Below are 144,179 nucleotides of genomic sequence, written 5' to 3'. Positions count from 1 at the left end.
GCTTCCCTTTCCAGGCTGCGGAGTCTCCGCCCAAACCTCCTCGCAGGTGATCATGTGATTGACAGCCGACAGATTGGCAACATGATTAAATCCTGGTGTGTGTGTGTGTTAGACTGAGCTTTAGTGGGATCTTCAAATCAACCTCTAGGGAATCGAACCAGCAAATGTCGTCGTCCCCCATCAGCATGAAACTCTTCTCACGCAGCAAGAGGAGCAAGGCGAGAGGTGTGCTGCTGCTGATGGTTAATTGACCACTCCTAATCACACTTTTATTTTGAAAATCTCCCTCCGCTTCTTCCACTCACCACCAACCAGCCTACACCATGTCATCCCCACCTGCCCCTTCCCAATCTCCCCCTGCCTTCCAACTGGAGAATTACCTGACGGAGCCGAGGCGTCCGGAGACCAGGAGGCTGCGTTCCTTCTCCTCACCCCCCGACACTGGGCAACACTTCTCTTGCCGGCTGCCACCGCCTTTTACGGTTTCACCAGCACCGCAGGTGTGAACGCCTACTGAAATAAAATGTTCTTATTTAAACAGGGATAGCAGGTCCATTCTATGTGTCATACTTGATAATTGTTGTGATATTGCCATATTTTTGCTGAAAGGATTTAGTAGAGAACATCCCTGATAAAGTTCGCAACTTTCGGTGTTAAGAGAAAAGCCCTGCCTCTACCGGAAGTCGCAGACGATGACGTCACACGTGTGGGGGCTCCTCACATATTCACATTGTTTTTAATGGGAGCCTCCAACAAAAAGTGCTATTCGGACCGAGAAAACGACAATTCCCCCATTAATTTGAGCGAGGATGAAAGATTTGTGTTTGAGGATATTGATAGCGATGGACTAGAAAAAAAACTAACAAAAAAAAAGTTTAAAAAAAACAAAACACGATTGCATTGGGACGGATTCCGATGTTTTTAGACACATTTACTACGATAATTCTGGGAAATCCTTTATCTTTCTATTGTGTTGCTAGTGTTTTAGTGAGTTAAATAGTACCTGATAGTCGGAAGGGTGTCTCCACGGGTGTCTTGAAGTGCAGTGTCTCAGGGAAGTCAACGGCAGCTATGGACGGCACAAGCTCAGCTTTTCTCCGGTAAGAACTGACTTTTAAACCACAAACTTCTCACCGAAACCTGCTGGTTGACATTTGGTAGGGTTCTATGTTGGCTTGACCGCACTCTGATCCATAGGAAAGTTTCACTTACAGGAATTTTAAACAAGGAATCACCGTGTGTTTGTGTGGCCAAAGGCTAAAGCTTCCCAACTCCATCTTTCTACTGTGACTTCTCCAATATTAATTGAACAAATTGCAAAAGATTCAGCAACACAGATGTCCAAAATACTGTGTAATTATGCCGTTAAAGCAGACGACTTTTAGCTGTGTGTGTGCGCAGCGCTCATACTTCCTAAAAACCCGTGACGTCTTGCGTACACGTCATCATTACACAACGTTTCGAAGACGATGGAAATTTAAAATTGTAATTTAGTAAACTAAAAAGGCCGTATTGGCATGTGTTGCAATGTTAATATTTCATCATTAGATATATAAACTATCAGACTGCGTGGTGGGTAGTAGTGGGTTTCAGTAGGCCTTTAAAGTAACGTTAGTACATGCTCTTATTGCGGCAAAACACCGGATGTAGTGCGTGTTAACTGCGTTAACTTGACGCCACTTTACACGGAGAGGCAATCTCTAGCGACAAGTGACGAGACGTTTCGCGGCAAATCAGCTCAGGGCTGAAGATGGAACCGTGAGCTTTAACCTGCATCACATAGTTAAAAGCTAACGGAAAAAACAGAAAATGAACGACGACGTTCAGGTCGGTGCTAGCTTCTTTATCCGTGATGACTTGCATGCTAAATAGGAGCCATTCCTCTTATGTAACGCTATTAATTATATTCTCCACAGTATGGAAATGTTGCCAATATGGCGTCGTAGTGCAGATGTATTCCTATATGCTCACTTTTTGAAAAAGACAACTGCTGACATCCCCGCATCACCAGAAGATCATAGCACTTCCTAAACATCTGACCAGTGGGTTCATGTGTATAACTAACAATGTTGTCTATGCAGGTGGAGGCTGGGGGTGAGGCTGAGCGGCGCTCCCTGGGCGATGGCGGTAAGACGGGGCTCACAATATGTGCAAAATTGAAACAACATGTCGATTGAAGTGTGTGTGTGTGTGTGTTGTCAGTGTGTGCCGACTCCGAGAGAGACATCTACATGCGCTTCATGAAGTGTCACAAGTGTTACGACATCATCCCCACCAGCTCCAAACTGGTGGTCTTTGACACCACGCTACAGGTGACACCTGCCACTTGCACTGACACATGACTGACGTGTGACTGATGCAGTAACACACGGATGGCCCACATGACTTACATACAGGTGTCAATCACGGATCACTCAAGGATGATTGACATGTGAGTAATGCATGAGTGCCACGACTGACAGGTTGACATGTCACTGATGGATCACTGATACCTGAGTCATTAAAACATGACTAACACGTGAGTGACACGTGACTAATTGAGTGACAGGTCAGTGATAGATGACACTTAAATGATGTGGTTAACACATACTTTCTGCCCTGTCAAGTCACAACATCTGACTTGACAGGGCAGTATGATTGACACATATGACGTGATTGACACTGAACTAAGACATGAATGACACACCACTGAAGTGACACATATCTGACACATCACAAAACTGACACATGACAGACATGCCACTGCACTGACACACAACAGACGTGTCGCTGAATTGACACATGACTGTCACTAAACTGATACATGACTGAAAGGTCACTAAACTGACACACAACAGACGTGTCACTGAATTGACACATGACTGTCACTAAACTGACACATGACTGAAAGGTCACTAAACTGACAAATGACTCATACGTTACTAAACTGACACACAACAGACATGTCACTGAACTGACACATGACTAATACGTCACTAAACTGACACACAACAGACTTGCCACTGAACCGACACGTGACTAACAATACTAAACTGACACATGACAGACATGTTACTGAAATGACACATGACTGTCACTAAACTGACACACAACAGACTTGCCACTAAACCGACAAATGACTGACGTTACTAAACTGACACATGACAGACATGTTACTGAACTGACACATGACTGTCACTAAACTGACACATGACTGATACGTCATTAAACTGACACATGACTGATTCGTCACTAAACTGACACATGACTGTCACTAAACTAACACATGACTGACACACAACAGACTTGCCACTGAACCGACACATGACTAACAATACTAAACTGACACATGACAGACATGTTACTGAATTGACACACAATAGACTAAACTGACACATGACTGTCACTATACTGACACATGACTGATACATCACTAAAATGAAACGACAGACATGCCACTAAACTGACACATGACTGACACATCACAAAACTGACACATGACAGACATGCCACTGCACTGACACACAACAGACGTGTCACTGAATTGACACATGACTGTCACTAAACTGATACATGACTGAAAGGTCACTAAACTGACACACAACAGACGTGTCACTGAATTAACACATGACTGTCACTAAACTGACACATGACTGAAAGGTCACTAAACTGACACACAACAGACATGTCACTGAACTGACACATGACTAATACGTCACTAAACTGACACACAACGGACTTGCCACTGAATTGACACATGACTAACAATACTAAACTGACACATGACAGACATGTTACTGAACTGACACATGACTGTCACTAAACTGACACACAACAGACTTGCCACTAAACCGACACATGACTGACGTTACTAAACTGACACATGACAGACATGTTACTGAACTGACACATGACTGTCACTAAACTGACACATGACTGATACGTCACTAAACTGACACATGACTGATTCGTCACTAAACTGACACATGACTGTCACTAAACTGACACACAACAGACTTCCCACTGAACCGACACATGACTAACAATACTAAGAGAATGTTACTGAACTGACACACAATAGACATGTCACTAAACTGACACATGACTGTCACTATACTGACACATGACTGATACATCACTAAAATGAAACGACAGACATGCCACTAAACTGACACATGACTGACACATTACGAAACTGACACATAACAGACATGCCACTGCACTGACACACAACAGACGTGTCACTGAATTGACACAGGACTGTCACTAAACTGATACATGACTGAAAGGTCACTAAACTGACACACAACAGACGTGTCACTGAATTGACACATGACTGTCACTAAACTGACACATGACTGAAAGGTCACTAAACTGACAAATGACTCATACATTACTAAACTGACACACAACAGACATGTCACTGAACTAACACATGACTGATACGTTACTAAACTGACACACAACAGACATGTCACTGAACTGACAGATGACTGATTCGTCACTAAACCGACACATGACTGTCACTAAACTGACACACGACTGACACACAACAGACTTGCCACTGAACCGACACATGACTAACAATACTAAACTGACACATGACAGACATGTTACTGAACTGACACACAATAGACATGTCACTAAACTGACACATGACTGTCACTATACTGACACATGACTGATACATCACTAAAATGAAACGACAGACATGCCACTAAACTGACACATGACTGACACATCAATAAACTGACACATGACGGACACGTCACTAAACTGACACATGACAGACATGTCACTAAACTGACACACGAGACATGTCACTAAACTGACACATGATTTTCACTATACTGACACATGACTGACGCATCACTAAAACGGAACAACACACATGCCACTAAACTGACACATGACTCACTAAACTGACACATGACTGATACGTCACTAAACTGACACATGACTGATACGTCACTAAACTGACACATGACTGATACATCACTAAACTGACACACAACAGACACTGAACCGACTCATGACTGACGTAACTAAACTGACACACGACAGACATGTCACTAAACTGACACGACTGTCACTAAATTGACACATGACTGATATGTCACTAAACTGACACATGATTTTCACTATACTGACACATGACTGATGCATCACTAAAATGAAACAACAGACATGCCACTAAACTGACACATGACTCTCACTAAACTGACACATGACTGATACATCACTAAATTGACACATGACTGATTTGTCACTAAACTGACACGTGACTGATATGTTACTAAGTTGACACATGACTGATATGTCACTAAACTCACCTATGACTAATATGTCACTAAGTTGAGACATGACTGATATGTCACTAAACTGACACATGACAGATATGTTACTAAACTGAAACATGACTGACACATTACGAAACTGACACATAACAGACATGCCACGGCACTGACACACAACAGACGTGTCACTGAATTGACACAGGACTGTCACTAAACTGATACATGACTGAAAGGTCACTAAACTGACACACAACAGACGTGTCACTGAATTGACACATGACTGTCACTAAACTGACACATGACTGAAAGGTCACTAAACTGACAAATGACTCATACATTACTAAACTGACACACAACAGACATGTCACTGAACTAACACATGACTGATACGTTACTAAACTGACACACAACAGACATGTCACTGAACTGACAGATGACTGATTCGTCACTAAACCGACACATGACTGTCACTAAACTGACACACGACTGACACACAACAGACTTGCCACTGAACCGACACATGACTAACAATACTAAACTGACACATGACAGACATGTTACTGAACTGACACACAATAGACATGTCACTAAACTGACACATGACTGTCACTATACTGACACATGACTGATACATCACTAAAATGAAACGACAGACATGCCACTAAACTGACACATGACTGACACATCACTAAACTGACACATGACGGACACGTCACTAAACTGACACATGACAGACATGTCACTAAACTGACACACAAGAGACATGTCACTAAACTGACACATGATTTTCACTATACTGACACATGACTGACGCATCACTAAAATGGAACAACACACATGCCACTAAACTGACACATGACTGATACGTCACTAAACTGACACATGACTGATACGTCACTAAACTGACACATGACTGATACATCACTAAACTGACACACAACAGACACTGAACCGACTCATGACTGACGTAACTAAACTGACACACGACAGACATGTCACTAAACTGACACGACTGTCACTAAATTGACACATGACTGATATGTCACTAAACTGACACATGATTTTCACTATACTGACACATGACTGATGCATCACTAAAATGAAACAACAGACATGCCACTAAACTGACACATGACTCTCACTAAACTGACACATGACTGATACATCACTAAATTGACACATGACTGATTTGTCACTAAACTGACACGTGACTGATATGTTACTAAGTTGACACATGACTGATATGTCACTAAACTCACCTATGACTAATATGTCACTAAGTTGAGACATGACTGATATGTCACTAAACTGACACATGACAGATATGTTACTAAACTGAAACATGACCGATACGTCACGAAACTGACACATGACTGATATGTCACTAAACTGACACATGACCGATACGTCACGAAACTGACACATGACTGATACCTTACCTAACTGACACACAACAGACAAATCACTGAACTGGCACATGACTGTCACTGAACTGACACATGACTGATACGTCACTAAACTGACACATAATACACTTGCCGCTGAACCGCCGCATGACTGAGATAACTAAACTGACACACGACAGACATGTCACTGAACCGACAACTGACACTGAACTGCGACATGACAGACACATCACTAAACTGACACATGACTGACATGTCACTAAACTGACAAATGACTGACATGTCACTAAACTGACACATGACTGTTACTAAACTGACACATGACTGATACATCACTAAAATGACATGACAGACATTCCACTGAACTGACACAGGACTGGCACGTCACTAAACTGACACATGACTGGCGTGACTAAACTGACAAATGACTGACGTGACTAAACTGACACATGACTGTTACTAAACTGACACATGACTGATACATCACTAAAATGACATGACAGACATTCCACTGAACTGACACAGGACTGGCACGTCACTAAACTGACACATGACTTGCGTGACTAAACTGACAAATGACTGACGTGACTAAACTGACACACAACAGACATGTCACTAAACTGACACATGACTGATACATCACTAAAATGACACAACAGACATGTCACTGACTGTCACCCGGGTGACACGTTAACTAATTCCTGACTGACACTAGAGTGACCCATGACTGGTGGATGACTGATAGGTGACCAACTTCCAGTCAGTGATGGATGACTGACACATGCCTGACATGTGACTGGTGGATAAGTGACACTTTACTAACATCTGTAGCCACATTTGTGTTGCAGGTGAAGAAAGCGTTCTTTGCTCTAGTCGCTAATGGCGTGCGTGCTGCTCCTTTGTGGGAAACTAAGAAGCAAAGTTTTGTTGGTGGGTACACACACACACACACACACACACACACGCGAGCACACACACACACTTAGTGGGTGACAGTTTTTTTTGTCCCTTTCAGGAATGTTGACTATCACAGACTTCATCAACATCTTGACCAGATACTACAAGTCACCCATGGTAAAACAAACAAACACACACACACACACTTTCTCTCACACACACACACACACACACACACACACACACACTCGCACACACACTATCGCAAGTGTGTCTAGTGTATGTGTGTCAACAGATGAGTGTTTTATCTTTCAGGTTCAGATTTACGAGCTAGAAGAACACAAGATCGAGACCTGGAGAGGTTTGCTCTGACAATATTATTTTCTATTCTATTCTATTCTAGTTCTATATGTGAAATGCTGACATTTGTCCATGTTGACAGAACTTTACCTGCAGGAGACCTTCAAGCCTCTGGTCCACATCTCACCTGATGCCAGGTAAATCTGTGTGCGTGTGCGTGTGTGTGAGTGTGCGTGCGTGTGTGTGTGTGTGCGTGGGTGCGTTCTTGTATTTCTTTGAGACATCAACAAGGAAAAGCACCTTCCATTTGAGGACTGGTGAACAAGTTAGGACCAAAATCATGGTCCCAATAAGGAAAACCATTGCAATCAATAGAGAATGTCTCATTTGCACTCCTGGTGGTGAACTCTGTCAAAATTAGGGTGGACCAAAAAAGGAGGTATCTTTCAAATTGACTGTGTCGCATTTAAAAGTGCTCCCCCCCTCTAGTCAACATATGAAATAACAAGTGTGTGTAAACATTTGAAGTGCTCCCCCTCTGGCCAACATATGCGATAACAAGTGTGTGTAAGAAATTGAAATGCGCCCCCTATGGCCAAAATTAATTTAAAAAATAAATAAATATGTATTTAAAGACATACTGTAATAACTTCAAGTAATGAATATTAAAAAACAATTACAAACAAAACATAAAAAAGTTACCAAAAAGTAATCTTGACATCTTTCTTATAAAATTGGGAACAATTTCTCATATTCTTTCTGTTTGTAATTTTGCAATATTTCTTCAAAATTAGTACTTTTTTTACGTAAAAGTATTACTTTTTGATGGAAAATGGCGACATTTGTCATATAAAATTTTGACTTGTCACAATATTACCAATTTGTTCTTGTAAAATAGTGAAATGTTTTGAGTAAAATTATTATATTGCCAAAATGTTTAAGTTTTCTTATAAAAATTGTGACTTTTGTCAAGTAAAATTGCGACTCTTTTCATAAAATTCCCCCCAAAATTTAAGCTTTTCTTGTAAAATTGCGACTGTTGTTGAGTAAAATTCCAACTTTTATCATAACATCGCACAAATGTTCCGTTTTCCTTGTAAAATTTTGACTTGCGTTGAGTAAAATGACGACTTTTATTATAAAACTGCCAAAATTAAAGGTTTTTCTAGTGAAATTGTGAACTTTTTCTTGTGAAATTCCAATTCATTTTTCACAAGATTTTTTATATTTGCGTTGTCTGTATATATTAATAAGTTGAAAATACAAATCTTTATATATCTAGAAAGGCTGGTTCTAAAGAGGGAGGCATTTTTCTCTGGTCTCAAGAAGGTAACAAATACAAGGGTGCGCGCGCGCGCGTGTGTGTGTGTGTGCGCGTGAGGAAACAGGAAGTTACAAAAAGTGTTGTTTTTCAGTATTTTCGAGGCGGTGTCATCGTTGATTCGCAACAAGATCCATCGTCTTCCCGTCATTGACCCTCTGAGTGGAAACGCACTCTACATCCTGACCCACAAGAGGATCCTCAAGTTCCTGCAGCTCTTTGTGAGTGTTGTGCCCTCCCCGCCAGCAGGGGGCGACATCATATTGGCATGATGTTGTCTTTTACAAACAAGTGCCCCCTGCTGGTCAGGTGTGTGAGATGCCCATGCCCGGCTTCATGAAGAAGACGCTGGAGGAACTTCATGTGGGAACGTACGACAACATTGCTTTCATCCACCCGGACACGCCCATCATCACCGCCCTCTCCGTTTTCACGCACCGCGGCGTCTCCGCCTTACCCGTAGTCAATCACCATGGTAACCACTAAATTGATGTCTCACGTGTCATCTCCATATTAACGTCATACATGTGCGCAGGACAAGTGGTGGACATCTACTCCAAGTTTGACGTGATTGTGAGTACAGCCGACTTTCGCGCTGTCCGCTAACCCGGGACTAACCTTTTGTCCCTCAGAACCTGGCGGCGGAGAAGACATACAACGACCTGGATGTGACCGTCACGCAGGCTTTGCGGCACAGGTCGCAGTACTTTGAAGGTGTCATGAAGTGCAACAAAGTGGAGACCCTGGAGACCATAGTGGACCGCATTGTGAAAGCTGAGGTGACACCGCCATATTTGTCTTTGGAAAACAGGAAGCGGATGTATGCTGAATGTCCGCTTGCGTTCGCAGGTTCACAGGCTGGTCGTCGTAGATGAAGAGTCCCGGATCGTCGGCATCGTCTCGTTATCAGACATCCTTCAGGCGCTCATCCTCTCGCCTACTGGTAAACATGTCGTCCTAATGCAGGTGTGTCCAAACTAGGGCCCACGGGCCAAGTGTGGCCCGCGACCGTCATGAGTTTAACAAGGAACCTGACCTGCGGGGTTGCTAAATTATTCTTAATTATCTGACAATCTGATTGCTGCAAATTTGCCACCCTCCTGTGGTCAACGTGAAGAAATTAGGTCAAGGTCCATAAATTGTGATTTGAAGTGAAATCAGCACAGCATTCATCAACCTTCCCGAGTCGTGGCGCAAAAGGACTGCAACCAACACAAAAAGCTGCCATGTGTCATATGTGACACATGGTCTCTTATGACACAACCTGCCCACTGACCTTTGTGGATATTATAATGTCCGAGCACCACACATACATCAAAAACACAGCCATTTAAATCCATTGCAATGCATTATGGGAAAACTGCAGCACACTCTCTCCTCACTTATCCATGTTAGGCACATTTTAGCTGCTTGATATTTATATATATGTATATATATATATATATATATATATTATATATATACATATATATATATATATAGAAAGGTCATCACAGAAGTAAAAAAGGTAGGAGTCGAAATTTCACATATGTATATGCATATATTAGGGGTGTGGGAAAAAATCGATTGGAATACGAATCGCGATTCTCACGTTGTGCGATTCAGAATCGATTCTCTTTTTTTTTTTTAAATCGATTTTTTTTTTTTTATCAATCCAACAAAACAATACACAGCAATACCATAACAATGAAATCCAATTCCAAAACCAAACCTGACCCAGCAACACTCAGAACTGCAATAAACAGAGCAATTGAGAGGAGACACAAACACGACACAGAACAAACCAAAAGTAATGAAACAAAAATGAATATTATCAACAACAGTATCAATATTAGTTATAATTTCAGCATAGCAGTGATTAAAAATCCTTCATTGACCTTCTCTTTAGACATTTATAAAAAATTTTAAAAAAAGAATAGTGTCACAGTGGCTTACACTTGCATGACATCTCATAAGCTTGACAACACACTGTGTCCAATGTTTTCACAAAGATAAAATAAGATATATTTTTTGTTCGTTTAATAGTTAAAACAAATTTACATTTTTGCAATCAGTCTATAAAACATTGTCCTTTACAATTATATAAGTTAAGAAAAAAAATATACTACTCTGCTAGCATGTCAGCAGACTGGGGTAGATCCTGCTGAAATCCTATGTATTGAATGAATACAGAATCGTTTTGAATCGGAAAAAATATTGTTTTTGAATCGAGAATCGCGTTGAATCAAAAAAATGATATATAATCGAATCGCGACCCCAAGAATCGATATTGAATCGAATCGTGGAACACCCAAAGATTCGCAGCCCTAATATATATATATTTATATCCATCCATCCATTTTCTTCCGCTTGTCCTTTCCGGGGCGCTGGAGCCTATCTCAGCAGCATTCGGGCGGAAGGCGGCGTACACCCTGGACAAGTCCCCACCTCATCACAGGACCAACACAGATGGACAGACAACATTCACACTCTAGGGTCAATTTAGTGTTGCCAATCAATTTATATATGTATGTACTTTACATGCAATCGGCTTTCGGCCCCCGACCAAAATATTTTTAACCCAATGCCTCAAGTCAACAAGTTTGGACACTCCTGTCCTAATGAGTCTGTTTAAAGAGTGTTGGTTGTGATGACAATGATGTGCTCAGGTGTGCTCAGGAACGAAGACACGTTTCCTTCTCACTCTGCTTTGGACTACGCATGTGACAAGCGACAGGACCAGGATCAAGATAATCGTGCTGACTGCCAGCAGGGGGAGACAGAGCGGGAGACGGAGATGATTGAAGGAGAAGGATTCCAGGAAAAGAGGGAGGAGGTGATACAAGAGGGAGGCGGCAAAGGGAACCAGGAGGAGGAGGAGATAGAAGTTAGGGAGGAGGTGGAGGAGAAAGAAGATGTTGTGGAGGAGGAGACAGAAGATGTTAGGAAAGAGGGGGTGACAGAAGAAGTTGAGGACGAGGAGACAGGAAATGTTAGGAAAGAGGGCGTGACAGAAGAAGTTGAGGACGAGGAGATAGGAGATGTTAGGAAAGGTGGGGGGACAGAAGAAGTTGAGGAGGAAGAGACAGGAGATGTTAGGAAAGGGGGGGTGACAGAAAAAGTTGAGGAGGAGGAGACAGGAGGAGGAAGTGAGGAGGTAACAGAAGAAGGGGAAGGTAAAAGTGAGGTGACTGAGGCAGGAGATGCATGGAGCGGGGAGAAGGTGGCAGAGGGAGAAGAGGAAGTGATGGAAGAGCAGAAAGGGGAAAGAGTAGCGGAAGATTTGACAGAGGAGGTGACACAACAAGGAGAAGAAGGAAGGGAGGAGGAGACTGAAGATGGAGGGATGAGTGAGGAGATGAACAAGAGACAAGGTGAAGAGAGGGAGGAGGAAATGGAGGAGAGAGAAGAAAGGGAGGAATTGACAGAAGAAGGCGACAAGCAGGAGGAAGTGAAGGACGCAGGAGAAGAAGGAGAGGAGGAGCAGGTCGTTCCAGAAGGAGGAAAAGGTAAAGGGGAGGAGGAGACAGGGCAAGAGGAGGAGTTGTGACATCATCAGTTGTGGTGAGCTGTGAGTGACAGGTCGGCCCGCCCTCTAGCAATGTTGTCAGTATGGCAGCTGGTTGAAAACAACACAGCATAGCAGCTAATTTGTCCCATACATGTATATTTCTATATATTTTGATATATAAATGATGTGGCACTATCAGGATGTTAGCAGCTAAAAGTCAGTGATGATCATGTAATGTTTTATTTATATTCATCTTGTAATAGTAATATTTTCATCGCTGTTCAACATCAAAAGTTGTATTGTAAGCACATCGACACATTCACCTTCCCTAAAGCCGCTGGCGGTCTTTTTTTTTTTATAGCCACAATGCAACTCCAACACAAGCATTAGATAATCGCAACCATTTATTATTCACATACAAAAAGTTCAATCATTGTGTTCCCTTATGTAATGTGTGTGAGAGATGGTTAAAACTACATGTTGGGACTGAGTTGATGAAGAGAAGAAGAAGTCATCTGACAGCACACACACATTCACGCTTAATAGTATTTTTTTTTCCTCTAAAAAGTACCATTTGAAAATATGAAATGACCTCTACTTTCCACATGGATCATCAACAGTCCATCAGTTCACAAACTTTACATCAGGACGTACGCATTGTTGAACTTTGAACTTTCCAATTGGACCAGTAAAATATTTAGTTTTGGAGTCGTGCTTTCTCAGCGCCAAGATGGCGGTGCAGGAGGCCCCTGTGATGCGCCAATATTAGATTTACAGTTTGCCGTACCTGCCTAATGCTAACAATGCTACATGCTACAGGTACATGACAGTGGGGGGAACATTTAATCAAACCTGGGAAATCAGAATCAGCTTTGTTGGCCTTGTATGTTTTAACCTGCGTATGTGTCATTTTACTATGAACATTTTTGAAATTATTGCAGATTTTGTGATGTTTTGAACAGGATGATGCACAAGGGAGGAGGAGAGAAGACCGGGGTTATAACTTTTTACAATGTGGATAACTTTTCAATTAAAACAAAAATAAATAACACATACAAAATTCATCTGAGGTATTTTTGCTGTACTGAGGTTCACATTGTTGTGGTTTCTTTAAGCACCTGACTTAAAAATGCACATTAAAAGGAATTGTCCAATGTTTATGTTGGAATCTTTAAAGTGGGGATTGACCCTTTAAGTGTTAAACATGACAAAAAAGAGGTAGACATAAAGTGGTCAGGTGACTGATGACCTTTAACCTTTCACCCTGATGAGTTGTCAAAAGAAAACAACACAAATGGCAGTGTGTGCACAGCATGTGTTGAGTGTCCAGAAAGAAACTGCCAATAGGCTTTAAGCACCGTCACATAAGTCCCTCCTACCTATTTCACAATCCGGTAACCCCGCCTCCACATAACGAATTTTACCTGAGAAGTTTGGTCGCTGTCAGCCAATCAAACGCCTGAATGTAGCATGACCCCGCCCACTTCAGGCTTGAACAACCAGTCAACATCGACCTTTCGCGAAGCCAAACATCCCCAACCAATCACAGAGCAGTCCCTTCTAACAGCGCTCGGTTCAATTCAGTGGAGCTCCTTACGATATTATTCTAAGTTACTAGTCAAGTTTTGCTATTTAAAACTTAGTAGTCGGCGGAAACCCCCAGGCTTAACACCAGCTTCAAGGTAAGAAATTCGCTTATTATTCGTAATGTATATTTTTGTGGAAAGTAGCGCTAACCGGAGTAAACTAGCATATAGGCTATGGGTTAGCTCCTTCGCTAACGCTAGATTTCTTACTACTAAATGTAATTATGTGTACATATGTGTGTAAATGTAAAACCCGGCCGAGTCATACCAAACACTACCCAAATGGAACCCATTACCTCCCTGCTTGGGACTCCGCATCAAGGGTTGGAATATTTTTGGTTAAATCACCAAAAATGATTCCGGGTGTCAAGCCAAATCTGTGCCCAGCCGAAATAAGTGCTCCGGAGGGGCTGTGCGCATGCGCGACCTGCGCAGTCCAGTGCGCCGGGCAGTTTTTTTGGCATTAAAACTACTGATCTTATTTGTTTCATCCTGCCGTTTCTCCATATTTAATAGCCTAAGACAATATATATCACAGTAACTTTGGTATGATACGGTTTTTCTTTTAGCTAACATTATCAGCAAATCCAAGTTTAACTAATGAGTATACCCAAGGGCGCCGCTGGGGGTTTTGGGCTCCATGAAAATAATCTTTACAGGGCCCCCAACACAAAATTTCATCATCATTAGGGGCCTCTCTGGGCCCCCCTCCATCATGGGCCCCTAGAATCCGTCTCCTTTACCCCCCCTTTTCGGCGCCCCTGAGTATACCTCGTATGCACTCTCACTGAGACCACAGGGGCAATTATTTGGCAAGTCATCCCATACACACTGTATACAATAGGGTGGGCATATATTTCGCATTTAAGGCGCTAAATATATGCCCTGACACGCTTTGGTACTTATTTGCAGAGAGCACTTTTTTCGCTTGACACGCGGCACCGCTGTTGCCCACTGGTCCCCTCGCCTCCCTGGGCGTGATCAAGGGGATGGGTAAGGACAAATTTCACCACACCTACCGTGTGTGACAATCACTGGTACTTTAACTTTTTAACTTAACTTGTGCATTAATTTGTGATTTTAGCTGACAAGCCTGGCAACAGTCACTTGCGGGGGCGGGGCTTAGCGAAAGGTCAACGCAGCATCACTCTGACATCACTTCCTGTTTAAGAGTGAGACGTGTCACTTTGAGGTGTAGCTGGTGCTGGTTGCTACGCAATGAGGCTGCAGGTAGACACCCACTTCAGAGACAGAAAAAAATGCTGAGGTACCTGGAGATCATTCACTGAGTCGGACCTGAACTTATGTCTGTGTGTGCGTGCCAAAAGTTTTACTCGTCACATGGTGGACTCTTTGGCCGGGAGGTCCACGTTGGTTACCATGACAACTGGGGGGACAGAAGAGGAGGAGGTGGGCGGGGCTATGGAGCTTGTGAGGCGACGCACTTGGCCCATGCGCTCTTGCACGCAGCCGGCCGACAGTCGGGCCTCGGCGTCGTGGTCCCAGCATTCCGACACCGTTTCGCACACATGGCCCAGACCCTGAAAAGGGAGGAGCTTATTGGATCATTGTGTGGATAGTGCGAGTACCATGGAAATGTATCCATGAAATATGCGTACGCTTTTAATTCTCCAAAGTGTGGTGGGCCAATTAAAAATAATTCTGAGGGTGTATTTTATGTTAGACATTTCTTAATGACTACTCACGTTATGTTTGAACCAAACGTCTTTGAAGGCCGGCCTCAACTTCTTGTGGACAACAACTTCCTGAAGGTCCTCCAGTGACGGATGCTGACCTACTTCCTCCTCGAATGGCAGCATGTACTCGCCTACTGGACCTGACGCACACACGCTTTGATTAGACCTGCAGACCAAACAGTGCATTATGTGAGCGTAGCTTACCATCAGCGGCTTTGCAGCGTGTCAGCAGCTCCCACAGGACCAGGCCCAAAGCGTACATGTCGATTCTGAGGAAGGCGTCCCGCTGGAAGTTGATAGCGCCTTCTAGAACCTCAGGAGCCATGTAGCGCCACGTCCCTACCTGTGCACGCGCGCACGTTTTAGTAATGAGCTCCTCTTCGTTGCAGAGGACGAGCGTCTCACCTGTCCGTGAGTTTCTCCGGGCGGCGTTCCTGACTCAAAGGGCACAGCCAGGCCGAAATCTCCGATGACGGCAGTCAGGTCTGAACGCATCATGATGTTCTTGCTCTTGAAGTCCCTGATACACACGCAGAAAAGTCAAAGGTCATGCCCTGACGCACCACAGATGATGTGACATACCTGTGAGCGATTGCGGGTTTAGCTCCCTCGCCTTTGTTCCGGGGTACATCTTCATGCAGGTACGCCAGACCGCACGCCATAGACCCCCCGATGTGACACAACTCTAACCAACTGATGACGTTCGCCTTCAGGAAGTCGCAGAGCGAACCCTGCGGAACATTCCACAACACCTGCGTCAACACCTGCCCTACAACTACATGTTGGTTCCTAAGCCCCGCCCACCCTCACCTGCTCATGGTACTCTGTGATGAGCCACAGTTCGGCCTCCAGGTGGCGCCCTCGCTGCTCGGCGCCGACGTACTTCAGTATGTTTTCGTGCTTCATTCCCGGCATGGTGAACACCTCCCGCTCGTTCTGCCACGACATCTTGTACTGCAAGACGACACCCATGCATCAACACGCCTGTGACAAACCTGAACATGTGGCGACGTGCACTCACCTGGACAGGGAACACCTTGACGGCCACAAACTCGTTCAGAATTTGGCCCTTCCAGACGCAACCGAAGCGCCCTCTGGCTTTCACTTCCAGCAACTGCAGGGGCTTTAACCCCAAGAGGGGGGAATCGGGCGTAGGAACTGGGTCCTGAAAAAAAATCATGCTTCTTTTACTTAATCGCGGTACCATTAAATAACCATATTATAACTTATTTTTAAATGTGTGTGTGTGTACCTCAGTGACGTCCACATGTCCGTACGGAGGTTTGCGATGGCGGTACATCCATACGGTGGCAAGCAGAATGGTTGACAGCACTGTGACTGGCAGCAGGCAATAAAAGATGACGTGTATCACGCTGATTCTGGGGGTCGGAGCTCGAATGACTGAGGCATACACACATAAAGGTAAAACAACGACACGCACGTGTAAGTGTGTAAAGGTGACACACACTCACGTGAACCGGCAGCGTCCGGCAAGTGCGTGAACTTGTTGTTGCACATGTTTCCTTCACAGCAGCAGAAGAAGACCTGAGGACTCTCTTCAGTGGACACACACTCCTCACTGGATGATTTACATGATAGGCAAAATTAAGACACGCCTCCACATCACTTAGCCTTCCAACAACATGACCAAGTATTTGTCAGAGTTCAGGTACGCAGAGTGACGCTCTGTGCGTGCATTTTACCGGTCGTAGCAGTTGAAGTCGTCAAGCCAGCATCCTTTCTTCACCAGCTCAATGGCGCCCGACTCATTGGTCCACGAGGCGTAACAGTGTGAGCGCTTGTCGGCGTCGCCCTCGCAGCGCTCCACGCCACTCTTGTTTGTTAGCTCCATTTCGTAGTTGACGTTGTAGTACAAGCATTCCCTGTTGGGGGCGTGGCCAGCCGTCAGCCCTGTGAGTGTTGATGACAAGCCATGGTAATTCAGAGAGTGGAGTCAATTATAAGTAATCGCTAAGGAGCGGTGTGGCACGCTTGGTAGAGCGGCCGTGCCAGCAACTAGGGGGTTCCAGGTTTATTCCTGGTTCCGCCGTCCTAGTCACTGCTGTTGTGTCCTTGAGAAAAACACTTTACCCACGTGCTCGTAGTGCCAGCCATACTGGTTTAAAAGTAGCTTGTAGATAATAAGTTTCACTATGGAAAGCGCTTTGATTCTCGAGGGAAAAAGGGCTACAAACACTTGTCAACAATAGGTCAATAACAAATCAACAATAAGTCAATAATAAGTGAAGTGAAGTGAATTATATTTATATAGCGCTTTTCTCTGGTGACTCAAAGCGCTTTACATAGTTAAACCCAATATCTAAGTTACATTTAAACCAGTGTGGGTGGCACTGGGAGCAGGTGGGTAAAGTGTCTTGCCCAAGGACACAACAGCAGTGACTAGGATGGCGGAAGCGGGAATCAAACCTGCAACCCTCAAGTTGCTGACACGGCCACTCTACCAACCGAGCTATACCGCCCCTTATAAGTCAATTAAAAGTCAACAATAAGTCAATAACAAATCAATAAGTCAATGAAAAGTCAACAATAAGTTGTCAAAGAAAAGTTAATAATAAGTTAACAATAAGTCAATGAAAAGTCAACAACAAGTCATCAATAAACCAATGACAAGTCAACAATAATAGGTCAACAATATGTCAACAGTAAGTCGATAAGAAGTCATCAATAAGTCAATGACAAGTCAACACGGAGTCAAAAACAACACAGCATCAATAAATCCATGACAAGTCAATGTAAGTCAACAATATGTCAATAAAAAGTGAACAGTAAGTCAATGACAAGTCAAAAATAAGTCAACAACAATAAGTCAATGAGAAGTCAATGACTAGTCAACAATAAAAGTCATCAGTTGACTTGTTGATGAACAAGTCATCACTAAGACATTAACAAATCACCAATAAGTCAATGAAAAGTCAACAGTAGGTCAACAATAACAGGTCAAAGAAAAATCAACATAAATAAATAAATGACAAGTCAACAGTAATATGTCAATAAAAAGTCAACAATAAGTCAATGACAAGACAAAAATAACAAACAATAAATCAATGAAAAGTTAATAGGTCAAAGAAAATTCAACAAGTCATTAATAAGTCAATGACAAGTCAACAATGATAGGTAGACAATACATCAACAATAAGTCAATGAGAAGTCAATAAGTGAGAGAAAAGTCAACAACACCAAGTCATCAATAAGTCAATGACAAGTCAATAATAACAAATCAACAGTAAATCAACAACAACAAATCAAAAATCAATGACAAGTCATCATTAAGTAACTGATAAGTCATCATTAAGTAATTGACAAACAGGTAATCAATAAGTCAATGACACGTCAACAAGTCATCAATAAGTCAATGAGAAGTCAGCAATAATAAGTCAACAATACGTCAATGAAAAGTCAGCAACAACATGTCATCAGTAAGTCAATGACAAGTCAACAATGATAGGTAGACAATACATCAATAACAATAAGTCAATGAAAAGTCAACACCAAGTCATCAATAAGTCAATAACAAGTCAATAATAACAAATCAAGTCAACTATAATTTAAAAAAAAAAAGCCATCAATAAGACAATGACAAGTAAACAGAGAGTCAGTCAACAAGTCATCAATAAGTCGATGACAAGTAAACAGAGAGTCAGTCAACAAGTCATCAATAAGTCAATGACCAGTCAAAAAATAGTAAGTCAATGAAAAGTCAACAATTCAATCAATCAATCAAAGTTTATTTACGTAGCCCTAAATCACGAGTGTCTCAAAGGGCCACAACGACATACTCGGCTCAGATCCCACATCCGGGCAAGGAAAAACTCAACCCAATGGGATGACAATGAGAGACCTTGGAGGGGACCGCAGATGTGGGGAGACCCCCCTGGGCGACAGGTGCAATAGACATCGAGTGAATCAAGCATAATATTGTGAGAGTCCAGTCCATAATCCAGTCCATTAAAGGGGAACATTATCACAATTTCAGAAGGGTTAAAACCAATAAAAATTAGTTCCCAGTGGCTTATTTTATTTTTCAAAGTTTTTTTCAAAATTTTACCCATCATGGAATATCCCGAAAAAAGGCTTTAAAGTGCCTGATTTTCGCTATCTTTAAATCCATCGTCCGTTTTCCTGTGACGTCATTTAGTGATGCCAACATGGCGGATAGCACAGCAAGATATAGCGACATTAGCTCGGGTTCAGACTCGGATTTCAGCGGCTTAAGCGATTCAACAGATTACGCATGTATTGAAACGGATGGTTGGAGTATGGAGGCAGATAGCGAAAACGAAATTGAAGAAGAAACTGAAGCTATTGAGCGAATAGCTATTGAAGCTATTCGGCGATCGCCTTCTAACCAACGATTGAGTGTCGCAGGGTATCCATACATCTCTGTGCCATGTCTGTCGTAGCATCGCCGGTAAAATGTGCAGGTGCAACTTAAATCAGTCGATTGGTAAGTGTTGGTTTGGCATTAAATGTGGGTGGAGTGAAAGGCTGGATGCAAATATAGCTACAAATGTACATACAGCTAGCCTAAATAGCATGTTAGCATCGATTAGCTGGCAGTCATGCCGCGACCAAATATGTCTGATTAGCACATAAGTCAATAACATCAACAAAACTCACCTTTGTGATTTCGTTGACTTTATCATTGGAAATGCATCTGCTTTGAGTGTTGCAGGGTATCCATACATCTCTGTGCCATGTCTGTCGTAGCATCGCCGGTAAAATGTGCAGACGAGGGACTTTCTGATCTTTTGACACTGGTGCAGCTCGAATCCGTCGATTGGTAAGTGTTTGTTTGGCATTAAATGTTGGTGGAGGGAAAGGCTGGATGCAAATTAGGCTACAAATGAGGCATAATGATGCAATATGTATATACACCTAGCCTAAATAGCATGTTGGCATCGACTAGCATGCCGTGCTAATCGATGCAAACTCCACGTAAGTCAACTTGAATCCGTCCCTGATCGTGTTGTTACACCCTCCGACAACACACCGACGAGGCATGATGTCTCCAAGGTACGGAAAACAGTCGAAAAAACGGAAAATAACAGCTGATTGGTTTCGATGTTCGTAATGTGATTGAGAAAATGGCGGATTGACTACCTAGGTGACGTCATGTTTTGACGTCATCGCCCCGAAAGCGAATAATAGAAAGGCGTTTAATTCGCCAAAATTCACCCATTTAGAGTTCGGAAATCGGTTAAAAAAACGTATGGTCCTTTTTCTGCAACATCAAGGTATATATTGACGCTTACATAGGTCTGGTGATAATGTTCCCCTTTAAGTCAATAACAAATCAACAATAAGTCAATGAAAAACCAACAATAAGTCAATGAAAAGTCAACAATAAGTAATGTAAAGTCGACAATAATAAGTCAATGAAAAGTCAAAATACGAGGTCAACAATAAGTCAATAAAAGTCAAGGAGAAGTCAACAATAAGTCAATAAAAGTCGACAATAAATCAATGATAAGTCAACAATAAGTCAATAAGTCAACAATAAATCAATGAAAAGTCTATAATAAGTCAATGACAAGTCAATGATAGGTCGACAATAAATCATCAATAAGTCAATAATAATAAGTCAACAAGTCATCAATAAGTCAATGATAGGTCGACAATAAATCATCAAGAAGTCAATAATAATAAGTCATCAAGAAGTCAATGACAAGTCAATGATAGGTCAACAATAAATCATGAATAAGTCAATGACAAGTCAACAAAAATATGTCGACAGAAAATCATCAATTAGTCAATGACAAGTCAATGAAATGTCAACATAACATATAAAAAGTCAATAACAAGTCAACAATAAGTAAATGACGAGTCAACAACAGTTCAAGAACAAGTCATCAATATGTCAAAGACAAGTCAACAATAATGAGTCCACAATACAGGGTTCGTTCACATTTCCATGACCAAATTCAAGCACTTTTTAAGGAATTTCAAGATCAATTTTTGCAGTACCCTTCGAAAGGCGAAAACCAGTGTGAATCAATCCATAGCCTTGTTGTTTGAGGTCACCAAATGGTGTCCGTAGGAAAAATACAGAAAATCTGCTAAAGTCTAAGCCTAACATTGAACCAGCAGTTATCATTAACTTAATGGGGCATATAAAATTAAGTAGTGTTTCTGTAAAATATTCATTGTCATTGGTGATTGCAAACGAGTCTCCATTTGTGTTGTTTTTCAAATTTCTTGTTCTTTTTCTTACAGCATTCAATGACATCGAACAATACGGATTGATTTAAATTGTATTTGTGCTTGTAAACTGCATAATGTGATATGAATACACACACCCTCAAAATGTCAATTTCACTCATTTATTAACAAAAGTGTTCCACATAAATATAAGGATAATAAATTAAAGGAAAATATCGTGTTTGTTTCACAACACCTCAGTCACCTTTCATTAAGCATATATAGCCTTTTAACTGTGGCTATGATAACAACAGAACAAAAAGACAAAAGTTAACTTGTTTTGCTTTCACTGAGGTAGCTAGACAAGTTAAGTAGACAACAAATATAATAGGGCAAGAAATGCATAAAACCATGCTGTGTAAAAACTGCAAAACCATTCATATAAACTCAGCTCTAAGTTGTGAAAAAGTTTACAAATGATATATTACATGACCTTTACAGTACAAACAAGTCTAATAATGTAACCATTTTAATGCAATGAACCAAAATGACAAAATGTAACTTGTTTGCTTTAACTGAGGTAGTGAGACAAGTTAAGTAGACAGCCAAAATAATGGAGCAAAAAATACATCGAACCATGTTGGATTTCCTTTTTGCATACTTTGCAGCAGGCAACACATGGATTTGGTACAACAATAAGTCAATAACAAATCAATGAAAAGTCAACAATAATTCAATGAAAAGTCAACAAAAAGTCAATGAAAAGTCGACAATAAGTCAAGGAAAAGTTAACAATAAGTCGATAAAAAGTTAATAAGTCAATAACAAATCAACAATAAGTCAATGGAAAGTCGACAATAATAAGTAAATAACAAGTCAACAATAAGTCAATGAGAAGTCAACAATAAATCAATGAAAAGTTAAGTCAATAACAAGTCTACAATAAGTCAATGATGGGTTGATAATAAATCATCAAGTCAATGAAAAGTCAACAGCAACAAATCAAAAGTCAATAACAAGTCAACAATAGTTAAAAAACAACAAGTCATCAATAAGTCAAGGACGTCTATGACAAGTCAACAATAGTTAAGTCAACAATAGGTAATTGAAATTCAACAATAAGTCAATCGAAAGTCAACAACAAGAAGTCATTTATAAATCAATGACAAGTCAACAATAGTAAGTCAACAATATGTCATGGAAAAGTCAAAAGTAAGTCAACAAGAAGTCATCAATAAGTCAATGACAGGTCAACACTGAGTCAACAACAACAATAAGTCAAAGACAAGTCAACAAGTTAGGTCAACAATATGTCAATGAAAAGTTAACAGTAAGTCAATAACAAGTCAACACGGAGTCAACGACAAGTCAACAGCAAATCATCAATAAGTCAATGACTAGTCAACAATAAGTCAATGAAACAATAACAAGACATCATTTGACATGTCATTGACTTGTTGATGAACAAGTCATCAATACGTCAATAAAAAAATCAACAATAAGTCATTGAAAAGTCAACATAAATTTGTCAATGACAAGTCAACAATAATACGTCAATGACAAGTCAACAGTAATAAGTCAATGAAAAGTATATAACATGAAGTCATCAATAAGTCAATAACAAATCAACAGTAAGTCAACAACAACAAATCAAAAGACAGTGACAAGTCATCAATAAGTCATTGACAAGTTAACTATAATTCAAAAACAAGTCATCAGTAAGTCAATGACAGGTCAACAATATTAAGTCAACAATAAGTCAATGAAAAGTCATCAATACATCAATGACAATTCAACAATAATAGGTCAACAATAACTCAATAATAAGTCATCATTAAGTCATTGACAAGTCACCAATAAGTCAATGACAAATCAACAGTAAGTCAACAAGCCATCAACAAGTCATCAATAAGTCAATGACAAGTCAACAATAATAAGTCATTGAAAAGTCAACAAGTCAACAATAGGTTAATTAAAAATCAACAAGTCATTAATAAATCAATGACAAGTCAACAATAAGTCAATGAAAAGTCAACAATAAGTCAATAACAAATCAACAATAAGTCAATGAAAAGCCGACAATAAGTCAACAGTAAGTCAATGAAAAGTCATCAATAAGTCAATGACAAGTCAACAATGATAGGTATACAATAAATCATAAATAAGTCAATGACAAGTCAACAATAAGTCAATGACAAGTCAAAAAATTTAAATTGATGAAAAGTCAATAACACAAAGTCATCAATAAGTCCATAACAAATCAACAGTAAGTCAACAACAACAAATCAAAGATCGATGAAAAGTCATCAATAAGTCATTGACAAGTTAACTGTAATTACAAAACAAGTCATCATTAAGTCAATGACAAGTCAACAAGTCAATGACAAGTCAACAAGTCAACAAGTCATCAATAAGTCAATGACAAGTCAAGAATAATAAGTCGACAGTAAGTAATTGAAAAGTCAGCAATAACTCAATAACAAGTCAATGAAAAGTCAACAAGTCATCAATACATCAATGACAATTCAACAATAATAGGTCAACAATAAGTCAGTGAAAAGTCAAAAATAAGTAAATAAGAACAAGTCATCAAAAAGTCAATGAAAACTCAACTGTAAGTCAACAACAAGCCACCAATAAGTCAATAGTGACCCCGAGAGGGACAAGAGGTAGAAAATGGATGGATGAATGGAAGTCAACAACATGTCAATGACAAGTCATTAATAAGTCAATGAAATGTCAACAACAAATTATCAATAAGTCAATGACCAGTCAATAACAACAAGTCATCAAAAGTCGATGACAAGTCAACGATAAGTTAACAATAAGTTAACAACAATAAGTCAATGACAAGTCAACAACAAGTCATCTACCAATGGGGATGTATTTTTAATGGTTTTAATGTTGGAATTAAAGCCAGCTCGTTAGAATGAATGCTAGCTATTTGGAATGAACACCAGCTAACAACTTTGAATGTTGGCATTAACGCTAGCTAATTAAAAATAATGATAGCTAACAACTATTATTGTTTGAATTAATGATAGCTAACAACATTTAACATTGGACTTAACGCTAACTAGCTGTAAAAAATGCTCTCTAATAACTTTTAATGTTGGAATCTCACGCGAGTCAACAACTTTCAACATTGGAAATAATAATGAATAATTAGTATGAACGCTAACTAGTTGAAATGAATGCTAGCTAATAAGTTTTAATGTTAAAATTTCACGCCCGTTATCATCTTTTATCGGTAATTGAAATTAACACTAGCAAACTACTTTTGATGTTGGAATTTCATGCTAGCTAAGAACTTTTAATGTTGAAACTTCAACATTGGAATTAACGCTAGCTAGTAATATGAGGGCAACACAGTGGCACAAGGGTTAGTGCATTTGCCTCACAATACAAAGGTCCTGAGTAGTCCTGAGTTCAATCCCGGGCTCTGGATCTTTCTGTGTGGAGATTGCATATCCTCCCTGTGACTGCGTGGGTTCCCTCCGGGTACTCCGGCTTCCTCCCACCTCCAAAGACATGCACCTGGGGATAGGTTGATTGGCAACACTAAATTGGCCCTAGTGTGTGAATGTTGTCTGTCTATCGGTGTTGGCCCTGCCATGAGGTGGCGACTTGTCCAGAGTGTACGCCGCCTTCCGCCCGAATGCAGCTGAGATAGTCTCCAGCACCCCCCGCGACCATACTTGCCAGCCCTCCTGATTTTCCCGGCAGACTTCCGAATTTCAGTGCCCCTCATGAAAATCTTCCGGGGCAACCATTCTCTCGAATTTCTCCAGATTTGCACCCAGACAACAATATTGGGGCGTGCCTTTAGGCACTGCCTTTAGTGTCCTCTACAACATGCCGTCACGTCCGCTTAACCCCATACAAATATCGTGTCGACAAAGTCACATAATATATACAGCTTTTGCACACACACTAGTGAATGCAATGCATAATTTGTCAACAGCCATACAGGTCACACTGAGGGTGGCCGTATAAACAACTTTAACATTGTTACAAAAAATGAGCCACACTGTGAACCCACACCAAACAAGAATGACAAACACATTTCGGAAGAATATCAGCACTGTAACACAACATAACAAATACCCAGAAACTCTTGCAGCACTAACCAGAACGCTACATTATACACCCCTGCTACCACTAAACCTACCCACTTCAAACAACATTCAACAACATTATAATTAATGCTGGCTCATGAACATGAACGCAGGCTATTTGGAATGAATACTTGCTACTAAGTTTTAATGTTAAAATGAACGCTCGCTAGATGAAATGAAAACTAGATCATAATGAGCGGCAAGTATAAGTACAAGTTAGTAATATATCAGTATATATAATAGGGCTGTGAATCTTTGGGTGTCCCACGATTCGATTCAATATCGATTCTTGGGGTCGCGATTCGATAATACATAACATTTTTTCGATTCAACGCGATTCTCGATTCAAAAACGATATTTTTCCGATTTAAAACGATTCTGTATTCATTCAATACATAGGATTTCAGCAGGATCTACCCCAGTCTGCTGACATGTAAGCAGAGTAGTAGATTTAAAAAAAAAAAAGCTTTTATAATTATAAAGGGCAATGTTTTGGGACGGCGTGGCGCAGTGGAAGAGTGGCCGTGCGCAACCCGAGGGTCCCTGGTTCAAATCCCACCTAGTACCAACCTCGTCACGTCCGTTGTGTCCTGAGCAAGACACTTCACCCTTGCTCAATCAATCAATCCTGATGGGTGCTGGTTGGCGCCTTGCATGGCAGCTCCCTCCATCAGTGTGTGAATGTGTGTGTGAATGGGTAAATGTGGAAGTAATGTCAAAGCGCTTTGAGTACCTTGAAGGTAGAAAAGCGCTATACAAGTACAACCCATTTATTTATTTATAATGTTTTATCAACTGATTGCAATAATGTAAATTTGTTTTAACTATTAAACGAACCAAAAATATGACTTATTTTATCTTTGTGAAAACATTGGACACAGTGTGTTGTCAAGCTTATGAGATGTGATGCAAGTGTAAGCCACTGTGACACTATTGTTCTTTTTTTTTAATTTTTTATGAATGTCTAATGATAATGTAAATGAGGGATTTTTAATCACTGCTATACTGTAATCATAACTAATATTGATACTGTTTATAATATTCATTTTTGTTTCACTACTTTTGGTTTGTTCTGTCGTGTTTGTGTCTCTCAATTGCTCTGTTTATTGCAGTTCTGAGTGTTGCTGGGTCAGGTTTGGTTTTGGAATTGGATTGCATTGTTATGGTATTGCTGTGTAGTGGTTTGTTGGATTGATAAAAAAAATTTTAAAATGTTTTTTTTTTAAAATAAAAAAATGTTTTTTTTTTAAATGAGAATCGATTCTGAATCGCACAACGTATTCGATTCAATTCGTATTCGAATCATTTTTTTCCCAGACCCCTAACAGACATAATATACTGTATGTCTAGGTTGATTGGCAACACTAAATTGGCAACACTAAATTGGCCCTAGTGTGTGACTGTAAGTGTGAATATTGTCTGTCTATCTGTGTTGGCCCTGTGATTAGGTGGAGACTTATCCAGGGTGTATACCGCCTTCCGCCCGAATGCAGCTGAGATAGGCTCTAGCACCCCCCGCCACCCCGAACGAACAAGCGGTAGAAAATGGATGGATATAGTATGTAAATATTAGGTATATATGTTATATTTTATATCGCTATATTTAGTCTATTTATACCTGCATTGTCCTTTCCATCCTTACACTTTCCATCATTGTGTGGAACAAGTTCCCTTGTGGATAGGCCTACTGAAACCCACGACTACCAACCACACAGTCTGATAGTTTATATATCAATGATGAAATCTTAACATTGCAACACATGCCAATACGGCCAGTTTAGTTTACTAGATTGCAATTTAAAATTTTCCGCGGAGTTTCTTGTTGAAGACGTCGCAGAATGACAATGTGTATGATGACGTGTGTTTGTGACGTTATTGGTTGGAGGAGGACATATTAGCTCAGCACAACTTACGGCTAAAAGTTGTCTCTTTTCATCTCATAATTACACAGTAATTTGGAAATCTATGTTGCTGAATCTTTTGCAATTTGTTCAATTAATAATGGAGACTATAAAGAAGAATGCTGTTGGTGGAAAGCGGTGTCTTGCAGCTGTCTTTTGCACCGAAACACAGCCGGTGTTCTTTGTTTGTGGAGAAGCTTTAACACAGAGCGGTCAAGCGAACATCTTTCTCTACGTCAACCAGCATGTTTTTGGATGGTAAAATTGCGATATTAAGTCGGCTCTTACCGGAGACATCAGTGGATTTTGCGTCCTCCCGGAGTAGCTGTCAAAAAAGGCAGCTGTGAGCTTGGCTCCTCGGCTTCTCTCTGAGACGCTGGCGTGTTCACCGCAGCCATCCGACTTTGAGGTATGTCTTTACAATCTCATTAAAACACTATTAAAACAATAAGGAGATAAGGGATCTTCCAGAATTATCCTAGTAAATGTGTCTAATTACATCTGAAACGCTCACACTGCCGCAGATTTTTATTTATTTATTTATTTTTATTTTTTTTTCTAGTCCTTCACCATCAATATCCTCATCCACAAATCTTTCATCCTCGCTCAAATTAATAGGGAAAGTGTTGTTTTCTCGGTCCGAATTGCTCTTACTGCTGGTGGCTTCCATTATAAACAATGTGAGGATGTGAGGAGGCCTCACACCGGTGACGTCACGCGCACATACTTCCGGAAAAAGCCAAGGCTTCTTCATTAGCGACCAAAAGTTGCGAACTTTATCGTCGATGTTCTCTACTAAATCCTTTCAGCAAAAATATGGCAATATTGCGAAATGATCAACTATGACACATAGAATGGACCTGCTATCCCTGTTTAAATAAGAATATCTAATTTCAGTAGACCTTTAAGTAAGTAATATATCAGTATATATAATATACTGTACGGATAGGTTGATTGGCAACACTAAATTGGCCCTAGTGTGTGAATGTGAGTGTGAATGTTGTCTGTTTATCTCTGTTGGCCCTGTGATGAGGTGGAGACTTGTCCAGGGTGTACCCCGCCTTCCGCCCGAATGCAGCTGAGATAGGCTCCAGCAACACCCGCCACCCCTAACGGGACAAGCGGTAGGAAATGGATGGATATATTATGTAAATATTAAGTACATATGTTATATTTTATATCGCTATATTTAGTCTATTTATACCTGCATTGTCCTTTCCATCCTTACACTTTCCATCATTGTGTGGAACAATTTCCCTTGTAGATCAATAAAGTTTGTCTAAGTCAGTGGTTCTTAACCTTGTTGGAGGTACCGAACCCCACCAGTTTCATATGCGCATTCACCGAATCCTTCTTTAGTAAAAAATAAAAAAAAAAATGTAAAATTCAAAGTCAATATAATATGTTTTTTTACTGTTGCAAAAAATGAACCGTGCATGAACATCACCTTGTTCAAAGAACAAAACCAACACAGTGCATGAACTCACAACAAATCAGATGGAACATTAGAGGGAACATTGTTTTGGGGGTATTTATAATACGCCGATAGGGAGAAGTTTTTATTTACACGATGAGTCGGGTGTGTCTTGGCCTCCGTGGCGGAGGCTCCGCCGAACCCCTGAGGCTGACTCTCCGAACCCATAGGGTTCGATGGAACCCAGGTTAAGAACCACTGGTCTAAGTCTAAGTAACGTTTACTTTTGGAATGAATGCCAGCTAACAACGTTTCATGCCGGACTGAGCGCCAGCCAACTTTCCCATGACCTTTGACCCCCTCATTGACGACACAGCTGAGCGGAAGGGGGTTTGCCACAGCGGCAGCTGTCACCTCGCCACACAATGACATCACACGTCTGCGCCGTGTGAACGTGAATGCAAATGTCCCGCTTTCTCATGCAAAAACAGCTTCACACCGCGAGGTCATAGGTCACAGACAGGCAAGACTCGGGTTTGAGTGCAGTCTGAGGGAGGTCAAAGGTCAACGTGGAATGCAAAGACATGTGATGACTTGAAGGAACACCCCCACCCCACACACACACACACACTCCTCCTTTCCCCACACTCCACATTGTGCGCCAACCCCATCTGTCACATTCACACGAACTTGTTGTTTTAGCACATAACTAAAGCTAGCGATACCGATCACATCCACTCCTGATCACTTCCGGTGCACGTGTGCCTCTTTGCATGTATAGATTATCGGTGCTCGTGCGTGCATGTGCAGACAATGGCTGGAGAGGATTGGTTCCGATGCCTTGCAATGAGGTGGCGACTTGTCTAGGGTGTACACTGCCTTCCGCCCGATTGTAGCAGAGTTAGGCGCCAGCGACCCCAAAAAGGGAATAAGCGGTAGAAAATGGATGGATTGGTTCCGATGGAGGTCCAAATACGACACGCGCACACATCAAAAGATCCCCTCCACCTTTGTTCAACATTCCTATCCACGAACACACGCGGACCTACGAGGAGAATAAACAGAAGCCGTGTGAGACCAACCTGCGTTTAAAGTTCCGATCATCAGCATCATCAAAGCTCGGTTGTGCCGCCTCATCTTCCTCGCCAACATTGAAGCACACTTCTTGCAGACACGCGCGGTGGTGTGTGTGTGTGTTTGTGTGCGCGCGCACCTCTCGTCTGCTCCTTATTGCAGACCCTTAGCGCGCTACGGCAGGCAAGTTCTTGCCCTTTTGGGCTCCATCCGGTTCCTTCGGTTCTGGTCCTGATCGAACTGCAGGTTTGGACTGCACCCCTCACGGCCCGCCCGCCCGCGCGCTCCCTCGTAGAGTGTTACGCGTTCAACGGCCAGGGCTGCTGGGGACAAGTGGACCGGAAGTTGGTCAAGCTGATTTTCTGTACCTACGCGTACTTCCGCTTTCAAAATAAAGAACCACTAAATAACGTTTAAAACAGTGGTTCTTAACCTTGTTGGAGGTACCGAACCCCACCAATTTCATATGCGCATTCACCGAACCCTTCTTTTCAAATTCAAGACAAAGAAATACATTTTTGGTAACACTTTAGTATGGGGAACATATTCTAACTAACGAAGACTTAATTTAGAGTTATTTGGACACTAGGGGAACATATTCTAAGTAATAAATACTTAACTTAGAGTTGTTTGGTTAGGGCAGTGGTTCTTAACCTTGTTGGAGGTACCGAACCCCACCAGTTTCATATGCGCATTCCCCAAACCCTTTTTTAGTGAAAAATCAAATGTTTATTTTTTTCAAATTCAAGAAAAATTCATATGTTTTTTTTTATTGGTGCACAAAATGAACAATGCATTAACATCACCTTGTTCAAAGAACAAAACCAACACAATGCATGAATTCGCAACAAATTACACACCTTACACACATTACCATGAATTGATTTACGTGGACCCCGACTTGAACAAGTTGAAAAACTTATTGGGGTGTTACCATTTAGTGGTCAATTGTACGGAATATGTAGTGTACTGTGTAAACTGTACTGTTTCATATAATGTATTTTTTCCTTTGCAATCTGCTAGTAAAAGTTTCGATTGATCAATCAAACAACCTGCCAATCAGATGGAAAATTAGAGGCAACATTGTTTGGGGGTATCCATAATACGCCGATAGGGAAAGGTTTTTATTTACACGATAAGTCGGAAGTGTCCTTACCTCTGTGGCGGAGGCTTCGCCGAACCCCTGAGGCTGACTCACCGAACCCCTAGGGTTCGGTTCGGTCGAACCCAGGTTAAGAACCACTGGGTTAGGCTTAGGAGGAGGGTTAGAGTTATGATAAGGCCATGCCGAATAAGGCATCAATAAGTACTTAATAATGGCTACTTAAGAGCCAATATGTTACTAATTGGCATGTTAATAAGCAACTAATTAATGGTGAATATGTTCCCCATACTAAAGTGTTACCATGTTTTTTTTTACTGGTGCACAAAACGAACCGTGCATGAACATCACCTTGTTCAAACAACAAAACCAACACAGTGCATAAACTCACAACAAATTACACACCTGCAGATCAGTCAGCTGTTGCCGTATCCGTAATATGCCGATAGGGAGAAGTTTGTATTTACACGATGAGTCGGGTGTGTTTTGACCTCCGCCAAACCCCGGAGGCCGACTCACCGAACCCCTACGGTTAAATCGAACCCAGGTTAAGAACCACTGGTTTAAAGGCCTACTGAAACCCACTACTACCGACCACGCAGTCTGATAGTTTATATATCATTGGTGAAATATTAACATTGCAACACATGCCAATACGGCCTTTTTAGTTTACTAAATTGCAATTTTAAATTTCCCGTAAAGTGTCGTGTTGAAAACGTCGCGGTATGATGGCGCGTATGATGACGCGTGCGTTTGACGTCACCGGTTGTAGCGGACATTATTTTCCAGCCCGATCCAAACTATAAGTAGTCTGCTTTAATAGCATAATTACACAGTATTCTGGACATCTGTGTTACTGAATCTTTTGCAATTTGTTCAATTAATAATGGAGAAGTCAAAGTAGAAAGATGGAGGTGGGAAGCTTTTAGCCTTTAGCCACACAAACACAGCCGGTGTTGTTTAAAATTCCCGAAGATTAAGCTTTACTATGGATGAGAGCGGTCAAGCGAACATGGATCCCGACTACATGTCAACCGGCAGTTTTCGGCGAGAAAATTGTGGTAATAAGTCGCCTCTTACCGGAGACATCAGCGAAACTTCCGTCCCGCTGCAGCTGCCGTGACTTCCGTCCAAGACTCTGGCGTCAACACACCCGAGGCCACACCCCTCCGACTTTCAGGTACTATTTAATCTCACTAAAACACTAGCAACACAATAGGCAGATAAGGGATTTTCCAGAATTATCCCCGTAAATGTGTCGAATAACATCTGAATCGCTCCCATTGCAATTGCCTTTTTTTTTAAACTTTTTTTTCTTTCTAGTCCTTCACTCTAAATTCCTCATCCACGAATCTTTCATCCTCGCTCAAATTAATGGGGAAATTGTCGCTTTCTCGGTCCGAACAGCTCTAGCTGCTGCTGGCTATGATTATAAACAATGTGAGGATGTGAGGACCCCTACAACCCGTGACGTCACGCGCACATCGTCTGCTACTTCCGGTAAAGGCAAGGCTTTTATATTAGCGACCAAAAGTAGAGAACTTTATCGTCGATGTTCTCTACTAAATTATTTCAGCAAAAATATGGCAGTATCGCGAAATGATCAAGTATGACACATGGAATGGACCTGCTATCCCCGTTTGAATAAGAAAATCTTATTTCAGTAGGCCTTTAAGTTTGAGTCTGAGTTTGAGTTTATTTCGAACATGCATTAGTATTGATGGCTGTAAAGTTTACAAAAATATTTCAAATTTTTATTAGATTGTTAAAGGGTTCTTTTCAGAACCACAGCAACCGGCGTGAAGCAAATACAAATAAAAGTGCACTGGTAGGAATCCATCCATCCATCCATTTTCTACCGCTTGTTCCTTTTGGGGTTGTGGGGGGTCGCTGGAGCCTATCTCAGCTGCATTCGGCACGGTGCAGGAGGGGTTAGGGCGTCTGCCTCACTAATATGAAAGTCCTGAGTAGTCCTGGGTTCAATCCCGGGCTCAGGATCTTTGTGTGGAGTTTGGATGTTCTCTCCGGGACTGCATGGGTTCCCTCCGGGTACCGCGGCTTCCTCCCACTTCCAAAGACTGGTAGGAATATCCATCCATCCATCCATTTTCTACCGCTTATTCCCTTTCGGGGTCGCGGGGGGCGCTGGCGCCTATCTCAGCTACAATCGGGCGGAAGGCGGCGTACACCCTGGACAAGTCGCCACCTCATCGCAGGGCCAACACAGATAGACAGACAACATTCACACTCACATTCACACACTAGGGCCAATTTAGTGTTGCCAATCAACCTATCCCCAGGTGCATGTCTTGGTAGGAATAATGAAAGGATAATCAATCCATCCATTTTCTACCGCTTGTCCCATTTTGGGGTCGCGGGGGGTGCTGGAGCCTATCTCAGCTGCATTCGGGCGGAAGGCGGGGTACACCCTGGACAAGTCGCCACCTCATCGCAGGGCCAACACAGATAGACAGAAAACATTCACACTCACATTCACACACTAGGACTAATTTAGTGTTTCCAATCAACCTATCCCCAGGTGCATGTCTTTGGAGGTGGGAGGAAGCCGGAGTACCCGGAGGGAACCCACGCAGTCACGGGGAGAACATGCAAACTCCACACAGAAAGATCCCGAGCCCAGGATTGAACACAGGACTATTCAGGACCTTCGTATTGTGAGGCACATGCACTAACCCTTGTGCCACTGTGATGCCCTAAAAAGATAATCAACAAAAACAAATATTGCAAAGTAATTACTTACTATTACTGCTAGGCAACACTTAAAATATTAGGGAATTTAACATAAACAAAGAAAATCTTGACATTTGTATTGTGTTTGATATTTTAGCTGTCATTCACATATAAAAAATTTTAGTCACGAAAATTGTTGACTTAATTCTTTATCAGTGCATTTGGAATATGTGTATAAGTGGTCGCTGGGAAGAAGTAGTAACACTTTTAAACGATGATCACATTTTCAACATCTGTGGACAGTGTGGCTAATGCGGAATGTTTATTGGCAGGTGACGATACATGTTTAATAAGATGTGAACATGCTACTAAACATTTAGCATATCTGCCTCAGGTGTGAGCGTGCTTACAACATAATAATGTTTTATTTTTAAGATAAGGACAGTGCATATCAATGAAAATCGATGTTTACATAGCTCTGTAAACATGCCGTATCAAAGCAAAGCTGCTAATTTGCATGTGTAGTGTCTAATAAATACAAAAATATAAATAATGCTAAGTGACATCAAATAAATAGATAAAATACAAATAGAACAGTCAAGGAAGCACAATACATTACATTACTGGTGTCAAACTCAGGGCTTGGGGGCCAGGTCTGGCTCGCCACATTATTTATCATGGCCCACAAAAGCCTGGGAATAATACTGTCAATACAGTACTTTCTTTTCTTACTCAACGTAAATGGTAAATAAATGGGTCATACTTGTATAGCGTTTTTCTACCTTCAAAGTACTCGAAGCCGTTGTGATCCGGTTCCCAGATCACATCTTTAGTCTATGTTTTGAGTCCCTTTTTGTGTAGCGATTATTATTTTTGGACTCTTCACGTTCCGAGTTTTGCACTTCCTGTTTTATCTCGTTTCCATGGTTTCTCATTTGTTCCACCTGCTATGCTTTTTGACGCACAACTGTTGGCAATTGTTTACTTTAGTATTTAAGCCTGCATTCTTCCTCAGTTCGTTCTTGGCTCAAGGTTTGCGGTAAGCAACAGTCACGTTTATTATTCAGCTTTGTATTAACCTTGCTAAGTCACGTCTTAGCTTCTGTGCGCTCGACACGCGCTTCTGTGGACACTTTGGACTCGACGCTTGCTAACTAGTAGCATTAGCTTTCCGTGCATAGGCACGCCGTTTCATTTCTGCTTTGTACAAGTTTTCGTCAGGAGCAAGGGTGAAGTGTCTTGCTCAAGGACACAAGGGACGTGACTAGGTTGGTAGAAGGTGAGGATTGAACCAGGAACCCTCAGGTTGCTGGCATGGCCACTCTCCCACGCCGTAGCAGTTCTTTCTATTTTGACAGGAAAAAAATGAAAGCTGAAAAAAAAAACAAATTAACTCATGCGAATAATGCATCAATGATGAATATACGCAGATTTATCACCCAGTAATTGCATTTGGGTCAAAATATTTGGGTCTTTTCTTAAGTCGATTTCAATTATGCAAACGAGAAATAACCTCTGATTAATCATGATTAATCTGAATGAAAAATTTAATGATTTGATGGCACAATAATTACATGTACTGCATGTAATTGCATTTATTTCAAACTTTAACATTATGTAATAATGCAACAAATATTATATTATCATATATTACAAAAAATGTTGACAAATATTTAAATATCTGCTTGACTTGTGATTCATGACTCATGGAGTATTCCATCAAATTGTATACTGTAAAAATGTTAATAGATTTTACGGTAAAAAACAACAACAAAAAACATAGCTCATTCGCAAGAACTTTTGTGTTAAAAAAAACTAACTTTGGTAACGTTTTTCCATTTACTGTCATATGCAGTTAAACATTGTACACTTTACAGTAAAATTTAGGCAAATGCGCTGCCAGTTTTTTTAATTATAAAATCTACAGATTTCTTTATGTGCATGAAAAAAGATTTAAAATGTATTGGCAATTATGTAATAATCTCATAAGGGGAATCCTGATGCATTTATATTCATGTACAGTCACTGTTACAAAGGGCCTTTTGAGGGCAGCCATAATTGCAATGTGGCCTTCAAAGAAATCAAGTTTGACACCATTGCATTACATTCAGTAGACCCAGACAAGATATAACAATGAATTAAAAAAGTAATGTTCAATTAGTTCAAGTCCAGTCAGGGGTCGCACTTCTGATTTGATTTGAGCCATTCTTTTAGTTGTCCTTAAAGAAGAGTATCTGGGGCGTTGTGAAGGGAAGAGTGTCATCTTTTGTTCACATATTCATAAGCATTTTGCATTTTTTTTCCTATTAATTTTCATATGTCTTACTTGTATTTTATTCTTTATCTCTACACATGGTTCTTACTATATTACAAGTTTTATTATTTTCATTTTCCAACATTCCTCAGATGAGCCATCTGCCTCAGGGGTTATCGGCCGTGCTTGTTGGGGCGCTTTTGTGTCAGCGTCCTGGTGGCCATGGTCTGATGACCTCCTGGTGCAGATGGCTCCTTGTGATAGTGTTTACTCACCTGTCTCCTCTGTACTCAGCCATGCAATAATTGGTCCATATAGTTCTTTGTGTTTGTGTTTGGTATCTGTATCCGTGCGTACGTATGTGATAATGGGGGATATGGGTCACCGGGGTATTGTTTTTAACTTTGTAAAATACTTTGCATTGCATTTCTTTTATGTATGAAAAGTGCATTATAAATAAAGCTTGATTTGATTCGATTAGCTTCACATGCTAATAAACACTTTTCCTAACTTGTGCGCACGCTAGCAAACACATAGCTTTGCTTACAAACATGCAAAGAAACAATTTGTATATTTCAATGCTAAATTTGATCAAAGTGAGGCTAAAGCTAAATGTTCACTAGCATGCTCTTAGGTGATGTTAAATAGCATAAATGAAGTACCACAGCATGTTTGAACTCCAATGTTTATTAGCATCTTGACAAGTGAGGATAATGCTAAATGTTTATCAAATAATTGTGCAGTTGGACATTTGCATTATTTATCAAATAAAAACCCAAATTGACATGCACACCAATTTTGGCTGTGCCTTGAGATTAAAGATTTCTGGAGTTCGATTTTCAGTTGGTATTCTCATGTACTTAAAGTAAATCTGGATCCTGACACTGCTTTACTTGGCATTTCTAACAATTTAGACAAGATGGGTTGAAACGTAAGCACAGCGGTGGCCTATGGTATGGTCACAGCAAAGAGATGCATTTTGAGAGTGTGGAAATCTGAATCACCACCTAAGTTTGAAGCCCGGTTGAGGGAGCTAGCGGGAATCCTCCACTTTGAAAAACTGAGATATGAGATTTCTTTTAACTTACATAAATTTCATGATGTGTGGAGACCTATCTTAGAATACCTGAAACTGTAGTCAATAATTACCTGTCTTGGCATAATTGATGTAATTGATGAAAGTGGACATTCAACTAATATACGTAAGTCTCTTTGTATATATTTTGTTTTTACAGGTTACAATCTGTGTAAAAAAATTCTTCATTCATTATTTTTATTTTCACATTTAATTTACTTTATTGTATGTGTATATCAATCAATCAAGGTTTAATTATATAGCCCTAAATCACAAGTGTCTCAAAGGGCCGCACAAGCCACAACGACATCCTCGGTTCAGATCCCACATCAGGGCAAGGAAAAATTCAACCCAGTGGGATGACAATGAGAAACCTTGGAGAGGACCGCAGATGTGGGTGGAACCACCACCCCCACCCCCACACACCCCACCCCCTCTAGGGCAACCACTGCAATGGACGTTGAGTAGATTTAGCATAATATTGTGAAAGTCCAGTCCATAGTGGATGTAACATAATAGTGAGTGTCCAGTCCATAGTGGATGTAACATAATAGTGAGTGTCCAGTCCATAGTGGATCTAACATAATAGTGAGAGTCCAGAGCAAAGTGGGGCCATCAGAAAAGAAAAGAAACGGCAGATCAACTGGTCTAAAAGGGGGGTCTATTTAAAGGCTAGAGTATACAAATGAGTTTTAAGATGGAACTTAAATGCTTCTACTGAGGTATCGTCTGTATCTGTTACCGGGAGGGCATTCCAGAGTACTGGAGCCCGAATAGAAAAGGCTCTATATAGCCCGCAGACTTTTTGGGGGCTCTGGGAATCACTAATAAGCCGGAGTTCTTTGAACGCAGATTTCTTGCCGGGACATATGGTACAATACAATCAGCAAGATAGGATGGAGCTAGACCGTGTAGTATTTTATACATAAGATGTGACTTTAAGGTTTTACTACTTAAGTGCACAGGAAGCCAGTGCAGGTGAGCCAGTATAGGCGTAATCTGATCAAATTGAATATGTTTGTATTAAGAAAACTGACTTCACGGTGGCAGAGGGGTTAGTGCGTCTGCCTCACAATACGGAGGTTGTGCAGTCTTGGGTTCAAATCCAGGCTCGGGATCTTTCTGTGTGGAGTTTGCATGTTCTCCCCGTGAATGCGTGGGTTCCCTCCGGGTACTCCGGCTTCCTCCCACTTCCAAACGTATGCACCTGGGGATGCACTAAATGGGCCCTAGTGTGTGAATGTGAGTGTGAATGTTGTCTGTCTATCTGTGTTGGCCCTGCGATGAGGTGGCGACTTGTCCAGGGTGTACCCCGCCTTCCGCCCGATTGTAGCTGAGATAGGCGCCAGCGCCCCCCGCGACCCCAAAAGGGAATAAGCGGTAGAAAATGGATGGATGGACAATATAAATACTTTTGAAAAAAAAAAGAAGCCCAAATTGTGTTTTTAAATACGTTATTGAAAAGCTACGGCGAAATAGGCAACCTTCCCATCACTCATTTCCATCTGCCCCTGCAGGTAACCCGGTGTGAGAGGTTGCAAATGTGGGCAAATGAGTGTGGGCGTGATAATTATGCACACACAATCCAATGTGATTCTTTCTTCTTTTTTTTTCTATTTCTTTTGGGATCTAATTATCTCGTTAGAAGCAGTGTGAACAGTTGCACGTGCACATCTATGTCAGCGGAATGCTCCAACATCAAACCAGCTTCATTGCACACACACACGCACACACACACTCACACACACACACACACACACACACACACACACACACTCACACTCACGTACACACGCTCTCTCTCTTTCTCTCTCTCTCTCTCACACACAGACATACGCACACACACGCCCTCTCTCTCTCTCTCTCTCTCTCTCTCTCTCTCTCTCTCTCTCTCTCTCTCACACACACACACGCTCTCTCTCTCTTTCTCTCTCTCTCTCTCACACACACACAGACACACGCACACACACGCCCTCTCTCTCTTCTCTCTCTCTCTCTCACACACACGCCCTCTCTCTCTCTCTCTTTCTCTCTCTCTCTCTCTCTCACATACACACACACACACACACACACGCAGAGTGTCACCCAGGGACAATGGCAGCCCCTCCCGTTTGTGTTCATGCTATACATCACACATGTGGATTAGTCTCTGCAGTGCACGTCTCCTCATGTGAACCCTCTTCATTCTGCCGCATTAAGCACGCACGCACGCACGCACACACAGTGCAGCTATTGGTGAGACGTAAATGTCTGCATATGGAAGTAATCCATTGCACATGTACTTGCATGAAAAGGGAGGAGGCCTGAAGTGCACTAGATTGCTTTCCAGTTAGAAAGTGAAATGCACCCGGAGGGAAACAAATCTGCTATTACAAGATGTATATTTGCTTTGATGTGAGTATTAGTCACCTAAAACACTCCGTTAAGCTGTGATTTATTTGTTACCGTTATTTGCGTTGACATTTAAAACGATTGCTATAGCGCCTCCCGCAGGATTTTCCATGTTAAAACAGGCCGCAATGGAGTGGCCGCACCACCAGATGGCGGTGTGGCGCACGATCTCGATTAAGGAAGAAGAAGAAAAAGCCTATCTCCAACAAGAAGCAACAATACGTTTCCAATGCGAAACGCACAGTTATGTCCTGGGTTAAAGCCGCGGCTAAAAGTGAGGACGACATATTTGAGGAGAATGCGGACGAACTTCGACTTTTAGGGAAAGAATGGGAAGCCAATATGAAGAGAAGAATCAGGGTAAGAAGGGGAACTTCCGCCCGCTTTGCTAGCTGCTCGTGCTAATATTGCTAACGTAGTATCAGCAGTTGGGAACAGTGGCTGGAGTGCTTTTTATGTATCCGTGTAAAATGTTAATTGGTTAATTATGAAGGTCTCGTATATACATTTCCAGTGATATAAGTGTACGTTCACTGTGATAAATTTTGGGAAAGTTACGAATTTTAAACCCTGTGAAAATTCATCAATTTATGGTCAACCTCTGTGATACAAAATAAGTGGGGCTCAAGATTTTAGGCGTGACCGTTTTTATTAAATCAGACTTTCCAAATGTTATCTCTTTCTTATCATTTACTCGACTTTTACAAGGTTGGGATCATTGGAAAGCTTGATTAGTGAAACCGGCAGCACGGTAGGACAGGGGTTAGTGTGTCTGCCTCACAATACGATGGTCCTGGGTTCTTTCTGTGTGGAGTTTGCATGTTCTCCCCGTGACTGCGTGGGTTCCCTACGGGTACTCCGGCTTCCTCCCACTTCCAAAGATATGAACCTAAGGATAGGTTGATTGGCAACACTAAATTGGCCCTAGTGTGTGAATGTTGTCTGTCTATCTGAGTTGTCCCTGCGATGAGGTGGTGACTTGTCCAGGGTGTAACCGCCTTCTGCCCGAAGCAGCTGAGATAGGCTCCAGCACCCCCGTGACCCCGAGTGGGACATGGAGTAGAAAATGGATGGATGTAGGGCTGGGCGATATGGCCTATTTCTAATATCGCAATATTTTTAGGCCATATCGCGATATATGATATATATTACGATATTTTGCTTTGGCCTTCAATGAACACTTGATGCATATAATCACAGCAGTATGATGATTCTATGTGTATACATTAAAACATTCTTCTTCATACTGCATTCATATATGCTACTTTTAAACTTTCATGCAGAGAGGGAAATCACAACTAAGTCAATTGACCAAAACTGTATTTATTAAAGTTATTAAGCAATGGCACAAACGTTCAAGTCATTTCCAAAACATAAAGTGCAAGATTGTCAGAGACATTTTAAGTGTCAAATAAAAATGAGCTGCATAATAGGAAATCAAATAGTATTCGTCCTTCACTATGTGGTAGGTTACGACGAACGTTTTGAAATTCTCTTCATTCTCTAGCGAGTGACTTTTCAAATGATGCTACATATCAGCAGTAATGCTACTTTTTATAGTAACGCTTTTGCCCCACACTTGACAAATTACGGTTGTCTGTTCGACGTATTCCCACTTGAAGCCGAACCACGCCAGACGATGGATCCTCTGCTGTTTTTATTGGGATTTAAATCCTCCTTCATTTGTTACCAGATCTTTCTCTCGTATTCCCACTCTTACGGCTACGTTAGCAGCTGACGTAGCCCAGTCTGCTACCTCTCCGTTGGGCGAGGGCATATACGTATGTGACTTATGACGTGACATATGTAAGAATGTGCGCCTGCTTGTCTGTGAGGAGAGACAAAAAAGAATGAGAAGAGCCTGAAGTGTAATGCCCGCAGCTAAAAGCAACTGTGTGAGAATGTGTACTCGTGTAATGCTCGCAGCTAAAAGCAACTGCGTGAGAACGTATACCCGAATATTACGTTATAGTCATTTTCTATATCGCACAGAGACAACCCGCGATATATCATATATATCGATATATCGCCCAGCCTTAGATGGACGGATAAAATAAACTTTAAAAAAGGGATTTCATCCTGTTATAATAACTATTTTTCGTAAATCAATTCCCTATACTAAAACAGTCGAATATAAAACTGTGGCTGTCAATACTGAAAAATATAAAAGTTATTATCTATCATCAGCATATCTACTTTTGTTTAATTGATTGAAACTTGTATTAGTAGATTGCACAATACAGTACATATTCTGTACAATTGAACACTAAATTTTACCACTCAAATAAGTTTTTCAACTTGTTTAAGTCGGGGTCCCCCTTAATCAATTCATGGTTATTATTTTATTATTCTATTGATTTATGAACATCAATAAAGCACTGTAAGTGTTTTTGCTTTTTATTAAATTGATCAAATAGAATAGGATCTATTGTTACAAATTAAAAGACATCAGATTTTAGAAAGGCAAGATTGTTTTATAAATATATTTGCAATGCCTCCACGCTTTGATTTCAAATTTTGGGGACAAATCCCAAATGCTCAACAGCTGGTACCAACAATTAGGAAAAGTTGGTTTAAATTAAGTTTTTACTCACCATAGATTTTTTGCAGGGGAAATTTGGCAAGTATAAACTTGCCAAATTTTGTTCGGGGCCTTGTTTCGCAGATACTTATTCTGGATATTACGCTATGTATTCTACGTCATGAGTATTTATGTATAGTGGTGATGAAAACAAGGCAGATGCAGTTGAACTCTGAAAACAGCGGTCCGGTCGCTACTCTCGATGTTGCGATCAAACAAACACTCTGAGTTAACCACTGCAGCGGGGAATACACACATACCTATAATTTGGCTGTTTGTACACACTCACTCCTAAAGGGGTCATATTAGGAATTTTTTTCTATTTTAAAACATCATTTTGGTCGACATAACATATAATGTGGTTCTTATAAAAATCGGCATAGATTTAGCTTTACAGACTTAAGCCATATCTGCATATAGTAGTTCTCAGGACGCAGTGCTAAGACCTACCACACTCAAATTTAGTTATAGGAACTACCCTTCCCCATGGGGACTTTTCCTTTTAACGTTCACACATGGCTAGTGTTGCTGGGGACTTTGGTAAGAAACATGTGTGTCGCATACCTGCCTGCGACCCGTGACGTATTACATTAGATCTATACCCAGGTTAAAACTTTTGTACTGTTTACTAAACTTCAAGCTCCTGTAATGGTGGAACGCTCTCGTCGTTTATCACTCTCAAAAGCCCAGCAGTCCTTTGTTGCAGAGTTTCCCGAGAAGGCAAATCGGTGGCCCAATATGAGGTACAAAGTGTCGAACCATTTGCTTGTTTTTCTGTTCGACCAACGTTGGTTGTTATGTTTCTTGAGTTTTTTGTAATCCTGTTTGAGTTTCTTAATTTTCTCCTTGCTTTGCGGAGTGGGAAATCCCTGACATTTCTAACTGAGCGCTTAATGTACCGAATATATTAATGTTTTCTGTGAGCCTTCAAAACCCAGCTGAATCTCCTCTGTGGAATAGGCAGCAAGGAAACTTTTGACCTCCTCGTCAGTCCATTTATCGCTGGCTGTGTCCATTTTTCTTTTTGCGATTGCGATCTCGTAAACAACTCTGTAGGACTTTTTAAAAATGTCGGGTGTGTGTTGTGTTTAGGATAAGCGCATATCCAGCAAGGGTTGTAGCTCGTCAGTTCAACCAATCACCAAACACCTACGTATTTTTTTGCTCCTATGTGACTCAGTTTAAACACCTACGTATTTTTTTGCTCCTATGTGACTCAGTTTAGATCTTGCCTCAAAGTAGGACCTAAAATGGTTTTAGGATCTGAGCGCCCTAGTCCCTATTTCCCGGATGTTGGAACACGACGAAAAATGGCCTGTGGACTTGTAAGCCATATTTTAGTTCCCTTTTAAAACATTTTGTTTTTAGAGGCGCAGTTGTTAGATGCAATTTAACCTTTTTTCGCCCGGTAGAAATGTTTTTGTATTTTTTTTTTTTTTTAGATTTCTTGCATTTATTGTGCCCATTGGACACCGATGTCCAGCACAAGCTGTCTGTTTTGAGGAACTTTCACCTCAACACAAAATCCCAGATGATATAGCGAGATCAGCGGCTCACCGTGTTTTGTCGCTGCGTCGATAAGGAGACTATATGCGGGCAGACAAGAGAAAGAAAGCAGACGCCAGCCACGAAACAGGTCTGTAACTATGTACCAAGGGTAAAATTTTACAGAGTCTGTATCTGTCAAATGCTAAATCCTGGACGTAGCCATGTGTAAACAATGGCGGCTCAAGGCGGCTGCAGTAAAGTAAGCCGCACTACAAGCGGCATTGCGAATGTCCATCCATCCAATTTCTACTGCTTGTCCCTCTCGGAGTCGTGGGGGGTGCTGGAGCCTATCCCAGCTACATTACGGCAGAAGGCGGCGTACACCCTGAACAAGTCGCCACCTCATCACAGGGTCAACACAAACAGCATTCACACTCACATTCACACACTAGGGCCAATTTAGTGTTGCCAACGTAATAACAAATCATATTATTTACTGGTCCATCGCCAAACACAGTAGGAACTGATCCAAATACAAGTAGTAGAACCGCAGGCCGGTGACATTATTGCCTTACATTAGCTACACAACAAATTGAGCTAACAAAGCTAACCTATCACTCACACATTTCTAACCTACTGTTATCACTTACCGTTTCATTGTCTCATCCAATGCCATCCATCCTTAATGAAGGTCGGTAGTTGAAGTAGGGCTAATCTTTGCACACACTCTAAGAGACTTCCTCAAATATGAAGGCGCATTGCCACGAATCATAAAAGTTAAAAATAAAGCAGTTCTTACTTCAGATGAGGCTGAAAGTTAATGCAGTGCCTTGCGCTGGTTAAAGTAGCACAGCGAGCTTCTGACATAGATTTAAATTGGTTGACTCATGGAGAGATGTCTGGGTAAATGTCTACAATATACAGTCAAGAAAATAGGTATTTGAACACCCTGCTATTTTGCAAGCTCTCCCACTTAGAAATCATGGAGGGGTCTGAAATGTTCACGGTAGGTGCATGTCACTGTATGAGAGATAACCTAAAAAGAAAAATCCAGAAATCACAATCTATGATTTTTTAACAATTTATTTGTGTGATACAGCTGAAAATAAGTATTTGAACACCTGTCTATCAGCCAGAATTCTGACCCTCAAAGACCTGTTAGTCCTTTAAAAGTCCTCCTCCACTCCACTGTATTATCCTGAATCAGATGCACGTGTGAGGTTGTTAGCTGCATAAAGACACCTGTCCACCCCATACAATCAGTAAGACACAAACATTCAGCATGGCTAAGAGCAAAGAGTCCAAAGACACCAGAGACAAAATTGGATGGAAAGGGCTCTGGAAAAATTGTCAAGCAGCCCGGTGAAAAAAGGTCCACTGTTGGAGCAATTATGAGAAAATGGAAGAAGCTAAACATGACGGTCAATCTCAATGGGAGTGGAGCCCCATGCAAGATGTCAACTCGTGGGGTCTCAATGATGCTAAGAAAGGTGAGGAATCAGCGCAGAACTACACAGCAAGACTTGGTCAATGACCTGAAAAGAGCTGGGACCACCGTTTCCATGCTCACTGTTGGTAATACACTAAGACGTCATGGTTTGAAATCATGAATGGCACGGAAGGTTCCCTGCTTAAACCAACACATGTTAAGGCCTTCTTAAGTTTGCCAATGACCATTTGGATGATCCAGAGGAGTCATGGGAGAAAGTTTTGTGGACAGATGATACCAGAATTGACCTTTTTGGTCATAATTCCATTATGCGTGTTTGGAGGAAGAAGAATGATGCGCACCATCCCAAGAACACCATCCCTACTGTGAAGCATTGGGGTCGTAGCATCGTGCTTTGAGGGTGTTTTTCCTGCTCATGGGACAGGACGACTGTACTGTATTAAGGAGAGGATGACTGCAGCCATGTATTGTGAGATTTTGGCCAAAAACCTCCTTCCCTCAGTCAGATCATTGAAGAAGAGTCGTGGCTGGATCTTCCAACATGACAATGACCCAAGCACACAGCCATGAAAACCAAGAAGTGTCTTCGTAAGAACCATATCAAGGTTCTGGAGTGGCCTAGCCACTCTCCAGACCTAAATCCAATTGAAAATCTTTGGAGGGAGCTGAAAGTCTGTGTTACTCAGCGACAGCCCAGAAACCTGACTGATCTAGAGAAGATCTGTGTGGAGGAGTGGGCCAAAATCCCTCCTGCAGTCTGTGCAAACCTGGTGAAGAACTACAGGAAACGTTTGACCTCTCTAATTGCAAACAACGGCTACTCTACCAAATATTAATGTTGGTGTTCAAATACTTATTTTCAGCTGTATTACACAAATAAATTGTTAAAAAAATCATAGATTGTGATTTCTGGATTTTTTTTTTGTTTATCTCTCATGCAGTGGACATGCACCTACCGTGAAAATTGCAGACCCCTCCATGATTTCTAAGTGGGAGAACTTGCAAAATATAGCAGGGTGTTCAAATACTTATTTTCTTGACTGTATGGATAATCCGCTGACTTCACAATTGAACAAAATTCTAAGAGGACCGTTTGGAGGAAGTAAGAAGGAAGGCAAGATTGTTTTATAATTTTGTCCGCAATGCCTCTACGGTTTGATTTCAAGTTTTCTGGACTTAAAGCAGATCCCAAATACACATAAGTAGGTACCATCAGGTAAGAAAAGTTGGTTTTGCATAAGAGGACCTATGTAATACTTAGTATTAAATTAAATGAGTATATTTGTTTTTGACGTGGTTGTGCTGCTGGTTAGGATGGGTATGTGGATGGTGCTGATGCTGGGGAGGAGGCTGCACTGGCGGAGGGTTTCAATGAAGGCTTCAGGGAAGGAGCAGCTCGGACTGTAGCTGTTGGCCGACTTCGAGGGATTGTAAGGTACATTAGCATCGTGTTGGCTTATTCACCTCTCTATAACTTGTCATGATGTTTCAAGTTTTCTACTCATCACATTCCTTTTATGACTTGTCTTGCATCACAGTGCAATAGGGAGCTGGCACCGAATCCAGCACCCAGACCATCCCACCCCCGCCTCTGTCAAAGAGCTCCTGCAGCGTGTGTCACAGCATGAACAAGCCATCATAGACCACATCAGTAAAATGATGGAGAACCCCCCTCCGAGTGTGGAAGATGTGTCGCAGAGCATGGAGCACCTGGAGGTGGAACAGCCGGCAGACCCAGCAGGGGGTTGCCAAAACAGCGATTGCTGCATGAAAGTAGAACTAATGGACACTGAGTCTCCTTTCAAGTCGGATTTGTTGCATTTCGCATGTAGCGCAAGCTCGTCCGCCTGTGAAGACGAATTCGGTCAGCTGCTGCAGCGATGCCGGGATCTTGTGTCAGAGATGGAATTGCCTCTGGAGCTGCTGGATCACATAGAAGAACTGAAGAACTTTTAAATGCTATGTACAGTAAATAATGGGTGACCACTCCTTATGCATCAGTCGGTGACGTTGCTGCGCCGCGACATGTCTACATGACAGAGGTAGCCCTGCGAGCTATGGACTCGACTCTCACATTATTTAATGTATCCACTCTGCATCACATATGCGGTCCCTATCCAAAGTTTTTTTCTTGTTCCCTTTGGGTTGAGTTTTTCTTGCCCTGATGTGGGATCTGAGCCGATGATGTCGATGATTAAAGGCCTACTGAAACCCACTACTACAGACCATGCAGTCTGATCATTTATATATCAATGATGGAATCTTAACATTGCAACACATGCCAATACGGCTTTTTTAGTTTACTAACTTACAATTTTAAATTTCCTGCAGAGTTTCTTGTTGAAAACGTCGTGGAAAATGATGACGCGTATGATGACGTGTGTTTGTGACGTAATTGGTTGGAGGGGACATACTTGCTCAGCACAACTTACGGCTAAAAGTTGTCTCTTTTCATTGCATAATTACACAGTAAATTGGACATCTGTGTTGCTGAATCTTTTGCAATTTGTTCTATTAATAATGGAGACTATAAAGAACAATGCTGTTGGTGGAAAGAGGTGTATTGCAGCTGTCTTTAGAACCGAAACAGCCGGTGTTTTTTTGTTTTGTTGTGAAGCTTTAACACAGAGCGGTCAAGCAAACATGTTTCTCTACGTCAACCAGCATGTTTTTGAACGGGAAAATTGTGATGTATATCTTACCGGAGACATCAGTGGGTTATGCGTCCTCCTGCAGTAGCTGTCAAAAAAGGCAGCTGTGAGCTTGGCTCCTCGGCTTCTTTCTGAGACACTGGCGCGCTCACTGCAGCCATCCGACTTTGAGGTATGTCTTTACAATCTCATTAAAACAATAAGCAGATAAGGAATCTTCCAGAATTATCCTAGTAAATGTGTCTTAATTACATCTGAAACGCTCACACTGCCGCCGCCCGTGAAATGATCAAGTATGACACATAGAATGGCCCTCCTATCCCCGTTTAAATAATACAATGTCATTTCAGTAGGCCATTAAGGACTATATAAATAAACTTTGATCGATTGATTGAATAATGAGAGTGTGACGAGATCTCAGGTGATTAAAACGTGACGATATTTCTCGTTTAGAGAAAAGCTGTCACATAGAGACGCGAGACCTTCATTAAAGTTTCATGGCAAATGTGCCATGTCTACGTCCAAGCAGGCTAAACTGTCAATCACGGAGGCCAAGAGGTGACAGAAAAGCACTCAGGACACTGGACTGCTTCTACCAGCAGCAGGATGCGACTGCGAGCGGCCCAGAGATAAAACTATACAGATAAATCCTTGATACACCTGACAGTTGCAATATCACAGATATAAAAGACCCCACATATCTCTCCCAAAAAACTTATATTTTTTCATTGTCTTTAATTTGTGAAAACAACGTCAACAGTTAAAATTGAAGGTCAGATGTGTGTAAAGTTATAAAAGACTTCAAAGTGCACCTGCTTCATTTTATGACACAGCCAATTGAATAAAAATGCTTCCTTGTCCAGTCATATACCTTGGCCTAGTCATTTGTTTCCAAATAGTGGACTCTGTCAGGAGTTTGTTTTGCATTTGTGAATATATTTTAAAGAAGAAGAGCTTTATGTTGAGACACGAAACTACTCGGATCTAACTGCGGATCGTGTTTGCTAAAACACAGAATACAATTACAGTACAACATCTGAGTGCGAAACAGTAGTCAAAGATCTTCTATATTACAGGAGCACTGCTGTTTATTTCATTAAGCCTTGAAGCACTTCAATAACAATAGGTGAACATTTAACCTCTTGGGGAGCTAAAAGAGTCCTGCTCATAAAAATATGAAAAATAAGGTATATGTAAAAAAAAATACTTCACCGGTTCGGATCTAACCATGGATATAAAATTTGTATTATTTCAATATATTTTTTCATACTTTATTGCCATTTTTCTTTAATCATGTCGACCTGAAAAAAGTGCTCCCCAAACTTCACCAGCATGTGAAGTGTGCTACGAGGGGAGCTAACACACTGGACAAAGTCTATTCCAACATAAAAAAAAGGATATAGAGCCAAACAACTTCCCCAATTAGGCAAGTCTGACCACATATCCCTGCTCCTTTTGCCAGCTTACACACCAATAAGAAAAAGTGCTCCTATCACAACCAAAACGGTCAAAACATGGCCGGAGGGAGCCATGGAACAGCTGCAGGACTGCTTTGATACAACAGACTGGTCAGTTTTTGATAACCCAGACTTGGAGCAGTACACAGAAGCAGTCCTGGGGTACATCAAACACTGCATAGACACTGTCACAGTGGACAAGCGCATCCGAGTCTACCCCAACAGGAAGCCCTGGATGACAAAAACAGTCCAGGGCTTACTCAAAGAGAGAGACAGTGCCTTCAAAGCGCAGGACCTGGCACTCTACAGTGCTGCCAGAGCCAATCTGAAGAGAGGCATCAGAGAGGCAAAAGCCGACCATAGGAGGAAAATGGAAGCCCACCTGCAGAGCAACAACACCAAGGAGGTGTGGAAAGGAATAAAAGACATGACCAACTTCAGACCCAGTAACCCTTCGGCTGACGGCGACGCCTCTCGAGCGGGGGAGTTAAACAGCTTCTTCGCCCGATTTGAGAGAAAAACACCTGCAGCCGTCACAACAGTTCCACCCAACACCCACAGCAGCTGCACCCTTATACTGGAGGAGCATGAGGTGAGACGCACGCTGAAGGCAGTGAACCCGAGGAAGGCTACGGGCCCGGATGGAGTCCCGGGACAGGTACTAAGAGACTGTGCAGACCAGCTGGCCGGAGTATTTACGAAGATCTTCACCCAGTCCCTCTCCCAGGCCGTCATCCCATCATGCCTGAAGACTTCCACAATAATCCCGGTGCCGAAGAAGAACTCTGTCAGATGTCTGAATGACTACCGTCCAGTTGCACTTACACCTATAGCTATGAAGTGCTTCGAGAAGCTGGTACGGACCCATATCACCTCAGTCCTCCCTCCCGAGCTCGACCCACACCAGTTTGCCTACAGAGCCAACAGGTCCACAGAGGACGCCATCGCCACAGCCCTACACTCCTCCCTGGGTCACCTGGAGACGGGGGGAAGCTACGTGCGGCTGCTTTTTGTGGATTATAGCTCGGCATTTAACACCATTATTCCTGATAGACTGGTGTCCAAACTGTCAGACCTGGGTCTCTCGAACTCCATCTGCATGTGGATTAAGGACTTCTTATCCAACCGCCCCCAGAGGGTGCAGTTGGGTCGCCACATGTCATCAAGCCTGCACCTCAGTACCGGCTCTCCACAAGGCTGCGTGCTGAGTCCCCTTCTCTACTCCATCTACACATACGACTGCACACCTGCCCACTCCAGCAACTCCATCATCAAATTTGCGGATGACACCACCGTAGTGGGGCTCATCTCGGAGGGAGACGAGGCTGCATATCGGGATGAGGTGGAGAAGCTGTCGGATTGGTGCAAAGTCAACAACCTGGCCCTGAACACCTCCAAGACCAAGGAGCTGGTCATAGACTTCAGGAGGAAAAAAACGGACATCCTGCCCCTGGTCATCAGCGGTGACTGTGTGGAGAGGGTCTCCGACTTCCGCTCCCTGGGAGTCCACCTGGCCAACGACCTATCCTGGAGCACCAACACCACGGCTACCATCAAGAAGGCACACCAGAGACTGCACTTCCTGAGAATACTCAGGAACAACCACCTCTCACAGGAACTGCTGGTGTCCTTCTACCGGTGCTCCATTGAGAGCATCCTGACCTACTGCATCTGCGTGTGGTTCAGCAGCTGCACGGCCGCAGAGAGAACGGCGCTCCAGAGAGTCATAAAGACCGCCCAGAAGTTAATCGGATGCCCCCTCCCCTCCCTGGCTGACCTGTACAGCTCCCGCGGTCTCAGGAAAGCACAGAGCATCCTGAAAGACCCATTCCACCCCGGGCACAGCCACCTGGAACTGCTACCCTCAGGCAGACGCTACAGGGTGCTAAAAGCGAGCACCAATAGACTAAAAAATAGCTTTTACCCAAGAGCCATAGTAGCACTAAACAGGCACTGAGTGTCCATATGTCCATCATGTCCTCATGTGTAATGTTTAAATGTTTTTCTATTTTTTTGGACTACAATGTGAAATAATGTTTTATGTATGTATACAAAGATACATCTGTCATCTCTATCTTTTTTTTTTTAATTTATTTTTTATTTATTTATTTATTTTATTTATTTTTTTAAATTTATACTACCATATTGTATATGCACCTTAGGAGGAGCTGCTCCAATTTCGTTGTTCTTTGAACCTGTTCATTGCAATAATGACAATAAAACTCTATTCTATTATTAAAACCCCTTCACTGAGTCCTCTTTATGTCATCATAAGACCTTCTGGGTGACTGGAAATGCAGGATTTGTTTTGATGATTTTGAGCACACAAGTCTACACACAACATATAACCACATTCTCACAACCCTTCTTTATCAGTCTTAACTCATCAAGATAATTTCCATTGCATTGAATTTGTTTATTGCCAGGAGTTTTCCAGAGTAAAAACAGAAACTACTGTTTTGAAATGAATTGTGGTAAAGCATTAGTGATTCTCAATCTGTGGTACTTGGGCTCCATCTAGTTGTACGCCAAATGATCAACCTATAAAACCGCTGCCTTGTTTTAATGAATATTTAGGCCTACTATGTTACCGTATTTTAATATTGGTCATTGTTGTGGTACTTGGAGAGCAAAGGGTTTTCTGAGGTGCTACTTTGTGAAAAAGGTTTGCGAACCACTGACCTAGTTGATTAGGGTAGTCATTACACTTATTAAATAAAAAAAACCTATTGTAGATTATTTCAGATTTACATGGATCGATAAATGTGGTATTTATGGCATAAAATCAGGATTAAAGTGCAGTATATTGAAAATATGTGTTGGAAAAGTGTTTCCCAAAGTTTGTCTCACATTTTCTCCCAATTTAAAAATAATGTTATATGCCACAATTACAGCTCATTAACCTTAAAACTGAACAATATGTTGAATGTTGAGAAAAATAAAATGCTTGAAAGGACCATTTTGGGTACCAAGATGCCTTGCAGGGAAAACCCCTGTCAAAGACCCTCATAAAGACCGTTGCACAGTGGTTCTTTTAAGCACCTATCATAAAAAACGCTTGTCAAAGATCCTCTGTATGCATACATTTTCTGCTGTTTTTAGGAATTTGCTACATTAATGTTAGTCGCTAACTTGCTCACAAATTTTGAACCAGTCTTAGTTGTTAATTGCCACCAGATGAATGTAGCCTGAGAGCATACTTGCCAACCCTCCTGGATTTTCCAGGATACTCCCGAAATTCAGTGCCTCTCCCGAAAACCTCTTGGAAGAAATTTTCTCTCGAAATTCAGCTGGAGCTGGAGACCACGCCCCCTCCAGCTCAAACATGCACAGTTCGAAGCTTGAAAAGGAGGATTGCAAGCAGATCTGACGGAATTTAAAGTCATTTTTAAAAACGACTGCTAATCCTCCTCCTTTTCGACCGGAAGACCGCGGGGAATTAAAGTAGGAACATTCCAGAGGCAGAAGTTCATTAAGAGGGGCGGACTCACCGGCTCTCAGCGATGTTTCCGTCACACAGAGGAAGTCAAGTCCGCCGCCCGCGGGAAGTGAAGAAATCCTTCAGGATAATTGTTTTGTTTGTCAAAGATCTTGCGTTCACAGAACCGAACCTGGCGGGGGCCAGCACGTCCAAGGGCGCAGCGCTAATCCAGGTCGGGCCCGACACAGAGCTGACAGCGAGAGACGCAAGGGCAAAGCACATATTGGTGCCATCTTCTGGAAACTCGGAAGTGACGTTACTCAAATAGTGAAAGGTAAGTGTTGTTGTTTTTTTAGTACCCAGCAAGCACAGTACAGTTAGTAGTACAACTGTGTTTATATTACTGTGTATTTGATAGGTGCCGTCTGAAATCTAACTATTTCTTTTATTTATATATATAAAATAAAATAAATATATATATAGCTAGAATTCACTGAAAGTTAGGTATTTCATATATATATATATATATATATATATATATACATATATGTATATATATTGATTATTTATATATATATATATTCACGGTGGCAGAGGGGTTAGTGCATCTGCCTCACAATACGAAGGTCCTGCAGTCCTGGGTTCAAATCCAGGCTCGGGATCTTTCTGTGTGGAGTTTGCATGTTCTCCCCGTGAATGCGTGGGTTCCCTCCGGGTACTCCGGCTTCCTCCCACTTCCAAAGACATGCACCTGGGGATAGGTTGATTGGCAACACTAAATTGGCCCTAGTGTGTGAATGTGAGTGTGAATGTTGTCTGTCTATCTGTGTTGGCCCTGCGATGAGGTGGCGACTTGTCCAGGGTGTACCCCGCCTTCCGCCCGATTGTAGCTGAGATAGGCGCCAGCGCCCCCCGCGACTCCGAAAGGGAATAAGCGGTAGAAAATGGATGGATGGATATATATATATATAATAAATAAATTATATATGGGTTGTACTTGTATAGTGCTTTTCTACCTTCAAGGTACTCAAAGCGCTATGACACTACTTCCACATTTACCCATTCACACACTGATGGAGGGAGCTGCCATGCAAGGCGCTAACCAGCACTCATCAGGAGCAATGGTGAAGTGTCTTGCTCAGGACATAACGGACGTGACAAGGTTGGTACTAGGTGGGGATTGAACCAGGGACCCTCGGGCTACGCACGGCCACTCTCCCACTGCGCCACGCCTTCCCCTTTTACATATTATATATAAATATATATATATTAATATATATATTAATTACAACCAATATAAAAATATTGGCTTTAAATATACTCTCCTCTCAACCACGCCCCCGCCCTAACCACGCCCCCAAACCACGCCTCCGCCCCACCCCCGACCACGCCCCCGGCCCCCCACCTCCTGAAATCGGAGGTCTCAAGGTTGGCAAGTATGCCTGAGAGGCCTTCATAACTGCAGTACATTGATTGATAGATTGAAACTTTTATTTGTAGATTGCACAGTACAGTACATATTCCGTACAATTGACCCCTAAATGGTAACACCCGAATAAGTTTTTCAAATTATTTAAGTCGGGGTCCATGTAAATCAATTCATTGTAATTCATTTCTTGCATTTCTTAAGTATACAACAAAGAACACATTACGTCTCATCGTTGGATTTTAGCAGATCGATATCGACAAGCGGGCGAGGTCTTTTATTTCCGAGGCGTATTTGAACGCAGCACGCCTCGGCGCATCCCGCAATGACGTCACACGAGCAGCCGGAGCCGTGACCCTCCTGCTCCCTCCATAATGCTAGGGACTCACACCAACAGATGTTCCGCCTCCTACACCGTCCGACAAAACTGCCTTTTTCCAATGTAAAAAAATCCTTCCACCTTAACGGCGGTGAGTCGTGTGAGTATACAAGACTATCAATGCGGCAATGGTGCTTCTAGCGAGGGGCGCTTACTCCAAACTGCTGGTTTTAAGTTGACTAAGGCTAGCTACCTGCTAGCTAACTCGAGCTAACTCAAGCGAAACAAACACCTGTGCTTCATGGTTGGACGCTCGTTCGCTTTCTTCGTCTTCCCAGGTATCGTATGTCTCTTTTTAGTCTTATTTTTCCTATTAGGTTATTAATAACTCTTGAATGTGGTGTTATAATGTTGCTGAATTATACAAATTGGATGAACAGTAATTAATCCCGATACTTACTTTAGACAGTGACGTCATATAATGTCAGCTGTAAATAAATAAATATATGTTTAAACTACTTCAGCCCTAAGTATGCATATAATATGTACATAATCATATAACTTCGGTGTCTGCTACAACACTTCAGTTGATTTGGGAGGTCAAGATAATGTATTTTTTGAAGGCAATAAAAGTTGTGTATACTCCAAAAAACACTTCAGTGTTATTACTAATTAGTTAAACCTGTCAGTTATTTACTTTATACATCTATTTTTGGACTGTTACTGCTTACAGTTGTAATATGTATTGTGATCTGCATTATCCTTTCCATCTTATCACTTTCCATCCTTTGTAACTGATCTGCTGTGTGGATCATTAAAGTTTGTCTAAGTCTAATATATTATTGCTGCTGTATTAATTTTCAACTGCTTATATATTTTGTGTAGTTCTGAAAACTATTGTTACAGTATTGGGGGATAAGTTGGGTCAATACTGACAAATTGACTCTATAACGGGTTTGCTTCTCACCAGTTATAAACAAGTTTAATATTTTATTAAAGAAGTCAGAAAGAAAAAAATACACAGATTCAAAACTTGCAGCATGCAAACTTGAATAAAGATGTCATGTAAGAAACTGCAGAAAACAGTCACAAGCAATGTTCCCTCTAATTTTTTTTTCCTATTAGGTTATTAATAACGTTTAATAATAATAATAATGGATTAGATTTATATCGCGCTTTTCTATTGTTAGATACTCAAAGCGCTCACAGAGAAGTGGGAACCCACCATTCATTCACACCTGGTGGTGGTAAGCTACATATGTAGCCACTGCTGCCCTGGGGTAGACTGATTGAAGCGTGGCTGCCAGTTTGCGCCTACGGCCCCTCCGACCACCACCAAACATTCATTCATCATTCATTCACCAGTGTGAGCGGCACCGGGGGCAAAGGGTGAAGTGTCCTGCCCAAGGACACAACGGCAGCGATTTGGATGTTAATAGGTGGGAAGCGAACCTGCAACCCTCAGGTTTCTGGCTCTACCCACTACGCCATGCCGCCCCGTTTGAATGTGGTTTTACAATGTTGCTGAATTTTACAAATCGGATGAACAGTGATTAAGCCCAATACTTACCTTGGACCCTGACGTCGAAAAATGTCAACTGGAAATATGTATATAGATATATTTTTTTAAACTACTTCAGCACTAAGTATGCAAATAATCTGTACAAAATCATATCATTTTGGTGTCTGCAACAACATTTTAATGGATTTGGAGGTCAATATTTTTTTGTCGTTTGTATTTTTTGAAGGCTGAAAAGTTGTTTGTATTTCAAAAAACATTCCAGTGTTATTTCGAAACGTGTCATATTTTTTCTCACTAAATGATTTACTTTATACACATATTTACGGAGTTTCACTGCTTATCGTTGTAATATGTTACTGCTGCTGTATTAATTCTCGACTGCTTATATATTTTGTGTATTTCTGAATAATATTGTTACAGTTTTAGGGGATAAGTTGGGCCAATGCTGACACTTTCATTGCTTCTCACCAGTTATAAACAAGCGTAATATTTTTATTAAAGAAGTCAGAAAGAAAATGATACAAAATGTCAAAACTTGCAGCATGCCCACTTAAATAAAGATGTAATGTAAGTCAGTGTTCCCCAACCTTTTTTCCACTGGGGACCGGTTTAATGAATGCATTATTTTTTACAGACGTCTTTTTACGTGTGGCAGATAAAAACAACAAAAAAATGAGCATGAAAAAATTAAACTTTGGTCATGATCCGGCACATTGACATTTTATATGTCCATTAATGTGCTTTGTCACATGTACTATAACAAAGGAGTTATAATATACATCTATTAACAATCTCATTGATGTGTTTAGTGTGACAACGGTAGTTTATAAATTAATTAATGTTTCTGTGCGGCCCGGTATAAATGCATCACGGACCGTTACCGGTCCCCGGACTGGTGGTTAGGGACCACTGATGTAATTAACTACAGAAAACAGTCACAAGCAATGTTCCCTCTAAATTTTCATGTGTGTAAGCAAATGCAAAAACACCCTGAGCTTTCAGTGGAATACAGAAGTGCACACTGATACCAGCAGCGCAGCTGTCCCAAACCTGACATAACAATTTAAATGTCTTAGCGCCCCCCGCGACCCCGAAAGGGAATAAGCGGTAGAAAATGGATGGATGGATTATTATAATCAAGTGACAGTAGTCATTTTCATTATATTTTCCAATATAAGTGATTTGGCCCACTTAAATATGTTTTTTTTGTAAGCCTGGGTTTTATGCCTGGGTAGGGGTCCTGCTATGGAAAAATTGTATACCCCTTTCAGAGATCACATTTACTTCCGCTTAAAACATTTACATGTTGCATGGGATGTTGTCTACATTCCTGTAACTTTCTGTTTGTAAAATAAATATTTGCATTGGCAATTCTATAATCTACTAACATCATTTCATGGTTAATATCCAGAAATTTACAATCTTCATAAATGACAGTAGAATAAGCACACATCTGATTGAGGAGTCATAGTGCAACGACCTGGAATTTACACTTAATATGTAGTGTTAAAGTTGTCCAACTTTTTGTGTGGCCATAAACGCATCAGTGGCTCATTGCCATGATTGTATCGGCTGCTGTTAATATAACAGATTCCAAAGAGTTGTGTTTGGCTTGGTTTGTAAAGTAAACAATGACCGGTTTTACTAGATAGAGGTATTTAAAAAAAAAAAAAAATGGTGCGGTTACGGCCGACAAATAATTTCTCTAAGTAAAAGGGATTGATGGAATTCCTGTCCTCCTTAAAGCGTCTTGACAGCCGTTGCCGTAATTTAACAGTGTTGACAAACATTGTTTTATCTGTTGTGGCCGCTTTTTACTGTTACTCACGGTTGCATTGCAAAATCATACAAAACAAATTATGTTTATTTTGTTTACAGTGAGATTTGATTTTGTACGCGGCATAGATTTGCTGTGCGCAGAGGACGCGTCAGCAGTGCGCAATTGCACAGGCGCGCACCTTAGAGGAAACATTGGTCACAAGCTGTGAAATTTTGCTGCATGCTTTAATTAGGAAAAAGAAGGACCATCTTGTGGACAAATATAAAAAAAATAAATTGAAAGCCGGTCACGCGAATTGGAATTTTGACATACAGGATTGTTTTAGGGCTGGGCGATATGGCTGAAAACTGTATTGCGATATAAGTTTTTCTATATTGGTCAATATTTATAATTATTTATATTTTTAATGACCTTTGGAAAATGTGAACCAGGAGAAAAATATTTCAAATGTAACCTTCCTCCGATTATAATTCCCTTAGCTATCAAGGCAGAAGTTAATGGAAATGTCAACACAACAATGGAAAACACGTAATCAATATGAACAAAATTCTAAAATCACAATAAACACTTCACAATAAACTCTGCTCAAAAAAAGGAATACGTAGTTAAGTGTAACAAATAGCGCAACGTGTGGCAATGTAAACAGAGAGAACCGAGAAGAACACTTCTTTGCAGGATTACTGCCTAAAAGTTACATGGTCTGTGTAACATTTAATTTGGTATGTTATTTAGGGATGGAAATTAATTAATTTTTTGCAGTATTTTAAAAAAAAAAAATATTATTAGCCCAAGTTATTATTTTGACGTAACACATTTGTTATATTTTGTTATTTATTTTATTGATTCAGTCTGGCACTTTAAATCCTACCTGTTTTTTCCGTACATCCGAATATGGAGCGGACGAGGGCTAAAAAGTAAAAATTAGCTCAGCAAAGAACTGCGGTCTGTTTGAAAAAAAAAAAAATACAAAAACGTGCCGTACTGTTGAGCTGACTTTTTCTGTTTTATCAACAATGTATTCGCTGTCTGCAGCACTTGTTTTAGTTTCTCATCTCACTCCATGCAGAGAATCAACAGCAAGATGGTGCAACCAAGAATGATAATTGATACCATAGACATCTTATAAGTAGACGCAGCATCGACCGCTACTGCCTACTGGCGCTGACGAGATGAGGGGGCCGCCGCTCCTCTCAGTGCAATTCACCTGGCAGGAGCAATGAATTGTCATTGCATTTAATTTATCTAACCTCACTGAATTCCACTGATTTTCACACGTTTTTTTGTCCAACGTGTAGATATGATAAAGGACGCATGTTTTGGCGTGTTTCATTATTCATTGTTTGCTTAACAGTAATAGAATATTCATATATGCTATAAGTGACCAGACGTCCGAGATCAAAAATGGGAATATAATCCCAGAGAAGGGGGAAAAAACAGTCAGCAATTTTTAAGTTGAAGAAACAATATGATTAAGTTATATATACATGCGTATATCCTACATAAACAATCTTTGAATACATTAGATGTCTATATATCTTAGGGACCTATTGACTATCTCTGTTGCTGCAGCAGCAGAGTTTATTCTGTCTTGACACTTTGTATTGATATTTTGTATTACATTCTTCCCTTAATTGATAATGTTTACAGTGATTGTTGTATATGTATTTTTTATGTATGTCGCTTTGGATATAAGCGTCTGCCAAATACATAAATATAAAAACACCTGAAAGTCTTTATATCAGCTAAAACCACCAATCTGTTTCACTGTATACAGAATAAAACCAAATTTTGTCTTACCCAACAATGTTAGTATTTGAATATTGTTACTTGAAGACTTATACATTTACAAATTTAATTAATTTCATTGACAAGCAATTCTATTATGGTCATACTCTTGTTTGTTAGCGGCTACGATTTCAGTACTGTTGAAGATCGTTGCTCCTCCTATGTGGTAATATTATTTTCACAAAATACAACCAATAGTACGTTTGTGTTCAATCTTACTTGTGAAAAGTAATCTCCCGATTCCAATTTTCAACAGTGTGCCAATTTGAGCAGGAAATCTTTGTTTTCTACCTGTCAACTGTCAGTTTAGGCTGCTCGCCGGCTCCTCATCACCACTTCAAGATGGCGGCCGAATTTCTTGCGTCACAGCAGCCAATGTCTACGTCTACTTATAAGATCTCATGGTTGATACTGTTACAGGATTGGCTGTTAAGCGTAGCCCTCCCATTGCTCACTGATCACTTCCTATTTTGCTAGGTTACCATACCTTGAGGGCCTTTGTTCATGCAACCAACCATGCTTCATTCTTTCTGTTTTTTTCCGCCTCACCACAAAAAACATATATATCAAAAGTTTATCAAACCCATTTTTTATTGATATCGATTACTTATTTATCGCAATATATATTGATATTGTTTTATCGGCCCTTCCTTCATAATACAAAATGTCAATATTTGCAGCATGCCCGCTTAAATAAAGATGGCATGTAAGTAACAATCCCCCTTTGCAAAAAAAACCTTCACAGGCTGTGAAATTTTGCTGCATGCTTTGAATCTGAAAGAGAAGCGCCATCTTGTGGACACAAATAAATCAATTAAATTAGAAGCCTAAATTTTGACATACAGAATTGTGTTGGTTTATGTATAACATACTTTTAATTTTCAGTAGGACATTTCTCACTACAAATGTGTCGCTATTTCTGTTGCTTTTATCCATTTTAGGCTAATTTTATTTGACATTTGTTTAACGCAGCCAAAATTTCTTAAAAAAAAACTGAATGGGACACAACAGTAAAAATGTCACGCAGGCTTATTTTAATCACTGAAATATCTTTACAAGTTTCATCCTTAATTTGACCCTCTTCACCATGGTCATGTAAAACTTTCTAACCTTCCTCAGGACCAGAGGTGACCCGTGGGGCCCCCTGTCCCAACTCCTCCGCGGAGCACGCAGATGGGGCTCAGCTGCTGTCGCCCTGAGAGTCCCTGTGGCAGTGTAGAGGAAAGAAGCAGTCTAATCAAAGATGATGCCAAGGCTGCGGCAGCCACAGGGGACACAGCTGTGGTGGGAACTTGCGGCCCTCAAGGAGATGAAGATATGAGGTGATCATCAAAACTGAACTTTCATGAAAAGCAGCCTCTGCAGGCACACAGGAGAACAACGACCACGTTTATATTACATCTACACCAAGGAGATTTGCTTTGATGTTGAGTAAGGGATTTAGTTGAGGTGTTGTCTGTGTTGCGTTCCCTAGGAAGACAACAGTCGACGCCATACTAAAGGAGGGAGGCGGTGACGAGGCCGATGTACAAGTGAAGCTGCTCCCCGACGTCGGCGGGCCGGAGCGGATCTTCGCTCAGGAAAACGGGTCCTTGCAGAGGGAAGCTATGCACACGTCTAGGCTTTGTTCGAACAAAGCTGCTGTACTCGCTGAAGACGCCACCAGAGAAGAAAATATGGTGGCTCATGCCAAAAGTGCAGCCTCCGAAGATTCACCTGCAGGGGCTGAGGAGCAGCCTCCTGCCTCCAAGGAGGTTGAAATGCAAGATAATGGCGGACAAAAAACAGAGGAAGACCAAAACTCTCCTTGTAAAAACACATCAGTTTTTCACCATGACGACGAAAATGGTGATGATGATGGTGACGCCATTGTGACCAATGGCTGCACCCTCGCCATGGAGCTTTGCACAAATGAGGATGCTTTGTCCGATACTCAGGAGTCAACCGTCTCTACGGCGCATCAAGAGATCAAAACCGAGTCAATTTGGTGAGTCAGGTGACAACACTATTAAGTAGAAAGACGTCTTACGTTCATCCTTAAACATAATTAGTGATTAGCATGGCATTGAGTACATTTTAATACATTTAATTTAATTATTTTCTATTCGAAAAAAATACATATTTGATAGCACGCCACAAAAATATGTAACTCCAAATTTTGTCAGCTTTTATATTTATTAAAACATAAATAAATAGTAGGCGTCTAGGATACAAGCGTAGGGGTGCACAATAAATATCAGACAGACGATTATCGGTATATCTGATAACGTTAAATATAGCTCCGATTAAGTAACAAAAACATCCTGTAATGAGGCGATATTACCCGCACTTTGCTGTTAGTGGGTTAGGGTGAGCAAATGAAGCGCTCCGTTTCTCCTGCTCCTGGAATAAATGAGTGTTTACTAACTAATGTTGGGCGGGGAGCCCCCCCTCTAGAGGATCGTCAAAAATATCTGTTTCTCAGCTGTGGGCCTCATTGAGGCCGCAGCAGTACTCAGTTGTAATGCACTTTTACCACCGCTTGTGGGAGCAACGACAATCTCAAACAAACAAAAGAAGTCTGGAGCTAATGTCATAGAGTATTTTCTTAAGCGCAAAAAATATCATTAAAGTGGTGAAGCTATATTTTCATTTGCACATGTATTTTATTGACAGTTTACCTAAACATATTCATTATTAATTGTGTTTAGTTTAGCACACCATTTTATAGAAAAAAAAATATTTTCAGTTATTTGAGTCTCTTTTAATGCAGTTTATGTATTTAGTACTTTTTTTTTCTAATCCACTTAACCTAAGTCTAATGTTTATGTGGTATATACTGCAAATAATAATCTTTGTGATGAACACATGGTTTCATATTTGACAAGATCGTAAACTGTAAGTAGGTTAGATAGGATTAAAATCAAGTAGAGGTGTAATGGTACACAAACATTTTGGTTTGGTACGTACCTCGGTTTGGAGGTCACGGTTCGGTTCATTTTCTGTACAGTAAGAAAACAAGAAAATAAAATGTTTTGGTTATTTATTTACCAAATTTATAAACAATGGTTTTATCCTTTTAACATTGGGAACACTAATAATTCTGCCAATGTTAATCAACATTAAACTGCCTCAAATTGTTGCTCAGATTAAATAAAATGACAAAACTTTTCTTCTACATATAAAATGTGCAACATTAAACAGTTTCAAGTCAACTCATCATGCTTAATTTATCACAGCATTTGGGAAGCCTGTAGTTGATTTTTTTTATGTAAATGTTATATTTTTATCAACATGTGATATAAGGGACCCTGCCATTCAAAGATTTTCTGTCCATAAAACAAGCACACACACACATACACACACCGCAAAATGAGCTAACGTTACGCTAAAAGCTAATTAGCCTTCACCTCAAGCCAGAACTGCGAGCGGGCTGAGCTGCAGTTTAAGTTTCTAGAAGGTCTATTGGCTCATAGTTATGTTAGTAGTAGTTGAATGGGAGGTGTTTATTATCATTTGGGGAGAGTACACTGCCTTATGCTCACCTGCTAAACACCTATCTGCTCGACGCTGAAGCATTTACTACATGCGCTCTTAATACGCACTGCTGATTGGCTGTTACCGCTCTGAATATGCACTGCTGATTGGCTGTTATCGCTATATATGTAACCAATCAGATGGTTGTGTAGGTGGGACAATGCTGGGTGCTGAGACAGAGGCAGAAGAAGCAAAGCAGCTTGTTAAGACTTTAGTTTAGAAACTCGTTCGGTACACCCCCGTACCGAACCGAAACCCCCGTACCAAAACGGTTCAATACAAACACACGTACCATTACGGCGTGGCGCAGTGGGAGAGTGGCCGTGCGCAACCCGAGGGTCCCTGGTTCAAATCCCACCTAGTACCAACCTCGTCACGTCCGTTGTGTCCTGAGCAAGACACTTCACCCTTGCTCCTGATGGGTGCTGTTTGGCGCCTTGCATGGCAGCTCCCTCCATCAGTGTGTGAATGTGTGTGTGAATGGGTAAATGTGGAAGTAGTGTCAAAGCGCTTTGAGTACCTTGAAGGTAGAAAAGCGCTATACAAGTACAACCCATTTATCATTACACCCCTAAAATTAAGTCAAGATTACTAATTCAGTTTTAATATTCAAGTGGGCCCCAGACTCCTCAGTGGTGGGGGAAAAAGGGCCCCGAGATATAAAAGGTTCAAAACCCTTGCTGTAAACGGCTGTAAACTTTATCTGGACACATTGTAAACAAGAATTCAAGGAACTTTATTGTCACACAAGCTCACATGGGACACATGAGATGGCATGGAATTTATTACCCAAGGGCCCAAATTTAGCCCAATGAGTACTACAAAAACTTTGTACATAATACTTTAAATAGAAGATGATATAATAATAGGTTTTTCCTACTAGTATTAACCTACTAGGTTATAAATAGCTTAGGTCAATACGAATAAGTTGTAAATAGAATAGTTAAAATGGCAAAATAGAATAAATTGAGATCCAGTAGTGCAAATGGAATGTAAAAACAAAGACAACAAACCAAACCAAATAAAATATTATTTTAGCACAGGTGGGACAAAGGGTGGGGGAGAGATTTATTATCTACAAACTTGGCGTCAATTGTGTGGTACTTCTTCAGTGTTTCAGAAGAAGACATTTCACTTGCCACAATAAGCTACCCTAAAGAAAGCTGCAAAAAAATCTAAGGTTTAAAGATTAAAACAATAGAAATACAAAACTAGTTTTAAGATACAGCATTTGCTATGTAAATACAATGTATGTATATAACTAAGAAGAAATAAAAAAGTAAATAACTCAAAACACATTGCATTAAAAGGCATTGCTTTCCTGGAATTCCTAGATTGGTGTGTTTTAATGTTGCCCGTTTGCTACTGCAAACAGTATTTTTAGCACCTTATTACCATTTTTAGGATAAAGCAGGTGATAACAAATTAAAATAATTATTAAGAATAATAAGTTTAAAGGTGGATCTTGATTTGTGTTGAATTAGGAGTGCAACGTTTCGTGGACATTGTCGACAATAAAATGTGTCACCGGCAAAAAAAAATTTGGACGAGACAACATTGCTGGTGAAAATATGTAAAAGTGTGACAGCATTTCCTCCTATTCTTGTTAAAGACACGAATACCTTGCTCATTTTTCAAAGCGCATCTTTTTTTTATGACACGCCATCTGTAATACGGGATTATTTAAAGTAGTCTCCACTTGGTAAGATAGTTAGCTTGTTACCTTGCAAGCTAGTGAACAAGTCTGAGACAAAGTTGTGTATAAAATAACTTTATAATCATTTCAGCGATAGTCCTTTAGCTAAACTTTAAAGCAGCCTCAATTTGAAGGGCAATAAGGAAGAGCTCATTAACCAAAGTCAGATGCACACACAAACACAACATTTGGCACCAATGTGCCAGTATCGTAACAACATATTAGACAGCTAAAATGTTAAAATTGATCAATGATACAATTCTATACAAAGACATGCACTTGGGGATAGGTTAATTGGCAACACTAAATTAGCCCTAGTGTGTGAATGTTGTCTGTGTGTTGGCCCTGTGATGAGGTGTCAACTTGTCCAAGGTGTACAATGCCTTCCGCCCTATTGCATCTGGGATAGGCTCCAGCCCCTCTGCAACCCCGAGAGGGACACGTAGAAAATGGATGGATGGATGAAGTCTATGGTATTGATAACAATGCTGGGTGTTAATAACCAAAATCATACCTTTGTTTGTTGTTTTTGCTGCTCTTCTAACTGTCCATTTTTTTTTAGCACTTTGACTGGCCTTGCGTTTAAATGGACACTGGTTTAACAGTTATATTTATTTTGTAACAGCAAGTCGAACAAAATAATTACAGTATAAGTAAACATTTGTGAATTAGTCATTTTTGTTGTTAGTAAGCAGGTGCCTAACATATCTCAAGCTGAATTTAAAAGTCGATGGCTAAATTAGAGCCACTTAATTTGTGTATGCTTTATAATTCGATAAGTCGACTATTTAAGATTGTCGATGATTAGTTGACTGTCAAAATAGTTATATGCAGCCCTTGTATGAATTGAATGAGATGAATGAAATGTGATCTGATCAGGTTGTAATTTGTTCAGATTAGAAACTAGCTGAACATTGTCTGTGTTTTTCATTCCATGATGTACCTAGTTTAGTGAGTGAGGATCCAGAGGATCAAAGCCCTGCAGACCTCATGGAGGGCCGGGATGGAAAAGACTTCAACGGTTCTGGTGCTTCAGAGTACAAGTCCAAAGTAGTGAACCACGTTGACCGAGAGACACACCCTGCACTTTCTGCAGCTGCTGAGGAGCCTCTGACCACAGCGCTAGAAGATGCCAGCCACAGGTCAGCGGGTTTTTGACTTAAAAAACAATCATCTTGTTTAGTTCTCACTCTTACCACCAGGGGGCAGAGGTGCAACACAGTTTGTGACTGAGACTTCCCCCATGGTTGTTGTGGACGTGATGATTATTCACTGCAGTAAAAGTAAACATCATGTTTCCTTTCTGCAGTCAAGAAGAAGAAGTCTCCTCAGAGAAAATCTCCCAGCATGCTGTGGATCAGCTGCAAGACGGGGATTGTCCAAAACTCTCGGAGGATGAGGAGAAAATGAAAGCGGAAGACGTGCAGGATGATCATGTGGAGGATCAGACAAATATTGAGATTGAGAAGGAAGATGAAGAAGATTATACAAAGGGTGTTGTAGAGCACGTCAGTAGGACTGAAGACGGTTTAAGGAGCAGGTGTGTGGGCCCAAGGGGATACTTTAAAGAGGACGTCTCTCTGACTTGTGCTGATTTTAGTTTTGTTTTTGGGTCATTGCAGTAAAGACAAAGACTTGTACGGTGGAGTGGATGACCAGCCAGCATCGCATAATAACAACACGCTCTCAGCAACACTCTTAGAACGCACATGTGAGTTCCCACATACCTCCTCTACCTTCTGTCTGATACCACCCAATCAACACACACAGATTTTGTATGAAGATAACAAGTTGCAATATGAAATACAACCTATTGACCCCAAATACCTGAAACACATTCACTTAAATACCATTTATCGTGCACCTTTTATCTATTGCGTTCTTACTTTAACATGAACAAGAGATCCCTAAAAGTTGGTCATTTACAACTAAAAAATGCTAAAATGAATACCCAAATTTGCTTAAACGCCCCGGATTGAACACCACTCAAAATCATTAGAGTTATCATGACTGATTTGCAACAGGGAATGCACCGATCTTACAAAAGTAAAAAAAAAACAAGGTTGTTAATTGTATAACTGGTAAAGTAAAAAAAAAAAAATAGTGATTATCACAAATTACAAAAAGCATCTTTGATTGGACTGAAAATTCATAGTAGATAGGATGAGAATTTCCTCAATTAAAGTAAGAAAATAAATATTTATATACTATGTTACCTTTTCACTCCAAAAAACCATAGCGATAGTTGTGTTGATAGAATCAGAATCAGAAATACTTTAATAATTCCCGAGGGTAAATAAAGATTTTCAGCACAATCGCATTCAAGAGCAGACAAACATTACAGGGAGACAGATCAAGATAGAAATGATAGCGTTTGTGTCCGTTCCCAAAGTGAAGGCCCGATGCAGTTTGGGCCCACCTGTGGACATCCTGTCGTACAGCGAGCGAGAGTGGCAAGGTCACACTGCCAAGAGTGCGCTCATCAGAAAGGTGTGTTCCTGCAACTTGTGTTATTGTTGAGGTTGTTGCAGACTTCCCGTGTGTGTGTGCGCCCCTGCCGCAGGGTTACAAGGAGATGTCTCAGCGCTTTGTCAGTGTGCGGCAAATTCGGGGGGACAATTACTGCGCCCTGAGAGCCACCTTGTTCCAGGCGCTCTCCCAGAGTGCTCAGGTGCCCACATGGCTGCTGGAGGACGACGTCGCCATGGTAACAGCACCTCCCTGCCCTGTTAGACATGGCAAAACATTACTGTGGCTTTGCTCCACATTAACCACTTACAGTAAAAGTTTGACGTTTTACACTTGATCTTTTAATCCTTTGTCATTCGTTAACAGATGAACTCTCGTGCCTTGCTTTATGCTTTTTTCACACCGTTTGGAAATGTCCTACTGTTGTTACACCATGGTTGTGTGATTTAAAAAAACGTATGTGTTGTGTCTTGAACAAGCTGCCACAGGAACTGGCGGCCCAGTCTGGTCTGATAAGTCAGTGGCGGTTTCCTGGCGAGTGTGTGATACAGGCAGATGTCACCCAGCAGCTTCAAAGCTATGTGGAAATCCTCCAAAATAAGGTATCATCCGAACAGATATTCAATATCACATGCATTTTGTTTATTTGGTAGTATTATTAGACAATTTGTTCTAAAGCAGCTCCCTTTGCAATCACCCCAAAAAAACTACAGCTCGAACGATTCTCGGCGTCGATATTTGGCATTTTAATGTATACCAGTATCTGCCTTTTTTTTTTTTTTAATAAAAAGAACTACATCAGCAGATGCAATACTAGTAATTAAAATGAGTGAAGTAGATACTTAGAAGGATTGTTCAAGCTCTTTTGACCTGCATGAAAAAAGTTAGTAAATTATATTTTTTTATTTATTTACGAATAAAAATGACTTTCATTGTCAATAATTCCCCCCCAAATATGTTTTGATATCTGACAAGGTTTTAATTTGAGTTCTTGTGAGAATTCTTCTCCGGTCTGCTTTTACTGTGGCGCTCATTCAAGCAATGTTGGTTACCTTGAGAACATCTCCTCTGGTTACCTGTCAAAACTTGAAGTTTTGCCTTAAAGTCCACTTTTTGTCTTTCTTTCTCTGCGTCTTCCCGGTCCCGTTTTGTTTGTCTCTCTGCCAAAATCCAACTTTGTGTAAATATAATAGACTTATTATGTAGGTAAAGAAGAACAGGCAGCCGCTCACACATTTTCTTCTGCCTACTCAGTGGCCTAGTGCAGTGGTCCCCAACAACCGGGCCAGGGCCCGGTACTGGGCCGTGGCCCGATTGGTACCGGGCCGCAAAATAATTTTTTTATTAATTTTTATTTAAAAAAAAAATATATATATATTTTTTATTTTGTTTATTTTTTTTTAAATTAAGTCAATATAAAAAACACAATAAACACTTACAATTAGTGCACCAACCACAAACACCTCCCTTTTTCATGACAAAGAAAAAATAAAAATAAAAAAGGACCCTCCCCCCCGGGCCGCAGGACAAATTATTAAGCGTTGACCGGTCCGCGGATACTAAAAGGTTGGGGACCACTGGCCTAGTGGTTAGAGTGTCCGCCCTGAGATCGGTACGTCGTAAATTCAAACCCCGGCCAAGTCATACCAAAGACTATAAAAACAAGAACATCGGCTCTGTAACACATTATAAACGCAACATAACAATTACCCGGAATGCTATGCATCCATGACTCTTGGCTATATTATACAACCCGCTAGCACCAAACCCCGCCCCCACCCCCCTCCTCCGTGCGTCGGTTAAGGTGGGCGGGGTTGGGAGCGCGTGTATAATATAGCCAAGAGTCATGGATGCATGGAATTCTGGGTAATTGTTATGTTGCGTTTATAATGTGTTACAGAGCCGATGTTCTCCAGAAATTTGTTTGTTATTCTTGTTTGGTTAGGGTTCACAGTGTGGCGCATATTAGTGAGAGTGTTAAAGTTGTTTATATCACAACCTTCAGTGTAACCGGTATGGCTGTTGAGCAAGTATGCCTTGAAATCTCGTACAAGGAGCAGAGAAATGCATGCGTCCGGCCGGCACACAGATATCATGGTGTAAAGGCGGGCGCGATGACATGTAGAGCAGTGGTCCCCAACCACCGGGCCGCAGAATAATTTTTTATATATATATATATATATATATATATATATATTTTTTTTTAATTAAAAAAAATCTTTTTTTACCGCATGCCTTGAATAAGCGCAGGAGTGAGAAGAGATTTTAAATTAATTAGCGCCCCGGCGGCTATTCAAAGAAATACGGTATTTCAGCCAGCTTGAACAATATCTCAACTATAAGCTATGTGAAGGAGCCCAGAAATGTTAATATTTAATGTCCACAATATTTTAGGGTTCCTCACAAGGAAACTTAATCCATAAACTGCTTTAAAATTGAATAATTGGCGACTTATTGTGAAGAAAAGAATTCCCATAGTTTTAACAATTTTCCCAGTAGATTTACCATATTTTGCAAATCTTGATTGTCCTTTTAGACACACGCAATAAATGTGCTTGTGAAATCCCCTGATGTTTTTTTTGCTGCTTAATTAACCACAACTTAAACGCTGCTTAAAACATTATGTCGCTACTGGTCCAATGTTTCCTAAAAAAATGTGCAAATAACAACTTAAAGCCTTGTCCAGCTGTTAACTGAAGTATACTATTCATGTTTAGTTAACTTTTACTGCAAATGAATATCGACTCCAAATATCAGTTATCGGCCTCCTTGACTAATAATAATCGGTATCGGCCCAAAAACAAAAACAAATCGGGCGGTCTCTAACAGAAACAGATGAATTGTGGAGCAAATCTGTAATTTGTCCATATTTTATTGAATTCTTGTCAACCTCCACAGTGGCGTGCAGCGGCTGGTTGTTCGTCAGCCGAGGAGCGTCTGCAGCTGTGTGAGGCAATCTTCCAGGGATGCGAAGAGGAGCTGGCCATGCTCGAAGCGCTCAAGCTGCTGATGTTGGCCCGCGCCGTGGAGCTGCATGCCGATATGCGGGCCGGCCGAGATGTGCCGCTCTTCTGTTGGCTGCTGTTCGCACGCGACTCCTCCGATTGCCCGCGCTCCTTCCTCATCAACCACCTGGGACACGTGGGCCTCGACGCTGGCCTGGAGCAGGTCAGAGAGAACTACTATTACTGCTGATAATATTTAGAATGCAGTCGTCCCTCGCCACATTGCGCTTTAAATTATGCTGTTTCACCACATCTTGGATTTTTTAAAGTAATATCCTACAACTTTTTTTACCTAAATGAAGCTTTTTTTAAGCATAAAAATGGCTGAATGAACTAAAATATCTATACTACAATAGTATTAGCCACTAGAAAGGGCTTTGAGTCACTAGAGAAAAGCGCTATATAAATATAATTCACTTCACTTCCCACTAGATGAGACGAAAACAATCAGATCATGCTGTTCAGTATCGTGACCATTGCTTGGCTCAGTTTCAGGCAGCATTACTTTATTTGATTAAAATAGTGTAAAGGTGACTAAAGAGTGTTATTTCATGACTAGAGGGCTCTCATAATATTGAAAACTGTATTCAGAATGTTTTAGACAAAATATTTGATCTATAATTAATAATTCCTACTTGGCAGAAATTTGGCTAGCACAGTAACGTCCGCTACCAATTAAAATCGATTAACGAGGGATGACTGTACACTAGTGCTGTTAGACACCTAAACAATACAAGAAGGTGTTCATTTAAATGATTAATTATAAAGTGAATTGTTTGCTGATGCACCATCCGAAAAAATTTTGCGGAAGCCAAGTAAATAAGTACGTTTGTAAAAATAATTGGGAATTTAAATAAGTGGTCATAAAGTTTAAAATTTTGAGTTTTTAATAAAACCTTAACAAACAATATATACAATCATATTGCTTGGATTTTACTAACATCACATCCGGCTCATTGAATACGGGTGGTGGTTGAGCAGCCTCTGTTCTCAATGGGCACTCGGCGGCATTTAGCTTTTCTCAAAGAAAAATGCCCCTGTTTGCGTTGGTTTTGGCTGTTCAAATCGTGAAACAAATAAACATTTCTTCAGAGTTCCTCGAGAAGTAATCAAGACGAGTAATAGAATGCAACATTTTTTTGAAAGACGACCACAAAAGTGGAACACACTCTAGCACAAGGGATCCGATTTGAAGAATGCGCAAGTTTGCGGTGACCACTTCGCTAACGGTTTGTTTGTTTGATATATTTTTAAAATACTTTATCCGTTTAGTGTTTCCCGTTGATGTATTATCTTGATATTATTTGTATTTAAATTTTTAACAAACAGAAACTAGAAAGTCAGAATCAATTATAATTTGTCAGGGAAGATAATTCTCTATCTCCCCTCATGTTTATTTTGTAAACAAATGTGTCAGAGTACATATGACAAAAATCAAATATGGTGAGAGTTCAATGATTGTTTGTTAAATGGATATGTAGTCACGGATGTCGAGCTGTGAAGTGCTCGTTTGTTTACATGGACGCAAGACGCAAATTTGAATCATGAAATGCAACATTACCTGAGCAAAATGATTTATCCGAGAGAGTCTTGATACCGGTTTCCGTGACCCAGCCACACACAAATAAGTTTTAGGCTTCCATGCTATTCCAAGTTTTCATCTGTTTTGTCGTAGTGCTGGGTGATATGGCCTTTTATTAATATCTCTATATTTTTGGGCCATGTCACGTTACACTATGTATCGCGATATTTTACCTTGCCCTTGAATGAAAGCTTGATACATATAATCACAGCAGTATGATGATTCTATGTGTCTACATTAAAACATTCTTGTTCATACTGCATTAATATATGCTCATTTTAAACTTTCATGCATAGAGGGAAATCACAACTAAGTCAATTGACCAGCACTGTATTTATTAAACAGTTATTAAGCAGTGGCACAAACGTTCATGTAATTTCAAAACAGAAAGTGCAAGATTGTCAGAGACATTTTAAAACAAGCTATGAGTGCACTTTTGTGCATGATGTCACTAAGATGACATATCAAAACAACACTAAATTAAAGAGCACTTTTTGTACAGAATGCCGCTACAATAGTTAAAAACAAATAAAGTGCACTTTAGTACATGGTGTCACACAAGATATTTCAAAAACTGTCAAATAAAAATGAGCCGCATAATAGGAAATCAAACAGAGTATGTGCTTCGTTCTGTGGTAGGTTCCTGCGGACGTTATCTCCTTCTGTTGTTGACTATTTCTTTACAAGGTGTTCATCTGGAAATTGTTGCTTTGGCATTTTGTGGGTGTGGCACCGAATGGAGATGTTGACATGCAGTTTCAAGCACTCCTCATTCTCTGGCGGGTGACTTTTCAAATGATGCTACAAATTAGCAGTGCGGCTACTTTTTGTAGCAACACTTTTGCCGCATAATTGTTCAACATATTCCCGTTTGAAGGCAAACCACCGCCAGATGATGCACCCTGTGCTGTTTTTCTTGGGAAATAATTGTTCCTCCATTTGTTTCCAGATTCGCATCATCTCTCTCGTATTACCACCCGCAACGCACCATTAGCACCACAGCTAATGTTACCCATGTCGCTACCTCTCTGCTCGGGGAGGGCGTGTGGCGTTGCACGCATGACGTATGTAAGAAAGTGCGCTTGTTTTACGTCTCTGTGAATAGGAGCGACAAGAAAGAGTGGGAAACACATGTAGTGTAATTCCCACAGCTAAAAGCGACTGGGTGAGAACGCAAACTCTAATATCACAATATTGTCATTTTCTATATCGCACAGAGACAAACCCGCGATATATAGATATATCGCCCAGCCCTACTTTGTCTTGTAAAATTACATCGGAGCACAAAATAGTTCAATACATGTGGGAACTCCACCAACGGAAAATCCTGGATATCATACGACAAATCTTTTTTAATAAAGTATTGATCTATTCCTTTGCACAGTTGGATTGTTCTACTTCTATCTGCTTTGTGCAGAAAGATCAGGCCCCTTGCTTGGTTTTCTGGGAAGAAGTGACGTGTTGGAATACAAGCAATTGGAGACAAAGAAAGAATAGCGCTGTTTTTGTTTTTAAACAGGATATATTTATTTAGTGTATAAAAACACAAGCTGTGGAGGTATTTGTGTTGGAGAGATGGTGAGCAAACTTGATTATCAGATGTTGTTCGTCTACCAACATCCCCATTTAAATTTAAAATCTCCTCGATTGCAATGTTTTTGTGTGTAGCTGTAATTGTGTATATAAAATATTGTAGCTTTTGTCTGAATATCAAAAGGATGACTTGGAGGTGGTCGATCAACAATAACTTAAAAAAAAAAAAAAGCAAAAAAAAACACGCCAAAAAAACATTTACAACCATCTTGCTTAAAGTGCTTAGCGTACTTATTACCCTTCTGTCTTCCCCACACTCATCCAATCACTAGTCACGACACATTCAATGACTCTTAAAATGTGGAAAAACACAACTCCAAAGCAAGAATGAACAACGAGTACTTTGAACAATGCAGTTGTTAAAAGAAAAAAGTTCATCTATGCAATTGGAGTTTTAACAAAATGTCTCTTCACTTAAAGGTGCCAGAAATGGTACTGCAATCACGGTCAAAATTCTATAGTCCCCTCCCACTCTCCATGACTGAGGTTGCCAGATACGCAGCCGAATCAGAATCCTACTCCAAGGAACTTCAAATGGCAATCGACGAGTCCTACGCTGTAGGTTTCTCATGTTTATGCTTCTTGCAAGGTGGTTCACTAAGTCATTACACCACATTTTACTGATGTTGATTAGCCAAAGGTTTTTGTAAAGTTACACGGCAATATTTTAAACGGGAGTCGGGACAGATTGTTGGCATTACCCTGCTAAAATGTCTAGTTTGACCACACAAACCACTATCGTAATATATTATATATAATAATATATACTATTTCACATATCGCATAGGCCTACTTTGAGGGCAAGCCAAGGCCAACAGTAAAATTCCAGCCACATTTCGTTCAGCATAACTCCATGTTGCATCCAACCTGACAAACTGCATTCTCTTCCATGTACACACATCAACATCTGCGATTCTATGAGCCAAACCACATTATGCATAAACCACGTTACGCATAAATCATATTGCCCACTACCATGTCAATACAAAGTAGAAAATCATTACATGTAATGCATTATGTTGTGCCAAGCAAATACCACCCCATATGTGCCTAATGCCGGGGTCTCAAACTCAATTTACATGGGGGCCACTGGATGCAGAAACTGGGTGAGACTGGGCCGCGAGAAAAGATTTCTTTAAAAAATTTAACATGCACTTTTTAATGAATTCACCTTTTATGAATGGCTTTCCCGCCCTAGCAACATACTTGCCAATCCTCACGATTTTTCCGGGAGACTCCTGAATTTCAGTGCACCTCCCGACGATCTACCGGTGCAAACATTGTCCCGAATTTTTCCCAATTTTTACCCAGCCGACATTATTAAGGGCTGCCGTGACTGCACTGCCTTACAACAGTGGTTCTCAACCTTTTTTCAGTGATGTACCCCCTGTGAACATTTTTTTTAATTCAAGTACCCCCTAATCAGAGCAAAGCATTTTTGGTTAAAAAAAAGAGACAAAGTAGTAAAATACAACACTATGTATGCTAAGTTAAATTGTATAACAGCGCAAAATATTGCTGATTTGAAGTGGTCTTTCTTGAAGTAGTTGGAAAAAAGATATAAAAATAACTAAAAAACTTGTTGAAAAATAAACAAGTGATTCAATTAAAAATAAAGATTTCTACACTTAGAAGTCATTTTAATAGAGATCCATCTGGATTCATGAACTTCATTCTAAAAATTTCTTCACAAAAAAAGAAATCTTTAACATCAATATTTATGGAACATGTCCACAAAAAGTCTAGCTGTCAACACTGAATGTTGGATTGTTGCATTATTTTTCCACAGTTTATGAACTTACATTCATACTTCATTGAAGTATTATTCAATAAACATATGTATAAAGGATTTATGAATTGCTGCTGTTTTTTTAGAAAGTTTTTAATAAATCTCACTTGTCCCTTGGCATACCTTCAAGTACCTCCAGGGGTCCGCGCACCCCCAAAAGAAGACTACTGCTCCACTACATGTCATCACGCACACTTTTATATCACACAACCAATGTGCCGGCTCTGTATCATGTTGTGTGAGACTTGTGCAGAACAACGTCAGTGGCTGCAAGACGTACTTGTTCAACAGCCATACAGGTCACACTGAGGGTGCCGTATAAACAACTTTAACACTGTTATAAATATGCGCCACACTGTGAACCCAAACCAAACAAGAATGACAAACACTTTTTGGGAAAATTTACGCACCCTAACACAACTTAAACACAAGAGAACAAATACCCAGAACACCTTGCAGAGCTACAATATACAACACCTCAACCGACGCAAGTAGGGAGGGTGGGGCTGTGGGGGGTTGGTGGTAGCGGTGGTGTGTATATTGTAGCCCGGAAGAGTCAGGGCTGCATGGGATTCTGGGTAATTGTTCTGTTGTGTTTATGTTGTTACGATGCGGATGTTCCCCCGAAATGTGTTTGTCATTCTTGTTTGGTGTGAGTTCACAGTCTGGCACATATTTGTAATAGTGTTAAAAGTTTTTTTAAGGCCACATTAATGTGATGTGTGTAGCTGTTGATCAAATATATCTTGCAATAACACATGTCCAGATGCAACATACATCTGGGCTTGCACACTGCCAGGTCTGGATGTAGGGCGCGCCCAATGCAGTGCCAATATGGCACTCCCTGAATATTGTTGATCTGGTAAAAATTGACAGGGGCTTCGAGAGAATTGGTACCCTGAAATTCAGGGGTCTCCCGGGAAAATTGGGGACGTTAGCAAGCATGACCTATCAAGCGCCGTTCATATTAAACTCGCAGGCCGCACCAACATTAAATTGTCATATCAAAGCGCGGGCCGCATAACGTGTTGCGGGCCGCATGTTTGAAACCCCCGGCCTAATGCATACAGTACCAGAATGCCAATGTTGAAACCCATTTCCCCTGCGTATCAGCATATTGAGAATTAATAGGCACTGACACTACCCATATCCACACAGGTTTTATTTGTCTTAAATATATTTTCCTGTCAGTTGGATGACACATCGACATACAGGCTAACAGTCATATATTTCCCCCGCTGGCCTGTATGTTGATGTGTCATTGACAGGGCTAGAATACTGAAAGCATTCCACTTGTATGATGGTGCTTCGCTCCTAAGCATTTATTGCACTAACATGCTACCTTTTTTCTCTACAAAATTAAAGAACTGAATGAACATCCTCCAAGATTACATCATTTTTTTCAGGTGTTGTACACATGATGGTAACGGAAGATTATTAAATTATATGCTATTCTAGAAGTTGGAAAAAAATAACATACACCGACTTAAAAAGCATGACCACACACACTGTGGTAGGATCCAAAGCATAGATTTCATTCTATGCAGTTGCTTAATATTGTGCGATTATATTGTGAATTATGTACAATTGTATGATTGGATGTGCCGAGTCAGTTTAATAGACTTGTTTAATTTGATGATTACAGTATTTTTCGGACTATAAGTCGCAGTTTTTTTCATAGTTTCATACGACTTATACTTAGGAGCGACTTATGTGTGAAATTATTAACACATTACCGTAAAATATCAAATATTATTTAGCTCATTCACATAAGAGACTAGACATATAAGATTTCATGGGATTTAGCAATTAGGAGTGACAAATTGTTTGGTTAACGTATAGCATGTCCTACAGTATATATTATAGTTATTTGAGTGACTCTTACCATAATATGTTACGTTGACATATCAGGCAGTTGGTTATTTATGCGTCATATAACCTACACTTATCCAGCCTGTTGTTCACTATTCTTTATTTATTTTAAATTGCCTTTCAAATGTCTATTCTTGGTGTTGAGTTTTATCAAATAAATGTCCCCCAAAAATGCGACTTATACTCCAGTGCGACGTATATATGTTTTTTTCCTTGTTTATTATGCATTTTCGGCCGGTGCGACCTATACTCCGGAACGATTTATAATCCGAAAAATACGGTAAATGCTAGTGCCATTATCTTGACATAATTATATGATTTTTTTTCTTGCTTGAAATAAGAAGTTTTATACTTGTGAGTGTCAATGACACAGTTTTGCATCGGTTGATATTCCAGTTCCAAGCATGTTTTATTCAATATAGGTCATAAAATCTCAGCAACAAGCTGTAATATCTTACTGAGATAATTTGGGACCAAAACCCTTAAAACAAGTAAAACACTCTAACATAAAATCTGCTTAGTGAGAAGAATTATCTTATCAGACAGAAAATAAGCAAATATCACCCTAATTTGAGATAGTCCCCTAAAAATGCGATTTATACTCCGGAGCGATTTATAATCCGAAAAATACGGTACTTGAAAAAAAAAAAAAGATTCTGCAAATTACAAATAATTTTTATCTGGTACCTACTTGCAGAATATATTTACAAATTAAATATAGGATATTAGATATGTGAATACATCTCCGAGCGCAGTCACCGCAGCTGCTCACTGCTCCCCTCACCTCCCAGGGGGTGAACAAGCGGATGGGTCAAATGCAGAGGAAAATTTTACCACACCTAGTGTGTGTGTGTGTGTGTGTGTATGTGTGTGTGCGCGCGTGTGCGTGAGAGAGACTATCGTTGGGACTTTAACTTTAAAAACTAGTGTGACTGTTGGTTCATAACAGTTAAGTGTGCTTGTTTTTGTTCTCGTTTACAATACAACCTAATTGATTGAATTTTGTTGCGGTTCTCTTCCACTGTTATTTTCTGCTCACTTTTAACAAAGTCTCTTTATGACTTTTACCCAGGTGGAGATGTTCCTTTTAGGCTACGCCTTGCGGTGCACCATCCAGGTTTACAGGCTCTACATGGCCGACACAGAGGAGTTTGTCACCTACTACCCGGATGACCATAAGGGCGAGTGGCCCTGCGTGAGCCTGGTCACAGAGGACGATCGCCACTACAACGTGCCCGTCGTTGACGCTGTCCAGATAGCCAAGGAGGCGGAGTCCAGCTGAGACGCTGTCCTGTCATGCAAACCCAAACCTCAGGTCCGTCAAGTGGAAGAATTGTCTACATGTTTTTACCAACAGTGCCACCTTGACGTGTTTGGCCTTCACACTGGAATCATGGCACTTTTTTAAAGTTGAGGCTTAATCTCATTAATTTATTCTCTAAAGTCTAATTGGACGACTGCCGAAAGAAGAATCAGGTGCTCGCCATATTTTTTAGCGACAAAGTTGGGTGAAAGTGGACGTGTAACATGTTGCCTTTTTAAAGCCAAGTCAAGCCACTGAGGAGGAACACGTGCCAATGTTGCCACAAGGGCTGGCCTCAGTCTCGACCACCAGCCGCTGGATCTCGTTGCCAAGGCCAGCTTGGTCCTCCATGTTGCCTTAGAAAAAAAAATGCACAAGAATGAATGTATGTGGCATGTCTCAGAAGTCAACAGCGGCAGGGATTGTCCTCTTGCTGATGGCGTTTGAATGAATAAAACAAAAGCACAATTCTCTACGTCGTCTCCTTCCATCGTTGCTTAAAAGCAACAGAAGGCGGCTTAATAATAAAGCAATTTATTTGCCAAATAAGAATGTCTGTACAATATATACAGCACATGGGACAGTCTGAACACTAGCAGAAAGATGTTTGGCTAAACAGACTGTATGAAGTGAATACATCGTGATATACTGAGGGATTCCCGACCCCTCCTCGCAATCAAATAAACACATTGCCTTAGAAAACAATCATCTGTACACCACTTAATCTAAAACACAATTGCACAACCCAGCAAGTCCCACAAAATTTCTAGAATTCAACTCAGATATTTAGGACTCCGACTCGCAAGATGTTCCCTTCTTGGTCTGCGAAGAGAAAAAACTAATCGTCCCACGTGTTTTTTTTTATTCCCTTGTTTACCAGTAAACACAAAGGAAGGTTGAAGCGATGATGCCCAGACGGTATTCACATTGATTTGATCAACACTTGGAGGTGCATGGCTTGGTTTACAGTGTGCGTTGTCATGGTGATGGAAGTCCACCGTGCCGAGGAAGGGTGGCGTCACAAAGTCGGGAGAATCGGACTCTTTGCGCTCCTCCCTCGTCGTCCCGCACTGTAACACTCGCGGAGTTCTGCCTCGCCGTCCACATCTTCACTCCCGCCGCTCGTCATCGTCGTCCTCCTGGACCTCCTCGATGGCGTCCATCTGAGAGCGAGCGCACACCTCGCTCATGGGGGCTGAGTCCTCGCCCTCCACCACCAGCTCATTGGACATCTCGTTGTTCCTCTGTGAAGACGACAAGACGGGATGTCAGGGAAGGCTCGTTTTTTGCAAAACAGGTGGTCCTCGGGTTATCAACCATCTACAGTGGAACCTCGATTTATGAACTTAGTAGGTTCTTGAACATGGTTTGTAAATTGAAAACGTCATATAGTGAAGCAAATTTATCCGTAAGAAATAATTTAAACATAAAGAGTGGTTTCCATTCTTGCCAAAGGTTCATATTTTAGTGAAGGTTTGTACACTTTCAACTAGAGATGTCCGATATTCCGATATTGTCCAACTCTTAATTACCAATACTGATAAATAAAGTTGTGGAATTAACACCTTATTATGCCCAATTTTGTTGTGATGCCCCGCTGGATGCATTGAGCAATGTTACAATGTTTTCCCCAAAAAATCAACTCAAGTTATGGAAAAAAATGTCAACATGGCACTGCCATATTTGTAATTGAAGTCACAAAGTACATATTTTTTTTAACATGCCTCAAAACAGCAGCTTGGAATTTCGGACATGCTCTCCCTGAGAGAGCATGAGGAGGTTGAGGTGGGTGGGGGGTTGAGGGTAGCGGGGGGGTGTATATTGTAGCGTCCCAGAAGAGTTAGTGCTGCAAGGAGTTATTGGTATTTGTTCTGTTGTGTTCATGTTGTATTACGGTGCGGATGTTCTCCTGAAATATGTTTGTCATTCTTGTTTGGTGTGGGTTCACAGTGTGGCGCATATTTGTAACAGTGTTAAAGTTGTTTATACGGCCACCCTCAGTGTGACCTGTCTGGCTGTTGACCAAGTATGCATTGCATTCACTTGTGTGTGTGAAAAGCCGTAGATATTGTGAGGTTGGTTCGGCATGAAAAGGCAATGCCTTTAAGGTTTATTGGCTCTCTGTACTTCTCCCTACGTCCGTGTACGCAGTGACATTTTAAAAAATCATAAATTTTACTTTTTAAAACCGATACCGATCCTTTCCGATATTACATTTTAAAGCATTTATCGGCCGGTAATATCGGCAGTCCAATATTATCGGACATCTCTACTTTCAACACAATATAAAGTGCTATACAGTACTGTATGTCAAACAAATATCAAAGAAGTGATGGATCAACTTTCTATATATTCACAAGCTGCTCTGCCAACACGTGCACACACAGAAGAACCTTTGAACCATATAGCTACAATAATAAATATTTTAATAAGTGCAACCAATTTACTATAAATTAACATCGGTGAAGGAGGAGCTGACTAGAAGGAAGCAACAGAAAGAGGGACAAAGGGGAGTGCAGTGCGTATGTGTGACTTGAAAGACACGCTGCTGAACAAGAGGAGCTCCTCTCTCTGCTGTGAAATAAGTCTGCTTTGGCAAATTAGTTTTACAGAAAAGTTCTATCTCATCACAATTACAACTTGCTATAGTACAAAGCCTGCTTCTATGATCCTTCCATACTTGAGGACCATGTAGACATCGCAAATAGTCTTGTTTGATTTTTTTTAACTCCACAGCGATGACCTCATCCTTACTACTCTGGTTTGTTGTCCTTTTGGGACTCATAGAATTGGCAAATTGGACACAACTGGTGAAAAGTGAAAAAACCTACACTGAAGCGCTGAGAAGTGACCAGGAGTGCAGCAAGTAAAGTGTAGAATCTGCCTCCCAACAATGCTGCGCCATGCTTTTTGCTTGCAGGCCTGACACAAAATGAATGACTGAATGAAGACATGGTTTGCACACAAAGGCAAATTGGGCTCAATTGAAAAGTTTTCAAATAGAGAGGTTCATAAATCAAGGTTCCACTATACTTCTCGGAACGAAATTAAAGGCCTACTGAAATGAGATTTTCTTATTTAAACGGGGATAGCAGGTCCGTTTTTTGTGTCATACTCATTTCGCGATATTGCCATATTTTTGCTGAAAGGATTTAGTAGAGAACATCCACGATAAAGTTCGCAACTTTTGGTCGCTAATATAAAAGCCTTGCCTTTACTGGAAGTCGCAAACGATGACGTCACAAGGGTGAGGGCTCACGTCCTCACATTGTTTTTAATGGGAGCCTCCAGCAGCAAGAGCTATTCGGACCGAGAAAATGACAATTTCCCCAATAATTTGAGCGAGGATGAAAGATTCGTGAATGATGATATTGATAGCGAAGGACTAGAAGAAAAAAATAATAATTAAAAAAAAGGCGATTGCATTGGGACAGATTCAGCTGTTTTTAGACACATTTACTAGGATAATTCTGGGAAATCCCTTATCTTTCTATTGTGTTGCTAGTGTTTTAGTGAGACTAAATAGTACCTGATAGTCGGAGGGGTGTGTCCACGGGTGTGTTGACGCCAGTCTCTAAGGGAAGTCGACGGCAGCTGCATGGACGGCGCAAGCTCAGCTGATCTCCGGTAAGAGGCGATTTTTTACCACAATTTTCTCACCGAAACCTGCCGGTTGACAAGTGGTCGGGAACCATGTTCGCTTGACCGCTCTGATCCATAGTAAAGCTTCACCTCCGGGAATTTTAAACAAGGAATCACCGTGAGTTTGTGTGGCTAAAGACTAAAGCTTCCCAACTCCATCTTTCTACTTTGACTTCTCCATTATTAATTGAACAAATTGCAAAATATTCAGCAACACAGATGTCCAAAATACTGTGTTATTGCACGATGAAAAGAGACGACTTTTAGCCGCAAATGGTGCTGCGCTAATATGTCCTCTACAGTCCGTGACGTCACGCGCACGCGTCATCATTCCGCGACATTTTCAACAAGAAACTCCACGGGAAATTTAAAATTATAATTTAGTGAACTAAACCGGCCGTATTGGCATGTGTTGCAATGTTAATATTTCATCATTGATGTATAAACTATCAGACTGCGTGGTCGGTAGTAGTGGGTTTCAGTAGGCCTTTAAGACTAGCATCACAGCTACAGACACATGTAAAAAATCTATGTAAATATAAAACAATGTCACACTTCCAATATTGTGAGACATCTGGGAATACAGATATATGACTCTGCAGATTATATATCAATATATTAATTACCAAAATGTATTTCACGTTTTAGCAAATGAAAACATACTGAACAACAACCGGACCAAATTGTGCAGCTGTGGACAAGAGAAAGTGTTGTTTTATCGCCTATGAATGGTCCTTTTATGCTAAAAGCGCTTTCAGCGGGATGCTAGCATCTGCCCTCACCTGTTGTCGGTAAACATAGCAGGCTGCTATGGCAACCATTGTGGACTCCCCAATGAAGCCGGCCAGGAGGGACCCTACCCCGAGGGTGGCCCCGTGGACCCTGCAACAGCCGACAATGACCATGACTTACAGTGACCTGTGTGACCCCGCGTGGGAAAGGGAAGGGGCCTTACCCCATGTACGGAAGCACGACCAGGCTGGTGATGAGGACGATGATGCGGAGCACCGAGCTCGGGGCCAACACAAAGGTCTTCTTCAGGGTCATGAGCCAGCCGGTCAGGTGGGCTCGTACTGTCACTACACACACACACACAGACACACATAGTATACACATCATCACACCGGCTCCTTTTGTGAAACTAAACTGTTTGTGTCTTTACCTGGAAGGGGGAAAAAGGAGAAAATCCGTAGCGGGACCACACACAACAAGGCGAAAGGGTAGTCCACCCCGATGATGTCCACCAGGATCTTCTCGGACACGTGAGGGCTCCAGAACATTACAAAGCAAAGCTACACACACACAAACACACAAAAGCTAATTAATGTTTTTGCATTGCCACAATAGACATGCTGGCCCTTTGCAATTAATTAGTTTATTATCCCCGCAGGCTTTGAAGTCTTTGTGCTCTTTTGAAGCCATGAAACAACATGAATCCTTGTGGGAGGTAGACTAAAGTATTGGGACACACCCAATTTCTGTATTTCCTTGTATGCGCCTAAGTGTGGGGAACACCCTTTCCTGTTCCCACTGCACAAAGCAAGGGCCATAAAGTGGTATTTAGATGCACATCTCAAACATTCACAAACCATTACAATACGTTTGTGCATACAATCAATAAAATCACACCAAAAATTGTGTGCACAGGGAAAATGTGATGTTGCTGCACAACCTCATGCTAGGCACCAATATTTTGGCAAGGTGAAGCAGGTACTCAGACGCTTTTTTTCATTCCATACCTCAACAAGTTGTGGCATGGGTGCACACATACTAAAATGAGGGCTTCTTATTGGCTTTGCTCGTAAAGCTCGTGTAAACATGATGAGTGCGAGACTTTTTTTCCCCTCATTTAGTGATGCAAGCACTTCTTGTTTTTGTTTTGGAGAGATGCTTATTAATATTTCCACCTGCATGCCTGCGGCTTTGGAATGTGAGATGCGTTTTATGTGATTCTTGTGGGACAAAAAGCTCCTGAAAGGAGACCTGAACTTTTTAAAAAAAAAACGCCTATCATTTAAGTATGATAAGCAATCTTTTTTGTGCATTTTAACTTGTAAATAAACCTAAGTAAAAGTCAGCTAACAATGGAGCCAACGGGAACCTTTTTTCTGCCTGTAAATGATCTAAAAAAAAACGTTTTATATACAAGCTGTAAGTATATATGTAATGTAGTAATTACATGTTACTATGCACTTTCATAATAACATGTGATTATGTAAGCATATGGCGGCATATTCATTTGACAGACGCATCACAACGTTCGATTTTCCTTTCAACAAAAACACTACTAGTCATAATAGACTTGAGAGCTATCAAAGACTACTTTTTGACAAATGATGATGATGATCCGGAATGTTATGTTTTTGAGCGTGAATATAAGGAGGATGCGCTACAAGAGTTAGAAGCTCTGTGCTAAACAGATTTAGCTTTAGTGAAAAACTAAGGCCATGTCCACATGGATTGAGAGTTTCAAAAACACATATTTGAGTTTAAAATGATTGCATACAACTGCTGTCATGCACATTTTGTCCAATCAGAAGCCTATAAAAGCAACAACTGACTTGGTGGCATTACACTTCTATTATGTTTATTTTTGATGTACAAACCCCGTTTCCATATGAGTTGGGAAATTGTGTCAGAGGTAAATAAAAACAGAATACAATGATTTGCAAATCCTGTTCAACCCATATTCAATTGAATGCACTACAAAGACAAGATATTTGATGTTCAATCTCATAAACTTTTTTTTTTTTGCAAATAATATATACCGTAACTTAGAATTTCATAGCTGCAACACGTGCCAAAGTAGTTGGGAAAGGGCATGTTCACCACTGTGTTACGTCACCTTTTCTTTTAACAACACTCAATAAGCGTTTGGGAACTGAGGAAACCAATTGTTGAAGCTTTGAAAGTGGAATTCTTTCCCATTCTTGTTTTATGTAGACCTTCAGTCGTTCAAAGGTCCGGGGCCTCCTCTGTCGTATTTTACGCTTCATAATGCGCCACACTTTTTTTATGGGAGACAGGTCTGGAATGCATGCGGGCCAGGAAAGTACCCGCACTCTTTTTTTACGAAGCCACGCTGTTGTAACACATACTGAATGTGGCTTGGCATTGTCTTGCTGAAATAAGCAGGGGCGTCCAAGAAAAAGACGGCGCTTATATGGAAGCATATGTTGTTCCAAAACCTGTATGTACCTTTCAGCATTGATGGTGCCTTCACAGATGTGTAAGTTACCCATGCCTTGGGCAATAATGCACCCCCATACTATCACAGATGCCGGCTTTTGAACTTTGCGTCCATAACAGTCTGGATGGTTCGCTTCCCCTTTGGTCCGGATGACACGATGTCGAATATTTCCCCCAAAAATTTGAAATGTGGATTCGTCAGACCACAGAACACTTTTTCACTTTGCATCAGTCCATCTTGGATGATCTCGGGGCCCAGAGAAGCCAGCGGCGTTTCTGGATGTTGTTGATAAATGGCTTTCGCTTTGCATAGTAGAGCTTTAACTTGCACTTACAGATGTAGCGACGAACAGTATTTAGTGACAGTGGTTTTCTGAAGTGTTCCTGAGCCCATGTGGTGATATCATTTAGAGGTTGATGTCGTTTTTTTATACAGCGCCGTCTGAGGGATCGAAGGTCACGGTCATTTAATGTTGGTTTCCGGCCATGCCGCTAACATGGAGTGATTTCTCCAGATTCTCTGAACCTTTTGATGATATTATGGACCGTTGATGTTGAAATCCCTAAATTTCTTGCAATTGCACTTTGAGAAACATTGTTCCCAAACTGTTTGACTATTTGCTCACGCAGTTGTGGACAAAGGGGTGTACCTCGCCCCATCCTTTCTTGTGAAAGTCTGAGCAGTTTTTGGGAAGCTGGTTTCATAACCAGTCATGGCACCCACCTGTTCCCGATTACCCTGCACACCTGTGGGATGTTCCAAATAAGTGTTTGATGAGCATTCCTCAACTTTATCAGTATTTATTGCCACCTCTCCCAACTTCTTTGTCACGTGTTGCTGGCATCAAATGTTTATCAGTTTGAACATCAAATATGTTGTCTTTGTAGTGCATTCAACTGAATATGGGTTGAAAATGATTTGCAAATCATTGTATTCCGTTATGTTTACATCCAACACAATTTCCCAACTCATATGGAAACAGGGTTTGAACTAGACGTATACAATGAAACGTACATTATCTTTAAAACCAGTCTGCACATACACAGCGCCCTGGGAACATTATCTCTTTTTTTTTCAGTGTTTAAAGCGCGCCTGTGCTGCAGAAAACAAACACTCATAGAATTATAACATGTTTAGCAACATGGTGATATATTGTATGTGTAGTGAAGTGGATATTATTTCTAAAATTAGGATGCATTAACGAGCCAAGGAACCCCTTTTGCATGTTTGAATCCCTGTATAAAGCGCACAGACATGCGTGCGCCACTCCAAAACTCTCGTGGAATTATAAAGCTTTTAATCATGGATGTAGTGATATGTGCAATGAAGTGTACATTGTCTTTAACATTAGTACACACTACAAGGAGGACCATCATGTTTTTTTAGCTGCTTGGTCGCTTTTTACACGCGTGCTCGGCTGTCACGCCAAATTTCTTCCCCCCTACAAAAACCTTCCCCCCGGAAGACATTTGGCGTGACAAGGCGCCAGCGCCCCCCGCAACCCCGAAAGGGAATAAGTGGTAGAAAATGGATGGATGGATGGATCCCCTTTAATGCCTGAAGGACCCCAATGAGGGCGTGATAATACCAAGTTGTATAACTCTTAAGGGTTACAGCTACAAAATTAGCGAAGCAAAAATAGCTTGAAAGGTTAGCATGCTGGAATGCTAATATTTTTCCTTAACGTTATTTTTCATCAATGACAATCAGGTAATTATTATTGCTTTTAAAACAGGCAGCTGTGTGGGTTGCTTTAAGCAAGTTATATGACTCTTAAGGGTTACAGCTGCAAAATTAGCAAAGCAAAAATAGCTTGAAAGGTTAGCATGCTGGAATGCTAATATTTTTTCCCCACTGTTATTTTTCACCAATGACAATCAGCCAATTATAATGCTTTTAAAACAGGCAGCTGTGTGGGCTGCTTTAAGGTCCTTCCACCCTCATTTGGGTCCTTCAGGCATTAGAGGGGCTGTCACGCCAAATGTCTTCCGGGGGGAAGGTTTTTGTAGGGGGGAAGATATTTGGCGTGACAGCTCCATCCAAAAAAATGGAAGCAAGACACTAAGGTTAACTTCATGATTTGTCGTTAAATAAGGAATAAAACATAAGATAATGATGCACCTTTCTTATGACAGAGCAAAAAGTATTTCTTGTCAAAGTTGTCCCATCGGGTGGAGGTCCGACAGCGATCGTATCCAAAACAGTTGACTGTCATAGCGGGAGTGTCGCTAAGCCCGTTTTGATGTGCCTATTTTTATACATGTTGCGTGAAAATAGCACAATGTTTATGTACAAACACACAGTAAATCCTCTGATAGTGTGTTGAAAGGCAGCAAGGGAGTGTTGTTGCACTGACAGCGCACAGCCGTGACGTCATCACAAGTCTGTGTATGCGCCGTACACGCATACACCAAGTACAACAGTTTGGCCAACAACAACAAACCCCGTAGTGATCCCTCACACATCGAATAAACAATCTTCGCCGCCTGCGTTCAATTCGATGAGTTGACAAAACATTATAGCTGGTATTGATGTTATTTGAACACTGATACAGTTTGCAGTTGAATAAAGGAGGACTTAACATCCCAGTAAATGAAGTTAAGACTTTATAAACAAGTTGTGACAACGTTCGCGACACATCGCCTGCTGCAAAACATCAAATAGTTTTCTCATTCGCTGTATACTTTTAGTGTGGGGACAATATTGTCCGCACCGGTCTCCATCTAAACACAGCAGTGCGCTCTTAAACGCACGGCGGGAAGCAAGGGAAAATGACGTTAAACCAAATGCTTGGCTCTGTTTACTCCCAGGGGAAATCTCCGCAGCAAAGTCTGTGTCGTTGGCCTGCCATCATTATCAAGCCAAATGACTTCGTGTTGCCAAAAATGCATTAATAAATGACTGTCATTAAAAAATTTTACGGTATTACTAGCCGTCAGAAATCATCACAAATTATCATTATACCATTATATCCCTTGTCCATTAACAAGTTAAAGGCCTACTGAAACCCACTACTACCCACTGATAGTTTATATATCAATGATGAAATCTTAACATTGCAACACATGCCAATACGGCCTTTTTAGTTTACTAAAATACAATTTTTAATTTTCCACAAAATGTCCTGTTGAAAACGTCGCGGAATGATGACACTTATGTTGACGCGTGCTTGTGACGTTATTGGTTGTAGCGGACATTTTATCCCAGCACCACTCACGGCTAAAAGTCGTCCGATTTAATCGCATAATTAAACAGTATTCTGGACATCTGTGTTGCTGAATCATTTGCAATTTGTTCAATTAATAATGGATACTACAAAGAAGAATGCATTTGGTGGAAAGCGGTGTATTGCAGCCGGCTGTAGCAACACAAACACAGCCAATGTTTCTTTGTTTGTTGTGAAGCTTTAATATGGAACAGAGCGGTCAAGCTACATGTCAACCAGCAGGTTTTGGTGAGAAAATTGTGGTAATAAGTTGGCTCTAACCAGAGACATGAGCGGAGCTTGTGTCGTTCTTCCTGCAGCAGCTGTCAAAGAGGCAGCTGCGACTTTCTTGGCTCCTCCATGGCTTCACTCAGAGACACTGGCGGTCACTACACTCTCCGACTTTCAGGTATGACTTTATAATCTCACTAAAACACTAGTAACACAATAGTCAGATAAGGGATTTTCCAGAATTATCTTAGTAAATGTGTATAATAACATCTGAATCGCTCCCACTGCCCTCGTCTTTTTTTTTCTTTTTTTGTTTTTTCTTCTAGTCCTTCACTCTCACTATCCTCATCCAGGAATCTTTCATCCTCGCTCAAATTAATGGGGAACTTGTCGCTTCTCGGTCAGAATCGCTCGCGCTGCTGTTGGCCATGATTGTAATCAATGTGAGGATGTGAGGAGCCCTCACACCGGTGACGTCACGCGCACATCTGCTTCTACTTCCGGTACAGGCAAGGCTTTTTTATTAGTGACCAAAAGTTATCGTCGATGTGCTCTACCAAATCCTTTCAGCAAAAATATGACAATATCGTAAAATGATCTAGTATGACACATAGAATGGACCTGCTATCCCCGTTTAAATAAGAAAATCTCATTTCAGTAGGCCTTTAAAAGTCAAGGGCGGTCACGGCATGTTCTTGCTGCAAATGTTGGTACATTTTTGGGGCACTACGGCAAATGACGAGAATGGTCTCGGAAAATGCTGCGGTAAAATTTGAGCGCTGGATTTATAATCTCGAATTAACTTTCACCAGCTCAGAGGCGATGCAGCATCTCATCACCTCACTATGTTAACACTGTCGCTGTTGAGCAAGCTAGTTAGCTTTCTGAGATCAATTTGCCACTAAAATTAGTTTCTCTGCGTTAGCGCTTATAACAACCATATCGCTAACACTTGGTTAATATTTAGGTCACAAGATGCAAATGGAGTAATGTTGGTGGTTTATGGATGTTTTTAGAGGGCTTTATGAGCGGAAGAGTACTCCCATTAGCTGCATTGTTAGCTCCCTTAACTTTCTCTATAGTACCAATTAGAATGCATAAAAAATAAAAAACGTGTTCTTGTCTGACATAGAGATTGGGCATAATAGGCTTTTTTTTTGTTGCTTTTTTTCAAAAGTGCAGTTCCTCTTTAACCTCTTTCTAAATGCCAACATATTGAGCGCCCTCTTTTTTTCTTTTTGGACTTTGTGCAACCTGACACCACAAGCATGGGAAGGGCACATGCAGTGGGGCCACGTGACACAGTCGGCCTCCCAACTGTAGATGTTTGAAATGCAGAAGTTGACCTTCGACCTTGTTCCATATGCCTCACTGTATTTTCCTTCATTGCTGCAGACTGGTTGCACCAGTACTGGAACGCTTTTGAGTCATGCAGCACAATTCCACAAGTGTTGGATCACATGCAGGTTTTGTCCTGCATGCTGGCTGTACAGTATCTCACGTAAGTAAGTACACAACTCTCATATTTAGCAAGAGGTGTATTCTCAAGGGACAATATTGTAGACAGTAAACTATGATACACTTAGGAGTAGTCTGTGTACAGCTTGTAGCATCAGATTTATTTATTGCCTCAAACAACCATCATTGTCTAATTCATGTCATGGTCTGTGGCTGCATGAAAGCTGTTGACCTGTGGTTCATTAAAAAAAACATGAATTCCAACATGTACTGGGACAATTTTGCCTTATTAAGTCTGTGTTTTAGTTTGTAATATTCAGACACATTTTTTTTCCATGTACATCAGATAATGTTTGTACCCTGACATGTTTTGACTGTCATCTGCGGTTTTCCTCCAAAGTCTCACGTCAGATGTGCTTCCTTGTGGTGGCCAACCCGACAAACCTGATGTAGCGGGAGGACTTGGCCACCCAAGTGGATCTAATCTGTCTGGTCTGTCCACTTCGCCACGTCTAAGGAATACAGCTGACAGTAGTCACGTGACACCTTTTAGGAAGACTGCGGCTGACCGTCAAAACATGTGGAAGTAAAAAAGGTGTCTGAAACACCTGCAAGATGATCACGCCAAAGAAGGAACCTAGAATCAGGAGTACCTGTGGGGCATCCTCAAGGGGATGAACGAATAATGTGTCTGAAAACCGACCCGCTCCACCTTTGATGTCAACGTGGAAGGGCGAACTTGGTAAAAGTCCATGCCCCCACTGCAAAATCTGAAATCTAAGTAAGAGTAAATATCTCAAATTAGGGTGATATTTGCTTATTTTCTGTCTGATAAGATAATTCTTCTCACTTAGCAGATTTTATGTTAGAGTGTTTTACTTGTTTTAAGGGTTTTGGTCCTAAATTATCTCAGTAAGATATTACAGCTTGTTGCTGAGATTTTATGACCTATATTGAATAAAACATGCATGGAACTGGAATATCAGCTGATGCAAAACTGTGTCATTGACACTCACAAGTATAAAACTACTTTTTCTTATTTCAAGCATGAAAAAAAATCATATAATTATGTCAAGATAATGGCACTAGCATTTACCGTATTTTTTGGATTATAAATCGCTCCGGAGTATAAGTCGCACCGGCCGAAAATGCATAATAAACAAGGAAAAAAACATATATACGTCGCACTGGAAAAGTCGCATTTTTGGGGGACATTTATTTGATAAAATCCAACACCAAGAATAGACATTTGAAAGGCAATTTAAAATAAATAAATAGTGAACAACAGTCTGAATAAGTGTACGTTATATGACGCATAAATAACCAACTGAGAAGGTGCCTGGTATGTTAACATAACATATTATGGTTAAGAGTCATTCAAATAACTATAACATATAGAACATGCTATACATTTACCAAACAATCCGTCACTCCTAATCGATAAATCCCATGAAATCTTCTTCCTCGATGTCGCTTCTAATCAACTCTGCCAACTCCAAAGGTATGCGCCACTTCCTCTTGTCGTTTCCTGCTGCATATTTCACTACGTCCATCTTTTAATCTGCAGTACATGATTTCCTTTTCGGTGCCATTTTTGTTGAGCGCTTCTCAGTTTTTATAAGTTACTGCCAATGATGAAATGATCCATTTTAATAGCCACGGCAGAAAAATATAGCATATAGCAGTTAGCATTCCATGACCCACAACGCACTTCTGCCACGACGCTCCCCTGCCAAATTCTTATTGGTTGACGTGTATGTGAAAATTGTTGATGTGTGTGACGATTGCAGACATTTTCTTCGTCTCTTCCGCGAATGAAATAAATAATATTATTTGATATTTTACGGTGGGGCTTCACGGTGGAAGAGGGGTTAGTGCGTCTGCCTCACAATACGAAGGTCCTGCAGTCCTGGGTTCAAATCCAGGCTCGGGATCTTTCTGTGTGGAGTTTGCATGTTCTCCCCTTGAATGCGTGGGTTCCCTCCGGGTACTCCGGCTTCCTCCCACTTCCAAAGACATGCATCTGGGGATAGGTTGATTGGCAACACTAAATTGGCCCTAGTGTGTGAATGTGAGTGTGAATGTTGTCTGTCTATCTGTGTTGGCCCTGCGATGAGGTGACGACTTGTCCAGGGTGTACCCCGCCTTCCGCCCGATTGTAGCTGAGATACGCGCCAGCGCCCCCCGCGACCCCAAAAGGGAATAAGCGGTAGAAAATGGATGGATGGATATTTTACGGTAATGTCTTAATAATTTCACACACAAGTCGCTCCGGAGTATATGTCGCACCCCCGGTATGAAAAAAAACTGCGACTTACAGTCCGAAAAATACGGTACTTAATTTAAGAATATTTTTCAACATATTGAGCAAAAAGGTCTCTTTTTTTTCTACCAAAAAAAAAGAGCACTTGTTATTAGTGAGAATATACTTATTTTAAGGTATTTTTGGGTTCATTGAAGTTAGCTAATTTTACTTGTTTTGCAAAGTCTTGACAAGCCAAATTTTTTTGTTCTATTGGCAGATCATTTTGCTCAGTTCAAATATAATACCCTTAATTTTTGTAATGTTTTTTCTTGTTTTTGAGCACTGACTTTTTGCAGTGCTTGGTACTTCACACAAGGGACACAATTTGTGTGGTGTACTTATTTGTGTTGCCAGCTATTATTTTCAGTAGATAATGCATCTATACTGCTAAAAAAAGCTGTACACTGACTACTCTAAAGTATATCCACGCTTCATCTCTGTTGCATTGTCACTTGGAAGGTGAAAGCTACATTGCTAAATCAAGAGAAACTGACATCACCTCAGTCAAGCGAGAACGTAAACAATCCGTGATGGAAATGAATACTGAAACACCACACCTCACTACGCCAAAGTGGAATATTACTTAACTGCACCGAGGATGTTTTGTAGTCTTATTTCATAAACAAGTGAACGAGCCTTACCGTTAGCGACAGGGCCAGACAGCAGAATGTAAACTTTTTAATGTGCGACTTGGTGACGGGACTGCCAGCGTTTATCTTGTTGCTGGGGTTGTTCTGTGGGAATGATGAGCGTGTTAACAAAACAACAAAGGGTTTTACAATGATCTGTGTGAGTGCGTGTGTGCCATTTACCTTGTCAAAAGCGGGATAAACTGCCCTCAGTTCAGTTAACCAGCCGTAGGGCATGTGACCCACTGGGTATGTCGCTGTGAGCACAGCCACAGCCTGGAACCACAGCAAATATGTAATTGAAGCAGATACACCCAGACCCTTTAAATATATTTTTGCAGATATGAAAGTTTCAGGTGTGTTGGCTTGTTATTGTAACACACACACACACGAGGTAGAGCAAGTAGGAATGTGTTGTCACTTGTTTCTAGGTCTCTCCGGGAAATAGCTTTGTGGAAGCGTGCACAGCAGAAAACTCCGGAGGGAGTTAGCTACCAGTTTTGTTGTCATGTCTTGTGTTTATGGAATTAATCATCCATCTATCTTCCACTCTTATCATTGAAAAAGTAGCCCCACCTCTGTGGCCTTAGTGGTACCCTTGAGGTCTCGGGACACAAAGAGATTGACGATGGGCCGGCTGATGCGTTGTGTGGCAAGGATGAGGGCCAGCGGCCACCAGAAGCTCAGCATCTTCTTGATGGTGGCGTCGCCCTGCACAGGAGCAACATCTCGCTAATCAGCGCCTCTTTTGTTTTTTTTTCTCTGGCGCAGAGCTCTCGTGGCACTCACGCCAACATCCAGTCCGCTGGAGTCGGGAATGGCGTCGTGGATGTTGCAGTAGTAACCCAGGCCCACGATGCTGAAGCGGACCAAAGCGCCCATGTAGAGGGAGAGGATGGGGATGAGGAGAGGCTCTACGCATTCCAGATTGCTGTGGAGGAGAATGGCCACGAACACGATCTGCAAGAAGAGAACCACCGTCAATCCGTGTGATCCAGTAAGATTTCTACATTACTTAATGTGTGTGTATGCTATGTTAAGATTATATCATGGCACTTTTTTTCCCTCATTCGTACAATCTTAGGTTTTTTTTCCCCATTTTTGTGTCTTGCGTCCCAAAAAGTGGTACCAAATTGCACCGCTGCTAGCGGGGTGTATAAAATAGTCAGGAAGTGTCATGAATACAAAGGATTATGGGTATTTGTTGTGTTGCGTTTATGTTGTGTTACTGTGAGGATGTTCTCCCGAAATGTGTTTCTCGTTCTTAATTGGTGTGGCTTCACAGCGTGGCACATATTACTAAGAGTGTTAAAATTGTTTATATCACAACCATTAGTGTACCCCGGTCACCCAGTATGCCTTGCAGTCGTGTGCATGTTACCGTGGAAGCCACACAACATGATGCTGGACTGTCAAGCAGATCGTACATGTAGTAGGCGTCAAAGCCAATGGCTTCATAGCACGCCCTAATACTTATTATCTGGGTGACTACCGGCAGTCATTCAGGAGAATAATAGCAGCATCTCTTATTGTCTTCTTTGCTTCATGACACGGGTCTTAAATGGCACTTTGAATGGCAAAAGATACCGATCACAGAACCATGCATATCAAATATTTATCCGCCACCCGCCCGAATCTAATTAAAATCTACTTTTTCGTAATGTCAACCGCCCGACCCGCGGTTTATCCGCGGATGAGACCGCAAACCGCGCATCTCTAATATATATATATATATATATATATATATATATATATATATATACACACATATATATATATATACATATACACATATATATTTATATACATATCCACATATATTTACATATATACACATATATATATGTACATATATACACATATATATGTACATATATACATATATATATACATACATATATATACAGTATATATATATACGCTATATATATATATATCCATATATATATATAAGAAATACCTGAAAATATATACACCCCATACACACCCCACCCATCTCCCAATTTCGTAGGTCTCAAGGTTGGCAAGTATGCTCTAAGTACCCAACTAAAATTGGTAGAAACAAAGCGTAGTGGCACAAGAACACCACTACCAATTGACAACTGTAGAGGTCGCCCTGGAGCAGTGGTTCTCAAACTTTTCTTTTTACCAAGTACCATTTCATAAAATACTTGACTCTCAAAGTACCACCAACAATAAAACACAGTAGTGTAGTAGGCCTAAATATTTATTTACAAAAGGCAGATATTTTATTTAACAAGTATATTTAACATTTTGGCCACTGTAACATTACATCACAGTTTGAACAGTAACACTGTGTGGTTTAATATGCATTAATTATTTGGCATACCACCAGTTTGAGAATCACTACCCAGCCTTGAACAAAGGAATTAATCTTCAATGTCTATTTTTTGTTTACCCATTAACAAACAAACGACACTGTCTAACTCTGCCCCCTTTAAATGCCCCAATACTGTAGTTAAATTCCTCAATAGGAGGGTACCGAAAAGTTGAGGTGGAGGGTGTGGGGTTACGGTACCTGGGCCACGACGTCGGAGATGGAGGCTGAGCCCACGATGACGCTGTACTTGTGCTTCAGGAGGATGCCGGCGTGAATCCACGCCTACCGGAAGAAGATTTGCCGAGGGTCATTTTCAACACCGGATCCAACATTAGGAATTGATTAACGTGGACCCCGACTTAAACAAGTTGAAAAACTTATTCGGCTGTTACCATTTAGTGGTCAATTGTACAGAATATTTACTGAACTGTGCAATCTACTAATAAAAGTATTAATCAATCAATCAAAACCAGAAGGCTCACCATCGCATCCAGGAGAGGGAACGCCGCCAAGTAGAAAAACGCTTTCCGGGTCTTGTGGCCCACAGACTCATCCACATGGTGGAGCTTATTAACGATGTAGTAGCCCAGGTCTGTGTAGGCTGCATGAAAACACACCACATGAGTCATACGAGTCACAGAGAACACATCGCACTGACAGGAAGTGGGTTGGTGACTGGCACGCACCTATCAGGATATGCAGAATGAACGCGATGGCCCCCGCCGCCGCCATGCACAACACGGCCTTCCTGCGGTCGCGCTTGCTGTTCACAAACACCAAGCCCACATTCTTGAAGTCGCTCATGGGGCCCGTGAAGAACTTCATGAGCGAGTAGGCCAGGCCGTAGCTGGCCAGCATCTCCACCGCATCCTCCTTGACCGTGGCGATGCCCCTGTTGAGGGCCTGGAGGACCAACCGGATGAGAGGGAGTCAAGTCCCAGTGTGCAATAATTTAAAAAAAGGAAGCAGTTAAAGACTCTTAAGTCCACCTTTCAGTCCAGCTGCCCTTTCCCATTACAGAAGCAAGGCTATTTATAGGTTAACACAGTTACATAAGCTTAATCCCAACATCTCCTTGTGCTTCCTGCCGCCTGATCACAGCAACACTGATTTAGCAAGGCAGGTGGTGATGACACACGCATCTTCTCCCAAAGCTGAGCTAGCTGAGGCTACACCGTCGAAATGTTGTCATTTTGTGTGAGGAGTGGAGGGGGGCGAAGTCATCGTTAGCAATAGCTGCCGCTAGCCAGCCGCTTCCTGCCCGAACCTAAACGCCTATCGGGAGGGGCGGTAGGGGGGCACACGGAGAGAGAGTTACCTGCTCGCCGAGGTCGATGGCAACATTGGTGATCGCCAGAGGCACCAGGAAGCGGAGCAGCGGCCAGTAAGGGCTCAGGGATGGGAACTCCACCATAGTAGAAGCCGGGGTGACAGCAGTGCGACGGGCATCTGCCTCGGTCTCGCTGGGGCTGGAGGAGCTCGTTTGGTGGGCGATTTACTGGGGCGGAGGTGGGGGAGGGGGGGCGGCTCGTCGAAACAGCTGGAAGGCGCGCGATCCACCTGTGGGTCCCGCGGCGGCAGGAGCCGAGGCGCTCCGGTGGCGGCGGCGGCGCGTCACAACAGCGCGTCGGTGCGGCCGAGCGAGGGCGAATGTCGGCGGAAATCTCTGAGAGCGCGCATCTTCCTCGCGAATCATCTCCCGGGGGGGAGGGAGGGGAGGGGAGGGCGAGGGAGGAGAGTGGCGGCGGGGAAGGTGGGGGGGCGGGGGGTGGCAAGGTGACTTTAAAACCGCACACTTTTTGACAAGACGCAAGTCACGCCCCTCATAAACATCCAGAACATATTTGCACGACATTTTAACCATAAATCACCGTGTTTATCCTGTACGTCGATGACGCCATACGGTACGTCATCTGGCGCATGCGCACCGGACACACTCGCCATTGCGAGCATCGTCGACTTTAGCGTGTGCATAAATATTGTGCATTAATGCATTAAATATTTTAACTTGGGAAAAGATGTCAAATGCTGACCCCTAGTGGACAGAATAATGAGGTTCATGTTTCTAAACACTGCAAATGCAAAAGTATTCTCAAAGCTCCTTGGGGGAAAGAAACATCACTGGTGTTTAGTCTGCTGCTCAAAAGTTAAGTGAAACCAAAATAACTGCTGACGATACCAAAAAAGAGGTGTTTTTTAATTGTCTAAAACACTCATTATGTAACATAACACAACCTCGACCTCTGTTGGCTGCTAAACACTGTCTGAGGAAACACCCAATCATATTGTCTCTGCCCAGGCAACATAACACTCGTACACAAAGCACACCCCCCTTGCTTTTTGTATATTTCCTGCCAACAGAGTCAAAGAAATGGGACAAAGAAGCGTAGGCTTTGTTGCTGCCAATGTGCATTTTTAGCTGGAAGTCAACTTAGTGTGACGATATGCCGTCATAGTTTTACATGCATCCTGTTTTTGACACTGAACAAGTATGCTCTTATTAAGCGTCCAGCAGTCTGTAACTCGGGTAGGGGCAAGTATGTGGTAAGAAAAGTTCTTTAAAAAAAAAACAACCCAAAAACTTGTTTGTGCATTTAACGGTGCCTGAGGGGTTGGTAGGCAGTCGCCTCACTTTTACTAGCAGGCATGCTTTCCTTCACAGCGCTAAGTAGAGTCAGATGTATGCTTACAAGCAGACAGCTACACTGTCTAAAAATATTTCTTTTCCAAATGTCTACTGATAGTCTCTTTTTTTAAGTAAACACTGTCTGCAGTTGTGTGCTTTTGGGTGAGGTAATACCTCTAAAATGATCATTACTTTTTTTACTTTTGCGATTCCAGCTTGCAGTGGTCAAACTGAGAGCCATAATACTTTTTATTGAGTTTTTGCCATTAACTTCAGAAGTAACTAATATTTTCACCTGATCTCGGAGAACAAAAAAAGTTAAAGTACCAATGATTGTATCAATCAATCAATCAATCAATCAATCAATCAATCAATCAGTGTTTATTTATATAGCCCTAAATCACAAGTGTCTCAAAGGGAAGCACAAGCCACAACGACATCCGCGGTACAGAGCCCACATAAGGGCAAGAAAAAATTCCCCCCAGTGGGACGTCGGTGACAATGACTATGAGAAACCTTGGAGAGGACTGCATATGTGGGCTACCACCCTCCCTCTAGGGGAGACCGAAAGCAATGGATGTCGAGCGGGTCTAACGTGATATTGTGAAAGTCCAGTCCATAGTGGATCCAATATAGTAGCAAGAGTCCCGTCCATAGTGGATCCAGCAGGAGACCATCCCAAGCGGAGACAGGTCAGCAGCGCAGAGATGACCCCAACCGATGCACAGGTGACCGGTCCATCCCGGGTCCCAACTCTGGACAACCAGCACTTCCTCCATGGCCACCGGACTGGACCCCCTCCACAAGGGAGAGGGGGGCAGAGGAAAAAAGAAAAGAAACGGCATATCAACTGGTCTAAAAAGGGGGTCTATTTAAAGGCTAGAGTATACAAATGAATTTTAAGATGGGACTTAAATGATTCCCGGGCGTGGCCACCACTGCAGCCCGCTGCTCCCCTCAAATCCTAGAGGTAACCAAGGGTGATGGGTCAAATGCAGAGAATAATTTCACCACACCTAGTGTGTGTGTGACAGTCATTGGTACGTTAACTTAATTGTTACACACACACTAGGTGTGGCAAAATTATTCTCTGCATTTGACCCATCACCCTTGATTATCCCCTGGGAGGTGAGCAGTGAGCAGCAGCGTTGGCCACGCCCAGGAATCATTTTTGGTGATTTAACCCCCATTCGAACCCTTGATGCTGAGTGCCAAGCAGGGAAGTAATGGGTCCCATTTTTATAGTCTTTGGTATGACTCGGCCGGGGTTTGAACTCACAATCTACCGATATCAGGGCGGACACTCTAACCACTAGGCCACTGAGTTGTAAAATCATCTATATTTAAAACCCAGTAATTATGTGAAAACTTTCCGTAAAATACAGCAGGTTCAAAGTGACTAACAATGCAGCTAATGGGAATACTCTATATCAGTGGTTCTCAAATTGGGGTACGCGTACCCCTGGGGGTACTTGAATGTATGCCAAGGGGTACACAAGATTTTTTTTAAATATTCTAAAAATAGCAACAATTCAAAAATCATTTATAAATATATTTATTGAATAATACTTCAACAAAATATGAGTGTAAGTTCATAAACTGTGAAAAGAAATGCAACAATGCAATATTCAGTGTTGACAGCTAGATTTGTTGTGGACATGTTCCATAAATATTGATGTTAAAGATTTATTTTTTTGTGAAGAAATGTTTAGAATTAAGTTCATGAATCCAGATGGATCTCTATTACAATCCCCAAAGAGGGCACTTTAAGTTGATGATTACTTCAATGTGTAGAAATCTTTATTCATAATTGAATCACTTGTTTATTTTTCAACACGTTTTTAGTTATTTTTAGTTATTTTTTTCCAAATAGTTCAAGAAAGACCACTACAATTGAGCAATATTTTGCACTGTTATACAATTTAATAAATCAGAAACTGATCACATATTGCTGTATTTTACTTCTTTATCTCTTTTTTGCAACCAAAAATGCTTTGCTCTGATTAGGGGGTACTTGAATTAAAAAAAATGTTCACAGGGGGTACATCACTGAAAAAAGGTTGAGAACCACTGCTGTATTTCACCCATAAAACCCTAAAAAAAATCCCCAAACAGCCAGCAATACTACACTTACATCTCCATCCATCCATCCATTTCCTACTGCTTATTTCCTTTGGGGTTGCGGGGGGCGCTGGTGCCTATCTCAGCTACAATCGGGCAGAAGGCGGGGTCCACCCTGGACAAGTCGCTACCTCACCGCAGGGCCAACACAGATAGACAGACAACATTCACACTCACATTCACACACTAGGGCCAATTTAGTGTTGGCAATCAACCTATCCCCAGGTGCATGTCTTTGGAAGTGGGAAGAAGCCGGAGTACCCGGAGGGAACTCACGCATTCATGGGGAGGACATGCAAACTCCACACAGAAAGATCCCGAGCCCGGGATTGAACCCAGGACTACTCCGGACCTTCGTGTTGTGAGGCAGACACACTAACCCCTCTCCCACCGTGAAGCCCCGCTTACATCTCGTGACCTGAATATTAACCAAGTATTAGCGATAAATAAACACAATACGCAGACAAACTATTTTTACCGGCGCCGTGATCACAGAGCTAACTTATGCTGCTATAACGACAACGTCAGCCGGTGAGCTGCTTCATCCCCTCTGAGTTGGTAAAAGTTAATTATAGATCCTAGGTGTCCAAACTACGGCCTGCGGGCCAAGAGTTGCCCCTCGACATCTTCAAATTCGTCCATTGAGACGTCATGAGGACAGATTTAAAAACGAATTTCGGATGCTGGCTGGCCTTAGTTTGGGGACCCCTGGACTAGATACTCAAAACAGAGAAGTGAGAACTCATTATTCATTCACACTAAGTCAGACCTGGGCAAATTAAGGCCCGGGGGCCACATGCAGCCCATTAAGCTTTTTAATCTGGCCCGCCGGACATTCCCAAATATTTGTTTTAGATCTTTTGAGGGTGCATGGGAGTTTGCCCAACCAGTCTACATGTGCTTTGTGGACTTGGAGAAGGCATTCAACCGTGTCCCTCGGGAAGTCCTGTGGGGAGTGCTCAGAGAGTATGGGGTACCGGACTGTCTTATTGTGGCAATCCGCTCCCTGTACGTTCAGTGCCAGAGCTTGGTCCGCATTGCTGGCAGTAAGTCGGACACGTTTCCAGTGAGGGTTGGACTCCGCCAAGACTGCCCTTTGTCACCGATTCTGTTCATAACTTTTATGGACAGAATTTCTAGGCGCAGCCAAGGCGTTGACGGGATCCGGTTTGGTGGCCACGGGATTAGGTCTCTGCTTTTTGCAGATGATGTGGTCCTGATGGCTTCATCTGGCCGGGATCTTCAGCTCTCACTGGATCGGTTCGCAGCCGAGTGTGAAGCGACCGGAATGAGAATCAGCACCTCCAAGTCAGAGTCCATGGTTCTCGCCCGGAAAAGGGTGGAATGCCATCTCCGGGTTGGGGAGGAGACCCTGCCCCAAGTGGAGGAGTTCAAGTACCTAGGAGTCTTGTTCACGAGTGGGGGAAGAGTGGATCGTGAGATCGACAGGCGGATCGGTGCGGCGTCTTCAGTAATGCGGACCTTGTATCGATCCGTTGTGGTGAAGAAGGAGCTGAGCCGGAAGGCAAAGCTCTCAATTTACCGGTCGATCTACGTTCCCATCCTCACCTATGGTCATGAGCTTTGGGTCATGACCGAAAGGATAAGATCACGGGTACAAGCAGCCGAAATGAGTTTCCTCCGCCGGGTGGCGGGGCTCTCCCTTAGAGATAGGGTGAGAAGCTCTGCCATCCGGGACGAACTCAAAGTAAAGCCGCTGCTCCTCCACATCGAGAGGAGCCAGATGAGGTGGTTCGGGCATCTGGTCAGGATGCCACCCGAATGCCTCCCTAGGTAAGTGTTTAGGGCACGTCCAGCTGGTAGGAGGCCACGGGGAAGACCCAGGACACGTTGGGAAGACTATGTCTCCCGGCTGGCCTGGGAACGCCTCGGGATCCCCCGGGAAGAGCTAGACGAAGTGGCTGGAGATAGGGAAGTCTGGGCTTCCCTGCTTAGGCTGCTGCCCCCGCGACACGACCTCGGATAAGCGGAAGATGATGGATGGATGGATGGATGGAAGATGGAAAGTGTAGCTGCCGTTATGATATGCAGTGATGTTTTCTAATTATCATAAATCTTGAACTATACAACATATTTCAATGGTAGGAATCTGGGCTTTTGCATGATATTTTAGTGACTCGTGTTTTCCTGATACCAATATTATTTTGATACTTTTCGGTACTTTTCGATACTTTTCTAAATAAAGGGGACCAGAAAAAATTGCATTATTGGCTTTATTTTAACAAAAAATCTTAGGTTGTTTTCAGAGGCGGTATGGTACCAAATATGATTCATTAGTATTGTGGTACTATATTAATACTCGTATACCGTACAACCCTACTAGTTACTATGGTAATCTACACCACAGCAGGTCAGACGAGGCACCAAGCAGTGTGGGTGGGGAGCGTTTCCACAGAGTGTTTGTAGAGCGGCCAGCCTGAAATGTGGGTGTCAGGGACAGACGTGGAAGGAGATTTTTACTATAAAGTTCTAAAGCTTAGTGATATATCACATATATCAGATTGTAGGTTTTTTGGGGGTTTTTACCTTTCACGTTCATATTTCGCTGTGTTTGTTGCATTGTGGTTGTATTTGTCTTGATTGTAAAATATGTTGATTGGGAGGGGTGTGACGTTCATGTGTTCTCAATATTCAGTGTTTTATCGTTCATAGAAAAAAATTAAATTCCATTCTGTTTTTAAGGCTGTCTGTAATAACATTTTTAGCATTCAATTAGACTTTATTGTGAGTTTTTTTATTAGTGTTCCAAAAAATAGATGTACCGGCCCCCAGACACATTTTTCTCTCTAAATTTGGCCCCCGAGTCAAAATAATTGCCCAACCATTGCGTGGCCATCACCTATCATTCATTCACCAGTGTGAGCACTATTGGGAGCAAGGGTGAAATGTCTTGGCCAAGGACACAAGTGACTTGGATGGCCGGAGATCGAACCTGGAACCCTCAAGTTGCTGGCACGGCCGTTCTACCCACCACGCCACTGCCGTCCCCATACTAAGTGTTTGTTATTGAAGGGAAAAGTGAACATTGTGATGCGTGTTTGAAACTTTGCAATTACGCTTAAAATAAGCAAAATACGTAAATATTAAATGTTATTATGAATGTACCTGTTACTACATTACATATATACATGCAGCTTGTAAATACAACAATGATGGAGGTTTTTTGCTGACTTTTACAAACTTTTATTTACTTGTTAGAATGCATTAAAAACATGTGTTCTTGTCTTATAGAAGGATTGTGAATGATGAGCAAAAGTCAAAAAAAGAAGTGCAGTTCCCCGTAAAAGTAAGGTAATATCAGAGCACAAACATTTGAACAGAAGGAAATGTGTCTTCTGGGTGCTTAGGTGATGAAATCTGCCATCTTGAGGCCATCTAACGCAACTGCTACCTTGCCGGGAACCAGCGTTGCCAAATGAAATGATCAGATTTGATAAAACTATAGTACAATGTAAAATTGATGTTGATCATGATCCTTTTCCTAAAGTAAAACATAACCATGGACTGTATTGTATGTTTTATTATGCAGTTTTACCCTCAATTTAACAAGATAGTTTGTCCCTAGTGTGTGAATGTGAGTGTGAATGTTGTCTGTCCATCTGTGATGAGGTGGCGACTTGTCCAGGGTGTACCCCGCCTCCCAACCGAATGCAGCTGAGATCGGCTCCAGCACCCCATCCGTGACTCCGAAAGGGACAAGCGGTAGAAAATGGATGGATGGATGTTGGAAAAAAGCTGTCACAGGACAAACAGTGCCCCTCCCTGGCATGTTTATTGTAGGGGTGAAGTTATTGTAGAATATGGATTTTTTGGAATTAATAATCATACTTTGGGTGAAATTACAAATCTCACATGACTGCCAACACCGTTAAAGGCCTACTGAAACCCACTACTACCGACCACGCAGTCTGATAGTTTATATATCAATGATGAAATATTAACATTGGGATTTCCCAGAATTATCCTAGTAAATGTGTCTTAAAACATCGGAATCGCTCCCAATGCAATCGCCTTTTTTTTTTTTTTGAAGTCCTTCATTATCAATATCCTCATCCACAAATTTTTCATCCTCGCTCAAATTAATGGGGAAATTGTCGCTTTCCCGGCCCGAATAGCTCTTGATGCTGGAGGCTCACATTATAAACAAAGTGAGGATGTGAGGAGCCCTCACACCGGTGACGTCATCGTCTGCTACTTCCGGTAAAGGCAGAGCTTTTTTATTAGCGACCAAAAGTTGCGAAATTTATCGTGGATGTTCTCTACTAAATCCTTTCAGCAAAAATCTGGCAATGTCGCGAAATGATCAAGTATGACACATAGAATGGACCTGCTATCCCCGTTTGAATAAGAAAATCTCATTTCAGTTGGCCTTTAACTCTTAAAATTCTCTCGCAGGTTTCCTGGCGTTCATCTTGATGACAGCTGTCGCGTGTCACGTCTACACAACAAAGCAAAGTAACGTATTATCTCAAATAATGACCTCCCCGCATGAATAAATACACGCCACACTTCACGTGACATTTTTGCACCCCCTTTTTTATTTGGCTAACCAGCAAAAAAAAAAAAAAGTAATGGAAACCCCAGAATGTATGATGAACGCATTCCCACAGTCTTGATGGCAGACTTTTTGCCAGTGCGAGGGCCACACCCGTGCAACCGTTGTAAAGTTTTACCGTTGACATTTTTGTGGTTTAATGCTGCAAAGTTACGCTGATGACAGGAGCCTGGCCATCATCCAGCACGCACACTTGGCATCAATAATTAATGACACAATTAGCTGGAAAGCAGTTTGACATACAGGGCAGGTTCTCTCATCGATGAGCGACTCAGCGGAACGTTTATGGATTTCCTGCCTCATTTCAAGGCCTGGCTGCTGAGTCATGTCCATGCAGAGTGGCAGGCTATTCATTATTTGGGTTTGTCAGTGTATTATTTGCTGTGTAGCTCATCGGGTGTCCATTGTTGTCGTTACTGCAGATGGATGGCGCTATGTCGCAGAGAATGTCGCGATTGATCGAGAAGGTATCAACGCATTTGATCACTTTGACTACCAGATTGTGTTTGTGAGAGTAGCACTTTGCAAATTGAAGCCCCATGTTGTGCTATTTTCGTACAAAGTCTTGCCTTGATGTAGTAATTATCAGACGTTAAACATGTTTTTTAGTAAGATTGAATTATTTTGAATTATATTTATATAGCGCTTATCTCTCGTGACTCAAAGCACTTTACTTAGTGAAACCCAATATCTAAGTTACATTTAAACCAGTGTGGGTGGCACTGGGAGCAGGTGTGTATAGTGTCTTGCCCAAGGACACAACGGCAGTGACTAGGATGGCGGAAGCGGGAATCGAACCTGCAACCCTCAAGTTGCTGGCACGGCCACTCTACCAACCGAGCTATTAAAGAACTCCAAACAAGATAAAATACAAATACAATCAATGTAATACTTAAATGGGAAATACTAAACGTTAAAAGTATATCAAAAAAGCCTGTAAGCCTTGTGTGAGGTTCAGGTCTGTGGGACCCGTTTTCATTGTTTTAGTAAAAGAAAAAATATACAATTAATTAATTTTTCAATCTGAGACTCACTGACTTTTGCTCATTTTCTGTCAAGAACATATATCAGAATACATACTTCATGACCACACACCATACACCCCCCTACACATTTATCTTACATATAAGATGTCTAGAGCCACTGGCTAATAGAAGTTTGGAAATTGATGTTCTTTGTACCCCCCCCCCCCCCCCCCCCCACACACACACACACAAACACGCACGCGCGCGCGCACACACACACACACACACACACACTCATACACACACACACACACACACACACACCTAGCAGACCTAGAAAGGAGGAGACACTGAACATCAGAGGGTCAAATGTGCGAGAAAATGAGAGCAGACACACACACACACACACACACACACCTAGCAGACCTAGAAAGGAGGAGACACTGAACATCAGAGGGTCAAATGTGCGAGAAAATGAGAGCAGACAATGTTGACAAACAATGTTGCAACCTTGTGTGGGAACCGCAGGTGCAGAAACACAAAAGAAGAATCCCTGTGGGATGCAGAAACTGGCAGAGAAATTTTCCGTGCATCTTTCATATTGTTGTTACTCAGCCAGCGCTTGTGGGTCTGATGGACTCGTTGCATTTTTTGGCTTTTAATGCCTCAAAATCCAACACTTTTATGTTAAAATATTGAACAGATCAACAGGTAAACATCTGTTCAGTATTTTAACATAAAAGTGTTTGAGTGCGAGGCATTAAAAGCCACAAAATGCAACGGGTCCGTCAAACCCACAAACGCTGGTTGAGTAAAACCAATATGAACATTACACAAGGGTTAACGAAGTGATCACTGCAAACTTGTACTGTACGTTCTCCGAGTCTGCTCCCTTTGACTGGAGTGCGTGCCCCTTTTCTCGTCCTCTATCCATCCATCCATCCTTACATGCTCTACCGTTTGTCCCTTTTGGGGTCGCTGGGGGTGCTGAAGCCTATCTCAGCTGCATTCGGACGGAAGGCGGGGTATACTCTGGACAACTCGCTTCCTCATCGCAGGGCCACACAGATAGATAGACAACATTCACACTCACATTCACACACTAGGGCCAATTTAGTGTTGTCAATCAACCTATGCCCAGGTGCATCTTTCGTTAAATCTTGACATCCTTTGCCCTTTTTGGGTTACCTCTCAAGGAAATCCGAATAAACATTCCTTTTCTTCGGGATTTGCACGGGTCCGACCGCCTAATTAACGCAAGCATAGAAAGGCAAATTGCGCCCAGAATGTAACAAACGCTGACTGGCCCAACACTTGGAGGCTTGCATAGACGTTACATCAGGTGAATACAACCTATTGATGAGGCAGGAGTCAAAGATAAAATGCCTCAAAATGTTGTTAGGCCAAAAGTTGGTCAGCTTGATTGTTGTGGCAAAGATAGCGTTGAGATTTGTCGTCATGTTATTATCACCCTTTAATTGGAAATTGAGGTCAATCTTTATCAATCGCCACATTATTATACAGTTGTACCTCAACTTGTGTTTTGTTTTGAGATAAGAGCTGTCTCTAGGCTAATTCTTATGCTCTGACCCTTGATTTCACTTAATTTCAAACTACGTTAAGCCTCCTAAGCTACAAAAAATGGTCTTGCTTCAATAAATGTTATAAGTAAGTATGCATCATTTCCAATAACGGGTTACAAAGTGGAATACTTTAGATGAGGTAGCAGTAATTACAGCCTTTAATAGGTCCATGAATTGATTAACGTGGACCCTGACTTAAACAAGTTGAAAAACTTATTCGGGTGTTACCATTTAGTGGTCAATTGTACGGAATATGTACTGAACTGTGCAATCTACTAATAAAAGTATCAATCAATGAATCAATCAATCAATCAATCAATCAGTCAATAATTCTTAACAAAACTGATTTTGATGCATTGTTATTTTTGGAACTATGACAGTTTTTTCCAAAAACTCACACTATTCCACCCTGGCCGGATAATGGTCAAACTCATTAAAGTGTTATAAGTAAATGATACATAATTATATTTTTAAACTTTCAATGCTTCAAATCTTTAAAATCACAAAATGATTTTAAGTTAAAGTAAAAGTACCAATGATTGTCACACACACACACACACTAGGTGTGGTGAAATTTGTCCTCTGCATTTGACCCATCCCCTTGCTCACTCCCTGGGAAGTGAGGGGAGCAGTGGGCAGCACCGGTGCTGCGCCCGGGAAACATTTATGGTGATTTAAAATGATTTAAAACCCCATATACACACCTCTCTGTAGCAAAAACAACCTATCAAGATATTTTTTATTCATTTTAAGTCGTTTGTTGACAGATGTTTCCATTTGAATGGACAAGTGCAGAAACACTATCCATCCATCTTCTTCCGCTTATCCCAGGTCGGGTCGCGGGGGCAGCAGCCTAAGCTTCCCCACTTCGTCCTGCTGGGGGTCCCGAGGCATTCTTAGGCCAGCCGGGGGACATAGTCTTCCCAACATGTCCTGGGTCTTCCCCGAAGTCTCCTACCGGTCGGACGTGCTCTAAACACTTACCTAGGGAGGCGTTCGGGTGGCCTCCCGACCATGTGTCTGAACCACCTCGTCAGGCTCCTCTCATCAACTAGTGGTTGACCCCAAAGCATTTTTCCTTGTATTTCCAAGGGACATGCTTACATCCATTCAGTATTCATGGCAAAAGCATTGTAACATATCAGGTATTAAGCATGTTATAAAATCTGGGTTACAATGGGAGTCAATGGGTGATCAAAATGGGCAAAGGGGTTGTAAATCAATATCTCCTATTTGGAATAACTTTGCAAAAAGTGCCGTGGTGTCATTTTAAATAAAAAACGTGTTCCAAATTTCAGCCCTCCAACCTCAAAAATTAACTGATTTGTCCGGCCGCCACATTTACCTCTCATCCTCAGTCACTAATCTGGGTGTTAGAACGGACCCTCACTTGACCTTTGAGGCTCAAATGAATAACAAACAGTGCAAGACCTCTTTCTACTCCCTCAGGAACATTGCTAAACTCCGCCCCTCACTCACTCTCTCTGATGCCGAGAGGCTCATCCACACCTTTGTCTCCTCCAGGCTCGACTACTGCAACGCACTTCTTGTCGGGATCCCCAGCAAGAACATCCAGAAGGTGCAATACGTACAGAATAGTGCTGCTAGGATCCTGATGAGAGTGCGGAAATATGAACATATCACACCAATGATCAAATCCCTTCATTGGCTTCCTGTTCCACTCAGAATTGAATACCAAGTCTCCCTACTAAACCACCAGTTCCTCAAAGGAAACGCCCCCCTCTGCCTCAAAGAACTACTCACGAGCAAATTCTCCACCAGACACCTCCGCTCTGGACAGGCTAACCCCCTCCAACCTCCCAGGACAAAGCTACGAACAAGGGGAGACCGGGCTTTCTGCTCCGCCGCTTCCAGTCTGTGGAACGCTCTCCCTGACCACCTGAAGGCACCACAGACTGTGGATGCTTTTAAAAAGGCTTAAAAACCCTTCTTTTTAAAAAAAACAAAACTTTTTTTAGCTATATGAATACTAGTTGTAGCTATTAGGCTGTTATAGTTTTTATTTTTATTATCTTTTTATTTTTATATTATATATATTTTATTTTTAATACACTGTAGCAATTTGAGGTTGTTTATTCAATCAATGTAGACAAATAAAATCTATTATTATTTTTATTAACGGCGTGGCACAGTGGAAGAGTGGCCGTCCGCAACCCGAGGGTCCCAGGTTCAATCCCCACCTAGTACCAACCTCGTCACGTCCGTTGTGTCCTTGAGCAAGACACTTCACCCTTGCTCCTGATGGGTGCTGGTTAGCGCCTTGCATGGCAGCTCCCTCCATCAGTGTGTGAATGTGTGTGTGGATGGGTAAATGTGGAAGTAGTGTCAAAGCGCTTTGAGTACCTTGAAGGTAGAAAAGCGCTATACAAGTACAACCCATTTACTATTATGAAGATGGAAAAAAAAATGCAGAAAATTACCGTTTTTTGGTCAAAGGTTAAGTTGCAGTTGCATGCAAACATTTGAGTTATAAGCGTCCCAGCCATTAGTTTGCATAGCAAATGTCACAGTTAGCCTCGCCTGATCCAACCTTAAACATCTGGGTCCGTATTCCTAAAGATTCTGTAAATCCTCTCATAGAGCTCCTGACTTAACCTAAAAATTCATAGCAAGGAGTCTTGGCTTAGGAGTGATTCCAGAACATTGTCTAAGAACTCTGAGAAAGGAATGGACAGAAACTCCTATCTTTGTGAGGTACCTTCTTGTTGACCCTGTTGCAAGGTATGAGTCATCATTTTTAAAAATTGTGGTTGGTTGATCCTCAAAGCTAGATAAAAAATATATACTTTTGGTAATAATGGGCAAAGGACAGATCCTCAAATCGATAAACTTAATCACAGAATTGAATCTTATGAAACCTTGTGTATTTGTTAACAGTATTTCAAATAGAAGAAAATATCTGTTCAATGAATCGTAAGTTATACTTTAAAATGATCCTAAAAAATGCAATGAGTTGGCGACTTGTCCAGGGTGTACACTGCCTTCCGACTGAATGCAGCTGGGATAGGCTCCAGCCCCCCCTGCAACTCCAAAGAGGGTGAAGCAGTAGAAAAACGGATGGATCTGTGAAAACTTAGGCCCACTTCTACAGTATTCACATAGTCCATCCATCCGTTCATCTTCTTCCGCTTACTCGAAATCAGGTCACAGGGGAAGCAGCCTAAGCAGAAAAGCCCAGAATTCTCTCTCACCAGCCACTTCGTCCAGCTCTTGCCGGGGAATCCCGAGGCGTTCCCAGGCCAGCTGTCCCTCCACCGTGTCCTAGGTCTTTCCCGTGGTCTCCTACTGGTCGGACGCACCCTAAACACCTCCCCAGAGAGGTGTTTGGGTGGCATTCTGACAAGATGCCCAAACCACCTCATCTGGTTTCCGGCTTTACTCTGAGCTCCTCTCGAGCTCCTCTCGAAGGACACGGCTCTTTAGAGAGCCCCGCCACCCGACGGAGGAAACTCATTTCGGCCACTTGTACCCGTGACCTTGTCTTTTTGGTCGCAATCTAAAGCTCATGACCATAGGTGAGCATAGGAACGTAGAGCAACCGGTAAATTTAGAGCTTTGCCTTCCGGCTCAGCTCCTTCACCAAGATGGACTGATACAATCCACTCTTCCCTCACTCGTGAACAAGACCCTGAGGTACTTGGGGAAAAATCTCCTCCCCAACCTGGAGATGGCACGTCACCCTTTTCAGGGCGAGAACCATGGACCTGGACTTGAAAGTGCTGATTCTCATCCCAGTGAGTGCTACGAACTGATCCAGTAAGACCTGAAGATCCTGGTCAGATGAAGCCAGCAGGACCACATCATCTAAGCAGAGACCCAATCCTGCAGCCACCAAACCGGATCCCCTCAACGCCCTAATGGTAAGAGAATTTTTTCCTCCTACGCGTGTTCGTTTAAACTCTAAACAAGCTCACCAAGTCGTTGTCAATTTTCAGATTCACCTTCTTAGATTTATTTGACAGAGTGATTGTTTGAAGCAAAGAAATACAATTCCCTCATGGCCTCAAGCAGGGAAAGGGAGACACCCTGCTTCCTCTGGCTCCTCACAAAATGTCTGTCTTCTCTTTCCTAGCCTAAACGGGGGTTGGGTTGGGTTTGTCCCTTCTGACTGCGGTTTCAATGGTTACTGTTCCTCTGCAGGCTTATCTTGATGATTATTGCCGCTCGCAAATACCTTGCACCCTCATGTCAGGGCTTTATTGAGTGTCCCATTATATGACTTACTAAAACTAACCATTTGCATTAATTCCTAATGATTTACTATCATAACTATATGGTAGTTGGCATGCAGAAATATAATAGAAATATCAATGTACTCATTTTATTAGGTGTATGTGTACGCTAGAAAAATGCGTAGTTAGCTTTAAAAATATTCAAATCCTTCACGCTCTATCTGCGCCTAGAAATTCCGTCCATAAAAATCGGTGACAAAGGGCAGCCCTGGACGAGTCCAACCCTCACTGGAAACAGGTCTGACTGTCTGCCGGCAATGCGGACCACGCTCTGACACTGATCATAGGGAGAGGACGGTTTATGTGACGTAGTGATAGTTATATTTATTTGCTCATATTAATTGCCATGCTGGTAATTTTGCACTTTCAACATTTCAACCTAATTTGGTACACTGCAAAAGCTGAAATCTAAGTAAGATTAAATATCCCAAGTAAGGGTGATATTTGCTTATTTTCTGTCTGATAACACTAAGCAGATTTTATGTTAGGGTGTTTTACTTGTTTTAAGGGTTTTGGTCCTAAATGATCTCAGTAAGATATTACAGCTTGTTGCTAAGATTTAATGACCTGCATTGAGTAAAACATGCTTGAAACTAGAATATCAACTGTTACGATCCGCCGCCCGGATCGTTTGTTATTTGGATTTTTGGGTTGGTTTGTGCACTTCCTTGTTTTGTCTTGCTACCATGGTTTCTCATTTGTTCCACCTGCTATGCTTTTTGACGCACACCTGTTGTAATTTTTTGCTTTAGTATTTAAGTCTACCTGCAACCTCAGTTCATTCTTGGTTCGTTGTTTGCTACATGCAACATTCACGTTGGTTTCTCGGCTTTGTAAAGACTTGTGCTAAGTTACGCCTTAGCTTCTCGTGCGCTCGGCACGCTATTTTGGACTCTTTGAACTCGCTGCTCGTTAGCATTAGCTTCTCGTGCATTCAGGCACGCCTTTTCTTTGCTGTTTTGTACCAGTGTTCTTTTACTTTTTGTATATTAAACCAAGTTCCTACCTGCAATTCCTGCCTGCCTTGGTCCATTTGCATCTTGGGGTGACACCACGCGCATCACAATGCGTTTCCAACGTGACAATCAACTGTTACAAAGCTGTGTCGCCAACACTCACATGTATAAAACTACTTTTTTAAAGTAATAATTTCTTACTTCAAGCATGAAAAAAAAAATTAATGATGCCGAGCGCATATCATTATGTCAAGATAATGGCACTAGCATTCACTTAATTTAAGAAGATTTTTCAACATATTGAACAAAAAGGTTTCATTTTTTTCTACCAAGAAAAGTGCAATTGTTATTAGTGAGAATATACTTATTTTAAGGTATTTTTGGGTTCATTGAGGTTAGCTAATTTTACTTGTTTTGGAGAGTCTTGACGAGCCAGATTTTCTTGTTCCATTGGCAGATAATTTTGCTTAGTCCAAATAAAATACCCCAAATTTTTGTATTTTTTGTTGTTGTTTTTGAACACTGACTTTTTGCAGTGTATTTAGGAAGGTAAAATTGGCTCCGCTTGCATCGATGTCAGACACGTCCGACTCACGTCCGGCCCAATGAATATGCCTGGTGGTCAAGCTAGCTCTCTTTTCAATGTGACGTGAAATGAATTATATTTATATAGCACTTTTTCTCTAGTGACTCAAAGCACTTTACATAGTGAAAACCAATATCTAAGTTACATTTAAACCAGTGTGGGTGGCACTGGGAGCAGACAGGTAAAGTGTCTTGCCCAAGGACACAAGGGCATTGACTAGGATGTCGGAAGCGGGGATCGAATCTGGAACCCTCAAGTTGCTGGCACGGCCACTCTACCCACCGAGCTATACCACCCCAATGCTGTACCACCTTAATGGGTACAAAGCGCCATAAGCCTTTCTGGAAGAAAAACATGCCCTATGCTTGTGTGGTTTTCAGCTGTACAAATCATTCAAATCGCAAAAAAATTTTTTTATTTCTTCAGAGCTCCTTGAGAAGTAATCAAAAAGGAGGAAGAGTGCAAGATTTTTATGAAACGACAAGAAAAAAGCACACTGCAAAAAGTCGGTGTTCAAAAACAAGACAAAAAAATTAAAAGATAGGGGCTAATTAACTTGAACTAAGCAAAATTATCTGCCAATAATACAAGAAAATTTGACTTGTCAAGATTTCCAAAACAAGTAAAATTAGCTAACCTCAATGAACCCAAAAATACCTTAAAATATTTATATTCTCACTAATAACAAGTGCACTTTTCTTGATAGAAAAACAAATATGAGACCTTTTTTGTCAATATGTTGACAAATATTCTTAAATTAAGTAAATGCTAGTGCCATTATCTTGACATAATGATATGCGCTCAGCATTACATTTCTTGCATTTTCCCATCAATAAAATGACATCATCGCGCTAAGTGCGTGCTCTTTCAGTCATTAGTGCGCAAGGAATATATATATATATATATATATTTATATATATATATATATATATATACAGTCAAGAAAATAAGTATTTGAACACCATGCCATTTTGCAAGTTTTCCCACTTAGAAATCATGGAGTATTGTAGTGGATATTATAGTTATTATTGTAAGAACAAGAACATGCTTTGAAACAGACTCAAATTTAATTTAGGTTTAATGCAAACTTCTCATCTGTGAACATTCTTATCCTTCATAAAGTGTAAAAAGAAGTGAACCATCATTAATATTAAGGCCTAAAAATGCTCAAAATGTGTGGTGGTTTAATATATATATATATATATATATATATATATATATATATATATATATATATATGTGTGTGTGTGTGTGTGTCTTGATTGGATTATCCAGAGAATAGTGCTCGATACTGTGGTAGAGCGCAATATGTAGGTGTGGGAAAAATCACAAGACTACTTCATCTCTACAGAACTGTTTCATGAGGGGTTCCCTCAATCTTCTGATGATTGAGGGAACCCCTCATGAAACAGTTCTGTAGAGATGAAGTAGTTTTGTGATTTTTCCCACACCTACATATACTGCGTATATATATATATATATATATATATATATATATATAAAAAAACATTTTTTTAATTGTAATTTTGAAAAATTTATCTCAATATGCATGTACTATTATTGTTCAAAATTGTATGAAATGTCACATGTTAAATGTTTAAATATGAACTGTCAGCTTGCTGTACTGTGCCAACTGTACTACTATATGAGTACTTATTGTCTATTGTTTCATTGAAAATAAAACAGCAAAGTTCATTTGGCTGTCATCTGTTTTAATTATGAGACACGATTGTGTCAAAGTCCTGATTTTTTTAGTTCATGCATGAAATAAGAAATTCTTACTTTGAAAGAGCAGTTTTATACTTGTGAGTGTTGATGACACAGCTTTGCAACAGTTGATATTCTAGTTTCAAGCATGTTTTACTCATTATAGCTCATAAAATCTCAGCAACATGTTATTGAGATAATTTAGGACCAAAACACGTAAAACACTAACATAAAATCTGCTTTGTGAGAAGAATTATCTTATCAGACAGAAAATAAGCAAATATCACCCTTATTTGAGATATTCAATCTTACGTAGATTTCAATTGTTGCAGTGCATGCAGCTCACACTAAAGTCCAAGGGAGCAGAGTTAAAGAATGCATGAGTGTGCAGTGACTACTTGGTTAAAGGTTTGTTTGATATTGTAGCGCATAATTCACCACACCTGTTTACTTGATTTGGTCCTCATTATATTTTGCCACTGTTCTATTGTGCACATAACAATGTTGTTCTTGTTTAGCATTCATATATAGCAGGGGTCGGGAACCTTTTTGGCTGAGAGAGCCAACAAGCCAAATATTTTAAAATGTATTTACAAAAGAGCCAAATAATATTTTCTTAACACTGAACACAATTAGGCCCTGCGATGAGGTAGCGACTTGTCCAGGGTGTACCCCGCCTTCCGCCCGATTGTAGCTGAGATAGGCGCCAGCGCCCCCCGCGACCCCAAAAGGGAATAAGCGGTAGAAAATGGATGGATGGATGAACACAATTAAATGCGTGCATTTTTAAGTAAGACCAACACTTCTACAGTATAATAAGTCTCTAATTCTTTGTAATAATATTGTTATGGGGGGGGCGTGGCCTGCGGACCTGCAGCGAAGCGGGGTGTTTCCAGGATCGGCCTCAAAATCAGTGACAGGTGCGTAGATGGCCCATTGTTATCTAATCACCTGTCGCTCTGTTATAAGCAGCAGCCAGGAAGAGAGACAGGGTTGGAGCTGGAGCCAAAGCACGAGCGAGGGCGAAAGAGAAAGAGAAAAAGACAATTGCTGGAAAGCAACTGAGAGACTTATTGAAAAATAAAACAATATTGCAAACCTGAAACAGGCTCTCATGTTGGTGCTTGGTGGTCTGAAGAACCTCCAGGAGGGCAAGCCCCACAATAACCAATAATAAATAAATAACTTCTTACCATTAACACAAGTTCTTTAACAGGTGCGGTAGAAAATGAATGGATGGATTAAAAGTGCATGAATTTTTTTTATATTTTGTACGTTATTTTTAACACTGTGATTACAAGTGGAATTATTCATTACTTATCGTGTTAAGCAATGTCAGCGCAGACTTATCAGAGAGCCAGATGCAGTCAACAAAAGAGCCACATCTGGCTCTAGAGCCATAGGTTCCCTACCCCTGATATACAGTATGTAGTTAAGAGTGAGTAATTTGGTGCAGCCCCTTTAAGTGACCGTCAGGTTTGTTGTGACCCCCTTTTTGAGTCTCTTTGAGGTAAGCAGTCTCGTCTTTGATGGAATAACCGGCGCACACTTTTTTGTGTGTCAAAAGACACTTCAAGTTGTCATGTTTTCGCGATACAAGCGCGACAATATATTTTTAACGGTTATTATTACCCATTTAAGTATAATCTTGATATTATTTGTACTTTTTAAGCACATGTTTTGCTAAGAGTGTTTCAAAAACCACCAACTCTAAATAAAAGAAAGCAATTGTGAACACAACGTAATTAAGCTTTTACCAAAGGCAGCAATCGTAAATGAAGCTTCCAGCACATACACAATGTTGACATCTATAGTTATATTTTGATGAAGACGGGGAAAACACGCATATTTGTAAACGGCGCTTGCAAACATTAACAAACATGCTAGTTGACGCGAAGTAAAATCATGAAAGGCAACCTTACTCGAGCAAAATCTATGCATATTTATCCAAGAGTCTTGATACCAATATCCTTGACCCAGTCACACACAAAGAAGTTGTACATCTCCATGCTTTTCTAAGTTTTCATCTGTTTTGTCATGTACAAACCCTGTTTCCATATGAGTTGGGAAATTGTGTTAGATGTAAATATAAACGGAATATAATGATTTGCAAATAATTTTCAAGCCATAATCAGTTGAATATGCTACAAAGACAACATATTTGATGTTCAAACTGATAAACTTTTTTTGTTGTTGCAAATTTTCATTAACTTTAGAATTTGATGCCAGCCACACGTGACAAAGAAGCAATAAATACTGCTAAAGTTGAGAAATGCTTATCAAACACTTATTTGGAACATCCCACAGGTGTGCAGGCTAATTGGGAACAGGTGGGTGCCATGATTGGGTATAAAAACAGCTTCCCAAAAAATGCTCAGTCTTTCACAAGAAAGGATGGGGCGAGGTACACCCCTTTGTCCACAATTGCGTGAGCAAATAGTCAAAAAGTTTAAGAACAACGTTTCTCAAAGTGCAATTGTAAGAAATTAGGGATTTCAACATCTACGGTCCATAAGATCATCAAAAGGTTCAGAGAATCTGGAGAAATCACTCCACGTAAGCGGCGTGGCCGGAAACCAACATTGAATGACCGTGACCTTCGATCCCTCAGACGGCAGTGTATAAAAAAACGACATCAATCTCTAAAGGATATCACCACATGGGCTCAGGAACACTTCAGAAAACCACTGTCACTAAATACAGTTGGTCGCTACATCTGTAAGTGCAAGTTAAAGCTCTACTGTGCTAAGTGAAAGCCATTTATTGACAACATCCAGAAACGCCGCCGGCTTCTCTGGGCCCGAGATCATCTAAGATGGACTGATGCAAAGTGGAAAAGTGTTCTGTGGTCTGACGAGTCCACTATTCAAATTTTTGGGGGAAATATTCAACATCGGGACCAAAGGGGAAGCGAACCATCCAGACTGTTATGGACGCAAAGTTCAAAAGCCAGCATTTGTGATGGTATGGGGGTGCATTAGTGCCCAAGGCATGAGTAACTTACACATCTGTGAAGGCACCAATTTACAAACGGGGTTTGCAGAATGGCGTCTGCAGCACAATCGTTCCAGATGTCTGTGAACGCGGCCGACGTAATCTTTGATATCACTCGACTAATCTTTTTTTCATACATCATAAGGATCTGTTCCATTGCATAGTTAGATTTTGTGCTCCTATCTGCTTTTTGCAGGAAGATTGAGCCTCTTTTGTACTCAGAAAGTTTCCGGGAAGAAGTCAAGTGACGGAATACAAGCAATAAGACACAATATGGGTTAGCTTTTATTTCAGGTGGTATTGCGTTGTGGCGTTGATTCTGAGAAGTAAATGTATCTCTAAAGAGATCAACCACAAACATGATTCCTGCACAATTCAATCTGTAGTGTTTAGTTAATTCACCGTCATGCAGTGTCTGGAATATATATTTTCTGTCGCTTACATCCGCCATTTTGTCCTCTACCTATGGAACTCCTAATCCGTTTAAAAGTCCTTTTCCCTGCTCTTAACAGATCTCACCTTAGAAGCTCTCTTAAGAACTAGGATTCTTTCGTAGTAGCTTGTATCTTTACTAAGATCTACTTTTAATATTAGGGGAAATTCTCAGAAAACATTCATGATTCGAAGGATTTTCTTACAGTTTGGCCACTATGAGCAAGTATTTCAGATAAGAATCTTTAGGAATAGGGATCCTGGTCTTACTCACTAGTATTAGCTTATTGCTAGAGATAGATAACTTTGTTTTGTTAAGTCCTCGGTATAAGTGACTGTGAAGGACAGTACTGAGAAAAAGAAGATGATTTTTATGCACTTAAAAAAGTGTTGCCAACTTATTGAAGTAGGCCCCATACTGAAACAGAATGGGTCTAACGCCAGCTAAGAACGTTAAGATAATATCTAAACAGCGGACATTTATCCATAAAAATATGGAAAAGCTGCTGGTAGGGTGTTTGACAGCGACAGAGCTGGCAGAAGATACCGTAGAAGTCCCTTCACTCAGCTAAATGCTGTACATAATTATTGCATAACTTCATAAAACTGTAAAACTCTTTGTGATACATTTTATTGTATTGTTTTTTTTTAAATCTTTTTTAAACAATACGCTTTATCTTTTGAAAAGGCATTGCATGTTAAAATTGTGCTGTTTTGGGGGGCCAAGCAGCAATTAAATGTATTTCAATTAATTCCACTGACTTTAGATACAAGTATTTTGAGATGGGAGCTCTGTCACAGAACCAGTTAAATTACAAGTTGAGGTACTACTGTACTACAACATAAGACTTGATTTAGGCCAAAATATGTAAATATGCTTATTCCAAAGGGAATAAGCGGTAGAAAAAGGATGGATGGTTGCTTAATAGATAAGTCTGCAAATGACTGACTATATTGGCAGAGCGCAATGCTTTAAGATGTGTAGCGAAGCCTGAGAAGTCCCCCCGCCTTGTTAATGACATCATGAAAATACACGACGTTAAACACATTTTACTGATAGAACCTCATTCCAAATAGAGTTTTTCATAATAAGAGTGTAAGTGGAGAGTGAATAATCTGCCTGGCAAAAGCATGTTTGACAGACACTTTCTTCTATGTACTGATTTCATATTGTGGTTGTGCACAGCTGTTCTGCATACAGAGAGTAATTTCTAATATTTTGCTTGCCTTAATTGCAGTTTAATTAAAGTTTAGTGATGCCTGTGTGTGTGTGTGTTTGTGTGTTCTTGTATTTCTACCCTTCTTGAGACATATGAGATTACCTTCTATATGTGAAGAAGTTAGGACTGAAATCATGGGCCCAATACGGAAAACCTTTGCATCTAATAGAAAATGTCTCATTTGCACACCTGGTGGTGAACTCTATCAAATTTAGGGTGGTCCCGAATAGGAGGGATTGTTCTAATTGACTGTGTGTCAGTTTTGAAAGTGCTCTCCCTATGGTCAACATATGAAATAACAAGTATGTGTAAAAATTTGAAGTGCTCTTCCTCTGGCCAACATATGTAATAACATGTGTGTGTAAGAAATTAAAATGTGCCCCCATCCATCCATCCATTTCCTACCGCTTATTCCCTTCGGGGTCGCGGGGGGCGCTGGTGCATGTGCCCCCTTTTGCCAAAATACATAAAAAAATAAATAAAAATATGTCTATAGAGACATACTGTAATAATTTGAAGTAAATAATGAAGATTAAAAACAAATTACAAACAAGAGATTAAAAAAATGTTTTTTAACTAAAAGCAGTCTTTTTCTCACATTGTGTTGACTTTTTTCTTATAAAATTGGGAACAGTTTCTAATATTATTTCTGTAATATTGCAATATTTTCTTGTAAAATTATTAATTTTTATGTAAAATATTTTTTTATGCAAAATGGTGAAATTTGTCATATAAAATTCTGACTTTTATCACAATATTGTCTATATGTGAACAAGTTAGGACCAAAATCATGGTCCCTATACGGAAAACTATTGCATTTAATAGAAAATGTCTCATTTGCACCCCTGGTGGTGAACTCTATCAAATTAAAGGGGGTCCCAAATAGGAGGGATTTTTCTAATTTACTGTGTGTCAGTTTTGCAAGTGCTCCCCCTCTGGTCAACATATGAAATAACAAGTGTGTGTAAAAATTTGAAGTGCTCCCGCTCTGGCCAACATATGTAATAACAAGTGTGTGTAAGACATTAAAATGTGGGCCCTTTTCCCAAAATGTATTTTTTTTTAAAAAGTATGACTCTAGAGACATACTGTAATAACTTGAAATACATAATGAAGATTAAAGACAAATTACAAACAAGATTACAAAATATGTTGTTGTTTTTTTTTAACTAAAAACAGTTTTTTCCTCAGAATGGATGGACTTTTTTACTATAAAATTGGGAACAATTTCTAATATTTCTGTTTCTGTAATATTGCAATATTTTCTGTATGATTATTACTTTTCTATGTAAAATCATTACTTTTTAATGCAAAATGGTGACATTTGTCATATAAAATTCTGACTTTTGTCACAATAGCCAACTTTTTTAGTTTTTCTTGTGAAATAGTGACAATTTTGGAGTAAAATCATGACTTTTGTCATGCTTTTGCCAAGTAAAATTCCGATTATTATTGCAAACATTGTAAAGTTTTCTTATAAAACTGACTTTTGTTGAGTAAAATTAAGACTCTTTTCAAAAAATTGCAGACTGGCTTTTCTTGTAAAATTGCGACTGTTATTGAGCAAAATTCCAAATGATCATATTATTTCACAAATGTTCAGTTTTTCTTGTAAAATTCTGACTTGCTGTGAGTAGAATTACGACTTTTATTATAATACTGTCAAAAGTATTTTTTGTGTGAAATTGAGACCTTTTTCTTGTGAAATTCCAACTCATTTTTCACAACAAGCTTTTTCATATTTGCATAGTATGTTTATGTTATTATTGTTGTGAATACTAATCTTTATATATGTAGAAAGGCTGGTCCTAAAGAGGTCGGCATTTTGGTAACAAATACAAGAATGTGTTTGTGGGTGTGCGTGTGTGTGCGTGTGTGTGCGTGCGTGCGTGTGTGTGCGTGTGTGCGTGTGTGTGTGTGCGTCACAGGCTATGCACAAGACATCAGTCATGAAACTTACGTTTGATGTCCTTTTCATCTTTATTGTTCCTTTTTTTTGAAAGCATCTTCTAATATCCCTGTCTGGGGTTCTCTACTGTTTTGATATTTTGTCTCACTTTGTGACATAGTGCGCAAAAATGATGACTATTTTATAATGTTTCATGTTGACGTTGTAAAAGAAGAAGGACACAATAAGGCGTTAGCAAAGACACTAATTAGGAGCCATTCATCTTCAACATACTTTAAAAGCCTTTTTAATTGTATGGTTCTATCCAATAATAGAAAATTAGCTTAATATAATACATCAATGGTACCCTATTGTTTTTTTGTTGTAAACTCAATAAAGTAATTAAAATAGAATGGACTATACATACATAAATAAATATATATATCCATCCATCCATCCTCCCATTTTCCTACCACTTGTTCCTTTTGGGGTCGCGGGGGGTCGCTGGAGCCTATCTCAGCTGCATTCAGGCAGAAGGCGGCGTACACCCTGGACAAGTCCCTACCTCATCGCAGGGCCAACACAGATAGACAGACATCATTCACACTCACATATACACACTAGGGCTATATACCGTATTTCCTTGAATTGCCGCAGGGCATATAGTATGCGCCTGCCTTGAATTACTGCCGGGTCAAACTCGCTTCGCAAAATAATTAGCGCATGCTTAGTATTACCGCCTGGTCAAACTCGTGACATCACGAGTGATACTTCCCCTGTCATCATTTTCAAAATGGAGGAGGCTGATTTCAATACCGGTCATTTGAACTTGCATAAAGGGAAGAAGATTAAGAGCTATTCAGTAGGATTTAAGGTCCAAGCTTACATCACACTCAAATTTTTACTGCATACCTTTGGTAAGTGCCGGAGTGAGAAGAGGTTTTAAAATAATTAGCGCATGCTTACTTTTACCGCATGCCTCTGGTAAGCGCAGGAGTGAGAAGAGGTTTTAAATTAATTAGCGCCCCGGCGGAAATTCAAGGAAATACGGTATGTATATAAATGATAATAAATGGGTTGTACTTGTATAGCGCTTTTCTACCTTCAAGGTACTCAAAGCACTTTGACACTACTTCCACATTCACCCATTCACACACACATTTACACACTGACGGCGGAAGCTGCCATGCAAGGCGCTAACCAGCACCCATCAGGAGCAAGGGTGAAATGTCTTGATGTGACGAGGTTGGTACCAGGTGGGGATTGAACCAGGGACCCTCGGGTTGCGCAGGGCCACTCTCCCACTGCTCCACGCCGTCCCATATGTATATATACGGCGTGGCGAAGTTGGTAGAGTGGCTGTGCCAGCAATCTGAGGGGTACTGGTTCAATCCCTACCCTTTACCATCCTAGTCACGTCTGTTGTGTCCTTGGGCAAGACACTTCACCCTTGCTCCTGATGGGTCCTGGTGAGCGCCTTGCATGGCAGCTCTCATCGTCAGTGTGTCAATGGGCGAATGTGGAAATATTGTGAAAGCGCTTTTGGGCTCCTTAAAAAGGGGTAGAAAAGCGCTATATAAGTACAACCCATTTACCATTTACATATATATATATATATATATATATATATATATATATATATATATATATATATATATATATATATATATATATATATATATATATATATGTATGTATATATATATATATATATATATATATATATATATATATATATATATATATATATATATATATATGTATGTATATATATATATGTATGTATATATATCTTTTTTTTTTTTTTTTTTTGCCTTATGGTACGGGACCCTTTAGGACTGTGTGACAAGGGGTGGCACTATCGTGACTTCTGCGGTGCTTTTTTGTGGACTTCTGGATCTGCCTTCCGGAGAGCCTTTTGGCCATGGAGACCAGCAGCTGGATGTCTGCCACACCAGAGTCCGTTTGGAGGGACTGGAGGGGATGCGGATGATGAGACAGGGCTGCGGAGATAGCACTGAGCGCCGGGACGGACAAGCTTCACAGTGTCTTGGCTGAATGAACAGGTGTCGGACACCTCGGTCTTCTTGGACATATCCTCGCTCATCCATGCGGACTGGACACTGGCCGAGAGTTGGTTGGCGGCCGAGAGTGGAGTCGGGTCTCTTGGTTGCTTTGTTGGGTCTGCTCCTGTCTCTGGCCATACTCTCTCCACCCCAGCAGACGATGGCGTGGAACACCACACAGGCCACCACAGTGTATATGTTTCTTTTACTTTTAATTCATAGCTGTATGTAGAAGTGGCTGGTTGCATCAGCTCTGATCTTTTTTAATGTCTTTAATGTCCTTTGTTTTCTTTGATGTTTGAAGTTTCCTTCTTACACACATGTAAGAGGGATGTGTACTATGGTTAGGAGTTGTTTTTTCCCCTTGGCCTCAGTCTGGACCCCCTCTTCGGGGGCCCAGGCTTAAACCCCCCCCCCCCCCCCCCCCTTGTTTACCTGTATCTCATCTTTTTTGTAAGGGACGCTGGATGTTGGCAGACCCGTCGGCGATCCTGTTCTGTCTCCCTGTAATGTTTGTCTGATCTTGAATGGGATTGTACTGAAATATTTAATTTCCCCTCGGGGATTGATAAAGTATGTCTGATTTTGAATAATTTACATTTTGAACACAGCATCATCGTTTTCACAGCCACAGTTTGACCTTTCCCGGAAGACTATCTGTAAATTGACAAAGTCTGTCCTGATTGGTGGATCTTCGTGTGGGATCGTGACAAGTAAGGAAGTGGCTTTTTTTTTTTTAAATATAGTAGTCTAATGTTTTTTATACAAAGGTGTTTTGTTCCTGTCATCTTAAAGGCCTACTGAAATGAGATTTTCTTATTCGAACGGTGATAGCAGGTCCATTCTATGTGTCATACTTGATCATTTCGCGGTATTGCCATATTTTTGCTGAAAGGATTTAGTAGAGAACATCCACGATAAAGTTTGCAACTTTCGGCGCTAAGAGAAATGCCCTGCCTCTACCGGAAGTCGCAGACGATGACGTCACCCGTGTGGGGGCTCCTCACATATTCCCATTGTTTATAATGGGAGCCTCCAACAAAAAGTGCTATTCGGACCGAGAAAACAACAATTTCCCCATTAATTTGAGCGAGGATGAAAGATTCGTGTTTGAGGATATTGATAGCGACGGACTAGAAAAAAAAACGCGATTGGGACGGATTCCAATGTTTTTAGACACATTTAATAGGATAATTCTGGGAAATCCCTTATCTTTCTATTGTGTTGCTAGTGTTTTAGTGAGTTAAATAGTACCTGATAGTCGGAAGGGTGTCTCCACGGGTGTCTTGACGCCAGTGTCTCATGGGAGTCGACGGCAGCTTTATGGACGACACAAGCTCAGATTTTCTCCGGTAAGAAGCGACTTTTTAACCACAATTTTCTCACCGAAACCTGCTGGTTGACTTTCCGTCTTGATTCATGTTCGCTTGACCGCGCTCTGATCCATTATAAAGTTTCACCTCCAGGAATTTTACACAAGGAATCACCGTGTGTTTGTGTGGCTAAAGGCTAAAGCTTCCCAACTCCATCTTTCTACTGTGACTTCTCCAATATTAATTGAACAAATTGCAAAAGATTCAGCAACACAGATGTCCAAAATACTGTATAAATATGCCGTCTAAGCAGACGACATTTAGCTGTGTGTGTGTGCAGCGCTCATACTTCCTAAAAACCTGTGACGTCTTGCATACACGTCATCATTACACAACGTTTCCAGGACGAAACTCCCGGGAAATTTAAAATTGTAATTTAGTAAACTAAACAGGCCGTATTGGCATGTGTTGCAATGTTAATATTTCGTCATTGATATATAAACTATCAGACTGCGTGCATAGTGGGTTTCAATAGGCCTTTAATGAAGCTTTGATGTATTGAGGCTGAACGTCCTTGCAGTACTCCTAATGACCAGCACGGGGTGCTCATGCACCGTCCATCTCTGGTCCATCTCTCTCCTGCTGCAGACTGGACGACTTTCCGCCACATTCAAACTGCGGTCCACGCCTGATTTGTATCATCTGCTTCCTGCATGTCGCTAATTAGCACCAATTTGTCCGTCCTCGCTGACTTCACCTCGCTTTACAAGGTAACGCATGCCAATGTTGCAATGGCGTCCTCACCTGTTCCTGATCATGCTTAAATGGCGCTGGTTGTCCAATTTTAGGCAATAAATGTGGATTAATTGTGGCATGGCGGTATGCTGGGATGTCAAATGACATTATTTGAGGAGAATATGTTTATAAACGGCAGCAATGCGAGTAAATTTTCGCCGGGTTTGACCACATTAGTATGTCTAGCATGCCTTCAGTCAATGGAGGCGCCACTTTACTATGGCCACGCCCACTTCTCCTGCTTGACCTGACGGATTAATAATGTTGTTTTTTAAATAGTCACAAAAAGACGCACCGAGTTAAAATCTTCGTTCTTTATGGTGTCGCGTCGTCTCAATGAGAAACCAGAAGGATTTAATCGCTGCTGTTTTCGAGGTGGGTTTTTAAACGGGGTGGGGGGACTCGCTTCCGCGGCGGAGGGGGTGGGGGGTAGTGACGCGGCTGTTTATAAGCCTCTTCGCCGGGGGCTCAGCTGTGATTCTCAAGCCGCTCATGACATTCGGAGTTTGGCCACCGCCGGCCGGCTCACTCGCTTCTACCGGCTACACATGCGTGTTTTTCCCCGCAGAGAGGATTTAATGTCCGCGGAGGACGCTGGTGGACTTTTATTGCGCGTCGCTTTTTGGCTCATTTTCGGACTACTTTGTCGTGTTTTGCACTTTAAACGGTAAGACGGACTACTGTTGGTTGGACACCTGCTGCTGCTGCATGCATGCACACTTTTGCTTGTAAAAGCTTGCATGTTTGATCCCGCCAAATTAACTCCACGTTTTTTGCTTGCAGCTCGACGACAGACCCACTCCACCCGGCACCGCCATCATGCCGCTGAGCTCAAGTTTGGCGAGTAAGAACTACGACTACGACTACGACTCCCTGCAGCCTTACTTTTACTACAACAACGAAGAGGAGGACTTTTACCCGCAGCAGCTGCAGCCGCCGGCGCCCAGCGAGGACATCTGGAAGAAATTCGAGCTGCTGCCCACCCCGCCTCTGTCCCCGAGCCGGCGGCCGTCCCTGTCCAGCCTGTATCCCTCCACGGCGGATCAGCTGGAGATGGTGAGCGAGTTCCTGGGCGACGACGCGGTCAACCAGAGCATTATCTGCGACGCCGACTACTCTCAGACCTTCCTCAAGTCCATCATCATCCAGGACTGCATGTGGAGCGGCTTCTCGGCGGCCGCCAAGCTCAAGAAGGTGGTGTCGGAGCAGCTCGCCTCCTTGCATGCCGCCCGCAGAGAGTCCGCCAACACCACTTCCACCTCCACCACCAGCAGCAGCATCACCATGACCATCACCGCCTCAAGCAACGCGTCCTCTGCCGTGCCGACAGCCGGCAGTGCCTCCGAGCCTGCCGGTTCCGCCGCTTGGAAGCTGAGCAGCAGCTACCTGCAGGACCTTAACACGTCGGCGTCGGAGTGCATTGACCCCTCGGTGGTCTTTCCTTACCCTGTGGCGGAAACACCTAAACGCAGCACCTCGCCTTGTCGGGACTTTGGATCGGACATGCCGGCTCATAGCGGAAGCAGCAGTTGCAGCGACTCAGGTAAGAAGTCACATGTCAAAGATTGTAAAGTGATGATGACTGACTGTCATGTTTGTTGCAGAAGATGATGATGAGGAGGAGGAGGAGGAGGAGGATGATGAGGAAGATGAAGAAGAAGAAGATGAGGAGGAGATTGATGTAGTGACTGTGGAGAAGCGGCAGGCGGTGAAAAGATGCGATCCCAGCCAAGGAGAGACCCGACATCCCAGCCCCCTGGTGCTGAAGAGATGCCACGTCTCCACCCACCAGCACAACTACGCCGCCCACCCGCCCAGCCGGCACGAGAAGCGAGCCGTCAAAAGGCTCAAGCTAGAAGGCGGCACGGGAGGAGGAGGAGGAGGCGGCTTCGTGGCGAGCCAGAGCCGCGTCCTCAGGCAGATCAGCAGCAACCGCAAGTGCTCCAGCCCGCGCACGTCCGACACGGAGGACCACGACAAGCGGCGGACTCACAACGTGCTGGAGCGCCAGCGGAGGAACGAGCTCAAGCTGAGCTTCTTCGCCCTGCGGGACGAGATCCCCGAGGTGGCCAACAACGAGAAGGCGGCCAAGGTGGTGATCCTGAAGAAGGCGGCGGAGTGCATCTGCAGCATGCAGACGGACGAGCACAGGCTCCTGTCGCTCAAGGAGCAGCTGAGGAGGAAGAGTGAACTTTTAAAGCAGAGACTCTCGCAGCTTCAGGGCGCTTAAATGTCGTTTGGTTCGTTTTGTTGCCCTTTTTCTTGTTTTTTTTTTTATGCAAGTTCAAGACTGTACAGCTGTTGCATGCAAATGCAGGAAAAAAAGGTTTGGAATCATTGATTTCAATGTTGAAACTGCCTCAATTGAAGTTCTGGTTGGATTTAAATATTTAAAGTTTATTTTATTAATAAAATATATAAAAAATGGGTGACACAATTCAGAGTGCCCTCACTAAAATATGAATTTTTATGTTTTGTATATAATTAATATTTCCTAAGAAAATTTATTTTTGGATCTTAATTGTCTGGATGTTCAGACCCAGTGTTTTGTTTTTTCCATTATGTTCCTAGACTTTTTTTTCAAAATATAAAAACAATGGTTCCTGATTTGTGCCTCCCTTTCTTGCATCACAAGACTACATACAATCACATCTATCAGGCTCATCTTCCATGCCAACACTTTGGAACAATACTGTAGTAAAACACAGAGTAGATGTAATCACTCGATGATTGCTTTCATGTCTGTTTTCACATCACAGTCGGGATGTTTGTTCTGATTAGTGAATGACCTTTGACCTGTGTTGCTCCAAAAACAGACTAAAACATTTGCAATATGATACAATACTCTAGTTAAAAAACAATGTTCAATGTCATTGCAAATATTCTGAGACTATGTCCAATCATATGTGCATAAATGCATGTTAAGTTAAAAGTCAAAGTACCAATGATTGTCACACACACACTAGGTGTGGTGAAATTTGACCTCTGCATTTGACTCACCCCCTGGAAAGTGAGGGCAGCAGCGGGGCCCCGCCCAGGAATCATTTATTGTGATTTAACCCCCAAATCCAACCCTTGATGCTGAGTGCCAAGAAGGGAGGCAATGAGTCCCATTATTATAGTATTTGGTATGACTCGGCTGGGGTTTGAACTCACAACCTACCGATCTCAGGGCTGACACTCTAACCACTAGACCACTGAGTATGTTTTGTCAGGTGTGTGATTTACCTTTAAAGATATTGAACTCCCTAACTAATCTTGTAGACACAATTGACTTAAGACAATTGCATCATCCTCAATGGCTAATGCAGATGTTATGTATGGTCAAAGTAATGTTTAATTTTTTTTTTTGTTGCATACTCTAAATCGTCAGACCATTTTATCCCTGAGAGTCTGCTTTACAACGCCTAAAAATGACAGTATTGATTGATTGAAACTTGTATTAATAGATTGCACAGTTCAGTACATATTCCGTACAATTGACCACTAAATGGTAACACCCGAATAAGTTTTTCAACTTGTTTAAGTCGGGGTCCACGTTAATCAATTCATGGTACAAATATATACTTTCAGCATAATACAGTCATCCCACAAGTTAATCATCAGAGCATATACATTGAATTATTTACATTATTTACAATCCGGGGGATGGGATCTGGAGGGGGTTGGGGTGGGGCAGGGTTAGGTTTGGTTGATATCAGCACTGCAGTCATCAACAATTATATCATTGAAACAGTGTAGGTCTGACTTCGCAGGATATGTACAGCAGTATTTACCTTTTTTTTTTTTAAAAAAACAACATAATTCTCAAGATTTCTTTTTATGAACCAATAACGCTTAACTTTATTTACTCAACGTATATTAGAATTATTTTGCTGTTGCTGGGCAGAGTTCACAAAATGTCGATGCCCCATAGGTCAGTGGTTTTCAACCTTTTTTCAGTGATGTACCCCCTGTGAACATTTTTTTAATTCAAGTACCCCCTAATCAGAGCAAAGCATTTTTGGTTGAAAAAAAAGAGATGAAGAAGTAAAATACAGCACGATGTCATCAGTTTCTAAATTTTCTTAAATTGTATAACAGTGCAAAATATTGCTCATTGTCGTGATCTTTCTTGAACTATTTGGAAAGAAAGATAGAAAAATAACTAAAAACTTGTTGAAAAATAAACAAGGGATTCAAATATAAATAAAGATTTCTACACATTTCTACATCAACTTAAAGTGCCCTCTTTGGGGATTGTAATAGAGATCCATCTGGATTCATCAACTTAATTCTAAACATTTCGTCAGAAAAAAAGTAATCTTTAACATCAATAATTATGGAACATGTCCAGAAAAAAATCTAGCTGTCAACACTGAATATTGCATTGTTGCATTTCTTTTCACAGTTTATGAACTTACATTCATATTTTGTTTAAGTGTTATTCAATTAACATACCGTATTTCCTTGAATTGCCGGCGGGGCGCTAATTAATTTAAAACCTCTTCTCACTCCTGCGCTTACCAAAGGCATGCGGTAAAAGTAAGCATACGCTAATTATTTTAAAACCTTTTCTCACTCCGGCACTTACCAAAGGTATGCAGTAAAAATTTGAGTGTGATGTAAGCTTGGACCTTAAACCCTACTGAATAGCTCTAAATCTTCTTCCCTTTATGCAATTTCAAATTACCGGTATTGAAATCAGCCTCCTCCATTTTGAAAATGATGACAGGGGAAGTGTCACTCGTGACGTCACGAGTTTGACCAGGCGGTAATACTAAGTACGCGTTAATTATTTTGGGAAGCGAGTTTGACCCGGCAGTAATTCAAGGCAGGCGCATACATATGCCCTGCGGCAATTCAAGGAAATACTGCGTTTATAAAGGATTTTTGAATTGTTGCTATTTTTAGAATATTTAAAAAAAATCTCACGTACCCCTTGGCATACCTTTAAGTACCCCCAGGGGTACGTGTACCCCAGTGACGTGCAGTCAGGGTAGGCAGGTGGAAAGAAAAGAAATGTAAAAAGAAAAAAAAAAAAAATTACATTTTTATATGTATCCAGTGATTAGACTATAAAGTTATTTTCCATTTAATTTCACCAGTTTTGGATTATTTTTATTCAAAATCGCTGAATTTTCACATTTGCGTTCAAATACTGAGAAGAGATTTGCGGTGAGTCACAGCCAGTTGAGCCTCCCCGTCACTATGGACTGCGCAATGACTCGGCTAACTGCTGTCTGCTGTGCAGTGAGACCGTATTGCTATATGAATTATATTATACATTTCCATAGTATAGTTAGCTGAGGTATATAATGTACAGTGTATTTTGTCAACAACTGTATCTATGTAACGTATTTCTTGTGCTGGGCAATCATAAAACGCCTGCGAAGACGCATTGTGTGAGGCTCGCAGTAATCCGGCCTCCTGGCGGTAGAGGGCGCTAGTGATCCCAGAGATCATTCTTGCACTACTCGGCTAGCCCTGGGGTCATCTGAAGCCGGTATGTTTTAAAGTTGTCGTTTGCCTGCATATCGTAAAAACAACCATCCAACCTTTTACAACTAATTGTAAACTTATGGGTGCCGACCATCAGGGCCGAGTTGCGACGAGAGAGTGTGTCGATGTTGAGATTTTACGCCGACTTGGTAAGTGAATTTGTTTGCTAATAGTAGCTACTAGCCGTACCCATGCATTTTCGATGGGCGGTTAGCATCGGGTTTTAATCCCGTTTCCTCCAATGTTTTTGATCCGATTGAATTTATATTTATGTCGAGTCTTCATTTTGGGTACTTAAATATGGTGACTGAGTATTGTGGCGTTTTAAGGCCATCTGCATTTTTTATGCTACGGTAAAGACAATGAATGAACACGGCCGCTGGAGCACGGTTACACTATCAATCAATCAATCAATGTTTTCTTATATAGCCCTAAATCCCTAGTGTCTCAAAGGGCTGCACAAAACACAACACAAACCACTATGACATCCTCGGTAGGCCCACATAAGGGCAAGGAAAACTCACACCCAGTGGGACATCGGTGACAATGATGACTATGAGAACCTTGGAGAGGACGAAAGCAATGGATGTCGAGCGGGTCTAACATAATACTGTGAAAGTTCAATCCATAGTGGATCCAACACAGCCGCGAGAGTCCAGTCCAAAGCGGATCCAACACAGCAGCGAGAGTTCCGTCCACAGGAAACCATCCCAAGCGGAGGCGGATCAGCAGCGCAGAGATGTCCCAAGCCGATACACAGGCAAGCGGTCCATCCTGGGTCCCGACTCTGGACATGCGGTCCATCCTGGTTCCCGACTCTGGACAGCCAGTACGTCATCCATGGCCATCGGACCGGACCCCCTCCACAAGGGAGACTGGGACATAGGAGAAAAAGAAAAGAAATGGCAGATCAACTGGTCTAAAAAGGGAGTCTATTTAAAGGCTAGAGTATACAAATGAGTTTTAAGGTGAGACTTAAATGCTTCTACTGAGGTGGCATCCCAAACTGTTACCGGGAGGGCATTCCAGAGTACTGGAGCCCGAATTGAAAACGCTCTATAGCCCGCAGACTTTTTTTGGGCTTTGGGAATCACTAATAAGCCGGAGTCCTTTGAACGCAGATTTCTTGCCGGGACATATGGTACAATACAATCGGCAAGATAGGCTGGAGCTAGACCGTGTAGTATTTTATACGTAAGTAGTAAAACCTTAAAGTCACATCTTAAGTGCACAGGAAGCCAGTGCAGGTGAGCCAGTACAGGCGTAATGTGATCAAACTTTCTTGTTCTTGTCAAAAGTCTAGCAGCCGCATTTTGTACCAACAGTAATCTTTTAATACTAGACATGGGGAGACCTGAAAATAATACGTTACAGTAATCGAGACGAGACGTAACAAACGCATGGATAATGATCTCAGCGTCTTTACTGGACAGAATAGAGCGAATTTTAGCGATACTACGGAGATAAAAGAAGTTAGTCCGAGGTCACATTGTTATGGGAGAAGCACTGCATCCTATCAGTAAGATCAGAGTTAAACCAAGACAGAGCTAAGTCTGACATACCAATTCGTGTTTTGATACGTTCTAATAAAATATTATGATCGACGGTATCGAAAGCAGCGCTAAGATCGAGGAGCAGCAACATAGATGACGCATCAGAATCCATCGTTAGCAATAGATCATTAGTCATTTTTGCGAGGGCTGTCTCCGTAGAGTGATTTGCCCTGAAACCGGATTGAAAGGTTTCACATAGATTGTTAGACGCTAAGTGTTCATTTAGCTGCTCTGCAACAATTTTTTTGAGGTTTTTTGAAATAAAGGGAAGGTGAGACACCGGTCAGTAGTTTACCATGAGGTCAGGATCAAGGTTAGGTCTTTTAAGGAGAGGATGAATAACCTCTTTTTTGAATGCTAGGGGAACAGTGTCAGAGGAAAGTGATAAGTTTATAATATTTAGCACTGATGGAACTAATAATACAAAGAGCTCCTTGATAAGTTTCCCAGGAAGTGGGTCAAGTAAACATGTTGTTTGTTTTATTCCATTTACACGTTGTAACAATTCCTCTAATGTTATTTCCTCAAAACGAGAGAAACTATTTTGGATATTGGCAGTATCCGCCGTTTATACAGTCGTATCTGTGTTAATAAAACCCAGTTGTAGCTTGGACGCATTATCTTTAATCTCCGTTCTAATGACTTCAATTTTCTTATCAAACAATTGCATAAAGTCATCTGCCGAGTGGGTGGAGCTACTGGAAGGGGTCCCTTGTTGGGTTAGCGATGCTACTGTACTAAACAAAAATTTAGGATCGTTTTTATTAAGGTGGATGAGATTTGAGTAATATTTAGCTTTAGATATGAACTGCGAATGCTCATATGGACTGCGAACAGTCTCATATGGCTCCTATAAACTTGAAGAACTTTTTAGGAATTACCTGAACTAAACCAACATTGTCTGTTGGGATTCCTTTCTGTTTTTTTCTTTTGTTTTGAATGGCCATTCCTATTAATGTCTGTCCACTAGTTTTTGCACTGTACATGTTTAAATAACACCAGTATCATTTAAAGTATTTAATTGTGTCTGTCCTACTCTCTCCGAGTCGTAATCTAGACTTTTGATTAGCCCAAATATTGAGAACTTCTACTATACTAGCTAAAGTACCTGCTACATTAAGTTAAAGTACCAATGATTGTCACACACACACTAGGTGTGGTGAAATGTGTCCTCTGCATTCGACCCATCCCCTGGTTCACCCCCTGGGAGGTGAGGGGAGCAGTGAGCAGTAGCGGCCGGGAATCATTTTTTGTGATTTAACCCCCAATTCCAACCCTTGATGCTGAGTGCCAAGCAGGGAAGAATGCTGGTATGAACTTTTAAACATAACCCGTTAACTGCTGCCAATCAAATGGTGACCAAGATAATCTATAGCAGGGGTGTCAAACTCAAATACAGAGTGGGCCGAAATTTAAAACTCAACAAAGCTGCGGGCCGAGGTTGAACAAATTGTTCTTTTAATAGGGACCCAAACAAGTTTTTCATTGAATATTGAACAAGCAAGGCTTATATAACTTTATAGTGACATGCAAAATCGAGTTTCAGATAATAATAATAATAATAAAAAAATATCAATGGCATATCAAATCAAATTTAAACAAAAATTGAATGCCTCATTTGTATTTGCAGCCTTCTGAGGTAAATATTAACATTAACTTTTTCCAGAGGCTAATACATTTGAAAATAAAATAATGAATAAATCAACCATTCAGGCCTTTTTACTGCTCAGTTAATGTCGGGGCTCAGGTGGGTGGGGTCAGGGGGGCGGGGTTTGTTGGTAGCGGGCAGAGGGTGTATATTGTAGCGGTCCGGAAGAGTTAGGGCTGCAAGGGGTTCTGGGTATTTGTTCTGTTGTGTTTATGTTGTGCTACGGTGCGGATGTCCTCTCGAAATCTGTTGGTCATTCTTGTTTGGTGTGGGTTCACAGTGTGGCGCATATTTGTAACAGTGTTAAAGTTGTTTATATGGCCACCCTCAGTGTGACCTGTATGGCTGTTGATCAAGTATGCCTTGCATTTACTTACATGTGTGTAGAAGCCACATATATTACGTGACTGGGCCGGCACGCTGTTTGTGAGGAGGAAAAACAGACTTGACGACAGGTTGTAGGGGACACTGCAGGTAGTGCCTTTAAGGCACACCCCTAATATTGTTGTCCAGGTGGAATTCGGGAGAATGGTTGCACCGGGAGATTTTCGGGAGGGGCACTGAAATTCGAGAGTCTCCCGGGAAATCGGTGAATGCAGTGTTACAGCGGCACCGCTGTATAACACCGGCGGGCCAGCTCTAATGTTAATTTGATATTGCCTCAAGGGCCAAATGAAATTACACGGCGGGCCAAATTTGGCTCGCGGGCCAGAGTTTGACACCTATGATCTATAGGGTTCATATGTTTATAAATCGGACTGTGATGAAGTCAGTGCCTCACCAGCCATGAACCTCACTGCCATAGGTCAAAATCAGAAAACTTCACGTGACAGCCGCACCCCAAGGCCACACCCACATGCCTGCCAGAACCCGGAAGTAGAAACCCCTACCAAAACACTTAAAGCAATACGACACAAGTTGTTTTTGTGTACATTCTCATTTGAATGACTCTTAAAACAAAACCAAGTACAAACATTAATATAATTGATGTGACGCCATGACGTCGGATTGTGTGAAGGTGGTCGTGACGTCACGCCGCGTCGCCGTCCCGAGCTCTGGGCTCCGACTAAGCGCGTGCAGCCAGGAAGAGAGCACATGGAAGTCACGTCGAGGTGATTTTTGTCGACCAAAAAGCTGTTAAACAAGAAAAAATGGATTACAAAGATGTCGTTTTGTAAAGCAGGAGAGGGACAAGGAGACGGTAAGACTTTGTTTGGCGTTGTTTTTAATCTATGTGCAGTGTGCGCCCGCTTCCACGTGCTGCGCAATGTTTATCGGTCAGCTTCTCAGTTTGGTTGACGATTACTTACTAACAACACAAACAATAATGTCACTTTTGCTTCATTTGTTGTGTTTTTCTTGCACTATTCCTGTTTATTTGTGCTAGACAGGCGAGCGGATGCGACTGTCCGCTATGGTGCTTATTCTTAACGCAGCTGTACTTTATTAGGAGCGTTGTGTACAAATGATTATGACTTAAAACCTTTGCACAACTCTTAAGTGACATGTAGGACGTAAAAAATGGCTTTATCACTGTTTTAATGATGGAGTTTTGTGTGTGTGGCTAACATAGCTTGAAGCCCACTTGACAGCTCGCTATAAGGCGAGCTAACAGTACTGAATGCACTGATTTATTCATCGCAACTTTATTGACAATTCACAATACAATTCACAACTGGGTTTCTTCACCACGTTGCAACAGAACACGAGGAACACATTTAAGTGTCTCATGTAGGGCTGGGCGATATGACCTTTTTTTAACATCTGGATATTTTTAGGCCATGTCACGATACACGATATACATCTCGATATTTTGCCTTGGCCTTGAATGAACACTTGATGCATATAATCACAGCAGTATGATGATTCTGTGTGTCTCCATTAAAAAAATCTTGTTCATACTGCATTAATATATGCTCATTTTAAACTTTCATGCAGAGAAGGAAATCACAACTAAGTGAAAAGACCAAAACTTTATTTATTAAACAGTTTTAAAGGGGAACATTATCACAATTTCTGAAGGGTTAAAACCAATAAAAATCAGTTCCCAGTGGCTTATTAAAATTTTCGGAGTTTTTCTCAAAATTTGACCCATCACGCAATATCCCGAAAAACGGCTTCAAAGTGCCAGGTTTACACCCGTCTATTGTCCTGTGACGTCACTGCGTGAAGCCACCAAAAACCAACATGGCGGATAGCACAGAAAGGTATAGCGTAGTAGCTCGGATTCAGACTCTGATTTCAGCGGCGTAAGCGATTGAACAGATTACGTATGTATTGAAACAGATGGTTGGAGTATGGAGGCAGGTAGTGAAAACGAAATTGAAGAAGAAACTGAAGATATTGAGTCATATCACGACAGACAGCAGCACTGAAGGAAGCGCGGACAAATTAGGCGATCACCTTCTAACCAACAATTGGTATGTGTTTGTTTGGCATTAAATGTGGGTGGAGGGAAAGGCTGGATGCAAATATAGCTACAAATGAGGCATAATGATGCAATATGTGCATACAGCTAGTCTAAATAGCATGTTAGCATCGAGTCTCATCTTAAAACTCATTTGTATACTCTAGCCTTTAAATAGACCTCCTTTTTAGACCAGTTGATCTGCCGCTTCTTTTCTTTCTCCTATGTCCCCCCCTCCCTTGTGGAGGGGGTCCGGTCCAATGACCATGGATGGAGTACTGACTGTCCAGAGTCGAGACCCAGGATGGACCGCTCGTCGGGACCCAGGATGGACCGCTCGCCTGTATCGGTTGGGGACATCTCTACGCTGCTGATCCGCTTCAGATGGTTTCCTGTGGACGGGACTCTCGCTGCTGTCTTGGAGCCACTATGGATTGAACTTTCACAGTATCATGTTGGACCCGCTCGACATCCATTGCTTTCGGTCCCCTAGAGGGGGGGGGTTGCCCACATCTGAGGTCCTCTCCAAGGTTTCTCATAGTCAGCATTGTCGCTGGCGTCCCACTGAATGTGAATTCTCCCTGCCCACTGGGTGTGAGTTTTCCTTGCCCTTTTGTGGGTTCTTCCGAGGATGTTGTAGTCGTAATGATTTGTGCAGTCCTTTGAGACATTTGTGATTTGGGGCTATATAAATAAACATTGATTGATTGATTGATTGATTTGCTTGCAGTCATGCCGTGACCAAATATGTCTGATTAGCACACTCCACATAAGTCAATAACATCAACAAAATTCACCTTTGTGATTTAGATGACTTTATCGTTGGAAATGCATCTGCTTTGAGTGTCGCAGGATATCCACACATTCTTGCCATCTCTGCCATCTCTGTTGTAGCATAGCTGTCGTCGATATAGTGTGCAGAACAAACGAGGGATTTTCGCATCTTTTGGCCACCGGTGCAACTTGAATCCGTCCCTGATCGTGTTGTTACACCCTCCGACAACACACCGACGAGGGATAATGTCTCCAAGGTACGGAAAACAGTCGAAAAAACAGAAAATAACAGAGCTGATTTGACTTGGTGTGTGTAATGTGTTTGAGAAAATGACAGATTGCTTCATGTTGTGATGTCACGGGTGAAAGGTCATTGCTCCGACAGCGAACAATTGAAAGGCGTTTAAATTGCTAAATTCACCCTTTTAAAATCCGGAAATCGGTTAAAAAAGCATATGATCTTTTTTCTGCAACATCATGGTATATATTGACACTTACCTAGGTCTGGTGATAATGTTCCCCTTTAAAGGCCTACTGAAACCCACTACTACCGACCACACAGTCTGATAGTTTATATATCAATGATGAAATCTTAACATTGCAACACATGCCAATACGGCCTTTTTAGTTTACTAAATTGCAATTTTAAGTTTCACGCGAAGTATCCTGTTGAAAACGGTGACGCGTGCGTATGACGTCACGGATTGTAGCTGTCTTTTTGTTCCAGCCCGATCCCATCTATAAGTCGTCTGCTTTAAGCGCATAATTACACAGTGTTCTGGACATCTGTGATGCTGAATCTTTTGCAATTTGTTCAATAAATAATGGAGACGTCAAAGAAGAAAGATGTAGGTGGGAAGCGGTGTATTGCGGCTGCTTTTAGCAACACAAACACAGTCGGTGTTTTCTTGTTTACATTCCCGAAGGTGAAGCTTGACAGAGCGGTCAAGCGAAAATGGTTCCCTACCACATGTCAATCGGCGGGTTTTGGTGAGAAAATTGTGGTAATAAGTCGGCTCTTACTGTAGACATGAGCGGAGCTTGCGTCGTTCCACGTGCACCTGTCAAAGAGGCAGCTGCAGACTCTCTTGCCTACTCCGACCGGCCGCCCCCGAAAGTGGGATGCTTCCACCGTGGAGGAGGGGGAAAAAAAATCTCAGCCCGGCCCCAACGGCTGCCTTCGCTTTGCCTCGTCGAGAAACGTGGCTTCCTTCAGAGACACTGGCGGTCACCACACCCGTGGCCACACCCCTCTGACTTTCAGGTACGACTATATAATCTCACTAAAACATTAGTAACACAATAAGCAGATAAGGGATTTTACAGAATTATCCTAGTCAATGTGTCTAATAAAATCTGAATCGCTCCCACTGCCCTCGTCTTTTTTTTTCTTTCTAGTCCTTCACTCTCACTATCCTCATCCACAAATCTTTCATCATCGCTCAAATTAATGGGGAAATCATTGCTTTCTCGGTCCGAATCGCTCTCGCTGCTGGTGGCCATGATTGTAAACAATGTGAGGATGTGAGGAGCTCCACAACCCGTGACGTCACGCGCACATCGTCTGCTACTTCCGGTACAGGCAAGGCTTTTTTATTAGCAAGCAAATGTTGTGACCTTTATCGTCGATGTTCTCTACATCCTTTCAGCAAAAATATGGCAATATTGCAAAATGATCAAGTATGACACATAGAATGGACCTGCTATCCGCGTTTAAATAAGAAAATCTAATTTCAGTAGGCCTTTAAGCAGTGGCACAAACATTCATGTCATTTCAAAACAGAAAGTGCAAGATTGTGAGACATTTTAAAACAAGCTATTAATGCACTTTTGTGCATGATGTCACTAAGATGACATGTCAAAACAACACTAAATTAAAGTGTACTTTTTATACAGAACACCACTACAATAGTTTTAATTTTTTCATTTTTATTTATCTCATTCATTGATGTGCATTTAGAACGATGCATAATTAAATCACAATTATACAATTTAAATTCACACAATTCCTGAGAAGGAGCAGGATGAAGAAAATCTTATAATTTCCTGCCCCCTTTGACATAATACATTATCTTACTTCATAAATATCATTTAAGCCGACACATATATCCAAATGTAATGAAACAATCAAAAACAAAAAACACAAGAAAAATACAACAAGTGCAAAACTTCATAAAGTATAAACCAAACCAAGAAAATAATAGTAATAATATACACCTCACGGAATGATACAGAGCAAATACAAAACCAGACAAAAAATAAGTAAAATAATAAATAAAAAACAAAATGTAAACACTTATGACTGTCCTTATGATCTTATTGTTCTATCTTTATATATTTTTTTCAATTGGAATATATTTTTACAGTTTTTTATCTCGTTGTAAAGAGAATTCCACAATTTTACCCCCACCACTGATGTACACATTTGTTTTAAAGTTGTCATTGAATATTGTTGTTTGAAATGACCTTTTCTTCTATGCTCTGTATTCTCAGAAGTGATGACAAACTGTTTTTGTAAATTTGCTGGTAATGTTTTACTTCTAGCCTTAAACATGATACACAATGTCTGTAGCTTTACTAGCTCCTGTAGTTTCAATAGTCCAGAGTAAATAAATAATATGTTAGTGTGTTCTAAGTAATCTACTTTATGAATAATCCTTATAGCTCTTTTCTGTAATTGATACAATGCCTTTATGTTACTCTTATAAGTGTTCCCCCACACTTCCACACAGTAGCTGATATATGGCAATATAAGTGCACAATACAATATGCGCATTGCCCTATAATCTAACACATATTTTACCTTGTTTAATATAAAAATACTCTCAGACATCTTTTTCTGTACATGTGCAATATGAGATTTCCATGTCAGACCGTCATCCAGTATCACTCCTAAAAATCTGAGTTCAGAAACCCTTTCAATATCAATTCCATCTATTGACAGTTTGATGGTGTCCTCTCTTTTCCTCTTACCAAAAATCATAAGCTTTGTTTTTTTTACATTTAATGATAATTTGTTGACATCAAACCATCTCTTAAGTTTAATAATTTCCTGTTTAATAAGTATTGATAACGCTTTTAAGTCATGTCCCGAACTATAAAAGTTGTCGTCCGCAAATAAAAAAAATTTCAATAACTTTGATACCTCACATATATCGTTAATATACAAAATAAACAATTTAGGTCCCAAAACCGAACCTTGTGGAATTCCACATTCAATCCTCATTTGTTCAGATGTTTTACCCAAAAAATCCACAAACTCTTGTCTATTATCTAAATAACTTCTTAGCCATTCTAAAACTACTCCTCTCACACCAAGTGAATGCAACTTGGACAATAATATAGAATGATCTACAGTGTCAAATGCTTTTTTAAGATTGATAAACACACCGATAGTGTATTTCCTATTATCAGTTTCTGTTGCTATATCCTCCATTATATTCATTACAGCTGAAGCAGTGGATCTATTAGTTCGGAATCCATACTGGCTCTCACTCAACAGCATGTTCTTCTCAATAAAACTGTCTAATTTTTCTACAAATATTTTTTCAATTATTTTAGAAAATTGTGACAGCAGGGACACTGGTCTGTAATTAGTTTATATGTTTATCTCCCGTTTTATAGAGTGGAATTACTTTTGCTACCGTCATTCTATTTGGAAAAGTCCCTGTTTGAAAAGAGAGATTAAAAACATGACATAGAGGTTTGATGATACAGTCAATAGTCTTTTTTACAATTATCATGTCAATACCATCACTGTCTGTTGATGCCTTATTTTTCAGTTTTGTTACAACCGAGAACATTTTATTTTCACTAATATCTCCTAAAAGCATGGACTGTAGTACTTTGCTTCCCCCTCTCCATCCACTCTGTATATCTTTGTTCTTCAATACTCTCTGCCAATTTGGGTCCAACATTCACAAAAAAAGAATTGAATCCATTTGCCACTTCTTTCATATTTGTTATCTTATTATCCTCATTGATAAAATTGCTTGGTGGGTTTGTAGGCCCCAATGTTTTACCTATTACCTTGTTCAGAATATTCCAGGTTCCTTTAATATTGTTTTTGTTTTTTTCTAGTAAGTTATTGTAATAGTCTTTTTTAGCTTGTCTCATTATTGTTATCAATTTGTTTTTGTAAACTTTATATTTCGTTTCAGCATCCTTTGTTCCTACTTTTATAAAGTCTCTATAAAGTTTGGTTTTCTTTTTACAAGCATTCTGTAGTCCCTTTATAATCCAAGGCTTTTTATTGTAGCTGTCTCTTTGTTTCCATACATTCGGACAATGCATTTCATACAATGATAAATAAATGTTAAGAAAAGCCTCATATGCAGCATTTCCCTCTCCCACATACACCTCATTCCAGTCTGCTTCAAATAAGTCCTTCCTAAATTTATTTATTGCCTCTTCAGTCCTTTTCCTTGTATACCTATGGGTTTTCTCCTCCCTCTTTCTATACATTTGACAGTCATAAGTAAGAAACACAGGTAAGTGGTCACTTATATCATTAATTACTAATCCACTTTTTATATTATCTTCTATGTCATTTATAAAGATGTGATCAATTAATGTTGCACAATTTGTCGATATTCTACTGGGTTTGGTGATCAATGGATATAAAGCCCTCTACTATAAACCACATCCAAGAAGTCTCTTGTTGATTTATTTCTGGGTGAGCTTAGCAGGTCTATGTTATAGTCGCCACACATGACAAATGTTTTCTTTTCCTTTACCTTACACAGTAATTCTTCCAGACTATCATTAAGTGCTTCTACTTTAGACCCAGGTGTCCTATATAAACACGTAACAATAACATTTCTCTTCTTTTCTATGTCTACCTCCACAGTTACACATTCAAATAAATTGTCAATTACCACTGTCATACATTCAACAGGTTTACATTTCAAGTCGCAGTCAACAAACAGGGCCACACCTCCTCCCTTCTTGTTTTTTCTACTACAGTGATACAACTTATACCCGTCAATGGAGAAGTCAATACTTCTGTCTTTATCGATCCATGTTTCAGAAAGTGCTATTATTTTGATTTTGCTGTTTAAAGTCTTCAAGTATTCGTCAATCTTTGAGAAATTTGCATATAAGCTTCTGCAGTTGAAATGTATTAAAGAAAATTTATTATCTAAGCTAACATTGTCATTAAATTGTTCCTCGGTGTAGTAGTCACAAGTAGCATTGATTGAGTTGAACAGATGGTTATCTGGGTCAACATCATATTCAAAGTCATGTAATTTATAGTCCATGTATTCAGCTCTTGAAGACGCTTGATTCTCAGTTGTCTCACCTTCTCGTCGTGAAGCCTTCCCCATCTCCAGCCAAGGATGAGCCATGTCAGTCATACGCCTAGCAGGTCTCATCTATATTGATCCAAGTCACGGAGCTCTCGAATCGTGACAACTTTGGCTTCTTCATATCGTCCATTTAGCTGAATCATGATTTTACAGTTTTGTGTCCATGTTGCTTGAATCTTGTTTTCTTTTCTGAGGATGCGTGCTTGTCTTGCAATGTCGGCGTTCTTCTTTGTAAGATGTTCATTGATGTAAACCTCAGTTCCCTTCAGCTTCCTTCTCTGCCGTAGTAACTCCGTCTTATGTTTTCGATTCACAAACCGGATCACAATGGCTGGGTTGGTTCTGCTGTCCTTCCTGGGGATAGTATGGCACGCCGAAATGCTGCCATGTTCTTACTTGTAAAAAAGTTAATTACTTGCCCTCCAAGTGTCTCAAGTTCGTCTGCTGGGGCTTCAGCATCCTTGTCAGCGTCCCTGCTGCGAGTCCCAGCCACTCTTGCATACGTGCGATGTTTGGTTTCCAGTCCGCTTATAATCAAATCGTCCATTCTGGTGTATTGTTCAAGTTCGTCAATTCTTGCTTCTAGGTCGACAGTTTTCTTGTCTTTCTCCTTGATGATGTTTTTTAGCAATTTGATTTCGGTCCACAACTCCATTAGTGTGTTGCTGTTTGGCCACTGTCCTTACATCTTCCGACAGGGAGTTGATAGATTTTCTAATCTCCTCCAAGTCTTCCTCGAGTTTCTTGTGTTTCGCAGTCATTTTCTTGAATCACGCCGGCTTTTTTACTCACAGTAGGTAAACAACTCACTCGTCTGCTTGACACCGCTTTAAAACAAATAAAGTGCACTTTTAATCCAACTCTTTTTATTGACTTTTTCAAATAGGCAGAAAAAAGTGCAAGTCGAAACAGTACAATTTTAAAGTCAGTAAATTCTTCACATCCTTTCCCTGTCCCTTCCCTTAGAGCAGGACCAGAACATATGGACATGATCAGCCAAAGATTGTTTGCACCTATTGCAGGTATTGCTAACAGTGGGGTAGATTTTGGAGAGTTTTGAATTAGTGT

At 41.1% G+C, this 144,179-nt stretch overlaps 6 protein-coding genes and 2 long non-coding RNA genes across 14 annotated transcripts in view; 6 read left to right on the top strand and 2 right to left on the bottom strand.

Moving 5' to 3' along the window:
* The window catches only part of LOC133569426 (5'-AMP-activated protein kinase subunit gamma-2-like), an 18,809-nt gene extending 5,057 nt beyond the window's left edge, over positions 1-13,752 (top strand). For 2 of the 3 annotated variants that reach the window (XM_061921756.1, XM_061921757.1), the window contains exons 3-17: positions 1-46; positions 113-225; positions 316-500; positions 2,082-2,127; positions 2,203-2,312; positions 7,531-7,612; positions 7,698-7,756; positions 7,895-7,940; positions 8,022-8,076; positions 9,295-9,421; positions 9,510-9,675; positions 9,736-9,773; positions 9,833-9,979; positions 10,050-10,143; positions 11,849-13,752. The exon at positions 1-46 is cut by the window's left edge and continues 115 nt beyond it. In XM_061921756.1, coding sequence (XP_061777740.1) covers positions 1-46; positions 113-225; positions 316-500; positions 2,082-2,127; positions 2,203-2,312; positions 7,531-7,612; positions 7,698-7,756; positions 7,895-7,940; positions 8,022-8,076; positions 9,295-9,421; positions 9,510-9,675; positions 9,736-9,773; positions 9,833-9,979; positions 10,050-10,143; positions 11,849-12,729 — 2,195 coding nt within the window. In that variant the 3' untranslated portion in view covers positions 12,730-13,752. Of the gene's footprint in view, positions 47-112; positions 226-315; positions 501-1,635; positions 1,828-2,081; positions 2,128-2,202; positions 2,313-7,530; positions 7,613-7,697; positions 7,757-7,894; positions 7,941-8,021; positions 8,077-9,294; positions 9,422-9,509; positions 9,676-9,735; positions 9,774-9,832; positions 9,980-10,049; positions 10,144-11,848 lie in introns of those variants that run through there. The other variant, XM_061921758.1, reaches the window with a different exon arrangement.
* LOC133569428 (activin receptor type-2B-like) lies at positions 11,073-30,991 on the bottom strand. Its single transcript, XM_061921759.1, has 11 exons — positions 30,648-30,991; positions 17,677-17,884; positions 17,446-17,552; positions 17,226-17,374; positions 16,995-17,138; positions 16,784-16,927; positions 16,556-16,704; positions 16,379-16,493; positions 16,178-16,316; positions 15,983-16,113; positions 11,073-15,817 (listed from the first exon to the last, which is right to left on the bottom strand). Exons 1-11 carry the CDS (start codon positions 30,715-30,717, stop codon positions 15,614-15,616), a joined length of 1,560 nt encoding a protein of 519 aa, XP_061777743.1. The 5' UTR covers positions 30,718-30,991; the 3' UTR covers positions 11,073-15,613.
* On the top strand, positions 14,016-37,158 carry LOC133569430 (uncharacterized). Of its 3 annotated transcripts, XR_009809812.1 has the most exons (4): positions 14,016-14,372; positions 17,231-17,395; positions 20,702-20,774; positions 34,281-37,158. It is a non-coding gene; the product is annotated as an uncharacterized LOC133569430 (long non-coding RNA). The 3 variants fall into 3 exon arrangements; XR_009809811.1 differs by lacking the exon at positions 20,702-20,774 and having other exon boundaries at positions 14,035-14,372; XR_009809810.1 differs by lacking the exons at positions 20,702-20,774; positions 34,281-37,158 and adding an exon at positions 17,505-18,025 and having other exon boundaries at positions 14,037-14,372.
* A 3,136-nt stretch (positions 37,159-40,294) lies between these two features.
* Positions 40,295-47,889, top strand: otulina (OTU deubiquitinase with linear linkage specificity a). The gene is made up of 3 exons (XM_061921760.1): positions 40,295-40,512; positions 46,985-47,106; positions 47,210-47,889. The coding sequence occupies exons 1-3, from the start codon at positions 40,399-40,401 to the stop codon at positions 47,625-47,627; spliced, it is 654 nt and encodes a 217-aa protein (XP_061777744.1). The 5' UTR covers positions 40,295-40,398; the 3' UTR covers positions 47,628-47,889.
* A 7,057-nt stretch (positions 47,890-54,946) lies between these two features.
* Positions 54,947-79,332, top strand: LOC133569422 (uncharacterized). Its single transcript, XM_061921754.1, has 11 exons — positions 54,947-55,283; positions 61,152-61,354; positions 61,507-62,019; positions 66,192-66,386; positions 66,554-66,784; positions 66,867-66,955; positions 67,637-67,734; positions 67,808-67,951; positions 68,193-68,315; positions 70,612-70,881; positions 78,627-79,332. Exons 2-11 carry the CDS (start codon positions 61,206-61,208, stop codon positions 78,834-78,836), a joined length of 2,022 nt encoding a protein of 673 aa, XP_061777738.1. The 5' UTR covers positions 54,947-55,283; positions 61,152-61,205; the 3' UTR covers positions 78,837-79,332.
* On the bottom strand, positions 79,326-97,540 carry LOC133569423 (progressive ankylosis protein homolog). The gene is made up of 12 exons (XM_061921755.1): positions 97,177-97,540; positions 96,545-96,761; positions 96,341-96,459; positions 96,057-96,140; positions 94,307-94,477; positions 94,094-94,228; positions 93,701-93,793; positions 93,530-93,622; positions 83,662-83,791; positions 83,455-83,578; positions 83,282-83,381; positions 79,326-80,101 (listed from the first exon to the last, which is right to left on the bottom strand). The coding sequence occupies exons 1-12, from the start codon at positions 97,270-97,272 to the stop codon at positions 79,967-79,969; spliced, it is 1,497 nt and encodes a 498-aa protein (XP_061777739.1). The 5' UTR covers positions 97,273-97,540; the 3' UTR covers positions 79,326-79,966.
* LOC133569425 (uncharacterized) lies at positions 90,417-109,723 on the top strand. The gene is made up of 3 exons (XR_009809809.1): positions 90,417-90,626; positions 94,289-94,514; positions 109,254-109,723. It is a non-coding gene; the product is annotated as an uncharacterized LOC133569425 (long non-coding RNA).
* A 16,034-nt stretch (positions 109,724-125,757) lies between these two features.
* Positions 125,758-128,546, top strand: LOC133569421 (transcriptional regulator Myc-like). 3 transcript variants are annotated; one of them, XM_061921751.1, is made up of 3 exons: positions 125,758-125,914; positions 126,723-127,482; positions 127,544-128,546. In XM_061921751.1, exons 1-3 carry the CDS (start codon positions 125,858-125,860, stop codon positions 128,167-128,169), a joined length of 1,443 nt encoding a protein of 480 aa, XP_061777735.1. In that variant the 5' UTR covers positions 125,758-125,857; the 3' UTR covers positions 128,170-128,546. The 3 variants fall into 3 exon arrangements, with proteins under 3 accessions (XP_061777735.1, XP_061777736.1, XP_061777737.1); XM_061921752.1 differs by having other exon boundaries at positions 125,759-125,914; positions 127,547-128,546; XM_061921753.1 differs by lacking the exon at positions 125,758-125,914 and adding an exon at positions 126,387-126,606.
* The last annotated feature ends 15,633 nt before the right edge of the window (positions 128,547-144,179 follow it).

Source organism: Nerophis ophidion, linkage group LG15 (genome assembly GCF_033978795.1).
Source record: "Nerophis ophidion isolate RoL-2023_Sa linkage group LG15, RoL_Noph_v1.0, whole genome shotgun sequence".
NCBI classification, from domain to species: domain Eukaryota; kingdom Metazoa; phylum Chordata; class Actinopteri; order Syngnathiformes; family Syngnathidae; genus Nerophis; species Nerophis ophidion.
This window is presented reverse-complemented; position numbering and strand designations above follow the sequence as displayed.

Coding starts and splice junctions, on each gene's coding strand:
- LOC133569423 (XM_061921755.1), bottom strand. CDS start 97,272: ATGGTGGAGTTCCCATCCCTGAGCCCTTACTGGCCGCTGCTCCGCTTC. Junction 83,792..93,529: donor GTCTGGCCCTGTCGCTAACG/GTAAGGCTCGTT, acceptor GTGTGTGTGTAG/CTTTGCTTTGTAATGTTCTG. Junction 83,579..83,661: donor CTCCTTTTTCCCCCTTCCAG/GTAAAGACACAA, acceptor GTGTGTGTGTAG/TGACAGTACGAGCCCACCTG.
- LOC133569422 (XM_061921754.1), top strand. CDS start 61,206: ATGGGGCTCAGCTGCTGTCGCCCTGAGAGTCCCTGTGGCAGTGTAGAG. Junction 61,355..61,506: donor CAAGGAGATGAAGATATGAG/GTGATCATCAAA, acceptor TGCGTTCCCTAG/GAAGACAACAGTCGACGCCA. Junction 68,316..70,611: donor TGGAAATCCTCCAAAATAAG/GTATCATCCGAA, acceptor CAACCTCCACAG/TGGCGTGCAGCGGCTGGTTG.
- LOC133569428 (XM_061921759.1), bottom strand. CDS start 30,717: ATGTTGGCGAGGAAGATGAGGCGGCACAACCGAGCTTTGATGATGCTG. Junction 17,375..17,445: donor GCCGGACGCTGCCGGTTCAC/GTGAGTGTGTGT, acceptor TGTATGCCTCAG/TCATTCGAGCTCCGACCCCC. Junction 17,139..17,225: donor GACATGTGGACGTCACTGAG/GTACACACACAC, acceptor ATTTTTTTTCAG/GACCCAGTTCCTACGCCCGA.
- otulina (XM_061921760.1), top strand. CDS start 40,399: ATGTCCTGGGTTAAAGCCGCGGCTAAAAGTGAGGACGACATATTTGAG. Junction 40,513..46,984: donor ATATGAAGAGAAGAATCAGG/GTAAGAAGGGGA, acceptor GCTGCTGGTTAG/GATGGGTATGTGGATGGTGC. Junction 47,107..47,209: donor CGACTTCGAGGGATTGTAAG/GTACATTAGCAT, acceptor CTTGCATCACAG/TGCAATAGGGAGCTGGCACC.
- LOC133569421 (XM_061921751.1), top strand. CDS start 125,858: ATGTCGCTAATTAGCACCAATTTGTCCGTCCTCGCTGACTTCACCTCG. Junction 125,915..126,722: donor ACTTCACCTCGCTTTACAAG/GTAACGCATGCC, acceptor TTTTGCTTGCAG/CTCGACGACAGACCCACTCC. Junction 127,483..127,543: donor CAGCAGTTGCAGCGACTCAG/GTAAGAAGTCAC, acceptor TGTTTGTTGCAG/AAGATGATGATGAGGAGGAG.